Below are 107,334 nucleotides of genomic sequence, written 5' to 3' on the forward strand. Positions count from 1 at the left end.
CTCAGGGCTGTCACCTCTCCAATCAAACAGCACGGCTTTGGTATGAAGCAAATGCTCAAGTATTGTCAAATTTTACATCTGTTCCATTTCCTTTGTTTTAAGCTATAAAATAAAACCTCTCAAACCCCAGGAAATGTCTCAAAAGGGAACAAGGCAGGGTTTAACATCTTTTCCATACTCTCACACAGGACAACTAGGGGCACCCAATTCCCCACTGGGGAGCCTTTGCCACTGTGTTCTGTCAGGCATCAAGAAACCTTACTGAGAAAAGTCACTCATCCCGTATTTCAACGTTTTGCTTTGCTTCCATCAATCACCAGATTCCATCAGCTTGAAGAGTTTAAATGTACCATACTGTTCTCCAGCACAGAATGTTTTCTGGAAGGATGTCACCAAGGACAGTAGGAAAGCAACCACAATAAGCAACACAAGTCAATCTTTATTGAAAACTGAAGTATTAATACATAACAATTCTTGTTACAATAAACGTGCTTTTAAGAATTTAAACTTGAGCTCATCTACTCATTGAATTGCATAAAAAATAAAAAAGTATGAATTTTCACAATTGAACTGGCTCAGAATGGAATCTCCACTCTTTGTGTTGATGCGATAGTTCAATGCAGGAGTGAGTGATGCCTTAAAACTTATTCTGGAAGACAACATTGACCTAAACTTAAAAAAAAGTACCAATACAACTGTTCCTAAGACAGTTTTAAAAAAAGTCATAAAAAGGAAACCTGTGTCTATTTCATAACAAACATGGAGAACTATTACTGGGGCCTCTTGTACTTCCTTTGCATGCACTCACTTTTTTAGATCTTAAGACAGGAGGGCAGCCAATAATAGCATTACAATTAAAAAAACCCACTAACAAATCCCTTCTACTTAAAACAAGTCTGTACAGCAGCCAGCTAAAAAAGCTTTCCCAGTTTGCCTGCTAAGTGCCCAAAAGTCACAACCAGTTTAGAAAAGTCATGTTCATTTTCTTGATGTTGAAATTTCAGGGCCCATAAATTAGTCTAGATTTAAAAATCACAAATGGACCCTTACTAGGTGTGAAATTCAGATGTTTCAGTGTTACATGCAACCTGCACAAGAAAAGGTTTCTTGTCCCCACTGTTCCTCTTGCCTCTCTGGTGCCTACAGGACACCTGGCCTGCTCTCAACACCCTGGGCAGAGGCTCCACACTGCCCAGAGCCCTGCCAGCAGATGGGAACCAGCTCAACTTTGGGCCAGCCCTGCACAAACTGCCCAACCCTGCTGCAGGAGCTGCTGCCCTGTGGCACTTCACCTCCTCACGTGAGGGGCTCTGCAGGAAGCCCAGAGCTGACACAACACAGGATTAGAAACTGACACTTCTTAATGAGAACAAGGTGAGTGAGCTGAAATTCCCATGTATTTTACAGCCTTCCCAAAGCCTGGCTCACAGGGCTGAGGAACCTGTCCGGACTGACACGAGCTGGGGCAGGCTGGGGCTGTTTCCTAAGGAGCACTGCACAAACACAGCCTGGGCAGCCACAGAGCAGGCACAGCCACAGCTCTGCCCTGCACCTTGAGCACCAGCTGAAGCATCATCACTATTGCTCACGTTCCTAAGATGGGAGGTGTCACACACACACACGGGAATTACCACTCCTGGTATGAGTTTGACCCTAGAGTTAGGTGGTGGTGTCAGACTGATGTGCTTACCTATTTGAGCAAAACCCAAATGAACAGTGTGGAACACTGCTGAAGCACTGGGGAGTGATTCCAAGTCGATGCTCTTTAGCCAAGGAGCAGGGAAGTCAGAACACTCCATGGAGAGCAGCCAGTGCTACGTACCCAGGTGTACAGCTCTGCACCATCAGCTCTCCTGACAACACCAGGACACGGTGGTACTGATGGCTGGTGGTTTGCTTCTGTTGCTTGGTTAGCTTTTTCAGTGGATGGAGCAATACAAGGAAGAACTTCAACTAAAATAAAGGATTTTTTCACCTACCGCTGCATCTAAGCATTAAACTTGCATAGTACACTCAGAACGAAGCTTTCTTGAGCAGCATTCCTGCGTGTCCCCTGGAAACTCCAAACAGGAGAGGGTTACAACAAGCATAAGCAACATCTACTATAGGTTGTTTCTTTTCCTTCCTAGTGTTTAGTTCACCACCACCACACTGACTAGGGCTGTGTTTTTGGTGCCAATTATTAGCCATTTTTCTTTCGCTGCTGCTACATTTAAAAGACATTTTCATCAGCTGTTACTGACATAGGGAATACCTCGGTTTTTAAAAAATACTTTATCTAGACGCAACACCTGATATTTGAATTTAAAAAAAAAAAAATTCTTGGACTTCTCTTTGTTATTGCTGCAACAGTTATTTTCAGTTCCAGGTTTATAGTAGTACGTTTTTGTTTTTTGTTTTTTAATCATATAAAGCTGCCATAAAAGTTTTTTTTTAAAGAGAAGCTTGATCTGAAATGTCTCTACTGCACTAGCTCTTTCCATTTGCTGAGGAGCTTTAGTGCAAACACATACTGTGTTTTCATTTATAAAGGAATTCTAAATAGGGAATGTTATATAAAAAGCAGGAGAGAATGTTTCATAAGACCCTCACTGTGTAAACGCCTATTTAATGATGTACAGTTTCCCCCACTGCAGTTTTATATCCATGCTTTCTACTATTTGCAACAAAATACCATTAAGATAGTTATATATACACATATTCCCCCCGTCCCCCTGCACTGTGCTTTTGGTTACTTTTCAGAACAACTCCTGGAGACGAGCTCCAGCCTCCCAGTAGGATCAGAATCGCTCAGGACTGGAAGGTGCAGTACCTTTGAAAAAGGTACAGGTTCTCCCTCCTGGATGAATCCCATAATGCAACTTAGAAAAAAAAGTGCTCAAGTAAGTGAGACTGCCTAAGTGTTATGGAATACTACACAGAGACCAATTCCAAGATGACATTTAGAAATCCTGAAGTTAGAGCAAATATATAGGAAGCTATATTCATTCCTTAACTATTTCTCTATTGCAGCATTCATGGAAGTTCTCTCCTATGACTTTAGTTTGTGGTGATGAGACAGGAGACAGCAAAAACTTCCAGCTTGGCCCTCACAGCTCCCCCCAGCACAGCGCTGCTCCAGCCCTCAGCTCCTGGTTAGAACCACAAGAGCCCTGTGTTGGTGCTCACTGTGCTCTGCCACACCTGACTGATCACAGCTGCAAATCTAACACACAAATGGCAATTGTTCCACACACTGAACAAAGCAGTACAGATTCAACTAAGCTTGTCTTGGATGATTTTCTGCTCCATATAAAAACATATGGAAATCCCTAAGCTGCATTAAGTGCTCATGAGTAAGGTTGAAAGTACTTATTCCAACAACATAGTTATGTTCAAGGCATTAGAAATAAGGGGGCCATCCACTGACAGTGATTCATGCAAAATAAACCTAAACTTTATTTAAAAAAAAAAAAAGGGTACAAAATACAGAGAGTGCTTACTGTAAAAAATAAAGTTACTGAAGGCTCTAACCACCAATGGGGTATGAAGGTACACAAGCCTCTCACCAGGGTAGAATACTGGGATGGCAGCACTAAATCAGCACTGATGCTACCCCAAATCAGCTGCCAAACCTGTACAGGAGCAGAACACCCCAAAACAAAGCATAACTAAGATACACAACTTCAAAAAATTTAATTCTGAATGGAAGTTAACCTACGAGAACAAGACAGCCTGATATACCTCTGTGTAAATGCTTAAAAGGGAACAACATTTTATATCCATTTACTGCATAATTTATTGCAGGCAGAATGTATAAAAAAAATTGCATCTTTCTGGAATTGCAAATCAAACAGGTTTAAGAAGAACCTCGGTTTTAATGTGCAATATTCAAATTTAAAAATTTAAAATCTCCCCCATAACAATTTTGGTATACAAATGGGTTCCAAGGCTAGCCCTTTATCCCCACAGCATTTGCTTTGAGGTACTTTAAAAATTGAAATTGCAAGAAAGAATATCACAAATGACTCATTGCAATGAAATGCTAATCTGCAGTCGAGTCGTATTTTACGTGCTTCCAAGTGCAATTTAGGAAGTAAAAAAAAAGAAAATACTAAGAAAACACATCAAAAGGCTGTAACCAACAAATGGCTCCTACTTCAATTACAAGTATTTTCATGAAAAAAACCAAAACAAAACTGCTATTTAAACCCTCTATATTCTGGCAGCCCTACTACAGAGTATCCATAGTCTATACTGCAAGTAGATAATAAGGAAATTGTGTTAAAATGATTTGTTCCCCTTTAACATACTCATCAGGCACACAAGCTTTCCTCAGAATAACATGCAGCTGAACTCTGTTGCAGAAAGCCCTTGCACTTTTTTAGTTTCTGGAAAGCAAGCTGGATCAACTGCACATACGTTTTCAACTGACTACAGCATTCTTTAGGAAAAACAGCACGAATTTGCTCAACTGAGAACTAAAAAAAAAAGGAAGTGTTTTTCTATCAGTCTGTGTGGCAGTCTCACTTTGACACATCTTGCATTATCTGAAAGATAGTACAGGATAGAAATCTCCCCAGGACATGCTATTCATTCTGCAGGTGATACCACCTCCTACTATTCCTAAGAGCCAGTTTTGCCTCAAGGAAATTTGCCTTATTTACTGGCACACACAGCATTACCTTTGTCATTTCATTCTGATCCTTAAGAACATCTGTATAACACTGATTCCATACAATGAAAATGAAAAGGTATGAAGTAAACTAATGGTGTGCGGGATGTCTACAGCTTGTCTGACTCGTTTTCCAGTCGCTCCAATTTATTAGCTGAATTTGAAAAGAACACCTCACTTAAACAAAAATATGCCCCTTTGAAACTGGCAACTCCATCAACCTGAAACAGGCTGAAGCACTCATCTGATGTACGTTATGGTATTCTAGAAAGTCACTTTCATGATTCTACCTTGTCAGACCCTGCATACATTACAACAGTGCATTAGTGATACAAGTTGTAAAATACTTTTCGGTTCCTTTGGATTTGCATATGATGGTTTTTGCATCAGTCACTGCAGGTAGATTGAGCAAGCTTTGTTTTTGTGTTTTAACATGCATTCAACTAGATATGGATCAGAATAAATTTATACTCCCTTTTTATCATTATAATTAGCTAAAAAATTGCAAGACAGTCCACAAAACAGGATTTGCTTTAAGACTAACTGCTGGAGTTCCAAGATGTAAGATATGCAGCACTGGAAAATCTTCAGTGATCAGGAATTAGTAGTGTTTAGCCAAGTGTTGAAAGCATTCAGAAGGAAAGTCCTGGTTGGAGGCATGAGGGCTTCAGCACCAACTTTTAAACCTCAATTTCTTGATTGCATATCTCCCATCTTTAAACCTACATTAAGAGGGGGAAAAGAGTGGGAAATACTCTCAGTTAGGTGAAATATTGAGTGTGGCAGATCACACTAACATTCCATGCACCACATACACCAACAAATGCTAAGTGTTAAATAGTATTACGCTGGCACTTATCCTGCCACATTCTAGGGCAGGAACACACTACATGGATCTGTTCTTGTCATGGTCCAGTCCAGCTTTCTGTCAGCACCACTGTTGTTTTTAATGTAGAAGATGCAATATTAAGAAGATATTTTGTGCTGAATTTAATTACCAGCAGTTGTGAGTTTATTCCCAGCATAATTTTCACTTCTTATATTCATGTAATGTGAGACTCCTGGCTGAAATACTTCATGAGAAGCATTTCAGATCTGCAGACAGCTGTGTAGCATCACAGCAAAATGAGAAATGGCTGCTACATTACTAACTCAAAGGGAATGGTCACCTGCAATCTCAGAACTCTGTACTTCTAACTGCTGAAACAGAAATCCAGAGAAAATTAAAGCAAAGTTAACTTTTGTCATAAACTGAATGGACTAAAAGTGAAAATTTCAAGTTCAGTTGGTCTGACAAGTCATTACTTCAAATGAAGCTGTTTTCAACTTATGCTAAAAATAACCAAACAAACCAGAAATGAAGTGGGTATCACAAAAACATTAGTCCTTTGTGTCAGTTTGACACAAATTACACCCCCAAAATCCATCCCACTTTATAGCGGATTTCAAAATTAAACTTCTTTTCTTGAAACCCACAATCTAAATTTTGGTTCACATTAAAAATGCTTTTTTCATGCTGACTGCATGAAGTATGAACTGATACTTACCTGAAGCAATATAAATGTATGGAATTATCTCATGGTTATGTTTCAGCAGCTTGTGAGGAATATTCACCATCTGAGCAAGGCAAAACACCTTGCCTACGTATTTAACCAATCACAGATAATTTGACTACAAAGTTAAATTCATTCATTCAGTAATCACAGTACTGCTGAATTCAACAATTACCAATGATTGCAAAATACTGAATACATTTAATTCCAGATGTATTTTAATAAGGCCAACTCAAGGCTCATTCTTTCATATTTGACAATCTCACATCATGAAGGTGATTCAGGGCTTGTGAAGACACAGACCATTGAAGAAACCCCAGTAGGATTTGAATATTCCTGCTCAATTAGAACACTGCAGAAACAATCCCACCCCACCCATTGCTTACAATCTGCAAAATGTCCCCAAAAGAACCTGAAATGCTTTTGTTGTTAGAGATGAACTGTTTCCAATGCAACTTACACTGACTGCCAGGATGATCACCACTGTGGGGGCACATAACTATAGGTTGGTGTTCCTGGAGCCCGATACGTGGGCATAGTAACTGGATGAGGGGCTACTGGAGTTGGGGAATGAGTTGTCAACAAAGTACCTGGAATGAAGAGAACAGTTTTTCAGTAAGTAAAAATTCTAGTAGAGAGGAGAAGAAGAAGGGAAAAAAAAAAAAAAAAAGGGGAAGGGAGAGAAAAACCAAAATAATTTTAAAGACAATTACAACTTGCTCATCCACAAAATTACCAGTATAGTTCTGCACTCCAGTCCCAATCTTCAAACCTTTATGCCAGTGGGGATTTTAGCCCAGTGGATTTTTAGGCCAATGCATACAAAGATATTCATTACTCAAAAATAGCACTAGCAGAAACCCTGCAACATAAGCAACTCTCCCCACAGCAGGCTTAACATGCCATTAAGAATATTTGATGGTGGAGATAACTTGATTGATAAATCAGAATAAATTAGTTCATGTTTGCATTATTACAGATAGGCTTTTTCCCCACAAATGAAGCTCTAATGTCAGCTCAGTTTGTGACACCTAACTCCTCTAATTTTGAGGTTTCTCAAACTAAATTATAACTTCGACAAGATAGAAATCAGAATCTTGAAACAAACTTTTGGCTCTTGTTTTTTTGATTTCTAAATTAGCATCCCTTGAGTGAACATGGACTTTTGTTTGTGAGTTAACACCCAGTGAGTAACAAAGCATGACACCTCCTCAGTGATTTATTGGTTAAACACCATTTTCTCCAAAACACTACCACCAAAAGACTGTGGCAACAGGAAGGAGACATCTCCAACCACCTCCCATGACAGAGGACTTGCAGGTAGTACAAACACATGAACTGTTGAATCTCAAGACAAGGAAGGTCTGTGATACAAGGGGTGAGCCCAGAACACTGCATTTTCCTCAGCTCTAAGAGGCTGCTGCTTTCAAATGGCATAGTGAAATGCATTGGGAAGAGGAATTAACACTCTTGACACTGGTATGAGGAGAAACAAAGGGTGCAAGAGTGATACTCTATACAGATATGAAGAAAAACTGCTGTCCCATAATACTAACCCCAAAAAGATGTGGTACCTCCATCCTAGGAGGTGTTCAAAGCACTGCTGAACAAGAACAAGCCCTGACTTAGCTCACTCAGAAGACACACTACCTGCACAAGTCCTTCTGAACTGAATTTCTGATTCTGTCACATGCACCTGCAGCATCACATTTTGTAACGCAGCTGTTCTCCCCTGGGCTCAAAGCAGAGCTCCAGTGAGAAGCAGCCCTGGCTGTGAGTGCACCCACCTGCTGACATTGCCATAGTTGTCCCAGCCACCATGCCCATGGTGACCCCGTTCCCTCGGGGCGGCGGGATCGGAGCAGGGTACATGGTTGCTGGCATTCCATTGGGCTGCACGACTGTGGTGTGGTGGATTACGTGGGGTGGTGCTGCATACAAAGGCTGTGTGTAGTAAGTGCCTTGCTGTAGGAGAAAAAACAGTATGTTAAGTAATTACAGTGTATCTGTTGGGGAAGATAAGAGATAGCTTCTTTTATAAATGTATCATAAAATAAAAGTATTACTCTAAATGCAATGAATTTACAAAGCACAAGCTGAAACATTTATTGTTACTATTACAATTGTGTTTCACTCACAATTTAACATTTTATCCCTTTACCCAGTTAGGATAACACGTGAAGTAGGGACCTTTGTAGACGCTGACTGTACCTTCCACAATCAGGGCTCATTTGTCATTCACTCCCTTCCTTTTGATCCTTTTCAAACACTAATCCATGACAGAACTTCTCATTCTTTCACGAATTTTTATTCAGTTGCTTTTAGTAAAAGAAGCCAATGCTTTTGGCAAATCCAAGTACACTAAGCAGACTGAATAAAACTTACTACATGCTTATTAATTCTCTCCAGCTACTGCTTATGTGCCAGGTGAGTTCCCACTACACAAAAAAGGCCAACTTTTCCCTAAAATACCATATTTATTGAAGTGTCTTAATTCTACCCTTTGTAATAGTTTTCAACAGCTTCCCTAGCATGAGACTTGGCAAATCCCTGAAATAGCAACAGAAAGTTCGTAACAAATATTACGAAATTTTTTGACCAAACAAAAATCAGGATATTGGTAGTTACAGGATCCAACAAGTTTTGATAACTGCTGAATTCAGTGTCTCTTCAAAGAGTGAACACATTACCACTAAGTGTTGAGTAACTGTCATGCAAGAGAGGATGTAAAATTGCACACACACTAAATCACTGTATTAAGAATTCTTACTGCAGGCAGCTAAAAATTCTCTCCATGCACAAAGAAGCGAACGTGATGAAAAGTTAAAGAGTTCACAGAGATATTACAGGGAGCACACAGATGCCCACAGAGGAATTCTGTGGCTCTGCCCACGTACCTGTGCATATGGGTTCTGCTGGGGGTAGGCACTTCGGACTGGGTACACAGCAGTCTGGTAGGGGTTTGGTGACGATGAGTACGGCGGCACTGCCCCACTGCTGGGTGAACAGGACACTTTGTATGGGGTGCCTGGCGTGTAACCTGAAACAAAGGCAAATCTGCATTGAAACACTCAGCAGCATGCTGATTCCCCAAATCAGGCACCTAGAATTTCCATATTTCCCAGCCCCATAAGCTTCATGTGAGTACTTGGTGAGTTTGTCCCAATATCCAAGCACAAGTTCTGTCATTTACCTAATACTGGCAACAGTCTGGAAATAGTATTTGACTGTGTCAACTAAGCATGAAAATGTAATTGTGTACCTGCACAATTTATTTCCCAAGCCTATGGATATGGGGCAAAAAGTGCATTTTCATAATAACACATTAAATACCAGGATTTGGAATATTAGGCAGCACCCCTACACAGGAGGACTCAGCACATGTGTCAGTCAATTCTCCACAAACCCCCAAATCATACTGGCAAAACACAGTGGCAGTCAACTAACCTGCTGTAGGACATGATACAGCACAAGAGTAAGAATTTCAAAAGCCAGAATCATCTAAAGACCTCATGATGGATTTCAGAGAAAAGAGACAAAATCTGCAACCTCTCCTTCAACTTACCTTTATTTCTATTTGTTTTTTGGCATTTTCTGAACTGGCTAAAATAAACATGAAACGCTGTACCTTTAAAACACAAACACTACAAAGTTCAGTGCAATGCAAATTCCACTTGGGAGGCACTTTAAGATCCTTAGTTTTTTGGGTTTTTTTGAGTAGATATGTAGACACATCCTTAAACATCACTTAAGAATTGTTTTTATACTACAGTAAGACTTCAGATGCCATCAGAAAGTGGTTGGCATTCCTATTACAAGGCCCCCCAAATCAGCCTGCCCTTGTAAATGTTTGGAACTGTTGAATTTTTACAGAGATAAATGGCAACTTCTGGTTCAGACCCTGCCCAAAGACAGCTTTTTCATAATTTCTCCAGCCCTCATCACACAAGGTCTCAGGTGAGAACAAGGGCTTGAAGGGGCATGGAGGAGATTGTGAGATATGTATATGTATATATACACACATAAACATATTTATAATGTTTCTGCATGCTACACTCCCAAGATTATTCTATGGGCAGAGTGGGAATAAGAACAACTCAGCAGCAGCATCCATCAGTAACATTCAGGGCAGCAAACAACAGGCATGACCTAGTCTGGAGAAAGCATCAAGGCTTTCTTTTCAGCACAGCCTGTGCTGCTGTGAAAAGATCTTGGATCTCATGCAGGTCTACCACACAACATCCACAGGTACGATTTGTAGTTAGCTAGAATTGAATAAATTAGTACCAGGGCAGTGCAAGAAAGAACAGATACTTGGTAATTACAGAAAAAAAAAATGAGACTATCAGAGTAAAGATAGGTTGATTTTAAAAACTGTGTGGAATGGGCTGACTTCAATACAGAGAAAGAACAGATCTGAAGTTGTATAGCAGAGAGAACACTGGCATTTGTGCTGTCAAAAATCAGTCTGTGCAAACAGCATGATGACACATGACCTTCATTCTTCTTGAAAAAGTCTGGGCTTCTTTGCAATTTTGTGACACCCTTCAAACTAAAAGTCATTTAGCTAACAAAGAAATGGGTTCACTTTTTCTTTTTAACAGAATTTTTACCTTTAAAAAAGCTGCACCACAGCACTTACTCTGAACTCTTGTTTTTAGAGATCCTAAGTATTTCACAGGTCCAGCATGCTGAGGAAGTAACTTCTAATAGTATGGGGAGCTATTTGTGGTGAAAACCCCAGCTACAAAATGCTGAACATGAAGAATCACTACAACCATGTCCTCAGTGAAGCCCACTTTCATTCTAAAAACCCACTGAAGCCTGTGCAGCTGCATTCTTTCATTCTTGCAAAGTGGTAAATCTGCACAAGAGGTATTCTGCCATCCAATTTTTTTTCCCCTCCCTAATATGGAGCAAAGATCTTAACAGTAAATGACAGGATAAGTCAAAACCACAGTAATTTAATACAGTTACCTATAAAAAAGTACCATTTTGTAACAGCAGTAGCACAGCACAGTCAAATACTGCTGTGTAATATGAATTTACAAAAGCTTTGATTCTACAAACAAGCTGTTACATCAGAAAGGTTAAAAAAGATATAAAAAGATCCCAGCTGTTAGGACAAAGTACTCCAAGTTGTTATCTTCCTGAATTAGAGGTCTGTACATTTTGAACTTTTGTTCACAGCCTGAAGAGCAGCTAAAAATTTGAGCTATTCTTAGTTCTGAAATAAAAGCTTACTTCCCATTCAACAGCAATAAAGACTAACAGCACTTTTAAACAGTAATTTTAAAACAAGTTTTAAACAGTACTTTTAACAGTAATTTTAAAAAAATAATGACATTCAATGACAGTATATGACTTTTATGCATTATGCATCTTTATTGCTTTCTCTTAGAAGTGAAAAGTTTCTTTCTTTGACTTTGATTTATAGCTTGAGATATATTCCAAAATTAATCAATGCAAACTAATATTACAACATGATTAAATCTAACAGGTCAAGAATCTTTGCCAGAATTCCCATGATTTGTTAAAATGATTCCACTCAGCTTGAGCCTCAGCTTCCTGCAGCAGGATTAGCAAACTGCATTCTGTACTGACTGGAGCTACCTTCCATTTACCTGATCCTAGGATCAAAGCCTGCAGCTCCTCCTCAGCACAGCTGCAGGATATATCCAGGGTAGCACAGAAGGCAGTGAAACTGAAGGGTCTGACAGCAATAAAGCCAATAATAAAAGCCCACATGGGGTTCTGCCTCTCGAGCTAAGAGTTCTACCCTGATGGGAACTGCTCTCCCCTGAACATGGCTCTTGGGGTAAATTCTGCAGCAATCCCATGCAGATGCAAGCTGGCATCCCCAGATATGATACTGGCACACTGGCAAAACCCAGCCATGGGACTGAAGGATGTTTTAATTTCTGGAACTTCTAACATTAATCTGTTTCCTTACTTTAAATTCAAGGCCAAAGACAAGATAAAGTGTGAGTCTGCACTCACTCTGCCTCTAAGCAGCACACTGAACAGTGACAGAGGTTGTACCACCTGGAATCCCACACAGCTCCAAGGAAAGCTACACATTTTTAACAGGTTCTGCAGGCAAACATTTTAGATGAGTCTTTTGCCTCAGTAATTGCTGCCACACCTGAACAGTCTCCTGGTAGTTAATGAAGTCCATCCCTTACAAGCATTTCACTTCAGTACCAAGCAAGCTTCCACAGCATAAGCTTCCCAATTTCAAGCAGTATCCTTTCCTATTGCCATAAATTACACCAAGGCATTTAGGGAATATCTTGGTTAAGTGCCACATGTATCTCTGGAAAACTGGCAAAATAGATACATGGAAGGGAAAGAGTTCTGAGGATGCCCAGCTCTACATTAACAAAGCAATGTAAGGAACTCTTCCCTATACAAAATAACCATAGGGAGAATACTTTTGTATCAGGTGCTTTTGTATCATACTTTTGTACTTTGTTTCAAGGATTAGAACATTAAAATTGTGTTCTACTAGTGAAAGCAGAACTACACAAAAAGAACTTTGGTGAGTGCCTTGTTTTTCATGACTGTTTTTCCACCTCCCTTTTCCTAGGCTCATCCCATTCCCTTCCTTAAATGACACACATGTAAGTGCAGTAACCAAAGTCCTTGCCCTGCATTCACAATGGTCAATCAGTTTTATCCAGCAACTAGGCTTTCCAGACCATCAGCTTGTGCAAGACAATCTTAAGGGCAGAGAGAAGCTACCAAGCTGACCTTGGAAAGATATGATTTAAGAAAGGGATGAAGAAGAATAATTTTGAGGATAACAGAAAGAAGAAAAAACAGGAATCCGGAAATGACCAGAAGGATGCAAAGCAAGCAGAACCATGAAGGAAGCAGTGAAGGGAAATGCAATGCAAACCTCAAGGATCATCTGGAAATATAGAAAAAACAGCTAAAACCTCAGCTGTTCCCTTCTTGGAAGGTGCATGCAGCATGACTTAAGATTATAATATTTTTAATTTATCAGATGATTCCTTATGAGTCATGTTCAAGGTAATGTAAAACTTATCCCACAGTACAAGTGCTATTGTGAGCCCTAGAGCTTTTCCTCATTCTTGCTTCTAACCACTTGCAAACGTCAGGTCCCTGCTCTGACATCCCAATTCCACATACCTGTTTGAAAGGTGGGATTTGCTCCAGGATACATGTTGGGGGAATAGGCAGGAGCAGCCGCTGCATAGCCCATTGGGAAGCCAGCTAGAAGAAAGAACACGCCACAGTTATTTTCTAGACTGACTTTAGAAGTTTTAATTGCACATGCTTTAACTGAGGCAAGCAAGCAGCCTTCAATCACACCTCCTCAAATAAAACACTGCAATCCTCTTCTCCCAAGACCCCTGAAGGTGAATGCTAAGTGAAGAGAACACCTATGGTTTCACAAATCCATTCTCTCTTCCACCCCTCTTCCAGCCATCTCCATTGGCCAAGTAACTCTTAAATTAGCTGGAAAACAAAGCTTTGTGTAACTGTTCTGCACTCCTTCCCCCAGTGTGATGTACCAATGATGCCTTAGGATTTAGCTTTTATATTTTTCATGTATCTGTAATCCTGCAGTTCTTTAGTGTGTAACTCCAAACTCCACACACAGTGGGAGCTGCTGCTTTCCCATTTGGCTCAGACACAGCAATTCCTCTCCAGGCCTGGCAGTCAAGGACACCTCACTGCCTCAGGCCTGAGAGATGGAAACAAAAGTGAGTTGGGGCAGCAAACTTGGGGTAAATTAGTTCATTACCTGAGGCTGGAATTGGAAGATGAACCCCAAATGTGCAAATGGACCAAACTGATAAAAGTGTGAAAACCTGTGACCCATTGTCCAATTCTGGATGTAGCCCCTGGAGGGGCTTTATGTGCCTGAAATGTACCTGAAGGCCCTTCAATAAATAGAACTGCTTTTAACTTCCTTGATTTTGTCTGGCCTCTGTTTTTAGGTAGCCCCAAAAAGGCATCACATACAATGCTTATCTGAATGGAGTTTTTCACAGAAATAAACCCCTAGAAGTTAGAGCGACTCTGACTCTCCAGATCAGAGATATCACAGGTAGAAAGTACAAAGCAGTCCAAACTGCTTGCTGAATCTGACACATATTTGCTACTACACTCAGTACCAAACAAGCTCGCCAGTTTCAGACACACACTGTGACAGAGGTACTGGCAAAATGGCAGTGAAACACTTCTGCACCAGAGAACACTGTGATATACTCCAGTGTAAGGCACAACACAGCATTAGCAAGAGCTTGTTACCTGAAAGACACAAAGCTTGCTCAGATAAAGTGACATTTCTGAATTAATCACAGCTATTAGTTTTCCCAAGAACCTATTTACATTATTCAAATCTGTAAAACCAAGTAATGTCTGTATTGAGAAAGATGGCGTTACTACCACATTCTGCTCACTACATCTAAAGACTTCAGCTCCTTCAGATAAAAGGCAATTAATATTTGCATACCCACTGTCAGACTTAAAGCTTACATTTAAACTGCTGCTCAGATTTGAAGGGTTTTTATTTCACTCTGAATCCCAGAGTCCTCAGCAATTACTCCCAACAGTAAGAATTACTTAGCTCAGGGCCATATATGCTAACCCAGTTTTGTAAAGCACTCTGTAAACATATCAAGTGACATACACTTGGCTCTACTATTAGGTGGTCAGCATGGAGAAGACTAAGAAAAGACTTAGGCTTAAAAACCAAAGTTAAAAATAACATATCCAAGTGGTAACAACTTTTCAGAGTGTAAATAGCTCTTCAGTTTTCAAACTCACAAGCTGCTGGTGAAAAGCTTTAGTACAGCTTTGTTCAAACACACTACACATCTGCAACAGAGTGTGGGGGAAACATTTTCAGTCCTTTCTTTCTTTCTTCACAGCTTTAGCTGCAGTGTGGAGCACTCTGAGCTACTCAAGAAACAGGTCATTTGTGGAAAATGTAACTACAACAAGCAGCAGGTTTTAGCTTCTGCAAGGAACTTCCATCCATATGAGAACATTTGAATATTGATTTCTTGCTGCTGTAAAACTATCCAACAGCCTAAAATAGGTGTAGTATAATATAAACAGTTATTAAATATGCAACAGCTTTAGAAACACGTTGCCTTTCAGTAATGCATTCCACCTACTGCTGTGTTCCTCACTTTCTATTACCATGCAACCCATGTAAATGCAATGATTTTGAGTGGAGAATCTGCAGCTTTTAAATTAGGAGAAGCAAAGAAGGGGGACTTAGTCATGAAACATTTTTTTAAAAAATCCTAAAATGCAAGTCTGCTTTTCATTTTAGAGAATGTGCTTTGTGTTTATCCCACAGTCTTAAAAGCCTGGACCAGGCAACTCAGCAAACTACCTAATGGTGTAACACATTATTGACTGAGCTGAATTTAAGAGTCACAGTTGTGTGAACTGACCAACTGACTGCTGGAAGGGAGAATTCTAAGTAATCACATTGTAGCATGACATTTAAGGCACTTCTGTAACAATTCTATTTCAATTCCATATATTTTAGTTATGCAGACTGGCACATATAAAGCACTAACAATTTAATTTATAATCTAGTATTTATAATGGAAGATCAGAGACTGTAATGTTGTTTAAACTGCTATTTATGAATCTACAACAGTATTTTTTCCTAAATAAATTAAGGTACTACTTAGTTTAGTAGATGCTTGTAAGTACAAATCAAAACCTGGCTAATATAAATCTGAGTTTATAAAATGAACAGGGCTAAAGATATGAAGTTATATTCAAATAATCCATAACAATCTTTATCTAAAGCAAAAGAAAGGCTGGAAAAAGCAATCTATTTTAAGTACAGAAATAACTGCCCCATACATTATACATTATATTAATTACTAAGCCTCTGCTGTTTGATTATAATAAGATCACTACAGCCTTTGTAACTCAGACAGTTACAAAGAATAAAAGCATCCTGCAGGTTACATAGTATCAGCTTTACAATTTATTACTGCACCATTCCAGTCACTCAACAGACTTAAAAACATTTCAACACATTTTGTGTTTCCCTTATAAATACCATGGAAATCATGGAAGGTACATTGGTTGAGGAACATGAAAAGCAAAAAATAAAATTAAAATGCTTTTGAGACAATCAAGCCAACAAAGAGAATTCATTGATGCCTCACTATTTAGAAAGAGTAACAGAGAAAAGTAGAACAGGAAAATAGAAATTCTAGTGCATTACCCAAGGTGAAAAACAGATTTAAGAATGGTAAATACCAGTAGGAAAATACAGTACAGCTACCAAGAATATAAACAATTTCAGCACAGAATAATTTCTGCCTCCCAACACAGACATCAACTAAATCACAAAACAGCCTCCCTGTAAAAGCTAAAGAAGTTTAACTTCTTATGAAATACAAAGCTGAGCAGAAAAGACCCTGGAGCCTCTCCCAGGATGGAAACTCCCTTCTGTCAGAGATAAGAGAAAAAAAAGACAGCAACAAGACATGCTGCTTGAAATGTCTCCCAGAGGCACACAGGCTTCTCTTCAGTCTTCCTGAAAAGTTCTGTCCAAATCTAATTTTGTCTCATCCAACTTTTAGACTATAGAGACATCAGAAATGAAGCCTCCTTGCACATACATTAGGAGATGAGGGGGGAAAAAAAACCTCATAAGAAACTTTAAGTCAATGAGAAGCAGATAAAACAAGAAATTAAATGTATTTCTGTTTCAAAAACATTTTTGGCCATTTTCTTCGTCCCACCTTTGATGCCAGGCTTTGGGCAGTCAGAGAACAGACAGTATGAACAAGAATTGGAGGATAGAAAGGTTAACAGTGCCAGTCAACTGGCAGCAGAAATAGACTGCCTCCTCTTCTTGCAGGGCGTAATTATTAGAACTCCTAAAATAAGCTGCATTGCAAGAGATACTGAAGTTAGAAATGTAACAGAAAAAATAACATCACCCTTGAAATGCCACTTTTTAAATTTAAAAGCAACCTCATCCCAATCCCAAAAGAGAATTACATGAAGGCATTCATAAGTGATTATTTCTTTATGACCCTAAGCAAAGAGCAGCGTAACAAACTCATCAGAAAACAGAGTTGCTTACCTGGATAACCAATTCCTTTGGCATTTGCATAGGGAACCCCAGAAGATCCAGGGCTATACACAGGATTCATGATTTCAGTAACTGAATCAGGAAATAAAGAAAGAGAAAATCAGTATTTACTTAAGTATAGGGAAAGCTTGAAATCTCAATAACTATGGTGGAACTGGAAACTGAGGAAACATATGGGAAGAAAATGTAACAAACGCAGCAATTCCACTACTTCTCAATATTAAAGCTGTAGCTACAGGCAGGAAAGAATCACTGTAGGAAGAAGTTTCAAAGCATCCCAACCCTCAATCAGCTCGAGAATGTCTCAGGAATGAAACATTCCTGTTGCAGAGCATGCTCTCAAAATATTTCCAGAGCTCCCCCGTGGTGCACAGATCCAAACCCACTGCAGGGGTTTGTCCTTGTTGGACTTCTCTCCTCGTGCCACTGTCAATCACTCAGCATCTCTGCCATTTATCAATCACTCAGCCTCTCTCTGCCATCTATCAACCTTGCTTTCTTCCCATTTTTCTTGAAGCCTCTAGTCAAGGGATGCAAATACTTGGTCTATTCTTACTGGCACTTCAAGCCCAGCATTCCAGTCCTTTACCAGCACTAAATTATCAAACACCCAACTACTACAGAAGAAAGTGGCAAAAGACTCTGTGTATTCAGACAGCCAGTCCATATCTCTTTCTTTCTTCACTTCCTGCCAACTTCTTCAGAGCTATGACAAGCTGACAGTCATGTCCAGTCATTGCTGAATGATGTATTCACACAAAAACCAGATTCCTACAGCCAGCATCACCCACAGGAATAAAACCAAACCCTGTTTTAAAAAGAGTCTTGTATGCAAACACCGAGGAAAATAAAATTGCATTGAAGATGTTTCTCAAGTGCCTCATACAGGAATATTGTTCACAACTACTGTTACAGTATTTTAGGAAAAAATCTTCATATTTAAAGCTCAGTATCTTCAATCATCTGACTTTCTGCATAGATAGATAGATAGATAGATAGATAGATAGATAGATAGATAGATAGATTTACCACTTCACAGGGGAGGTTTATGTTGGATATTTGAAAAAGATTCTTCCTCCAGAGGGAGGCTCCCCAGGGCAGTGCTCAAAGCACTGATACAGCTCAAGGAATGTTTGGACAATGCTCTCAGGACATGGTGGAATTCTTGGGGTGCTGTGCAGGGTCAGGAGCAGGACTGATTACCTCGTGTGTCCCTTCCAGCTCAGGACACTGATTCTTCTTGCAAGCACCCAAGACAGAAAGGCAACCCTACAAAACCAGACTTTCTTATTAACTGCTAATAGCTCACACTTGAGAACCTCCTCTTCTACAGCTCAAGATGCTGCCTTACTTAAACCAACTGGGTGTTAAGCAGTTAAACAGAGTTTAACGAAATTTTGTAAATAAAGTTGATGAAACAAGGAAGTTTAATGACACATGCACTACCATAGTTACAGAATATGTTAGGCAGGAATCCAAGTGGAGTTTATCAGCATAGCTGCACTGATAAACCTATGGTAAGTGAGTCTATACAGCATAAATAGTTTGCTTTTTAAAGGAACACCGAAACCAGCTCTGTGCCAAGAGAATTAGCAGCACCTAGTACACGACAGATATAAAATAGCCATTTGTGTAAAATTAATAATCAGTAAATGTCAGAAAGTTTATAATCAGGTTTCACAAAACACTCCAAGTCAATATACAAGAATTACAAGATTCACCAGTTTCTTGGGCTTCCTCTCCTCACTTTCCAATAAATACTAACTTACATAGAATTGCCTTTTTCATTCAGATTCCTATGTGATTACACATCAAGAAAACAGAATCCACTGAGTTACAAACCAAACAAGCTGCCATTTACATCACTTAGTATGAATAAAGTTCCCCAGAGCAGCATGTTTTAATCACTTGACCCACATCAAGCGCCATTTGAAACAAATCTCATTGAAAATGTTCTACAGCAAGCTGTACTTAGAGTATAAAGTGCTATATTCCACTGAAGCCCTGTGGAGTTCTAGCAGCATTAACTCTGTGCCATAATCAACAGGTGTATTTTGCTGGAGCTGTGTTTTCTTTTAACAAGGCTGCTCTTTTTCTCCCATACTTTCTTCAATGTATCCTTCTCTCTAAAGTACAACTCTAACTTACCTGAAAACTTTCAGTCTGTTCCCTTTACACCTCCCTGCACTTTCTTCTCATGTGCATTTCTGATACTCATTCAGTGTTGCTTTTGCCTCACTTTGTCTCTAAATTTACAAAATGCTTAGGGGCTCAAGCTTCACTTTGGTTTCAGCATTCCCAAGTTATGGGGTTATAGCCTTAAGGAGATGGATAAAGCTTTCCACTCAAATAACACAATGCTCTCCCACACCCTCATATCCTACAAATGTGCTGCTCCTCCTTGCAGTCCCTATGGCAATTCGGAGAAAAGACTCTGGAACTGTCTCACCATTCTGAATGGCAGTGAACAAATAGAGAACTGTGAGGTGGAAAATCAGCAAGGGCCTTATGTGAATATTTAGGCAAAAATCCCAACTATTAGAAATATTAGTAGACAATGACTGCAGAACAACACATGGACATACACTATAGGAAATGACTTAAAGAGAAGCCACACAAAAATGAAGAGGGAGAGAAAAGGGATAAAAAATGTCAGACAACACAGACTTGATCTCAAAGGAAGTACAGACAGAGAGGAACTTCACATTAGTAAGGGGAAAAAAACCCTCTGACACTGGTAGCCTCAAGCTGTTCATTTGGATCCATGCCTCCAATTTCACAAGTGTACACACATACAAATTAATTCAGCTTTGGTGGGACAGGGATGTACTTTTATCACTCCTGTGTTCACCACTGACAGACAAGGCAGAGCCACCAGCCTACACAAAGTGCTCGCGGTCTGTAACGCACACAAAACGCCAGACCACTTCTAATTAAAAATAATTATTTTCAGGACTTCTCTGGAGGACCCAACATGTGTAAGTATAATTATGTAGTATTACCCAGTGGTTGCAATCATCCCACTCTTACCATAATTTTACTTGGAAGGGCCTCTGTAATACTGAGATGTGGAACCTTGCAGTCCACTTTCCTGGAATGCTTCAAGTCCACATCAAAGACTAGGGAGGAATGGTATAAAAGGAACCCAAAGAATCCCTGTCTTTCAACTGCTTTGTTGGCATTCCCTCCAAAGCATTCTCATGTTAATGGATATGCAAATAAGTGTCTACAGTGCATCATCTGTATATAAATTGCACAGAGCTAACTGTATATGAATTACTCTTTCAGCTGAAATGAAGGCAATCATACTTATTAAAGATGTTCTGATTAAAGACTGCACAAGGATGCTGGGAAGTGCAAACCTTCACCTTTCACTCTTGCCAAAGCCAGGCAATCAAACTCAGTTTTCATCAGGGCTGTTAGATCTCATCCTGATACAGATACCAGGACAACCATCCTCCTCTTAAATCCATGTTTTTGGAAGCTGAGCACAAAGGCCAGCCACTGCTAATGCTGAAGCTCTAGCACTCCCAATTGGATCTGCTCTGCACACAACTTTTTCTGCTACACTCAGAACAAGCATGTTTCTAGGAAACTGCTTTTAAAAATCATTTCACAGAGATGAATTTAAAAACCCACAGATCAATGCAAACACTGTGAGACAAACTGCATATTCCTTTGCAACACATGTATCTTAATCCTGATTTTCAAAGTTGTGAAGGAACACCACCAGAATAAGATCTACCAAATGTGACTCAGTGCTCTTCTTGTAACAATTCCATTGCAAGAGTTGGGGAAGAATCTCCAAATACCTTTGCTAAGGCACACTACTGTGGTCCAGTAACGTTTTCCTTCTTGGCTCTTAAGCAGACTCACACACACTAAGTCATCTTAACATTGATCCATTTTAGAGCACTATCAGAATGCCATTTGCCATGAAATTGTACAGATGACCCAGTTTCCACTTACTGAGTTACTTACAATCTTAATAATGCTCTACAATTTACCCCTTTGACTTCCAGTCAAAGCATAATACAAGTAAAATACATAAGTGCCAGGTAGTAAAAGAAGTAATTTCCACTACCAAGTAACAAAGAAAACAGTTCATGATGCTTCAGCTCTTCAAATAACTGACAAAGTCTCAGTCACACTATATTCTGTTAAAACTTCAGCCACCAAACAGCCCATTTGATGCAAATCCAAGACCAAATAACAGGCACTTTTCTCACAATTAGTTTAAAAAAAAGGGGGCTCATAATATAAAGACCAAGGCAAAGCATCCCATGCTGTACTGGTGCTGGCATGTAGTACTTAAATTTCTTCCATTTGTCTAAAGACCTCAGAGAAGGTCACTGGATTTTCCCAGGAAGGAGGAAAAGCCTGTTGAGGCGAGGGCAGGGGTTTATGGTAGCCCAGGAGTGCAGGCAGCTGGAATCAGTGCTCACACAGAACAGCCACGCAGCTGGCAAGCAATCCCTGCACTGGGACTCCTCACTAGGCTAGAGCAGATAAGCTGGCTGCCAGGATTCTGGGCTCTGCTGGAGGATTTTTTGGATGAAGGACTGCTAGTTTTGCATCTATCAGCCTGAGAGAACTGAGACACGTCCCCAAATGGCCAAGACCAATTCCAGTGCAAGGAAGCAAGCAGGACTGGACAGTGACAGGACAGACTGGGGCTGCAGAACCACAGCCTGGAAAAGGACAATTAACAACTCTGCTCAAAGTTCACACATCAAGTAAAATACAAAGCTGGAGCTCTCATTCCCATGCAAGTATTTCTGTCCTGCATGAGCTACATGACATTGTCATAGAGAAAGAATAAAACACCTCCAAGCACTCTATGTTTTGTTTGCATGCCTTGTTTTTTCCTGAGGCTAAAAAAAAGAATGGAACAGTTCAGGTTTTTAATCTTTTCCAGTGAATACAACTCTCCCCTGTAAGCCTGGTCTACGAAGGGTTAGGGGTTTTTTTTTTTCCTATATAAAATACACATACATTAACACCAACACCAGTTGTACTCAGTGTCAGTAAGGACAGAGACAACAGGATTATATGTGAAAGACTCAGTTTCATATGTCATTCACAAAAAGAAAACCAACACAAAAAACATAATAGTAAGCTCCTGCTTGTGATCCAACTTTATTTGTACCCCAGAATATCACCAAAACCATATTTTCTTCAAAAAATCCCTTCCAATTTATGGAAATATTAAACAAACTGCACAATATTTTGCAAAGTCTGCAATTTCTGTTGTTGCTATGGCACAAGGGGATAGAAGTTGCCAGCTCAAATCCCCACATCTCCTGTATAACTTTGAATTTGTGGGTATTCTCATCTCAAACAACCAAGTCCTCAAATCACCAGGTCCTCACTGGAAGAATCATAGAAGTCTATCTATTGCCAAATTCAGGGGAATTTAATCAACTACGAGAAACAGAGAAAAAAACCAAATTGTAGGAATATAATTCCACTACATGAAGGAATTGTATTTAGAACATTTTAGTTAAGCCCCAGAGCTCTGCTTCTTCCTAAAATCCTATAAAGCATTTTTTCATTAAATCAGTTTTCAATTTATTCCCTATTGCCTTCTGAGATAACACGAAACTGTCGCAAACCACAAAGAACAGAGAATTTCCAAAAGCCTCCTAAGTCCTTTTTCAGCCTCAGAGTTAGAGTGTGTAATTACCACCCCAAACGCGCAGAGAAAGGGTGCGTTCTACGAGCCTGGAAGTTTTATGGCACTGACAATTATACATCTTGCAGCAAAATCCCATCAGAGCAGACAGAGAGTCTGCTCACAGGAGGGAACACGCACACTGCGATTCAACATTCAAGAACAAATCAAGTCCAGCTCTTCTGCCGCTGAGAGCCGGGTGTCTGCCCTCCTCCAATCCTTGACTTTTCACCTTTCTCAGAGCACCGACCACACCGTTCGGCTGGTGTTTATCCGGCTCCAAACGATGTAGAAAAGCACGGCAAGGCCCGTTTGTACCTTTTTCATTTGTGCCCCAGCAGAGGCCAGGGAGGAGCGGGCTGGGCTCGCTGCCCGCAGCTCACAAAGGTACGGGGCAGCCCGCAGCCAGGCCGCGGGCACCGCAGCCGGCCGGAGCCCTCAGGACGACACGCTGGATTTGCACCGAGCTGGCAGCCGGACGATGCTGCGCTGCTGCGGCCCAAGCGCGTCCCGCTGTGCGCGGGGGCCGAGGCGCGGGAGGCCGCGGGCCCTGCGCAGGTACCTGTTCCGGCCGGAGCCCCGCGGCGCCGCAAGTTCCCCTCGGCCGGCCGGGCCCCGCGGCCCGCACCTGTCCCGGGATGGCGGCGGGCCCGGCGTCCCTCCCCGCGTCCCCCGGCGGGCCCGGCCCGCACTCACCGTGAGCGGCGGCGCTGCGTGCGGGCGGCGCGGCGGGCGCTGGCTGCGGCCGTGCGTGCGGGTGCCCGCGGCTGCGTGGGTGTGTGCGTGCGCGGCCCCGCGGGCACGGCACGGCTCGGCACGGCTCGGCACGGGAGGGGGCGGCCGCTCCGCGCCGGCCGCACCGCACAACTGCGCACCGACCGCCCTGACGTCACTTCCGCCCGCACGGGGCGGGGCGGCGGTCACGTGCGCGGAAAGCCCGGGGCACGTGACCCGGCGGCCATGGCGGGCGGGGTCAGCCCGGCCCGGCCCCTCAGCGGCGGCAGCGGCTCCGCGTGTGGGGCTGCGACTGCTGCTGAGGGGAATCTCCGCAGGCATTGTGCTCGCTCTGAGAAACAAAAATACTGCTGGCTCTGCGGGGTGGTTTAACTGCACCTTTCAGTGTCCTAGGGAGGCTCAATGGACTCTGGCCCGCTGCATAATTCCCTTAAACCGCCTGCCAGCACAGCTCGATGTCACTTTCCTCAGCTTTTTATAATACAAAGCAATTGCCATGTGGCACAACAGCTCACGGTGCAGAAAATTGGGCTGTCTGATACAATTCTGGAAGTCCCATCTAGTTTTCATGTCTATTTTTTAAAAGAAAAATCCTGCTCCCGTGAAAACCGCTCCAAGTCCTATGGAAAACATGGCTCGGGAAGTGTGAAGAAGATTTTGACCCGCTCCTTTCAGGGGTGTGCAGTGCCCCTCCTGCAAGGATCAGAATGTGGAATTGACATTGCTGCTCCTCAAAAACGCACACCTGGAGCTGCACACACCTGTGGGACAGCCCCAAGCCAAGCCAACACTCACAGTGCCCAACAACTGTGAAGGAAACAGAACTTGCTAACATCTGGAGGCAGCCTGAGCAGAGAGGATTTGTCCTGAAAAGTCAATGCACCACTGGTTCTGTGGTGCTCCTGACAAGAGCCACGACTGACACCACCAAAGAGGGTTCTGCTGGCAGGACAGCAAATATATTCTTGTTGGTCCTGGGCTGCACAGGATTACACAAACCAGAGAGAGTCACACTGGCATGAAACACAGCTGGTGACAGGTAAGAGCTGAGTGGCCCTGTGCCCTGTCCTTGGTGAGACCTGGTGATGTCCTGCTGCAGGATCCTGGGCTGCTGTAGCAAACAGCCAGCCCAGGGAGACAAATGTGGATAAATCAACATCTGAAGTCCCAAGGGGGGACAGTGAAAGATACCAGTCCCTGGCACAACCAGTGGAGCTCTGGCCAGCACACAGCCCACACAGATGAGCCTGGCATCCAGAGGGATATGACATCCCTGAGGTTACAAGGGGTCTCAGAAATCAGGTGAGCTCAGGTTTCAGTGATGTTTCCCTCACTTAGGGGTGTGCAATACCATTAACACCCCCATGAGTTATCCCACTTTGCATTACTGTTGAAACCACAGGGGTGCTGCTCTTTATGCCAGACAGAATTCTGCAAACTATTGTTAAGTTCAACTGTAAATTCTAACTTTTCTCCTGGTGTAATTCCATCCATCATGACAGAAAGTATTCCAGCCCAAACAAAAAATCTGATACCAAAGAGATGGCAAAGCAACACTGTGAACTCTTACACCCTGGTAGCACATTCAGAAGGCAATCTCTGGTTTGTGCAATCATTAGTCTCATATATTAACTACAGATCAGTTGTAGGGTGCACAGCCCCTGTCAACCAGGCAAATACACACATATACATGTGGTTGAGAGAAATTACAGTAAAATGGATATTATTGTTCAAAATTAGTAAAACTGAAGACATTCTTATACTTCCCATGTGCAATGTCATATTTTCACTAGTAAAATGTAGAAGTGATAATGTTCTCTGTAGGAAAAATGCAAATTGATTCTCAGCTTGCTGACATTTATGACAGGTAGGGCAGCTTGTACTTTTCTAATTATCCTGAAATGTCTCCCTCTTATTGTAATAAACTTCCCTGAAATGTGAGCTGACATTCATCCCTCATGCTGGTCACTTGCAGAGGAATCCTGCAATAAATGGCAGCAGCAGGACAAGAAGAATGGTACCACTGAAACCTCAGCAGGAATGAGCATGAAGGTGACTCAGAAATAGTGTCCAGCACTGCCATGCAACCCTTCTGAGTTTGGTTTGTTTGGGGAAGAGGAGAGAGACCTGTCTGGGGGATGAGAGGTCATCACTGCTGTAATGGCACCAAAATTCTGCTTTCAAAGGTGTGGTTGTGGGCACTGCAGCCTGTCTGTTGGGAGGGGGGGGGGACTCAATTTGCAATAATAAGGATGAGGAAACAAAGGCACTGCAGAGAATTATGCCATCTGCAGTGAAGTGATACTTGCTCAAAAATGATTTCCTGTGTTTTGTGGGATATCCCAGAATATTTGAAGCACCCAACATCCCACTGTTCTGCACTGCTAAGAGTCTGCCTCACTTGGAATTGCTTGGGCTGCTCTGTGCATCTCCAGTCCCCTCAAGGCTGCCTGAAGAGGCAGATCCCTGCCTTGGATCTCCCCAGCCAGTGCCAATAAAACCTACTGCAACACTCTGACATTTTTACCCAGCTAACAGTCTTGTATGAAACAAATAGATAGTTACTTACTGTCTTCTTAGTACTTTGTGTGGTGTTTTTTGGTGGTTTTGAATTTTACTGTCTGTATATTTTAAACCCATGATAACAAACTCTAAAGGAAGCAAAACTTGCAATTAAGAACATGGAATGGAGATGTGCAGAGGGTCGTGTTAATTCAGGGTACATTTTCATTTCCTGTGTATATTGTTCAGCACTCTCAAGTGGCCCCCTATTTTAAAAAATATCCTTAAGAACTGGCAAAAAGGTAATTGAAAAGTAGATTTTAGGCAGTTGTGACTGTCCTCAATAAGACTGGTGAATGCTATAGAAGTATTCACAAGCATTTCTCATTTTTAGCTTCTTCTATTCCTACCCTTTTCTTTGCCATCCAGGAGTTCTCATGCTTTTCCTTATTTTTTTCCACAAGCTCAAAATGGCATCTCTTTGGGCCTTATCACTCTCCTTCATTAAAATTCTTCATAAATGAATGTTTTGATCAAACACTTTGGGTGGCAAACACATTTCAAAGGGTGGCATACAGAAAAAGAAATGTGCAAACACGTTCTGATTTTTTGAGAGCCTCACTGACCCATCAACCATACGAAAATACCTCAGAGTGTTATTATCCCTCAAACTTGCCCTTTCTCAGGAGTGGACACATTCCCTTTCTTTAAGAGTTTAATTTCTGTATGGGACACATGCTTTTCTCTAATGTGAAGTCCCTCACAGGTATCTTTGTCAGGTACACAAAAGCATCTGAAAATAGCAGTCCATGTGGACACCAGCTGTGGCACAATTCTAGCTCACATCAGACATGATTTATTACTCAGCAGAACCATTTCTTTTGATTCTGTTTTATAGCCACCAGAAATATTTTCACTCAGCATACCTCCTTTGTGCACAGCTAACACAATAATACACAGGGGCTGTTAACAGGCACCCAGCTTGGCTCTAAATTCCAAAACACAACATGATAAAAGTCATACATAGAGTTAATTAACCAGACAAAATACTAATTCCATCATAGTGAGGATTGAAAATATGTGACAGAAAACATGGTAAGAACTTCAAAATGATCCCTAACATCCAAAAGCCAGGAATTACAAATTTAAAGACAGAAAATTAAACAGATTTTGGAATGTATGTAAATATCACTGTGTCATAAATAGCTCAACTCTACTCTGTTACTACACAAATAAAAAAAATCTATGAGGTAAAATCCTTGATTTCATGGTTAGATTTCTCTTGCCCTAATTGGAGACAGATTTTAAGCCATTGTGTCCTACTGGTGAACAAATGGAGAGCTTTTGTAGACAAACTATATAGTTGCTTAAAGGTTGAGGAAATAATAAGGAAACAGATATTTCCTGTGTTTCTAGTGTGAGAGCTTACAATGAGGACCAGTGCCTTGTGGCATTTAGTGAGGCTTTACAAATGTTTATTACTGTTGTGACTTATTTTAATGATGCAAATCTTCAGCTACATCTTTGCTGAATGTTGCTGACAGCCCTGTGATAATCTCCTTTCGTTTCAAAAGCAGAGAGACCCTTCCCAGAGCTGCAGGCCATCAGCAGTTGTTCTGGCAGAGTGAACACCTGCTTTGTTTTTATAGAACTCTGAGCCACCATGAGCCTCTACAAACAAAACTGGAAAATTCTTTTGCTAGAATTTAGCAATAAAAATCCAACATAAAACTAGTCAGCTCTACCCCCAAATTCAAGATAAGTAAACTGCAACAGATAAATGTTTAACATCATTCTGTCTGGTATCAGTAGAATATTTGACAATTTCCAGAGAGTGTTATGGAATGCTACATTCAATTTTCCCCTGTATTTGTCAGAATCAGGAGTAAGAAACATAGCACTTAAAAAAGGAAGCTAATTTGTGTTCCCTGTCACTGACCTATTGCTGTTTATTTGATGCCAACACTTTGCAAAAGACAAGAGAAGTAAGGTTAATTCAGTGATGTGAAGAAAGAAAAATAACGTTATAATTTTCATATATTAAACAAAAAAAAATCTACAATTTATGCTTCCTTTTTCATTTGTTCAGTACTAAAGGGAATGTGTATATTTGATCTTACTATTAAAGTAACCAAGCCTCTTTCCTCCAGACACCTCAACAAAAAATTTACTTCAAGCAGTGGGAAGTTATGAGCATCACAGAATCTGCTGCAGACAGATCCCAGCTTGCACTGCCTGTGTTCCAGCCCCCTGGAAACCAGGTAACAGGATTCCTGCAGGAATCACCCAAAATTATTTGCTTCACTTCAGGTGTCTATCTGCAAAAATCAGGAATTTCCTAGAATGTGGAAGGGAAAAAAGAAAATATGAATATTTTGCTAGTTTTTCTAAGTTTAAGCATGTTTCAAATAACTGATATTTCTCGTTAATAGTACATTCATTTTTGCACAATGGAACTGTTTAACTTTGGTTAAACAAATCTGCAAGGACTTTCCTGTTGCTATTTTTTCTTTAAAATTCTGTCCTGTTGTGAGTGAGAGCTATATTCCAGAATTCTTGGGTATAACCAATGTAAATGTAGGAAAGACAGGTTTCTCTGTGGAATAGGTTTAGGATCATGGCCAGAATGAACTTCTCTGGCCAAGTGCAAACTGAGAGGGACTAGATGTTGAGTAAAGCAACTGTCTTTGTTTTGTTCCTCCTGTGCCCAAGGAAATAGACCTTTGCGTGTTCTTTGGAAAAGAAAAGGGCTACATCAAAGTAATTCCCCACTTCATTCTCCGTTTCTCCTAATGGGAAACAACTGTCAGGATTCCAATAACAGACCATTTACTCAGAGCAAACCCAAAAGCTATATTCTTGATGTTTAATTCCACAGGAAGATGTGTTCTGGGGATGTAAGGTGGATGGGGTAGAGATGGGAAAGAGGCTTAAGTTTGCAAAGAATGAGATTTGAGAGATTCAGGGAAATGGCTTTGTTAAAAATGTTCTGTGTCCTTACTCTGGAAAGCCTTTAAATACCTGTTTAATGTTAACCAGATGTGCAGGTCTCACAGGAGAGTCCTTCTGCTGTTCTCTTGCCCTCTGTTTCTGTCCCCAGTCTGCCCTGGACCCAAGCAGAGGCAGGAAGGCACCAAGTGTCATTCCATGCTGGAGCAGCACAAAGGAGTTCTCATGGACCAAACTGTGCTTAGTGCAGATAAAAACTCCAGCAAATTCCAGCTATGAGTTTTAGGAAATCTAGATTGTGTATAGAAGAGATAGAAGTTCTCAGAAGATGAAAAGTTGGCCAAATTTGGGATAATTCTTAGTAGGATAACAAAAAGCTGTGTCTGTCACAGCAAGGTTATCATCCATGCCCTGTTCCCAGACTTGCTGAAAAACTTGTAAGGATCCTGTCCATGAAGGCAAACTGTTCTTCTCTTCCATAGCCACATTTTTGGCCACAACTGAAAGAATTTACTTGAAACTACTAAAGAAATCTCTGGAATGTGAATTGGGCTGAATGGCATTGAACCTGAGTGGCCTCAACTTGGCAACATGTAAGAAGTTGAAAAATAAAGATTTATAATGGGATGTGCCACTGCCAGAGAACATTCATTATGTGTCTGTGCATATACAGACCCCCACACATCTGTATTATATACAAATGTACTACAGTGCTACTGCATCACTGAAGAGTTCTTAACCAGAAATATCCCCAAATAATTATGTATACTGACAGTAAGACTGTAAGAAGACAAGAGTTGGACATTTCAAGGATGTTAAAATTGTAGCAAAAAATGTTCAGAGTGGCTGTGAAGATAAATGGGTAGTTGCTATTTACAAATATGATGATTACATACTGTTCCCATGGAAACTTGAGATGGAAAATAAAAAGTGACTTTAGCTTCATCTTGAAACTGCCCTGACTGGGAGGAGAACAATAGCTGACATTCCTCCAGCAGGAGACTAATCGCCCCTCCTGAAGAATGTACAGTATGCTTTTCTGTATTTTTAGCTGTGCAAAAATACAGAAACAGGTTTTAAACCTGCAACCAACTGAAGATAAGGCTCGGATAAGAACACATCTGTTGTTAGAATCACAGCACAGTAGGATTTATTCTTTTTCCTACGTTATTTACTCAAACACTCACTGTTCAACATTTTCTCTTCTGAACCTACTTCCAGTGATTTTGGGTCCCATCTAAATCCATGGCCTGGTAATTCTCCCCAAGTACATTTTTTTCATTATCTGTGTTTCTGCTTTGGACAAGATAATGAGTGAAGGATGTGACTAATTTCCATCAAAATGAGCTTCCTGAGAATGGTAAAAGATGCAGGGTGATGACAACTGGCCCTGGACATTTTTAGGACAATTCTAAATGTGAATCAACTGCTGGTTAATAAAATAATATAGATAATAATAATTGAACAGGTTATTCCTAAATACAGTTTGTACCCAGTGAGATTGCAGCAAGCACTAAGGCTGGGAGTCAGAAGACTGCAGAGATGGTACCATCTGTCTGTCTCTTGGGAATCATTCTGGTGCTGAAAAAGCCCTTCTGAGCCAGATGCTCAGAGCCAGGGAAGTGTTTGCTGACAGCCACTCCTGCTCCACCTGGCAGTGCTGTGCTGGATCTGAGTACAGCCAAGTACCTGCACACCAGTGGAGCTGGGATATTCAATGTGCCACACACAGAAATCAGTGAGTGCAAGGTCCCGTTACCAAAGGATGGAAGTTCCATTAAAGATGAGATTCAAAGAAGGGCAGCAGAACAAGAGCTGCGGGCATGTGGATGGACACTGAAACTTCAGGAAGTCTTTCAATTTCTTTGATATTACCTTTTCTTCTTTCTACACTTTGTTCCTTTTGTTAGCTACACCAGCCAGTAGTTCATTTTATATGGACACACAGAATCTAATTTACATCAGTTGCAATTCTTGCCTATTTAACTGTAAGTGTTCTTGCTACATGGAAACAACATTTGCAGAGCTGCTAAACTTGTATTTTATTTCTTTTGGGGGAGGAACTCCTTTCCAAAAGCTGTGCTATTTGACAACTGAACTCCTCTGGCTTTTTCACTTTTCACAGTGTTTTTAAAATTCTTCCAAATTATTAAAATTAACAACAGTGAGACATTGCAGTAAGACACTTTCAGATGGTAATGATTCTACACTTCTGAACTGATGGATACCTGTCTCACTCCAGTACACATTTGAAGCACTTTAACACATAAATATCCACTAAGATTAATAAACTCAGCTTGTGAGTTTCTACTCCAAGTGCTTATAATGGAAGAGACGAAAGACTTGAGTAGTTACTGTAGAAAAGCAAATGATAATTATCTGCCAGACATTTCCATGATATTTTAAAGAGAAAGTGAACATTCAGTGTTCTTTGCACCTCCTCTGTGCAGTGATTTCCATTTGCTGATCAGTATATTCCACTTGGAAAGTTCAGGCAATCCACCTAAGTGCTGACACTTACATGACAGTAATAAGGCACTACAGAGAACTGTTTTCTTCCAAAAACACTGCCAGAACTTTATTAGAATTGGGAAACATGATAGTCAGTAAAGTGACTAAACAGCTCTTCCTTGTGTTCCATCTCTGTCAACCTTGTACCTAGGACTGTTTTTGGTCCCCAGTGGTGGCAGGCCTGGTAGCATGCAGGGGAAATCTCTGTTCTTGTAACATTCTTGTAACCATTCCCAACAGCAGGGATCAGGTAATGGCTGGGCATTGGCCCCAGGGCAGGGATGTCAGCAAGCACAGGGAAACTGAATTTACCTTAGTCTGGTTTATACTCAATATTGAATATATTTCCCTTTTCAGTTCAAAGTCCCAAAGGCCACCAAATTAGTGGCTTCCCTCTCATTTTTAATTACCAATCTCATGTTGCCCAATCTAAATGCCCCCTTTATCAGGTGAGCATATTTCCACACCACATTCTGCAATGCTTTTCTCTTACTACTGAGCAATCTCCAGGGAAGTACTAGATACTGAAACTCCATTCAGTAGGGATATTTTTCATTATTTGTTCAGGCCCAGAAAACATTTTTATGATGAAGTTAGGCTACCCTTAATGAAATAGCTCATGTTTCACAGTGCTCTACCACAGAAAAATACAGTTCTCAGCTGATGTCTTTGTTTACCATGTGTTATTTTGCATAGTGGCTGTTTAGTGAATAAGCAAAGAGAGACACTTCACTGAGACTGATCCATAAGACATTAATTATACAAAAATACTGTGTTGCATATCTTGATATAAGCAACGTTTAAAACTGCATTCTCTGATACTTGATGTTGAACTACCACATAGAACTAAGACTATTTCCAGTCTTCATGGTGCCTTGGATTTTACACTTCAACTTCTGAATTTGCTAACAGATATGTTAAACACCTCAAGCAAAAACTCCCCCTACAGCTATGGACCTAAGTAATGTCTAGAGTACAATTCATTGTACCAAGTAAAATATGTCACATTTCAAGATAACAACAGAACATTCCTGCCTTTCCAGAGGCTTCACGTGAATAACTAATGTGTAAAATCTGCAATTGCAACAAGAAACCTTTGGTATCAACCAAGGTTTTTTATGCCTTTTCAAACCTCTGGAGTACATAATGCTGTTACCAACCTTTTTATTTTCTCTTTTTCTCTTTTCCTTTCTCTTTTTCTTTCTCCTTTTCTCCTTTCCTTTCCTTTCCTTTCCTTTCCTTTCCTTTCCTTTCCTTTCCTTTCCTTTCCTTTCCTTTCCTTTCCTTTCCTTTCCTTTCCTTTCCTTTCCTTTCCTTTCCTTTCCTTTCCTTTCCTTTCCTTTCCTTTCCTTTCCTTTCCTTTCCTTTCCTTTCCTTTCTCCTTTCTCCTTTCTCCTTTCTCCTTTCTCCTTTCTCCTTTCTCCTTTCTCCTTTCTCCTTTCTCCTTTCTCCTTTCTCCTTTCTCCTTTCTCCTTTCTCCTTTCTCCTTTCTCCTTTCTCCTTTCTCCTTTCTCCTTTCTCCTTTCTCCTTTCTCCTTTCTCCTTTCTCCTTTCTCCTTTTCCCTTTCCTTTTTTCAGCACATTTTTGCAGGAAGGTGTAATCATGTTGGGTGTTCTCATCAAGTTTAACACACATTGTGTCTGTTAGTAAGTGCTGCTTTCTGTGCGGGCCTTGACCTTGAATTCTTCATGACTTTTTGATGCTCGTGTTTTTTCTGGGATATCTAGACTTTGTAAACTGGTCTTGGCATGAAAGTAGTACCTCATAAATTGAATTCTGGACTAGGTGACTCCTTGGTTGCTGTATCAGAATTGCTTTGCTAATGGGCTAATGGCACATGTTCAACCCTGCCTGTCTGTAATAAAATTTTACTTTTCAGCATAGGTAGTTTACAGGATTTAACAGCTGTTCTCTTTCTGCAAAGTCAGCTTCCTAAAATTACAAGGTTGGATGCTGAACTTCAGATGAACCTTTTTCACTTGCTTTTCCTACCATCAGTCTAAGAAAGTATCTAGCCACAAAAAAAGAAAAAAAATACAAATATTAACTTCATCATATGACAATAAGACTTACATTTCTTTTGATAGACAGAAAAATAATCAAATAAAGACAATTCTATAGCAGCACATATTGATGGAATGTGGCTTACAAATACAATTAGACTTCTGTAAATAGTTTAGTAAGAAATTGAAGGCAGTCAATCTAATGAAAATAGATACAATAAGCTATTCACAGCTCTGCCTTGCCTTGTCCTTCAGAGTCTTGCATTTGGGCACAGGGACAATGCTTGGTGTGGAATCTGTGTTACTTGGTGTTTCTTAATGACTATATAAAGCTCTTCTAAACTGGATTATGTCTGGCATTCTTTCTAACATCCTTCTTCCCTCATGTAACCTATACCTGAGAGGGGACATAGGACAAAGCTCTGAAACATCTCTGAGTAACTTCAGTTTTGTTTGAAAAGGAAAAAAAATAAAATAAACAGAACAAATTAATAATTCCAAGTATCGTGAGCTCCCTGCATTTCTGCAAGTATCCATAAAATACCAGATACACCCTTTCTAAACAAGCTCTGGGTTTGTGACCTTGTGGTACAAGTCTGATCGGTTCCATGGAATTTCCCCTGCACTTTCCTCCCAGTTCAGCTGGCTGACCTCAGCGTCACAGTATTTTTTTTCTCTGCCAGTGCAGAAGCTTTCCACAGCAAAGATTAAGAGCAAAACAAACCCTTTAAAAGTGAAATCCTCATGACAGACACAGTGGCTGCAGCCCTTTGGTTCGTGCTTCAATCCAGCCCCTGTTGTGCAGCCAGCAGCTGCACTCCTGTGCCCACATCTGCAGCCTGAGGCAGCTCCAGGCCATGGCAGGGCACAGAGTGATGCAGCTGTCGAGGGGTGCAGGGTGAAGAGAGAATACAAATACCCTGATGTGACAGGCACTTTGCAGGACTTTCATGAACCAGGGCCTGAAGCAGGTACAGGTTTTAAAGTGAACCAAAATACAAGACTAAATAGTCAATTATCCCCCTAAACAATAACTTTGAAAGAAGTCCAAAGCAAATATGGACAAGCTGCTGATAAGCACATATCATTTTTAATGTGTAATTGGTAAGCTGCATGTCCTCTGGGGGTTGTATTTCCATGAGTTTTCTCTTTATATAGGCAGTCAGGCACTTTTGAAGCCTTGCTGACTTGTAACAGCCACGTCTCACCAAACTAACAGCTCCAGCAGTGAGAACTTTTCTCTGCACAAGCGAGTCGTGATGGGCTTTGTTACACTGGGTCTGTTCTTCCTGGGAAACTGAGTTTTTAAAGGAACCAGTAATGTCTTCTCAGCTGCAGCAAGTATCTTCCATACCCATGCTGTTTTCATAGCACTGCATGTGACGAGTGCTGGAGGATGTAAATCAAAAGAGAATTCTCCTCAGCTGTCCCCATCCCCTTCAAAGCTCTGTTTATGCCCTGGTAAACTGAGTGCACTCAGTGTATCGTGGACATGAGAATAATTAGGCTACTGTCTCCATCCCTGCAGCGTGTGCCTCGCTCCGTGCCAGTCCTGTCAGCTGAGGCTGGCAGAGATGATTCCAGCAGTGATGTTGTTTCCTTCAGCTTCGTGGTATAAAGAGTGACACCAGGAACCAGATACTCACTTCTTCCCTATCTGGCAGTCTTTTGATCCAAGTACAAATGGGAGTCCTATTACAACTTGGCATCGTTTTTGCCTCCATTTTGTGTGAAACCAGAGAGCTCCCAAGAGGTCAATGAAGGTTTCTGATGAGAGCAAGTGCATGGAGGTAAACAGAAAAAATCCACTTGCAATTAATGGGGATGTCTGTGCTGTATTTCTGTTACATTAGTTGTGGAGGGGATGTGTTTTATTCCCACACGTGCTTCATGAATGAAATATAAAAGAAAACCAACAAGTTCCTGAGTAAACTGTTGGGAATGCTTTATATTTTCTCATAAGGAAAGGGATTTGCTGTAGCTCTTCTAAGCAGCTCCTTCTGTCATCACTGTCTCTTGAATTCAGAGCAGAAGGGCTGGGGGTGAGAGCACTGCTGCCATGGAGGTGAGAGCATTAATGCCATGGAGAGATTTGACTGATACAAACAGAAGGAAGATGCCAAGCCCTTGGCACTCAGTTGGGTACTGGCAGCAGCCAGCCCTCAGATGGAAATCTCCAGGAATGATTATTACAGTGCACAAGTGCTGGGGAGTCAACTGAACAAAAGGAAAGCACGTGAGACTCAAATATGGTTACCTACATTTAAAGGGTGATACAAGTATTAAAGCCTTCCAGCATTTTTTAACGTACCTATGCTTTTACTAGGACAAGCATTATTTATGTTATTGGGCAGAGCTCTGTGTTACTGCAGAGCAATACAATATCCATGAGTATTACACACAGTTCTAAACTCTTCCCTCTCCCCCAAGGAAAGAGCAAGCAGATCTTTACCCAAGCTTTGGAGAAATGACACAGTAATGAGGGCTGGAGGCGCTGTTCAGGTTGAAGCCAAAGCTATCTTTGAGTCAGAGTGACTGCATGAACCCCCATGCTCAGCAATCATCTTGAACCACATTTTTCAAACATTCCAAGATACTGTGGCAAACCCTAGACCCAGGTTGTTTCTACTCAGCAGTAAGCTCCTCACATACCTACATTAGGAGAAGGATCACTTTAGGGTTTCTGTTTATTCAATGGCACCCCTAAAAAGTGAAGCTGAAAAGAAGAACATTCCTAAAGAGCCGAAGCTGAGATGGTAGAAGCACTCTCTGCAGAGGCCTTTCTGTCATCTAGAGAGAATCTAAAACAAGTACTCTGTCCCAGTGCCTAAATGAAGTGTCTGAAGTTTTATGGGATGAATTGGTACCATATAAGCATTTGAAAAGTGCCTGAGAAAGTTAAAAAGCAGGATGATGCACCTCCTTGGATTATATATAACACTCATTCCTAACTGGTTCTTTAGGCACCTAATAAATTGGCGAGTCTACACTTCCAGCTACACAAATAGGGACAGCCAGGAAATCCTATTACACATAATAACTTGGCTGGCTTCATTTAGGCTCTGTCAGCAGTGGAATTACCACATTATAGGGGCTCAGTGGCTGGCAAAGAAAAGGGCACCATGAAGAGACTCAGAAATGAAATGTTTCCAGATTAGTGATTTTCATGGATTAATTGAATTGGAAGCCAAAATGCATTCAGTGCATCTGAACTTCACATGCTGAATCCATTACATGTTCACAGAGGTATGCAGCATGTTTCCCTTCACCTTTAGAGCATACCTTCCAGAAAGCTGGCCCACTTTGAATTTAAAACTTTAAAGAATGACCAGGGAGCAGAAGTAGTTTATTTCAGGAATTACTTACTATGCTACTGCATCAAAACCACCAATTAAAATATTCTACAATGCAAGAATCTCAACACTGATGTAAGGGCTTTCAGGTTGCACCATGCAGAAATTTTATTTAAATTTTATTTAGAGGTAGAATATTGTCATTTCAAGGCCCCATTAATTTAGATACAAACACCTCACAGCTTCAGAGAAGTTAGGGCAGATGTATACAGTATACACTGATGTATTGTATGATTGTTGTAAATGCCTGCTGTAAAATAAATGGATAACTGGACTTTCTTGTTGGCTCCAGGTCTCTGAGGAGTTGTCTCATGCCAGTTGTCACAGGAGCCAATCTTTGCTGGACATGAGGGCTGGGGATGTTTTTTTCCTGCACTGGTCTAGTGCTTTGATTCAGCACTGATACCTATCAATTCGAACATTCCCAGCAAAGTCCCTGAAGTAAACACCTCTCATATGCTGAATTAGGACTGCTGGGTCTCAAATTATGCTAATTCTGAGGGAACATGAACTCTCTTAATATGCCTAAAACTTTTAAAGTGCTTGTTCTCCAGTAATTTTTTCTCTTATTACAGTAACCTCAGTGTGTAGGGGACCACACAAAACACAGCAGCAAAAATTCATGTCCCACAGATCTTACATTTTTCTGAAGGTTTGTAACTTTTCTAGAGTCAAGTGACACTTGAACAAAGAATGTTTGAAATATGCCCTTCATTCTTATGTCTTTGGCTGAAATAATTTCTTTGAAGACATGGGTGTTGCTTGAATGTTATGGTGGTTGGAAACCAGACAGTGCACAATTGAAATACAGCTGACAATAAAACCACAGTGAAACCACAATCCCTGAAATCACTCTATCTGCTTTTCTTGCTTGAATGGTTTTGCAAAACAGCTTTCTGCTTTGGAGCCAACTTATTAACCTGCTCAGAGTAAATAAACAGCACGTTATCTGGTGAGCTGCTCTCAGAGATGGATTGCATTAACCCTTTTTGTACAGCTCTGTTAAATAAGTTACTGGAGGAAGGGCTGCCTCTGTCTGTATACACACACAGACACACCCAAGCCTCTGTCCTTACTGCAACACAAACAACAGCAGAACTTTCTATTTCTGGTCCTTGTTAGATCATGGGTCAAATCATGTAAAGAGCTTTCAGTGTGTGCTCCAAAGCCTTTCTATACAGATGAGGTTTTCAGCAATTGATCCAACACTGTTAAAATCAGTTGCATATTGGCTCCATGCCTGGAGCTTAATTGTTCCCATCACTGTTTTCTGGTGAATGCTTTCTGCAAAGTACATGGGATTTGTCAAGTAATTGTCTCCAAAGCTTTTCTATATGCAAAGAACATATGACATGGAGACCATTACCCTTCTAGATTTACAAACCTGCCTGCAGAAACAGGAATTCTGTAGTATTTTTCACTACATTCTAATGCTGGTCTGACACTTTTACCATAGTGGAAATACCTTCATGTGCTTCAAATGGAAATCTTCACAATTTTCATTTTGCTTGCATTTTGCAACTAGCTGCAAACACTTCCAGACCTGACACAGTAAGGGAGCAAGAGGGAACATTTCTGCTCTCATTCAAATCCAATCTTAGCAAGGTTTAGACTGCCAGACACTGTGCTGTCATGCTACTGGCGAGGTGAAGAAGGGATGTTCCTTAGCTCAGCCTAGGCATTTCCTTCCATCCTTTGTGCCTTTCTAGAAAAGGCAAACCTAGGTGCAGGCTGGAAGGGAACTACCATGCAGTCAGATTTCTGTATGGAACATTACAGCTAGATATGCAATCTGTAGTTGTGCTCAGATGAGTAAATTCTCCTGGTTGCTTCCTCAGGTGCCCACCTCCTTCTAACTCTACAAGTTGAATGCTGGTGCTTAGTGTTGAATTCTGTCCTAACTCTTGCAGCCCACAGGTCTAGAAGGTTTTTGCTTCAATATCTGTGTATGTGCAAATTAACTGGTCGTAGAAGTGACAGAGTGGGGGTTCAAAAAGAACAAGAATAAATGAGAATGAACATCCAGAAGACCTAAATACAAAGGGGTAGATGAAGAGAGACACTTGTGAGACACTTCCATGCTGGCCTTTCCTTGTCTGGAAGGAGATAATTTGCTCCTGGCTTGTCTTAGCAACAACAACTGGCACTATGCTGGGTAGTGCACTGCAGTCCTGCACTGCAGTGTGGTCAGAGGACCTCAGTGGGAATACATAGCTTGGCAGAAATTATTCTTAGCAAAGTATTCTGAGTACCTGGGTTTGGGCATGTGGTATGCACTGGCCCTCTTACAGGGCCCTGGTTCTGAAAAATAACTGTTGGATTTCCTATGATCACTTGGAAAAAAACAGAATATCTCAACAGATCTCAGCTGTAAAATAAAATAGCATCAGTCAAATAGCTCTACTCCTAGCCAGAGCTCCTGCTGCTTAATCAAAAGGCATGCAGAGGCTTCTGGGAGAGGCAGAATTGGAGTCTGTCCCTAGAAAACCAGAAATCAAACACAAGCATGTCCCACACATATCAGTGTAGCACACAGAACACTAATCCCCAAGAGGCAATGGATATCCATCTTCCACTTTGTGTCAGTGTTTTAATGTCTGACTACTGGAAGAGAAGGGAAAAAATATGGGGCCTAATGCAAAAGCCTCTGAAGACACGGTGATTTCTATTGATTCCAGTGTTTGGCAGGTTGGGTTTAAGAGGGCAGATTCAATGCATTTGAAGACAAATAGAAACAGGTGTTCAGAATAAGATGAGGGAATTGACTTTTAACTTACCAGTTCCAGCAAGCTTCAAGAATGAAATTAGGCAAAACAGGTGCCCCCTCACCAAATGTTGTTCCAAAGTCCAAATCACAAGCAGCGTGTAACTGAAGATAAGGTTAAACAATAGTCCTAGACCAAAATATAGATGGGGAGCTTCTCTGGTGGTGGCTTGTGGACTCTGGCAGTCTGATGAGGGAACACAAATATTTGATGGTTTGGCAAGGGGAGGTGTAAATCTGTTTCACCACAGTGGCACAGATTTTTCTAAGTGACTGCATTTAATTCTTACTGTCCCTGTGCTTTAGTCCCTCTGTGAAAACGAAATGTAATTATTCTTTTGATCACTTCTTTCCTTGACACATCTTTCTTTTGACTATGAATGTAAATCTTCTCCTTTGTGCATGTAGCTTTAGATGCTAATGGAATAGTACAGCCAATGTAAAGTAAAGGTGAGAGTCAAAGCTTAGATAATTCAGAGGAAACGCTCCCACTGCTGCTGGCTGGCTGTCAGGCCTAAACACAGTTATTATTGCAAGCAGAAATATTTTGTACTAGGTTTCTCTTCCCTTCCTCTTCAGAATGGCTGCAAAGAGACAGGAACTTTTCTGCAAGTTGCAGAGGATCTAACCCATCCCTGATAATCCCACGCTTTTCAAAACTGCTACAAATAAAAGTGGGATCCAAACCTCTGTTCCTGCCTAACAGGCCACATCAGTGACAGTGAAATGGCTTTCTAGTGGCGTGACCTGCAGGCGTGTCTGATAAGCATGTGGTCTTTCTCCTGCCAGTGTGTTTTTAATCAGATCTGAACAATGGAAGCTGACAATGAAATCCCAGAGTCTCACCCAGAAAGTTCCTCAGCTTTTGGCTGGTCTTTTTGTTTGTCTGTCGTTCTCAGTGTACTCTGTAATCTGCTTCCAGAGAGCTACACTGGCCACCAGGAAGCTGCAGCTGCCTCTTGTTTGAACATACCTCTCTGTGCTGTTTCCTCTGTAGTAAGTGTCTGAAGAAATTCCTTCACTGCAGAAATGAGGTGTCTGGAGTGCTCCACAAACCACAGGCCAGGAGGAGGCAAAGGAGAGCAAGCATGGTTTCAGTTAGAGGTCAAGGAGGAGCATCCTCTACCTTTGTCACAGACTTCTCATGCACCCAGGCAAGTCTCTCACCCTTGCTGTCAGTATCAGAGCTAATCCTTCACAAACCTTAGCTAACAGATTTTTCTCAGAAAATACAATTTTCCTAGGGCATTTGAGTTATGGAATTGCTCTGAAACTGTTCCTCAGTTCTGTGAACACACCTGTTGTCACATCACCTTCAGCAAAATCCAGTTCTTAGGGTTAACGGCAGTTGGGAAGGCAAGAGGCACAGCTCTTCCTGTGTGCCTGCAGCCACTGTGTGCCTCGTGATCCCTGCTCAAGCAGGGTCATCCCAGAGCATGTGGCACGGGATTGTGTCCAGAGGGGTCTGGATTATCCCCAGGGAGGGAGACTCTGCACCAGCTCTGGGCAATCTGTTCCAGTGAGCCAGCACTGCACAGGAAGAAAGCTCTTCCTCACGTTCAGGTGGAACTTCCTGTGCATCATTTTCTGCCCATTGCCTCTTGTCCTGTTACTTGGCACTACTGAGAAGAGCCTGGTTCCATCTTCTTGGCACCCCCCTTCAAATGTTTACACACAATAACGAGATCCCCTCTCAGGGGTCTCTTCTAGAGGCTGAACAGACCCAACTTCCTCAGCCTTTCCATGTAACAGAGATGCTCCAGCTGATGCCTTGTTGGGGCTACCTAAAAACAGAGGCCAGACAAAATCAAGGGAATAAAAAGCAGTTCTGTTTATTGGAGGGCCTTCAGATACATTTAGGGCTGACAAAGCTCCCCCAGGCACCCAAAAATGGATGATGGGTCACAGGTTTTCACACTTTTATCAGTTTGGTCCATTTGCACATTGGGGGTTCATCTTCCAATTCCAGCTTCAGCTAATGAACTCATTTACCCCAAGTTTGCTGCCCCAACTCACTTTTGTTTCCATCTCTCAGGCCTGAGGCAGTGAGGTGTCCTTGATTGCCAGGCCTGGAGAGGAATTGCTGTGTCTGAGCCAAATGGGAAAGCAGCAGCTCCCACTGTGTGTGGAGTTTGGAGTTACACACTAAAGAACTGCAGGATTACAGATACATGAAAAACATAAAAGCTAAATCCTAAGGCATCACAGTGCCCAGATTATTAGCATGTGCTGCAGTCTGTGGTGCTGGGGTCTGAGCACTGGCCAGGTTCAGCTGGGACAGAGCACTTGTGCAGCCTGCAAGCACACTGCCCATCCCACATGCATTATACACGTGCCGTGCTTGCCAGTTCTGTGTTATGTTTTCCTACATGGGTACATTATATTTTGCAGATCTGAACAGAACAAAACTTAAAGCAATTTAAAATTCTGTGCTCTTCACTTCAGCTCCTCCCATGTAAGACCACAGCCCTGCTAGGAGACCTGTCTGTAGTTCTCAGGAGGGAAAGCTGCGCTCTGCATCCTGGCCAGGACCTCCACAAGACATCACAGGAACCCCTTCAGCTGGGGACACTCCTCTCATGTGACAGCACAACACAAACTGATCCCAAAGGGTAATTTTTACCTGCATCAGCAGGTAAAATCTGCTGAGGAATTTTAATCATTGGTGCAGGTGAATTACCCATAGAAATGGCAGGAACTGAAAGCCAAGAATCTTTTCCACTGGAGACATGGAAGTGTGTTAAGGCAGCCTGCAGAAAGATTTTTTCCAAGTCTGTGATTTACCTTTCTGCTCAGGACTGTTATACACATGGCTAAGACAATACAACCTTCTGGAAAAACAGAAATATGTTCTTTTCCATCTCCCTTTCATCAGGAAAACTTTATAGGCTATGTACAAACTACTGCAACCTGGCTTAGTTTCCCAAACAGTTAATCAAGCTTGCTTTATTTCTGGACCCATCTTCTGCTCTGCTGTTTTCACCTAATGCCTAACTACTTTCAAGTTGCCCATAACCTTCATATTTAAGCTTTGAAACACTAATAAATAATAACCATATTACCCATTTGGAGTCCTAGTTCTTTGAAGTCCTTATTCAGGTGTTCTCCAGCAGCACTCCTGATCTTTCCATTGCAAGCAGGGCTCTTTGGTCAAATAATAATTTTCTTGATTTTACTACTTTTCATTTTATTAATTTGTAAGCAATGCTGATTCTGAATTTTTTTTTTTTGCTTGATTATGTATTAGTTGTAGTAATATTAATAGCATTAATTACAATACTTAATAATGCTAGCATGTATTTTGTTTGAAATTATTTTTCTTCATGCAAATGTATATTGTGCTTGGTTTAGAGTCTAATTATATTTTATGAATCAAAGTATGAAATTTGAAATTTAAATTTCAGCTGAAGACCCTCAAATGACTGTGAGAATTCAAATGCTTACGTTGGTGGCAATCAAAATTTAGCATGTATTGAAGAGATGATTTATGTCAGCTGCATTATGACAAAGAATTAGAAGTCACATATGGCTCGGTTTTTACAAATACATTTTTCCAAATAGCAATTTCTTATGTGTTTAGAAACATAATTTGCCAATTCAGTTTTAACTGATATGTTGTAACTATGACAGGGAAATTGAACTTCAGCCTTGGTTGCTTTGATTCAGGACAAGAATGGGTGTGAAAAAAACAGGGTTTGGTAAGTCTTTAACATTCCAAATGTTTTTTCAAAATTATTAGTGAGTGATGAATCTTACATCATGCTCTGGAAGTTACCAGACTGACAGTGCAATTATGAACAGCCTGAACATTTGAACAAAAGCCTTCACTTTCACACTTCACTGGAAAATGACTTGAAAAGAAATCCCCAGTTGTAATAGTATCCACCTAAATATTCTAGTTCTTTTGCTCAGGGTATTAATACTCAGGCCTTCAGCTCTGCAGCACAGATAATTAGAAACTCAGTGATCAAAGTTTCCTCAGCAAATGAGGAGCCCAAAATGTTTAATTCAAAAGATCTCAGAATGATAAGCCTAAGAGATGCTTGCACGGATTTCCAGCATATGCTTGAGTTTCTGGCAGACTGAAGATCTGATCTTTGCAGGATCTGTGTCTCTCTCCTGCACCCTCAGATGGGATTTGTGTGGCACTTCCTGTGGCTGCGTTCACAGCTCTGACCAACTTTCCAGGCTGGGTACAGTACAGGACATGGTCCCAGACAGCTACAAAACAAAAGCTTGATGGAGATAATTCATTCAGGAAACACCTGACAGTTGTCTGATGAAGTTTAAAATGGTTTTAAACCTAATATGAAAACTAAAGTTTTATATGAACCCAAACAGCCAATGCTTTTAACACGTGCCAAAAAGGCAGCTAGTGACTGTTCACCTTTCATCTGCTGGATTCCCAAATTCTCAAGAGGAGTATTTTTCATTCCAGAAGAAAACTGCTCCCTCCCCCGGTGTAAAGGTTGTCTTGCCTTCTACCACCAACCTAATAGCTCCAATTCTGAAAATACTTTTTCAGCAATGAAAGTGACAGTTTTAGCCTACTACATAAATAGAATTTGCCCTACACAAATCTCATTTACTGGTGGTTTCTGAAACCTGTTCCGTTCACAGATAGATGATTGCTTTTTATCCCTTCTGTTCTGCCTGCACCACTTTTCTGGTCCTTCAGAGATACATGAAAGCAAAGGCGACACTACAGCCTTGAAGTACACGGTCACAGGCTTTCTATGTAATTTCTACTTAGAACTGATGTGCTCAAGAGGAGATAATAGATGGGTAGGAGGAACTTGTGGAGCTTGTTGACAGACTAAGTCATATTGTAACTATGATGAATATAATTTCTGTATTATCTCATCTTAAAAAAATTGATTGAAGCAAACAAATTAATGATTTTTTTTTTCCTTTTTACTTACGGTTGTTACAATGGTCGTATTCCCTCCTCCTATGCTGCCAGAAGGAGCTTGGGAAAAGTTCTAATAGGAAATTCCATCAATCAGGGGAAATATTACATCTCCCTAAGAGGTTATTCTTATTTGCACAGTAACTATGTCATACATTTTTTGCTAGCGATGGAAACACGTGGCGGAGCTGGCTGGTGAGTGCCGGCAGGGCGGGCAGCCCCGGCCCCCCGAGAGCTCGGAGCTGTGAGGCGAGCACGGCCCAGCTGCGGCTCCTGGTGCCTTATCTTATGTAAGAGGTCACCGACCAACCTGCCCTTCCCGGCCTCCAGCACTTGTATCTGCCTGAACAAAGCGCCTGCTACTCCCTGCTGTGGTTCCAGGGCGTGAGATCAGGAACTGCCGAGGAGAAGAAGCCTGATCTGCTAAGTGCCGTGAGGCCGACACTGTGCCAGCCGCCGGCCCGGGCAGGAGGCGATGTGTTTAACGCGCCGAGAAAGCGCGTGTTGTGCCGGGGGCAGGCATTAAGGGGCACGGGGTCACTGTTCCGCCCCAGCCGCTCCTTGCCGGGAGCGGGTCCGAGCCGGGCCGGGCCGGGCGCTCCCCCCCCGGGCTCCCGGCGGCGGCTCCGGGCGGGCTCCGGGCCGGGCGGCGCGGGTGACGTCAGGACGGGGCTGGCGCTGCCCGCGGGCGGAGCGGGGCCGGCGGCGGCCGCGGGGAGAGGAAGGTAGGGCCGGTGGTGGGGCCGAGGGGAAGGGGGCCAAGGGGGCCGGGCTCCGGGCTCCGGTGGGCGGCCCGGCCGCCGCCAGCCCCGCCGAGGCGGGTGCGGACCCGGCCGGGAGCGGCGCCCCGGAGTGGTCCCGGGGCCCGGCTGTCGGCGGCGGGGAGGGCGAGACGCGGCTCCCGGGGCAGCCCAGGCCAGGCCAGGCCAGGCCGCTGCTCGGCGGCAGCTGGCGGGGATGGAGCGCAGCCGCTGCCGTGCCCAGGCCGGGCAGAGCCGCGGTGAGCCCGGGGGCTGCCGTGGGGCTGTTCCGGGGGAAGCGAGCACCGCCCCGCTGCCGCACGGGCTGGGCTGGGCTGGGCTGGAGCCGCAGCCTCGCTAGAGCCGGGCGATGGCTCGGAGAGCACGGACTGCCCACGGGGAAAGGGCCTGCGCAGCTGGGCCAGAGCCAGGGAGATCCAGAAATAGCAAACTTGCGCTGTTGAAAGCGGGAGGGGGCGGGTAGGGTTACGTTTGATCGCTGAGCTTCCTGTACTCTACCCAATGTACTGAGAGTAAAGAACCCTGAGTGTCCGGGCACTGCTGCTCACCGCGGTCCATAGCTGGGTCTGCTGTCTCAGCCCTCCCCAGATACACGGATTGCGGGGTCGGGCCCACCGCTAGCTCAACTGCAGTAATCACAATTGCTCGAGTGATTACAAGCTGCAGGGAAAAATACTTGATTTGTTCTAAAGTGTGTTTTTTCAAGAAAGGGAATGAAACATACTGTTGGATATTCCTCATTATATTCCGTGCAGAAAACTGCTGTTCCAGGGAGCAGAAAGGAATAGTTTCACCCCTTTGCTACATCTACTCTTAACTCGAGTTCAGTTTAGAGAGTGCTACTCTCTAAGTAGTAAGTGAGTTTAGAGAGTGCTACTACTCTTAGATTTCAGTCACCAAAGCACTTTTATTTCATATTCATTATAAATTAATTTATCTTTGGTTAAATCCTATTTTTCATGTTGGTGGCATTGGGCTAGTTTAACAAGCAAATACTATTCAGATTCAGCTGATCTTGCTAGGCTATCTTCTGGCTCTGCAAATATGCTTTTAAACATCGTGTGGGTGGACTGTGAATACTGTATAGGACTTCAAAGGAACCCTTGTGCTTAAAAAGGACAGGGAAGAATATCTAATTGTTTTTGCACCTCCTACTTTAAGTGCTGACAGATTGTTCTGTGTGATTCCTTGCTCTCTCTCCAGAGCTGAAGTTTTGGGCACTTAAACTCTGAATTGGGAAGGGGTAGTTGTTGCTTCTCAGGTTGCATGCAAGGTGCTGTACAGCTGCTGAAGCCCTGTTCCCTCTTGTATCTTTAGACAGCTTTGAGGCCTTCTGAATGTGAGACTTTGTGAGCTGTTCTGTAATCACAGGCAAAGCTCAGTTTGTCAAGGCAGAAATTTTCTTCTTTGGTTCTTCCCATTTTTGTATTTAAGTTAAATCTAATTATGGTATTGTGTAACAGAGTAGGTTTAAAGGTAGCAACAACATTCCATGGCCTAGTCTAACACTTGCAGCAGAACTGAAGTTCATGCAAATTCTTTTTTGGCTTGTAGACTATGAAACAGCCTCCAGAAATAGTGATTTCACCTTATTGGGCAAAGTGGAAGACCTGGAAACACAATTAAAGACACCTGTTCCTGTGAAAATGAGGAGCAAGTAGACATTTTCCTTATAAAGGAGAAGCAAGGGGAGAGAAGCCTGTACTGGGGTGGTGGCACAATGAGGCTCAGGTCCTTTGTACTACTTTGGTACTTTGGAAGAATTAATTTGCCTCTATTTCTGGAGCTCGCTCTCTGCAGAGGGGTGACAAGAGCATGCTCAGACCCCAGAGCAGGTCCAGGTGACCATGATTAAAGCAGGACAGGAGTCTGACATTCCCTTTCTGTGGGCTCTCAGCAGAATCTTTTCCCAGCAAGCTGGTGCAAAAGTCAAGAGTAAGAGGTTTATCCTGGAGTTCAAACTGTACCTGCAGCTGGTTCTCACCATCATATCCAAGCCTGTGTAGGATTCCTTAAATATGAAATCCTGATGGTAATAATCTTGTGCTACAGTATTTGCCCGTTACTCTGAAGAGGACACAGCTACAATATCCATCAGGAAATGGATGGATGCTTACTAACTTTATATTTTACTGGATTACAAAACACTTCTTTTTCTCTCTTCTCCTCAGCTTTAAACACATTCTGCTGGGAGGAGTTGTTCTGTCAAATCTGCTGTGCCACCTTTCACACCCTCATGGCTCCCCCTTTATGCAGCTACCAGTGGAATGTTATTTGTTAGGTTTCAGTGTCTGTCTCTCATACTGGCTTACAGGCCCCACAAATAATTTCTAAAAAGCCTTCTTCTCTCGGGGAGCCTTAAAATGCTTCTGTTCTTGCTTTTCTACTTCAATTGCACCCAGATAGTTGAGTTTTTATAATCTCATTTAAAACAATAATCAGAACACCATTAAGCTGTAAAATAAAACCTCATTTTCCAATATATCCCATGCTTGATCTCTTTTTTAAGGATGCTCATAAACCAGAATGCAGTGGCCGAGTACTTAATGTCATGTGTGATAACTTGAATTTAACACAGAGTCCTTGCCATGCTATTTCAAGCTTCATTTAAAAGCTGAGGAGAACTAAGAATTTTTATGGGCTTATCTTTTACTTACTTTAATTCTTCTTGGAGTGAGTTAGTGATGATTTGAAAGAAATACAAACATCATAACATAAAAACAGCTTTCTCCTTCCTGTTTAAACTGTTTCAGCTTTTGTTTTGACTGGACTTTGAGCCAGTGAATGAAAAACACAGAAGAGGAAATACAGAAAAAAAAAAGAGGCAGGTAGAAGTGAGGGTGCTTGGTAACTTGAGCCTGCAGAATACAGGAAGTACACGTATGCAGAGAGAAGAACTTTGAAAGGAACTGGTGGTGAGTCAGGAAGCAGTCATTCCAGTCTGTCTCTTCCCCATTTTCTAAGAGCAGTATCTCTAGGCTTTTGTTTGTCAGTTAACCATCAAGGTGCTCTCTGACAGTCACACTGGATCACAGCACTTGCATGTTTGTTACATCCTACAACACTGGTTGTGCTTACTGAGTATCTTCAGCTGAGATCTACTGCGTCTGCAACGTGAGCTGGGTACATGCAGCTGTAAGATGGTACTGAGATGCCTCTTTCTAATGTGTTATTGTGAAATACTGAAAATTGCTTTTCTCCCCCCTCCCCCTTCCTCTTCTGCCCACTAGATTAAGCAACAATGGCATTTGTGAAGAGCGGATGGCTGCTCCGGCAAAGTAAGTCATGGGTCCTTCTCTTCCTTCTCTCTCTGTTCACTTCAGGGATTTCTTCAGAAAGCATCAGAGCAGTTTAGTAATTCCCAGATTTTCTTAAAATGAGCCTCTAGTTCTGTGGGTTGTTTTTGTTGGGTTTTTTCCTTTTTACTGTTAGGACACATCACATAATGACGTGTCATGACAGCATTCCCGTGTGACCTTTGGGTGCTCCAGTGGGAAAGAGGATATAAACATATCTGAGGTGTCAGACTGGCATTCAGCTTCAGATGCTGCTCCATAATTAGTGCTCTATAAGTGGGGACTTAAAAATTTTACCTGACACCTCAGCTTAGTGTCTTTCAATTAATCATGCCCCATGCTTGTTCCTGCAGTAAGTTAGAACTAAAGCATCATGCACTTAAAATAAAACCAGTTTTGCTTGAATCTTAGATAAAATATGGCACCCGATTCTCTAATGTTCCCAAGTGGGGATGATGTCATACAGGATTTTGCTTGGCACTTTGGAATGTTGTCTGGGGCAACTGTGAAGGATTTCTTGGTTTATTTTTATTAACTTTAGGACAGAAATATTTCCCAATATGTGCCCTCTAAAGTGACTGTCTGATTTTTAAGGTACTATTTTACGACGTTGGAAGAAGAACTGGTTTGATCTGTGGTCTGATGGCCGCTTAATATTCTATGATGATCAAAATCGCCATGATCTAGAAGATAAAATCCACATGAGAATCCACTGCATCAACCTCAGAGTGGGGAATGAATGTCGAGGTAAATAATGAAATCTTCAGGATTTGTGTATCCAGAGATTCTTTACAGCTTCAGTGCCTGCCCAGCATACCACATACAGCACTACTGCAGATGTAAACACATCCAAAATGTGTGCAGCTTCACTGTGCCTGAATGCCCCCACCTTCCAAAAAAACTCAACCCCACCAACTGCTAAATTGCTTTAGAGATACCCATGGTGTGGTGTCAGGGTGGCTGGGTTAGGGTTTGATACTTCCTGTTAAAACTCAGTGAGGAGAGTGTCCCGTGCATGCAGGAGGATGGGATGTTCCCAGCAGGACTGTGTCTGATACAGAGCGTTCCTGGTGGAACCACAGTGCTGGCTGGACAGAGAGGCAGGGCTAGAAATGGGAAACCTCAGCAAATGCTTTTCCTAATTTCATTTCTAGCATTTGTTAATTCTCCACTTGGTGCTGACAAAAGGGAAGGACACAAGTGCTGGAGAACATCTATTGCTAAATATGGATTATGATATGGATATGGAAAAGTTTTGCTGTGAGGCACTTGCATTTCGTAGCAAAGGTGTTGAGAGCTGCTTTCAGGACACTCTAAAGAGTAAGAACAGGTTATTTCCTTCTGGGACTTGTTCTGATGCCATGGAAGGCAGCTACAACTGGCCCTAGTTTATTTTGTCCAGACTTGCATAAACTGACTCCCTTCTTGTACATGTGATGCTGTTTATGCTTCATAACTCATCTCTGTTTTTCCCACTCAGATTTCCAGCCTCCAGAGGGGAAGCAGAGAGACTGTTTGCTGCAGATTGTTTGCCGTGATGGGAAGACAGTCAACCTCTGTGCAGAGAGTGCAGATGACTGCCTGTAAGACAGCCAGAGAATAATGGTTTTGCTGCTTCTCCCTCTTTTATCCCTCTTCATCTCTCTCTCTAGTTATTTTCCTCCCTTCTGACTTTCAGAGATATGTTTTAAGAAAGTTTTCAAGCAAATAAAAACAGGTTTTCGGTGACAAAAAACCCAGTAGCTCTCCTAGAATTTGTCGAGCTCATGCAAAGTATGTGCAAGTTAAGTCACTGAAAACACTGAAGGATGAGGAGGAGTAGAAGAATCTGATTAATATGATTAATGCAAGACTTGTTAAATAGATTTTTTTCAACTTTTGCCATTCTTCAAGAGCACATGATGTGGCATTAGCCCAAGGACATCCCAGTAGCGATAGGGGGAATATTCCATTAGTGTGAACTCTCAGCTGAGCTGGGCTGTGTAGAGTTAGATGACTTGTGTGATCATTCTTTGCCAAGAGGTGTGGTCCATGGAGCATGCTCCCAGCCCCGTGGCAGGGGAGGAGCTGGGTGAGGTGTATCTACCTCCTGGGAGCTGCAATAGCAGCAAATCTGTGCTCTCATCAGCACAGATTAACTGTTCTGCTGAGGTGCATCTCTTCCTATTACCTCATCCTAAGCATGATTTCATATTTCCTACCTCGTGTCCTTGCAGTAAGGGCCTCCAAATGCATCCATTCCTCCTCTTGTTCCTCCTCATTCTTTCACAGAAAAGTGGTTTCTACAAAGAAAGTAGTTACTTCTCAGTCTTGGTGTAACACTTCTGTGCATTTGAGTGTCTCTTTAGCCATTGACTCATGCAGTATCTTAAACTTTGCTCCTGCAGTACCTCAAGTTGCTAACCTTGTTTGTTTCATTGACCTGAAAGAAAAAGGTGACCTTAATTTTTATCAGTGTTCCACTAACCAAGGTTTTTTTTTCTTTGCAGGGCATGGAAAATTGCTCTCCAGGATGCCAGGACAAACACAGTGAGTGTCCTACCTAGACTTTATTCTGATAGAGAAGCAGCACTTCAGTGTTATGTGTGGTCCAGCAGTTTAGTTCTGAAATCATGTTCCATCTTCTCTGCTAGAGAAAAGCAGGGCCATGAGCATGATAGTAAAGCTTGTGGGTGGGGAGAAGAATGATTCTCTGGATCACAAACACATCCTTGCAGCCAAGTCCAGGCAAATACATGCTGTGTGGAAAATAATGATTTTAAGGAATTATTTCACTGGGCAGAACTGAATGTTTGGAAAGCTGGTCTGTGGGCACTGAGGCTGTGGGCAACAAGCAAATCTTCTGCAACCAGCAAAAATGAACTTTTCACTCCTAGTGTTTGTTGCCTCCCAGGTGGGCAGTGCTAAAGGAAGCTTACTACACAGCAGCTGCTTGTTAATGTACATCCATCCTACTGTGGGATGCTTCTTGGCAGAGACATGGGCAAGAGTGAGATGCTTGGAGGGGGGTGCAGGCATGCTGAGGAGGAGTGTATTATCTCTGCATTGCCATGCTAACTGTGGAGAGAATCAGGACTCATAGAAGCCTCTTTGTGAGTCTCCTGGAGAGCTGTGTCTTTGGGCAGCCACATCTGTTCACTTGTGGGTATTGCTAATTTGTTTTTCCTTTAGACTGCCTTCCAGAGTACTCTGCAGCACTAGCTTTCCTTGGATGACTAGGCTGAGCCAACCCGAGGTGTTTCTGTTTCAGGGGAAATGCTGTGTTTTGTAGAAGTTTATCTCAATTTCTGATGGGTCACATTAACATTGCCACTGTACTGGGGCATCTGTCAGATGATATAACAGATTTTTAGATACCCAAAGCAAAAACATGGCAAAACTACCCCAGACACGATTGCCTCTGACTGCAGCCATGCTACACTGCCTGTGGCCTTAAATGAGAAGTGAAGGATTTGGCCTCATGCAGAGGACACAGCACTCATGGTCTGTCAGCTCTAGTTTTAGGGGCTTTATATCGCCTGTGTGTGAAATGGTGACTCCTGGTTTCAGGAAATGGGAACTGCTGTTTTCATGCCTCTGTCACTGCTGCCAGCCTTGATAGATGGCTCAGAATGTGGCACTGCTGACCTTGGACAGCCAAGGAGGACCCCTGCTACTCAAAGTAGAGCAGGTAGCCCTTGACACAAGTAGATACATAAATTAACATTTTCCAAAGCTATTAAAGGTGTCCAGCAAGGACGTGGACTAACTGGGTAAGTGGGTTTGGGTCTGTAGGTGCGTGACAGAGTTTTCAAAAATACCAAGCATCCAGCAGTGCCTCCTTATTTGACTGGAATAGCTGGGTGAGCACCTTAGCTTTGAGAACTTTATCATTTACAGGTGTTTGCAGGCTTGTGCATTGCTTGTACAAAGATCCCTGTGGCAGGGCAGAAGACATTTACTGCTGTGAGCAGATTTCTCAGGTGATGGAAATACCACTTCATAAAGTATTTTAACAGTATTTCAAGCAATCCTTAGAATCTTCACCATGAGTTTGACTTGGGATTTAACCATATTATGTCCTCAAATGCCATGATGTCATCAGTCCGAGAGATAATACAACATCTGCTGTAGATTTATTAAAATATTCTCTTATGAATTAAAAACTAGGAGCTGGATTTTGCCTTGGAAAAGGGAGCAAGAGCATCACTGTAGATTTTGGATATTAGGGGAAGAATACAAGGTTAGTGTAAGAAATCTTAATTGTCTTTGAGAAATGACTCTAAATGGACTCAAGTGTTACCACCTTTGCCTCAGGTACCACTTTTGGCTACTGTATTTGTTTCCTTTACCTGCTTCTGCAGAACTTGCTGATAGTACTCTAGGGTGCCAGGAAGCAGCCAGCTTAGTTGTGAAGATTTCTTTATCTGAAGATAGGAAATGAACAGGAGGGTAATTTCTAAATCTGAGGCTCTGGAATGGTGAAAGGAGTCAGTGTGCTTGCATGTACATGTATGCATGTCTGTGGCATACATACAGGGAAAAATTTTATGGCTCCTTTCTGTGGTTGGTCAGGAATTTGTATTCTCCCAGGTACTTTATTTTTGCAGCCTTTACAAGGTACTCACTGCTTTCTTAACAGGAAGTGTGGCTAAAGGTTACTTTTTCTTTGGGGTCATAATGTTTTAATCCTTAGACTGCTGTAACCATCTGTCTGTAGGAACAGGTGCTAACTGCTCTCTATCCATGGTGTTTAGGGCTACGTGGGATCTGATGTGATGTATGATGAGACAGCCATTTCCTCAGCCCCTCCTCCCTACACAGCTTATGCCACACCATCACCTGAGGTAAGGGTTGCAGTCAGGAAGCATTATCATGAGCGAGGCAGCAGGAGCAGCCTCCTGCAAGCATTCACAAAGTGCTGCATTGTACTCTTACACCCAGCTTTAAAGCTTTTACAACAACAGAGAGTAAGGAACTGTCAGTCTATTGTTGCTCTTATTTGAGATGGATTGTCTTTGAAAGGGATGAGGTACATTTGGTTGGGAGGTGTATAAAGGGGTGGCTGCTCAGTGAACTTGGAAAATAAAGCTTCTGGGAGACAGGGCAGAATTTATTTGGCTGATCTTCAAATACATTGGTTGTGCAGCTTCTAACATAAGGAGGTGTAACTACACTTTCATGCTGTGCAAGCACTGGAAAGGTGTAAGATCAGGAGTTTTAGAAATAGGGTGTAATGGCTGGAGCTGCCACTTTAAACACATAAGGATTTTGTTGTAGCAAGATGTCACAGCAGCCCAATAACTCTAGTTCCTGTACACAGTTCTTTAGCAGTGAAGGAGCAGCTTTGGGACCAAACCAGGATTTGTTGGGGATTTCTCTGTGTGCTTAGTGATGTGTAGTAATATGTGAGGGGATAGTTTGGAGCACTGTTGCTTGTTGCACTATCTGCTCCAGCCTCTCACTCTTGTTAAGAATGAGTTGTGGTGCTGGAAGCTTTTTCTGTGCAGCCTTCTCTTTTGGGAAAAAAGATTACTTCTAAAACATACAGTTCTAGAGCATTTGTCTTTAATCTGACATTTGCTTGCAGTGTACCCTCTTGGAGGGTTGGTTGGAGGTTTGGAGGGATTCCTTCCTGGTACTTCTGGGCTCCCCAGAGAGCTGTTGTTGGCAGGAGGGCAGAGAGGAGAAGCTGGCAGGGCTGCTGTGCCTCTGCCTGATTCAGGCTCTGCTTCTGCTGTTGCCTGTCCAGGAAAGGAAGAGAGTGAATTCTGCTTAGGAGTGCTTATTTTTTCAAGCAGCTGCTCTGAATCCATTCCAGGGAGTAGATTTGCTATAAGAGAGCATGCCTGGATATTTGAATGGAGCTTCAATTACATTAGAAATGAAGGCAAGTTGAACAGTGTACTTAATTGGTTCCATAGTAAAGCATTCTTGTGTGACAGACATTTTTCATTTCACCAGGTTTATGGCTATGGCTACGATCACTACAATGGTGCGTATCCCCCAGTGGGCCCTCAGATCTTCTATGCCTCCAATGGACAAGCTTATGCTGTTCCTTATCAGTATCCCTACCAAGGTAATCAGCCACATCCTCCACCTTCTCACTGAAGCTATTTGAGTCAATCTTTCTAGCTTTAGCTCTATTCATCACCATCCTTTACCAGCTACCACTCCTGCACATAAGGAAAGAAACCTGACCTGTAACTGGAACCAAGTCCACCCTTTCACAACAAAGGGAGTGCAGTGAAATTGGTATTAAGGGATTTAACCTTGCCCATGTGATCTCAGCATAGTTACATTGCTTTATACACTCCTTCTGAAGCATACAGGGCTCTAATTACAGCATGTTTTCTAAGGAAAGGTACAAGAGCCAGAAGAAGATGTGATTTTGTGATTCAGTACTCCATATTAGGCATTGATGGAGCTTTTCATTCATTTGCTGCTCTTATACCTAGTTTAATTATTTAAATGTAAGTTTCAAAAGTAAATCCACTCCCAGAACAAGGTTGTAGCTGGTTCCTTCCCTGTCTGCTGGAATTGCTGTAAAGAAGCATTTCAGCCACATGAAATCTTCTGTTGCTCTGTTCAGGTTTGTTAGCTTTCAATCTCAAAAACAGGAAGCAAAGAGTAAAACTGTAGGGTGTGCTTTTAATCAGTCACCTTAATTTAAGGGTTAGTTTTGCATAGAGCCCCAGTCCTACAGAACTGGGTCTTTAGAATTGTATGGGTAATACAAAAGAGAAAACTAATTGTTTATCATCTGACTCTGCAAACAAGAATCTTTATTGAGAATTTTTTATTTCAGTTGAGAGAGATTTGGTTTTGGTTTTTTTTTTAGGTTATTTCACTTGCCTTTTCCATTTTTTGTTATAAGGGAGATGCATCATCCTTTAAAGCTTTTAAAGTTTTCTTCATCTAAGTTATTGCAACCCTAAGATACAGATGATATATATTCAAACACAGAGGAACATTTGTTCTGTTGCTTCTGAAAAGCAGTAGCTTTTTAAAAACCCAAGAACTGTTTTTAAAAACTTCCAGCAGGCCTTGGAAATCAAGGCAAACACATGTGATAGCAATGCAGCATCAAACAGTATCTCCCCTGACTGGTTTGCAAGCCCAGTGTGTTAAATGCTGGTTACTGGTTGGGCATAGTTACCAAGGCTCCATGGTTTCCTTCACCAGGGTCACTGCAACAAAATCATAGAGTTCAGATTCCCCACAGCATCTCACTTAACCCCTGTGCTTTCTGTAGCATTGCTCCTTCTCTGCACTGACATAATCCTTCTCAGGGGGGAGAGTCATGCATTGTTAAGAGTCAATGAAAGCCTTCTCTAATTATATTTAGTTGGATTACTTAAGAATCTGTTACAAAACACCACTGTGGGATTTTCAAGAATATTAAATCTCCCTGAAATGTCTGGAAGGAAAACCAATACCGTTATGTTTGCTTTGCAGCTAGGAGCTAAATCAGAAAACATGGCAGGTGAAGCTTGTACAAGTCTGTTACAGAGCAAGGGTCAGTCGATGGCTTCTTGAGTCCAAGGTTAATTTCTTACTACTGGCCAATTTCCATCTGAACAGAAATGTAGCAGCTGTCACCACCCTGCAGATCAGTCCAGGATGTGAAGGCTGCTGAATTGCAGCAGGCAGTAAATGTAAATAATTGAGGCACAGTTTCAGACAAATTACTGCCTTGAGACCTGCCAAAGGTTTTTTCAGAGGTAAGGGGAAGAACTAAACTATTTACCTTAACTTCAAGGCTGAATCAATTTTTAGACTCATTTTTTTTACATTAAATCCACAAAGTGAATACAAGTAATTAATAGGTTCTTTGCAGAACAATGTTCACTTTTACATTTGTGATAACTTTTCCTCACAGATATTAAGCTGTTACAAGGCTAGAAGTGTTACTAGGCCCTTGGATTTAATTAATGTGGAGGCTGAATCCGAAGCAGAAATGTATTCCACCTGTGCAGCTGACAAAATATTAGTGTTCACTTGAAGGAAGGAGGTAAAAGAATGGCCTGTTTAGAAATTAAAGTGAATGGTATTAAGATACACATTTCTTCTGCTCTCCTCCCATTTCTTATTTCCTAGGACCTTATGGCCAGCCCCCTGCAAACCACGTCATCATTCGAGAGCGTTACCGTGACAGCGATGGAGATCTTGCACTGGGCATGCTGGCTGGAGCAGCAACTGGAATGGCTCTGGGATCATTATTTTGGGTCTTCTAGATTACCCTTTCCTTATCTCTGTAGTTCCAAAACCCTTTATTGTGTGCAATAATATATTGGCAATGTTGTTTACTGTTAAACTTTGAAAAATGCAGTAGTTATTTTTCAGTAGTGACATCTTAATAACTGATTCTTAACTGTCTTAATGAGAGTTTAAAGGCACCATTTAGTTAAGTGGTTGGAAATGGCATGTGCTGCTCTTGAATTCTGGTCTGATGTTCAGAGTTATAAGGATCAATATAACACCAGTGGTAGCAGTCACCTGCTTTATTGGGGGGAGGGGTCTAAGATCTAGTTCAAATAAGAGATTAACAGGACTCCTGCATTAGTAGACACATACTACTGGCTTTTAAACATTCCCTGGAAACACATAGAGCTCAGCAGAGATTCCTTGGCATTAGACAGTCTGCCATGCTTGAGGTTTTTTTTTGTTTTCAGACTTGCATGCAGATGGTAATGTGTTTTCTTAGGTGGAGCCCTGTACCTGCCTCTCACACCATCCAGGTGAAGTTGTCTCTGAGAATGTATGAGCAAACCACTAAGAACTGGCAGCACTCCTCAATTCTTTTATTCTCCCAGAAATGTGAATGACCGGTGGCAAGGAAGAGCAGTGTTTGTTGTTCTAGCTCCCTCTTTATCCTGATGACTCTTCTCTGGTCAGATGGAAGTACAGGGTCTTTAGCTTTGCAGGTGTTTGCAGAACAGCAGCCTCAGACACTGCACCAGCTGCACTGTTAGGAACCAGTGTCCAGTGTCTGTGCTCATTACTGCCATGGCTCTGCAGAGGCTGCAGGAGAACTTGAAACAGGAGCTTGAACTGCCCTTGCTGTGCTGGGCCTGCCAGCCCCTCTGCAGGCAGGAACAGTCAGGAGGGGAGAGACAAGCAGCACAAGCAGACCTTGCACACAGGCACTTTGGTATCAGCTGCCTTGCCAGGGCTAGGATAGGAGGCCTGCCTCTTAGCCACCAAGCTTTCCTGAACCAGGTTTCTTATTTGCAACTAAATTTGAGCACAGCTGAGCCTGGGAGTGTTCCCCTCACATTCAGCAGGTTTCATCTTCCTTCCATAACTTGGTAAGAAAAACACTCCAAGGCCTTTGCTTGTATGTGTGGTTTCTCTACTCAGTGTGCTGTGGCCTGGCCCCGGGAGTGCAGCTGTTTTGTGTGTTACATGGCTTCTTCTAATCCATGCTGAGCTGTGCTTGGCAGGGAAAGAAAGCTCTCAAGAAATGCATGGGCTTTCTTGTTCAGGTAAATAAGGCAGGGTGCCTAAGTTGAGTTCTTATAGTAAGAGGACTTATTTTTATACTTCCACTTTTAGCTTCCTGTATTTGCATACTGTTTTAATGTTAGGTCTTACTTATGCTTCCATTTAGAAGAAGGTTAGTTTCCCTATGGTTCACAAGGTTTCATGTCAGGAAAGATGAAAATAGATGAGAACTTGCACCCATATAAATTTAGCTGAAGTCCCAATCTTCTCCATTTTATCCTAAAACGCTCTTAGCTTTGTCCTACTTACTTAGGCAGTAGAGGTCCTGGACAAGAGTTTGTGTAGCAGCCAGGGGAAGCAGTAGGCTTTCATGAGCCATAGGATTAACTCAACCAAATGGAATCACTGGAAGTAAACAGATGTGGCTGCTTTACTAAGAGTGGCCTAATCCAGGGAAGGTAAACTGCTTTCAGGAGGCTGGCTCTGAGCTGTACACCAATGTGCATGCTTGTCCTTTCACAGTTTAACACAAGCTGCACGTGTTCTGCCGCTCAGATGTACCCAAAGGACATTCTGGAAGTGCAAAAGAGGACTAAAGTGAAAGTTTCCTATTGCTAGTCCAAACCAAAGGAGGTTGCAGTACACCACTGAAACTCTCTTTGAGACCTGGTAGCCTTGAGATCAGAAAGGGATGGAATGTAAGTGAACAAACATGTTTACCCTTTTAAAAAGCCCTTTAAGAGGTGAATTTGATTGCAGGTCTATGCTGCTGTTTGGTTTGTGCTTTGCAATAGCAAGTTCTGCAGAACACCTCCATCTCCTTCTTCCTCTGTGATTCTTAACTTGTAAGGAGTAGGGGAGAATAAAACAATTGGGCATTATATGATTTTTTTTAATTTCATAATGATTGGGAAAGGATAACACAAAGTGAATCAGCTGGGTTTTTGTTTTGGTTTGGGCTTTTTTTTTCAGAACTGTTAGTCACAGCAGGGGAACATGTATTTTGTGTTTTCAGGAGATAATTCTGTCTAGGTTCCCGGTTTCTTCAAGTGAAGTATATAAAATAAAGATTGTTGATTGCAAAACATTCCTGGGTTGAAATTCAAAAGAAATTATCTTTTTAAAAGTTCAAGTTGAAGTAATTCTCCATTAAGAAAATAACCTTACACTTCTCAATGGAAAAACACATTACAAATTGAAGCCAATGATTCTAGTTTTAGCTTGGAAACAATGGGATGCTTTTATACAAAAATCATAAACTGTTTTTCTATCTCAAAAGCCCAGGCATTTAGAAGCCCGAAATCAAGTGTACAAACCTGTGCTAGAGGATGAAATCAAGAGCACAGTTATCTCCCTGCAGGTGCCTGTAGCCTTTCTGATCTCACTGCAGAGAGGGAAGTAGCAACATCCTGGTGCACAAAGCAGCAGCCTGGGGATTGCCACCTGAAGTCCCTGGTGGCTGAAGCTCAGACTTGCTTCCTGAAGATATTCCTGTGTCTGCTGTTGCTCAGGAGCAGGGCAGGGTAATGTGTGGCTGGATACACAGTCGTGACTCAGTAGCCTTCCTCTGCCCAGCTCTGCACTTCATGTGTCTGCAGTTGGTGTGGATGCTGCTGTGAGCTGAGGGAGATGGGATTTGGGGCTTGGAGGGACTGTCAGCCAGGTTCTGCAGACCAGTGATACCATCGTGATGGGAAGAGGCAGCAGGTGTGGCAAGATAATTTTCAAAGCAGATTGAAATGATAGTTTGTTTCTGAATGCTGCTATTCGTTACTACAATTCCAGTTATATTTGCATTGTGCTCAAGCACACATTCCTGCTGTGGGCCCAGTACTTAAACCCCCTAAAGCTATGGGAGGTTCCCAGGTACCACAGTGCCACTGTTTTTGTGCAGTGTACACTGTCAAACAAGGATAAATCTGTTGTACAGCAGAGCCAGTCTGTTCAGTGTCGGTGCTGATGGAGGTTGAGAGTCTACATGTTCTTCTGGGATTTGTTACTTTTGGGCTTGCAGTTATGGACAGCTGGACAGAGCCAGGCTGCCTGAGAGCAGGGTGGGAATGCTCAGCCTCCTGCTAAGTCTGACCACATGGAAGAGGTGAACCAGGACCCCCTCCCACATTCTTAGTTACATGTGAAAACATAGCTGTTGGCTTCTTTTGTGTGAATTTTAGGAAGAGCCAGTCTCTTCTAGTGAGTGGGTAAAGCTAATGGACTAGGGAGGAGGGGGTGGGCAGTGTTTCTGTACAGAACAGCTGCACTGACTTCCAGCAAAAACATCTCCCCCAGTGCCCAAGCACATTCTGAGCAGTGTCTAGATGGAGCCACCCTGAGTGTCATCTGGCTTCCTTTGGTTTGTTCTTCAGTGAAGATTCAGTAGGTGATGGAACCAGCTATGCAAGTGGAGTAGAGGAGAAAATTCACACCCACGTTCCTCAGAAGTTTGTGCTTTTCCTCCTCAGCGTAAGACTGTGTAAGTCATGGAGGGTAGCATGCAACAAATTACCCCTTCAGAACTTTTATGTTCTTGTGCACTCCCTGTCTTTACTGCAGCTTTTACTGTATGTCCTCATTATCATTATTAATTTATAGCAAAATAACCATAGCAATAAAATTCATATTTAGTGAAATTATTTTGTCTTGATGTGTTTAATAGCCTTTATTCAACACTTCTCATTTAGTTGGAGTGCAGACAGCTCAGGCTGACATACCTTGGACAACTCAGTTACCATTTAATAAACGGGATGTAAGGTCTGTGAAATCAGCAAAGTAACTCCACACTAGCACCACTATACAAAGATTAGAATTAAGACCTATTTCTTTCTAAGGGAGTTGAAGGCTTTGACTCAGAAGTGCTTAATCTTGGATATATGCAACACTGATCCAGATTTACCATTTGACGTGTTATCAACAGATTTGTACTGTTAGACTAAGCTGCTAGGAGCACAGATGTTGCTCTGGGCAAAATGCTACTGGTTGCATTTTGGTATTTCCTGTTTATGAATTGCTTCAGAGCAGTTGGGTACAATCAATAAGTTTGCTTTGGCAAAGGCACTAAATGACCACAGCTAGCTCTGCCTCCTGAAGGCAGACAGTCTTGCATGTTTGCAGGAAATTAAACTCCTAGTCTGACCACAGTATGTTCTGTAAAACAGTATCCCTGCTTTGTGCACATTTTATTTTTATTGCTGAGGGGTGGTGGGTTTTTAGCCTCTAAACTGGAGAAGGAATGAGAACAAAACTGCCAATCCAACCCATCAGCTAATGTCAGAATATGCACCACTTTTCTCCACAGCACGCAATGTTGACTGCTTGTTTTGTCAGTCAGCAGTTCCATGTGATAGATTTACTAGGCTGAGCAGCACATCACGTATACTTAGCCCTACCCACCCAAGTCCACTTGTACTGAAATTCTCTGCACCAGAACAAGTTAGGGAACTAGATTTGCTGTGCAAGACTTTGCAGCTCCATATCTTCCTGAGCTTCCAACAGCTTAGAGAATGGGTTTTGCCTCTGCTCCTGCATTCCCTCTTTATGGTTGCAAAATGCAACTGCCATAATTTACTTGGGTTGTTTTCCTAAAAGTACCTGTATTTTGTCCCTCTCTCCTGTTGCAGTTCTACTGCACTGCATTGCAGTGAACTCAATGTTCCCTGAATTTCAGCAGAGCTGAGAATGTCCCCCTAACCCTGTGTGCTGTGAGCAGTCACTAACCACAAACCAGAGCTGGTCCCATCTGGCTGGCCTAGACCCAGCTGGTTTGGAGCCTCCCAGGTGCCACAGAGCATCTCACTGCAATTTAGAGTTTTTGAGGCATCTCTAAAAGGCTCCAGGACTCACACAGCACATAAAAACTCCAGTGTATCTGCATTAATAATGTCAAGTTTAAGAGCAATGTGATGATTTTTAAGGTGCAGGTTGGAAAAGGTTCAGACCAACAGTGCTGAGCTTAACCTGACTGACTATGGTGGATGCAATACTGATTCTACCCAATCCTCCATGTACTTTATGTACCAAAATTAACCATGCATTTTGCAAAGTATGACAGATTAAGTCAAAAAGAGCGCCCCCTGATAAGCTCCCTGAGCTTTCTGCAGCCAGGTACATGGGGGCTGAGGTGAGCTTACCCCAAGCAGCAGCTGCATCTCCTGCCATCTATCATCTGTTTTCCTGGGTGCTCCCAGCCAGGCAGGCCACAGCCACCTCCCAGGCTTGGAGGCCAGCAGAAAGTCCTGTAACTAACTGAGTCATCCCTTCATGAATTTGTGGATGACACCAAGCTGGTCGGGTCTGCTGATCTGCTGGAGGGCTGGAAGGCTCTGCAAAGGGGTCTGGACAGGCTGGATCCATGAACCAAGGCCAACTGTATGAGATTCAACAAGGTGAAGTGCCAAGTTCTGTTCTTACCCCCTTGAGGCACTACAGGCTGGGGACAGAGTGGCTGGAAAGTGGCCCCGAGGAAAAGGCGCTGGGGATGCTGCTTGACAGCAGCTGAACATGATCCCAGGTGTGCCCAGGTGTGCCCAGGTGGCCAAGAAGGCCAGTGGCACCTGGCCTGTGTCAGCCATGGTGTGGCCAGCAGGAGCAGGGCACAATTGTCCCCCTGTGCTCAGCAGTGATGGGGGCACACCTTGGGCTCTGTGCACAGTTCTGGGCCCCTCAGTTCAGGGAGGATGCTGAAGTGCTGGAACCAGCCTAGAGAGGGGACTGGGGAAGGGGCAGCAGCACAGGTTCTGTGAGGAGCAGCTGAGGGAGCTGCGGTGTTAAACCTGGAGAAAAGGAGGCTCAGGGGGACCTTACGGCTCTGCACAACTCCGTGACAGGAGGCTGTAGCCAGGTAGGGGCCAGCCCTGCTCTCAGGGAATAAGGGACAAGATGAGAGGACATCGCCTCAAGCTGTGCTGGAGGTTCAGATTGGACATTAGGAGGAATTTATTTCCAGAAGAGGTGATTAGAACGGGTTTCCCAGGGAGGCGGCCGTGCCCCGCAGCCTCACCGGGGAGTCTGGCAGCCGCGCTCCCCTCACGCCGCGCTCCCCTCACGCCGCGCTCCCCTCACGCCGCCGCCCGTAGATGGCGCCGCGGCCCCGGCGATGGCGGCGCTGGGCCCGCCCTGCCCGGCGAGGCTCCGCAGCGGGGACGGCCCCGGGCAGCACAACCCGCAGCCTTCCCAAGCCGCCTGCTGAGCAAAGGCGGTATTTCATGGGAGTGCTCAGGGACACGAGTGTAATGAAAGGCATTTCCATGCCAGATTTCCGCGCTCAAATCCCTAGCTGCTTCAGCTGAAGAGCGGTTTCTGATGACGTGACGGGGTTTTTCTCTTGCTGGAGGTGAAGGGGCATTTTGGTTGTCCTGCGTGTTCTGCCAGGCCAGCAGATGACGGAGCCTCGGGCAGCCCCACGCTCGGAGCAGCCCGCGAACGGGAGCGGCCCCCGAACGGAGCAGTCCCCGAACGGGAGCGGGTCCCGAACGGGAGCGGCCCCGAACGGGAGCGGCCCGGAACGGGAGCGGGCCCCGAACGGGAGCGGCCCCGAACGGGAGCGGCCCCGAACGGGAGCGGCCCCGGAACGGGAGCGGGTCCCGAACGGGAGCGGCCCCGGAACGGGAGCAGGACCGGAACGGGAGCAGGACCGGAACGGGAGCGGGTCCCGAACGGGAGCGGCCCCGGAACGGGAGCGGGTCCCGAACGGGAGCGGCCCCGGAACGGGAGCAGGACCGGAACGGGAGCAGGACCGGAACGGGAGCAGGTCCCGAACGGGAGCGGCCCCGGAACGGGAGCGGCCCCGCGGCGCTGGGGAGATGCAGGCGGGCCCTGTGCGGGCTGGCAGGGGCCGCTGGCAGAGCGCAGCAGCTGGATGAAAGCTGCTGATGATCGGGGATCTGGCTTTTCCCAGCCCACCCTTCAACACCCGGAGATGAGCTGCCAGTCCTGGCCTGGGATTAGGATGCTCTGCGTCAGGTTTCCCAGCTCTGTCACAGGCAGTTTGCGTGATGCTGGGGAAGAGCCACTTCATGTTGTCACGTCTCACTTCTCACTTCCCTAAAAGAGAGACAGCAATGCAAAAGGAACAGACAAGTTCACGAAAAGCTGTAAGCTGTTCCACTCTGCATGTACCGAGGACACAGCGATATCAGCTTGGGCTGACATTTTCAGAGGCCTTCGATATGATCATAAAGAACAACAACAATTAACAGTGTTTAAATAAGAAACACCTTAGAATACGGAGGGCAAGGGCTGGCAATTCAAGAACAGCACATTTTTTTACACACAGATTATATGACATGAGGGCTGGAAGAGATTTTAACTCTTCCTGATCTAAAGCAGACTCAGCTCCATCACTTTGCAGCACATGGAGTGAACCCAGAAACGCAAACCTTAGGATGGTCCATGGTGCACAACTTCCACCTGATGCAGGCAGACAGGATCAGCAAGACTGAGCATCATTCTAAAGTGGGGAAGGAAAAGGAAAGAAACAGAATTGTCCTTAGATATTTTTAAAAGGGAATGTTAAATTTCAATCCATGTTTGAAGTTCACTTTAGCTATCTAGACAGCAAGGATCAATTTAGAAACTGCCTCCTTTAAATTCACAGCAGCATAAGCAACATCAGCATTTCAGTTATGTTGCCATCTTTCGAAGCACTGCCGAGCGCAGCAGATGGAGATGCAACTGCACATTGTGCACATCAGACCATGCATGACTCTGAGTGCATTAATTGATTGCCTGGAACTTGAGTGTTAACTTTATGTGCTTTTGCAATGACTGGCTGACAAAGAAGGGGGAAAGGGAGACACCATTGTTCTTTAAATACCCTGAAAAATACTGAGGTTGCCATTTCACTACCTGAAATTTCTCCTGATGGTGCAAGTTCAGAATAATGCAATGGGATGGCATGTGGCTTGTACTGAACCTGCACGTGCAGGCTGATAATCAGAGGCCTGAAGAAAACACATCCAGGAAAAAAAATCCCTCCCACCAGCATAGGACTGTATGCCTAGATCTAGAACAAATCCTAGTCCTGATTTCTCAATCAGCTACTCAGCATTACAAACCACTTGCAATTTCTGTGGGCCTCAGTTTGCAAATGTGACTTAGCCATCTCCCAGTCCCAAAAAAGTTCATATTCCCAGGAACATGGCGTGCATATGGTCTTTCCTGACTGGTTCTGGCCTTTTTTACATCTTTCTCATTAAATCTAGGCAATGCTTTCAATCTCAGATTTAGGTGTCTGAGAAATAATCAGGAAAAGAACCCTGGCTTCCTATACTCCTCCATAACTTTTCTGAAAGGTGTTCAATCACCCCGGCATAATTTTTTTTACTTTTCAAAACTTTTCTTAAAGATTATTCCCAAAGTTCACCCCATAGATTCCTGCTGAGTTAAAGCAAAATTGTACATGTACAGACCAGAAGAATCCCCTTGAGTCAATCAATAGCTATATTTCTGACTGTTTTAAAACCAATTGTTTCAGATGTCACTATTCCATACCAGGTTTTGTCCTGATCAATATCTCTGACAGCTGTTCAGATAGCCTACCAGTGGAACTAATTGCTGATAAAGCTATGCACCTATGCTCAGTCAGGCTAGGATGTGTTTTCCTTATGTAATTGAAATAGATAGCCTCACATGAATTCAACCCATGCATACAAAGCACAGATACTTTCTGGGATGGGCATATTTCAGTTCAGCAGAAAAAAATGGGTTTTTGGTGCTTTCTTTGTCCTCACAACAAAAACAAAATCCAGAAATATTTCCATTACTTCAGCTTTGTCACTGTGCTAAATTGTAGGCATGGAAATAACTGCATTGACTTGAGTGGCATGTACTGTGCAAATTGAAGTTTTTGTGTTGTTGGACAGGACAACAGTTTTCTAAAAACACAAAGCTCCCATGAATACATTAGTAATTTGTGGGGGAAGTAGGGGGAACCCTCCAAAATGCTGGGTTTGTCAATATGTGGTGCAAAGAGCCAAAATCTGCACCAGTATAAATAAGCAGAACACTAATGAACCCACATGCCAGCCTGCTCCCTGGATTTACAGCTAAAGAAGACTCCCAAAGAGCCATTTTAAGTTAAGGAAATGCCTGTGCCATTAACAAACCAGTCTGCTTCTCTCTTCATCAGAATTATTACCAAATGCTTCAGAAGTGACCCAATCTCGTGTTTTGCAGAGGCATCAATATACTCCTGCATGGACAGAGTCACCCACAGATGTTGCAGCACACTGCACCATATTTTAGTGGCACAGGGGAAAAGGAAGAAGTTCAGAGTAGATTGTCTCTGTTACAGACACTGTGGGCAGGAAGGAGAGATCTTGGTTTTGATCATATTCTTGATGCCTTAGGATTTTAGCTTTTATAGTTTTCAAATCCTGTACTGCTTTAGTGTACAAGTGTAAAACTCCAATATAGAGTGACAGCTGCTGTCTTCACATATTGGTCAGACAAAAAAATCCTGCTAGGCCTGAATCTCAAGGACACCCCACAGCCTCAGGCCCTGAAAGTATAAACAAAAGTGAGCTGGGGGGAGGTAAACTGGGGTTAAATGACTTCATTATTGGAGTATTAACACCTGAGATGTAAATAGACCAAACATACATCTGTCTGTAAAACTTGTGACCATCTTCCAGCTTGGGTGCAGCCTCTGGGAGGTTTCTGACTGCCCAAGGTGTGCCTATTGAAGGCCTTTAATAAATACCCACTTTTATTCTCTTAATTTTGTCTAGCCTCTGTTCTAGGGAGCCACCCCAAGGCATCATCCCAGTACACCTGAGTAAATGAGGCATTGTGAAGCAATTCCAGGGGAGGGAAGTATCCTGTCCCAGCACTGAACCAACTGTGAGTTCCAAATATTGCTGGTATAAGCACTTGCAAGAGCATTTTAGTTGAGATCTCACTGCAGATGAAAGCCTACTTTGTTTACTAAAACTGACCATGTTAATATTGACCAGAGCGGATCAGCTTTTCTGTGGTTCTCAAAGGACAGCTCTCATGAGGACCTCACCTGCATTTCCAAGCAGGAGCTTTCACTCTTCTGCTGAGTATTTACCATGAATACAGCAATTTCTTTCATCTCTCCACACTCCAGAACTGGAAACACCACTCTTCAGTACAAAGTAGACGGAGATTTGAATGCAGCTTTGTGAAACAGCACAGCACTGCAAGCTGCCAGGGACTACAGCCAGCATGTCAGAAGAGGGAGCAATTTTAATCTTGCAGGGTCAGTATTAATGAGATTACTAATTGCATAAAATAGCTCATTTCCCACCCTGAATAAAACAGAGGCAGGAGCAGCCCCAAAGCTTGGTGGAGCACATGTCTGAGTCAGGTATGACACAGATGAGCATATTCAGGGAAACCAGATACTGTCCACAAGATCTGCAACTGGAGTTCAGGTGCTGGCTCAAGCACCTGACACATGCACCTTGCAGTCATGATTTTACAAAATGTATTAATTAGTTTGAAACCTTTCTGCATCCCCCTCTCTGCAGAGGTTCTCTTTATAGTGGAATTTTATACCTATCCTATATGAAAATTTAGGTAGTTGGGTTGATACTGTAGCAATTGCTGTATCTGAAATAAAATCTGTAGTTCATGTAGAAATGATAATGATAATAATAATAATAGCAATAATAATGATATTGTATTAAACTAGCTGTCTACATCCAAAATCTGGTCCTATTTCTGTGACATCTGAGTCTTACACTGTATCTGGGTTTAGGGCAAATTCATGAGAAAACCTCTGAACTTGTGAGAAACCCTCTAGAAAAGCAAATTCAAGCAGACCCTCCCCAAACTGCTTTGGGAAAAGATTTCCTTGGAGAAAAGTGGAAAAAACTGTTTATTTAACAAGTAATGTATTCACAAGCATAAAAATAATAATATTATGAATATGAAAATTATTATTTAAATAATTAAACCTCTGCAGTTCTGAAGAGGTGGGAAATTCAGAAAGTCGTTGTTGTGGGGTGTAACTCAGCACACTCAGTCTCTTATCAGTCATCTGCTGCTGGAATGCAGCATCCCAGGCCCTGGTGGGCCACAGGCATGAGCTCCCAGTGTTCTTCTGTGTTTTCAGTCCAGAGTAGGTTTGAACAATTCCAAGAAAAAGCAAAACCACAGTCTGGGGAACTTCTTTGCCTCAGCTAGCTAAAAAAACAACTAAAAAGCAAAGGAGAGCTCTGTCCCGCTGTCTGCAGACAGCACAGTCAAGGAGCAGAATGTGAAGGAGTTCTGAAAACTGCGCACTTCTTCCTTCCCCCTTCACTCTTGGAACCACTTAGAGGTGCAAAACTTAATATCCAGCATAAACAGAGCAGACCACTGGGAATACAAGCATCATAAAGTCACCCCAGGACATATCATGAGCAGCACACCAAGTGCTTTACTTTGCACAGAAGTGACTGCATTAGTATGCTACCACGATCTGCAAAACTGCAATTACATCAGCCTTTAAATCGAGAACAACGCTTTACATTAAGTGATACCAATTACAGAGTAAGTACCTGATGCTAAGAAAAGTGACTGTTATATTTATGTGCTTATATAACTAACAGATTGAGTGAGCTCTTGCCCTTTGCTTATCTGGTGGGCTCTTATCATTTCAGGAAATGAGAATCTACCTCCACGGGTGATCTCATAAGCCAGGAAATGCAGATTTTAAAGTTAGATTGCTGATAGGCCTTTTGGAATAGGAGCAGAATGGAGTTCTGTTGTTGTGTTAAAGACAGTGCTCCAACTGCTGTGCCTGCTCTGGACCCCTTTTCAGGGAATCACTGAAGGGCTGAGGTTGGAAGGCACCTCTGGAGATCATCTGGTCCAATGCCCTGCTCAAAGCAGGGTCAATTGAAGCAGTTTCCTCAGGACTGTGGCCAGTCAGGTTTTGAATATTTGAAGCTGGAGACTCTACAACCTCTCCAGGCAATTCTGCTTCAGTATTTAATCATCCTCACAGTAAGAGAGCTCTGTCTGTGTTTAAAGAGCTCCTAAAATCGGCAACATGAGCACCTGTGCTGTGCCACCACCCTGGAGAAGCTACCTGAGCTACGGTGTTATGTGACAGTGGCACTTGTAGGTGATGATGGCCTTTACCAGTGCAGCAGAATTACAGTCCCAGCACACACCCAGCTGTTTGTAACCCTGGGCCTGTTTTACTTTGTGCAGTGAATGAAAACAAATGGCTTCCAGAGACAAGTAATGCATTCTGGCAATATTTTAGACCAGTGGTAGTTCAGCAGAGCTATAAAGGCCTCCAGACTATACAGAGTTCTCAGATTTTAAGTACTGGTGGCCCACTATCAAACCACCAGAGCTTCAACCCATCCCTGTTTTCAGATACTGCAGGGGCTGGATTAGTCTCTTGCAGAAGGGATTGAAGCAGTACAGAAACAACTAATGTTGAAAAGCTCCTTAGGTATAGCTACGGGGTAGGGACCTTAAAATGCTACTCTGATTAACCTATAGCAGCTCAGGGCCACTTTCCCAGGCCCTGCTCCATCACAGGAGTATGACAAGCAGCAGCATCCACTCCCTCTCCTCAGCTCTGCTACGAGACAAATCTTGTTTTTCTGCAGTTCTTTATGACCGCTGGGTATCTGACTTTGATATTGAGGTTTTAAATCCCTTTTTTCCTGAAGATTATTTGAAGCAGAAAGATGGTTCAAAGAAAGAGAAAACAGAAGCTTATGTACTGTGTTGGTTGCATGCCAAGAGTTGGGATATTTCTCTGCAGAGGCCAGCCAGTGTTTGTGTTATTGTCAGCAAACTTTCTGCAAATTGCCATGCAGCTAGTCAAAGTCACGAGGCAGGAGAAACACCAGGACCAGCTCGGTGGTCAGGTCTGTGGCCATGGTTATGTCAGTTCTTTGGAGATGATGGAGCAGGCTTTCAAAACAGAGCAGGAGTCCTGCTCTGCAAGTCTCTGCCTCAGTGTGCTAGGTTACAATGTAAGATGTAACCAAAAGTCTGCATTCTACCCCCATCTTCCTAAGGTGTTAAAATAAGGTGGGCTTTATCTCTTCCATGGCTCATCCCTGAGTCAATTCCCTCCTGGGATGTCTTCTGCTAATGGTCCATCAGCTGTCACTGCATGACTGATAAAATTCCATCATCCCATTGGGAGGAACCAAGCATTCCTACCTGGATATGAGCTGAGGGTTGGAACACCACAGCCAGCCCTTACCTACTGGATTCCCAGGGGACAAGAGCTACATAACCACCACTGGACCTTCAGAGGAAGATCAGACCCTTGTACAGGATCACTGCTTCGACAGAACCACATCCATCACTTCAACAGGACTGCAGGCAGCATTTAATCACACTGCTACCACCACCCTGACCAACAGGGTGTCAGGCTGTATCCTGAGTCTGCCAGTTAAAGCCAGTGTTCGTGCCTTTATTTTAATTTTCCTATCAAATTTTACTGACTTGGAATCTACCACTGGTTTGTTTTCAAACTAGTACACAGCTACTGCATGGGCTGAGAGGACCCAAATACCACCAGGAAAGTTCTGACCATGAGTGTGACAGCACAGATCACCCCCAGCAGCAGGACATTCCACAGGACTGAGCTGCCCCTGTTGTGGGAGGGCTGTGCTGGATGCAGGAGGCATGATGCTGCCAGGAGATGAGCTCCAAAAGCTGCAGGTTTTGCACTGACACAGGAGGGGCCTCTGGAGCTGCAGAGGCAGGCAAGGCACATGCAGGCAGTTTGTGCTGTCCTGGGGGGCCTCCTAAGGAAGGGATGCTGTTCTCACTGTTGCTTTGACTTTGCTGGGCACAGCTTTTCCTCACAAACATGAGTTGTGTCGGGTTGTACAGTGATTTGTGTTGGGATTTCTGTTTCCTGGACTATGACATGCATCAAAGCCACAGCCAGGCATCCTGGGGCCATCAGTCAGAGCTCTGAACCACATGTAGTTTAAGATGAGACAAAAGGAGATGGGAAATATCCCTGATGGCCAGTAAAGCCAAAATCAAAACAGAATAATAAAGAGACCAGAACACAGCAGAGCAAGAACAAAAGGAGACTAGAAAACAGAAATTATCAGTGCTCTCAGAAACAAAAGCACCAGGGAAATAGGCAACCACCCTGTGTTGGTGTGTCCAGACAGTGGTCAAGGAAATGAGTCAGCCTCACAACTCTGCATTTCACATGGCTGGGAAAAACTTTCTTGGGCCCTCATAATCTCACTCAGCTTCTTCATGCAGGAAACAATCTAATCATTTTAGTTTTTGGGCTTTTTTTTGGTTGTTTTTTTGTTATTGGGTTTTTTTTTGTTTGTTTTTTTGCTTTCCACACACGTAACTCATTAAAAATAAGAAAATACGAGGTTTGACTGCGGTGGGTGAAGGGAACAGCTGGAGTGCATGTGAAATAGCAGGTCTCTTCTGATCCAGAATGCTGCACCACAGGAGAGCAGCATAATGGAAGCTACTAATACAGCACTTTAATGATGAGAACCCCCATGCAACATCTGACTGTGTGGATATCCATACTTTATATGCTTTGGCAATTCTTGCTTATAATCCCACCTACAGCTGCCACTCTGCTGATACTTTAGTTATAGACTGGAAAAACACAAACCTCATTCGAAATGAAAGGAAGAAAATAATTACCTTGCATAACAAAGTCATTCTACACTGAAGGGGAAATCTGCTTCACTACTGGGTCCCAAATGACAGAAAAATCACTAGAGCAGATAGCACTGTGGTAGGTGCTTAGAGTTCCTGCTGTCCTACAGTCACCTGATACCCAAACTGCTGAGGATCTCAAAGAAGTCAGAATGCTCTGTCCCTAGAAGTCTTGTCATTAATGCCAGTTTTAGCAAAAGAATACAATCAAGAGATTCTCAGAAGAGTAAATTATTTATCCTGTCAAGTAGAGGAACATGACTGTATCACAGGATAACTAATATACATAATATATACTATACTTTTAAATTTAGTCTATAAGTCTAGAAGTCCATTTGCAACTACTAATTCAACACTCCATTATAAACAAGCTCAGTGTGTTCAGGGCAACAGCAATGAGGCAGCAGTGTCCAAAGTTCAGGCAGGCAGACCAAAACCAACTTCAATGCCAGTTCAAACACTAAAGACAGAGCAGTGGGAAGTGCCCTTTTCCCCCAGTGCTATCCCATTCCTCATCCTAGCAGGATATCAGGAACAACAGTGCTTGTCCACTAGTAACCCCATCCAACGTGACGTGTTTTACAACACCAAAATTAAAATACAGCTTACAATAGAAGGCACTGTCTGGTTATTTCCATGTGCAAGAAACTCACATTTCTATTCCTGAGGCTGGCTGCTGGAACTGGGAGTTGTTACCCTGAAGACTTCCATGCTGATGCTCAGGAGTGCAGATCCTGCATGGGTTAACTGCAAACAAGTTTCTACCAGGGCTACTGTGGAAAATGCAAACCAGCTTTGCACTGTGGGGATCTTGCAGCGTGGGGAAGACTGGATCCCCCTCAGTCTGTGCAGTGGGAAAATCCTGACTGAGTGCTTGACTAAACCACTGCCTTTGATGAGCAGCAGACACTGCCATATGTTTTCCTGAAATACTGGCCCAGAAAGCTGTGCTTCCTGGTGCCTCATTCAAAACACAGATTGGTGGATGCTGACATCCCTGCTGGGACCCAGTGGCTGCCTCTGTAGGAGTGATGATAGAGCAAAGATATTTGGCTTATTTTCCTTGGAAGGGATTTTGTTGAACCTATTACCAGCAGGAATTTCAGTAATGACCCCTGTAAAGTGTATACACACATACATGCACATGACTCATTTTAGCACCAGCTATAAGATGAACCAGATTATCTTATTTTTATGGTTTGGTTGAGAAGCAAGATGAAGATTTACATCCTCCATTACATTTGCCACATGAAGTTTAAATCATCATGCAGGACTGCATGCAGGCAAACAATCAGTGAAAATTCATGCGTGTCCAAAAAACAGCCCAAATTCTGACACTGCTCCCTTATGAAATAAGTAGAAGATCATTCACAGGAGCAGTTCTGCAAAACTGCACAGCAAACATTCTCTGCTTGCAGCAGCTCTCACTGTGAGGCCAGGGCCAGCCTCCTTCCCTGGGAGGAGGGGAGTTTGAGTGGGTCCAGTCTGTCTGCACACAGACCTGTGCTGCTGAGCAGCTTTCCCACACTTCATACTGTGCTATTCACAGCGTTACAGCATCCCACAGTCACTCCCAGGGAAGGCAAGTTAATAAAAGAAAACTTTCTTTATGATCACAGTTTTACTTTTAAAGGTTTGCAGGAAAGCTCTCAATGTCCATTATTCACATGGTTTAGAGGCTGTACTGCTGTTGTGCAGCTGTCAGCAACAGAATGTACTCCAAAACTGGTTTTACTAATTCCAGTGTCAGTAGCAGCCCAAGGAAGAGTCAGTTCCTGGTTCCTGGCCATTATTTGCAATACACTGGCTTTTATCAGTGAGCCTTTGGTGGTCTTACAGCCCCACCTGTGCCCCCACCTCTACAGAACACTCTGAACTGCCTCCATACCATCTGGTAGAAATTTGCTTTCTCCTTTCTGCCAGGAATTGTGGGGAGAGGAGAAGTCATGTCACAAGAGAAGTTTTTTCATATATATATATATATACAGAGAGAGAGAGAGAGTCAATCAGTGTAAGCAATTTCTTCCTTGATAATTCAATTCCTGAAAGCTCTTTATTAATCGTGTTTCCAGAAGATGTGATGTTGCAATAAAGGTTTTTGCTTTGAACACTTTCCAAGTGAAAGGAAAAACAAACAAAAAAAGACAATTGTAAAATAAAACAAGTAATACTGCAAAACACCTTATCCAGGTGTGTTAGGCCTGAGCACATTCAGACACTGATTCCTCCTCCTGCCCTGCTTTCTCCTTTGAGCTGTGGGGTAAGGACTTAGAAAAGGCATTACAAGCAGGGAAGAAGTATCATTTAGGGGGAAAAAAAAGAGGGAAAAAAAATCTGAAAGACTTTTTTTAAAAAGGAAACCTCAAAAACCCAAAAAGAACTGCAAAGAGGAGTCAATTTATCCAAAGGAACTGTAGCCCTAAGAGCTAAACCAGTACCTTGGAAATGATCTTTAGTTAACATTTGTCTTTTCTCCTTTGGTTTTTCTGTATTTTAGAAAAGATTATAAGAAAATTACTATGTTAACATTAGGAGACTGTTACTCTGGTATTTTCAGCAGAAATGGATCAAAAATCCCCACAAAAGATGCCAGATTTGACAGAGCAGCACTGAGCTAAGGACTGTAGCACATGGGCCTGTTGATATTGCTGGTTAAGACCAATCCAGCAGAGCAGCCTGTTTAGCCAGGGGAAAGCATTTCTTTATTTATATTTCTGAGTATTCTATGATAGTTCTAGCAATTGATGCTTGAATACAATGCAATCCCCACATTGTGCTGCAGCACCTTTAGAGTGACTGCTAAGTGCAATCTCCCCATCTGCACCTGCAAGCTTTGGGACAGACAAACTCTGCCCATTGCACAGGCAGCAGCAAAAAATGTCATTTCAGTTCTGTGCTGCAGTGCTCTGGGAGATGGGCACAGAATAGTGATTCATTTGGATGTAATCCCAGAGAATAATTCAGACCTGAGGCTCTTCCCAGCACCTTGCTTTACACACCTGCCTGCACCACAGAATGTGTTTTCACTTGGTTTGAGTACAAAGGAAGTTGGCCAGTAGGAAGGCTGTCTCTACTTTGAGACCCAGTAAAGTATCTACAGCAATACATTCTCTTAAATTTAAGGAAGGGTAAATAAGTGTTAAGAGCAAGGTTAGGAAAATACCACCCAAATCAATACATTGTGTTCAGTGAAGTTTATAGCTCATTAGCAATCCAATACCTAGCACTAAGCCATTTCTCTGCTTCAAAGTCTCAGCTGAGTTTTCCCAACTTTCATTTAAAAAATAAAATTTTATTTTACGTGGAAAAATCCCATGATTTGCAACTCTCCTTCTCCCTCATCTTTCTTGAGAGATTTCCAATCAGTCACAGGACCTATTCCAGACACCCTTTCCTGTGTCAGACCAGCTGTACCATCCTCAAGGGCAAATATTTCTCTCTGAGCATTTCAAAGTTCAGCTGGATGGTGTAGCCACACTGAAAGCACAGTCTAGCTCACCAAATGCTTTCTCCCTATTTGAGCTTTATTACTTTTCCTGTAATTCTGCAGAGACTAATTATTTGCACAGGTTTACAGGGTGTGAATGGGTTAAAGTTCAGATGTGGTCAGTGCTACTTTAGTACTGCTTCAAATGACTCTGTCAAGAGACAGTTTTCCATCTGGCTTTGCATGAAAGAAATTATGGAGAGGCAGTTTTGACACTTTGTTAACATCTACTATCAGAAAATAATAATAATAAAATCTCCTTTTTACCTTGGCTCCTTGATGTGAAGGCCAGATTTCTAAACAAACATTTGTAACCTTCCTTTTAAATACAAAGCAACACTGCTACTTGATGTCACACAGAGCCAGAAGTTCATCCTACTACAGAGCAGTCCCAGGGAGCACTGACCACACAGGGCACTTCCTTCACCTCCACTCAGAGCAAATATTCTGCAAGTTTTCACAGCAGGAAAGCATTTCTCATATGAAAGAAGTTCTAGTCTCTGTGTTAAAACACTTGGAAACCCAAAAAGAAAAAGTATTTTAAGAACCCATCCAGCAACCAAGGAACACAGTTTGAAAGTCATTCTTAAAACACATTATTTTCCTTGCTGATGTTTCTAATTGAATCATGCAAAAAGTGCCAAGAAGCACAAGAGAATGAACACAAACAAAACAGTAGACTTCAGGAGACATAGATGAATGGATTTTAGCTTGGAGAAACTATTTATTATTATTTTTCTGTTTTATCAGAACAAATTGTAGAATAGGGCCTGTGACCTTTCCTACTTTGAGTTGTGTGAGACAGCTTGGCCCTGCTTCTTCCTCTGTCCTTGGGAGGAATTTCCTGGTGTTCATATGCAAACCCCACCAGTGCAGCATTAAATGGGAGGGGGAAGCCAGGGCAGGCACCTAAAACCAATCCAGGAGCAGGGCCTGACAGCTTTGAGCCCTGCTGGTTTGTTCCAGTCTGAGTGGCTGCTCCAGGCTGATGTCCACACAATCCCATCTTTCTCTAGGAATAATCTCTGCCTCAAAGATCTGAGTGCAATTACCAAAATCAGCACTTTCCACAGCTTCCTTCTGGAACAAGACAACAGCACCGGGAGATAATATTGTAACACGATGTCAAGAATTCCTCTGAACAAAAACATTCCATCCAACAATGGAGAAGGCACAGAGTAACCAATACTACAATAAATACAGTCTTCAGCATGACTTCCTATATTCTGCAAGGATTTCCCAGCACCCTGTCCAGACAGTGGGATCAAACATGCAGCAGCCAAAGCAAGCTGACAGCCCTTAGCCTTTCCAGACTAGAAATGTAGCTCTCCTAGCACTTGGTGCCTTTGGATTTTAGCTTTTATATTTTTCATATATTTGTAATCCTGCAGTTCTTTAGTGTGTAACTCCAAACTCCACACACAGTGGGAGCTGCTGCTTTCCCATTTGGCTCAGACACAGCAATTCCTCTCCAGGCCTGGCAATCAAGGACACCTCACTGCCTCAGGCCTGAGAGATGGAAACAAAAGTGAGTTGGGGCAGCAAACTTGGGGTAAATGAGTTCATTACCTGAGGCTGGAATTGGAAAATTAACCCCCAATGTGCAAATGGACCAAACTGGTAAAAGTGTGAAAACCTGTGACCCATGGTTCATTTTTGGGTGCAGCCCCTGGGGGGCTTTGTCTGCCCTAAATGTACCTGAAGGCCCTTCAGTAAACAGAACTGCTTTTTATTCCCTTGATTTTGTCTGTTTTTAGATAGCCCATAAAGGCATCACACTGACACTCCAGTGAAGGCAGTCAGGAAACCAAAGTCTAATTAATCCTCTTTAGCTCATTATCCACCTTCACCTCGTGTGTGGAGCCTGCAGCACACAGGGCATGGATCTGGACCTGTCCCCAGTGCTGAGGCACCCGTGACCCAACTCAATTCCAGAGGCCAGAATTCATCTTCATGCTGTTCTCAGCTGCTTGCTACATCCTGAGCAGCCTCCCCTAAAGACCCCTCCTGGCTCTGCTCCTTCCCTGCAGGTGACAAAGGGACTCCAGGCTGCTTGGGGGGACAGCTGGACGCTGCCTGCAGTGGTGTAAAGCTGGATGGGACACTGTGCCAGTTCCTGCCCTCCCTCTGGGGAGTTAAGGGTCATGCTTAGCCCAGGTAAAGGACTCAGGCTGCTGAGCAGAGCCAGCCATCCAGGAAACACCTCCTTGCAGAGGCAGCCAGAGGCTGTGGCTGTGGCAGGAGGCACATCTGAGGCTTGGGGACAGTGTGGCATAAGCTGCCATGGCCAAGGAGTGCCATCTCCAAAAAGAAAAGCCTGGCTGGGTGTGCTGTAGCCATCACAAGTACAGCTGAGCTGCCCCCAGGCCACAGCAACCCTGAGCTGCCCAAAACATCGGCCACTGCTGGGCACTGAAAGGGGCACTTTAATTTGGCTTTACAGGCTGTGGGGCTGCCTGTCTGCTGTTCTGCACCATGGCAGTGCCCAAGGGGGTGATGTTCTGCCCTGCTGTGCCCCTGGGAGACAACTGCTGGCTAAAGTGTGGGGCAGGATGGGCACAGAAAGCCCCAGTTTAAAGACTGGAGTCATAAATATCCAACCCTCAGGTCAGGATTGAAGAGAAGCAGAGAAATGCATCTCTGATTAGGTCTGATTGGTTTGAAAGTTTTTCTCTGCACATGCTCTTCAAAATAAAGCACTTCTGAATAGGCCTTATGTATTCTGGGGGTGAGGGAGGGAAGAGAGGAGGGAAACCAGGTGGAAGAGAAAAATGCTTCAGCTGACAATGACTGAGAGGGAGAGAATTGCACAGTAACGTGCAATCCATCCACTGGGCAAGATTCATTATTCACAGCTCAGTCATCTGGTTCTAAATTTTAAATGTCATCTAAAGTGCTTTTTGAATTCATCAGTTTAAAAGATATTTACTAAGAAGAAAAACATTGTGTTATTACTCAAGGCACCGGGGGCTGTGGGACGACAGGCAGCGTGTCGGGCGCTGGAGCGAGGATCCTGCTCAGCTGGAAACCTCTCATCCTCCATTGCCAGGTGGCCCTGCAGGTACAGCACTGGCTGACCCCTGACTCCATCCCAACAGGGTGCTCTTCCTTTCTGAAGGGTATCTCACAGCTTTCAGACACTGAAAAAGGACCGTGCACCTCGTTTGCTGCCTCTGCACCATCACTGCCAGAGCCACCAGTGCCCCCAGGACACCCCACACAAACACCCTGACACACAGCGCTGGAAATTGATGAGCAGATTTCTTTATGAACCCACAGCACTCTCTTAAGCAATAATAAAATCTCAGCCACAGAATGTGATTAGCAATTAGCAATCAGGCATGAAAGAAGACACAATACTGAGGCCTCCCCCTCACACAAGCCCGGCACAGTGCCCTTAGCATGATCACTCCCACACTAATGTCTTCTGCTCACACAATCCCTCCTTCACTAGCAAACCCATGCATATCCTCAAGGTATTTAAGCTATGTGCTGTGTGGTAATAGCTTTGTAATGTGTTCCTCTATCACCAATTTTAAATATCCTTGCTCTGCCCACTGACCCATCTCCGATGTCTCCACTGCTTTACAAACTCTGCTGAGAAGTGTCAGAGAGGCACATTTGGGACGAAAAAGGAGTGCAGGGAGAGAACCAAAATGAAAACTTCCCAGCCAGACCTTCACAGCCCGTGGCTCATGCTCAAGGCCACATGGCTCAGGTGAAATTTGAGCTGACTCAGAGCTGAGATGCAAGGCCTAGCTCAAGGAGTAGCATCAGTACTTTTGTGGGAATTACATTATTCCCTTCTCATGTCCACGGAGATTGTCAAATTAGCAAAAAAAAATAGCAAAAAGCTTTAAAGTAATCTGGGCATAGTGAGCACTGTGTTGGAGAATTGGAATGAGCATTCCAGCAATTCCTTCTCCATTTTGTCTGGCTCTCCTGTCTCTACTGAACCCATTTAAAGCACACTGATCCCCACAGACTTTGAATGACCCAAAACCACCAAAGTATTCTGTGGCTGAGTTTAATTTCTTCTACCCCCTACAGATACAAAATTTTGGTTCTGCTGTGGCTCTGGGTCAGCATAAAAGATCCTTTCAATTTTATTTGAATCACTTCACTCATGGAATAATAGAATTATAAAGATTAAAAAGCAATAATCCTCAGCACTCCATGGGATCAAAGCAATATTTAAATATTAAGCAACACTCAGAGAAGACAGGTCAGGTATTATTATCCTCATTTTGCAGAGGAAAGATAGGAAGACATGACTTTAAAGCACAGGACATCTTCCTGGGAGGATTTATGTTGGGAATCATGTGCTCCAGGCCAGCTTGAGGAGTCTGTCCATCCTGAGTGCTGTGATGAGAGCCTCAGCCCTGAGCCTGCTCCCTCCTCACCTCCCCAGCGCTGCTCCTTGGAGCTCTTCCCTGCCAGCTGCAGCATTCACCAGTGCTCCTGCCCTTTTCAATAACAAATGAAAGAATAAATATCAGCATCCCAAAGTCTGCAGTCCCTCCCCCAGCAGCAGGCTCCCCCAGCCCTGCCGAGCCCAGCTGAGCTCCGTGGTCAGGAGCAGATGTGAGCACATCTGTCTGCAGCTGCCAACAGGCAGAGAATGGCCCTCCCCTCCTCCCCCAGGTGACACAGTGACCACAAACATGCTCCAGGGGGGATCTCAGCTGGCCCACTGTCCCCAGGCCCCAGGTTTTCCCTGCCAGAGCAAACCCTTTGTGGCTGTTTTAAGGAGAGCCTGAGGCACGGCCAGGCCTGCAGAGAAGCCACATGCTGCTGCTCAGGGCCCGCAGGTGATGCTGCTGAAGTAAACAAGTGATGATCACAAGGAGGAGAGAGAAAATAGAAGCTGGCCATGGTGCAGCACTGTGTTTACTTAAATACCACACTTGAATAAACAACTTCCAGAAAGCAGGGACTATCCAATTTTCCGCACTGGAGTGCACAAGATCATATGCATTAAGGAAGATAAAGAAATATAGCTGAAAGCCAAATACAGGTTACAGTGCCTGGAGATCATCTTCAGGAGATGAAATATTCCTTAAATGATGAAGACAATAATTCACAAGAATGAGACTCTTCAGTGAATTATGGGAGTCCTCTTCCAGTAAGTTAGAAGAAATACGATTCAAAGATTTAAACACACTCATCCATCACTGATTGTGCTTAAATAGATTTATGGATACATACATATTTTACCATTTTTTAAATATTTTTATATGTGTGACATTTTAGTTCACCAGTAGGTGATACTGGGACATGAAATGCACCTAAAACTTCCCTCCACCCCTCATGTATTATAGGCATGGAGAACATTTTTAAGCTCAAGGACCAATAGAGCTGACAAAAACATAAAACAAGCTACAAAGGAAGTTTGAAGTTATTGTGTCACTTTGGGGATGGGAGAAAAGAAAGATTAACCTTGGAGCCCTATAAAAACTTTCTGTGACCAAATCCAAGCAACAGTCATTTGGAGAAGTTGATATAAGGGACTCCAATTGAGGCACCTAAAATCAACTACCTAACTTTAAAAGCAGTATCATTCACTTCAGTGGTGAAAATTCATGTGCACAAAGTTACAAGGTCTTACTAAAGCACATTATAGACTCATGTACTTCTTCTTAACTTGGATAAATCCCTGGCCTTTTAACAGTTTGATCAGATATAAATACACAGCAGATGTCCAAATATGCAGTCTTTTGTCCTAAATTGAGGGCACCTTTTCTGGTTTTTTCCGAATATTTTTTTCTGATTTGCTTTTTTATCTTATCAAGTGATTATATGTAATATCTAGCTTGCAAGGAAAAGGAAGGAAGGAAGCAAAGCAAGCCTGGATTGGCAGCCTGGCTCCCAGTGCACAGCCAGCTGTTGGTACGTGCACCTGCACAGGGAATAACCCCCTGTGCACCAGTGGCCAGAGATGGTATTTCACAGATGAGTAAACTTCTCAGTGCAGTGATGTTTCTGTAATTTGAGGCTAGGGAATTGGCTGGGCTAGAGAGTCCGTGTTAATGTACAAAAGGCTGCCAAGTGACTTTGTGCTCCATTTGACACCAGAGCTGTATTCCCTGTTAAGGCCACGGATCTGGATTTCACTGCAGCCAGTCTGGCTGGGGGCTCTGGCTGAGAAAAGTGGGGCTGTTCTCCCTTCTCTCCTGCTTTGGCCACCTCCCTCACCCCAGTGAACTGTGTGGTGCATGATCCATCTCACTGAGCTCCTAGAAAATAACTCCCCAAAGTACAGCTGGCATTCTCTCGTGGATCAGCAAGCTGACCTGTGTGTGTGGTCACTGCACTGCTGGACAGGGCACAGGCAGAGCGTGGACTGGGAGGCTCAGACCACTCTTCCTCCTCACCTGCTGCAGCCTCCTTCACATCTGATCCAACCTAACAAGGGCCAAATGGCCCAAAGCAGCGAAACCTTGGTGCAGAAGTCACACTTCTGGCACACAAACATCAAACTTATTGGCCAGTTACAGAGCACTGAGCATGCTTTTTAATATCTGAGTGCTTAAGTTCATAACTTTTGTAAAATTCTTGGGATTTTCTTTCCAGTGCAGGTGGTTTACATCTGGACTCAAATATGTGCTCAGCCAACTGTGGGACTGTGGCCATAGGCTCATGGGCAATTTTACCCCCACACACCCCCCTTAGGAAAAGCTGGCACCTCTTCCAGTACCCCCCTGCCACCTCCATGCACTTTTCTCACCAAAGAATTATCCCTAACCCATGCAAACACACATGCAACTGCCCAAACTGTACCACCAGACAAATCAGAACCCTGCATCCATCACTGCTTTCCACTGATAACCTTTATTGCTAGATGTATTCTCACCTAGAGCTCACAATCACAAGGAGATTTGTTTGGCTGTATCTGTATTGATATTTATGGAGTGTGAGGCACATTCTAAACCAATGTATTACCAAATGTATTATTTTATTCTTTATTGAATAGTTACTGGTAATGCAAGTTGTCAGGAGAATACATTGCTGAAAAAAAAAGGATCTCTTAATGTTAAATCAATGATTCATTTACTCTCTTCATGATTAATTGCAAAGTATTTGGAACTCTAATGACTTTTCTGGATGCAATATCATTTAATCTAAAGGAAAAAAGATCAAATCTGCATGGCAATACCGATTTTTCTCCTATGTCAGTAAAACAAGGAACTATTTACTTCCACTGCTCCAGGTGCTAGGGAAAGCTGTCAGAATCAATGTGGAAGCCTGGATACCTCAGTATGGGAAATTCAAAGTTGTTTTTCTTTTGGAAAGGTGGATCTGTGCCTTTAGTGCTGTACAGGTTAACACACGAGCAAAACAATGAACACCAATTTTTAACACCAATGTGCTGGACAGAGTGGCCTCCACCTGAAGCATTCCTGATTCAAAGGGAATCGCAGATATTTAGCCAGTTAAAAACCAGATCACAATCCAGCATGTGCCCCCAGTAGTTTACAGACTGACATTGAGTTTAGGCACCTTTTAAGTTTAGCTTAAGCCTAAATTAGAGCTGCTATTGTTCTCCTGTGGATCCTCATTTCCAAGGGCTGGATCAGCCCCAAGCAAAGCACCAGCATGGCCAGATGTGAATTTCTGGTGCCAGGGCACCCTTCCAGATGTGGAGAGACTTCAGAAGAAAATACCAGGCCATGCTTTAGCCGTCCCCAGGAGCACACTGACCCCCAGCACTGCTCAGCATCTCTCTCTCTGTACAGGTTTGCTTTGTTTTGGTGTGTGATCCCTGTGAGGTCACCAGGCTGCTGTCAGGACCCCGTGGGGTGGCACAGCATCCCCACCCTGCCAAGAGCCACACTCAGGGTCATGGAGGAACACACCTGGCTCCCAGCTGGCATGGGAATGGCCACGTGGGAAGGTTTGCTGAACAGCCCACTGCTCCTGCTGACCTGGTGAGAATGCCAAGGTGAGTGAGGCAGTGAGGCTGTGCCCACTGCTCCTGCTGACCTGCTGAGAATGCCAAGGTGAGTGAGGCAGCGAGGCTGTGCCCACTGCTCCTGCTGACCTGGTGAGAATGCCAAGGTGAGTGAGGCAGTGAGGCTGTGCCCAGCACAATGCCCTGGGCAGTGGGGCAGTGCCAGGCCCTGGCAGCCACATGCTCTGTCCCTCCTGCTCGCAGGAAAAGCCCTGGCCGTGCTTCAAGGGGAAGGGGGGAAAGCAGGAAGTTTAAGGGATGCTTAAAGGGCATTTAAACTGGCCTGTCTTGCCAATTTAACCCTTAACATGTAAATGAGAAGCTAATCCATTGCAGAATCACAGAATCACTGGGTTGGAAGAGACCTCCAAGAACATTGAGTCCAACCCAGCCCTAACATCAAAACTAGACCATGGCAGTGAGTGCCACATCCAGTGTTCTTCTAAACACATCCAGGGATGGTGACTCCACCACCTCCCCAGGCAGACCTTTCCAGTATTTTATCACCCTTTCTGTAAAAAGCTTTTTCCTAATATCCAATCTATATTTCCCTTGGAACAGCTTGAGGCTGTGTCCTCTGCTTCTGTCAGCTGCTGCCTGGAGAAAGAGACCAACCTCACCTGACCACAGCCACCCTTCAGGGAGCTGTGGAGAGTGATAAGGTCACTTCTGAGTCTCCTTTTCTCCAGGATAAACAACCCCAGCTCCCTCAGTGGTTCCTCACAGGGTTTGTGTTCCCAGCCCCTCACCAGCCTGGTTGCCTCCTCTGGATGTGCTCATTGATGTGCTCTGCCCTTCTGCAGTCTGATCACAGCACCATGAATGCAGAGGGGGCTTGCTGGTGGGGGCTTTAGAATGGAGGGCACACACAGAGGGCACCCAGGAGATGCTGCTCCTTGTTAACAATGGTTTTACCTCCTGGCAGATCCTTGGCTGGTCCCCAGGGGCCATGGTGCTCACCAGCAGTGCACGTGGTCAGCAACATTTCTGCAGGGAGTGCAGAGCTGGAGAGGTGCTTGGAGATTGGCTCCCCTGCCCTACTCTGGCAGCTGAAAAGTTTCTGCCCATCCACCATTTCTGTGGCAACACGTGTTCAAGAGGAGACCTTTGCTAAGGTGATGTAACATGGAAAAAAATGCTGCTAAAAAAATGTAGTAGAGGACAAGGAAAGCTGCTTTCAGCAGCAAGCCTCAGTGCAGTGCCAGAGAGAGCAGAGAGAGGACACAAAAAACATCTGGCAAACTGGCAAAGCTTGAGGCTGGGACAAGAGCCTTGGAGCTCACCTCACATTAAGTATTTGGCTTTCTTCCTTCTGGGATGTCCCTCCAAAACGTGAAACCCTGTTGTAAGGTGTTTGTAGAATGTGAAACCCTCTTGTAAGGTGTTTGTAGAACATGCAGCCCTGTTGTAAGGTGCTTGTAGAACGTGCAGCCCTGTTGTAAGGTGCTTGTAGAACGTGCAGCCCTGTTGTAAGGTGTTTGTAGAATGTGAAACCCTGTTGTAAGGTGTTTGTAGAATATGCAGCCCTGTTGTAAGGTGTTTGTAGAACGTGTAGCCCTGTGTTAAGGTGCTTGTAGAACGTGCAGCCCTGCTGTAAGGTGTTTGTAGAATGTGAAGCCCTGCTGTAAGGTGTTTGTAGAACGTGAAGCCCTGCTGTAAGGTGTTTGTAGAACGTGTAGCCCTGTGTTAAGGTGTTTGTAGAACGTGCAGCCCTGCTGTAAGGTGTTTGTAGATCTGAAGCCCTGCTGTAAGGTGTTTGTAGAACGTGCAGCCCTGTTGTAAGGTGTTTGTAGAACGTGCAGCCCTGTTGTAAGGTGTTTGTAAAACATGCAGCCCTGTTGTAAGGTGTTTGTAGAATGTGAAGCCCTGTTGTAAGGTGTTTGTAGAACATGCAGCCCTGTTGTAAGGTGCTTGTAGAACGTGCAGCCCTGTTGTAAGGTGTTTGTAGAATGTGAAACCCTGCTGTAAGGTGTTTGTAGAATATGCAGCCCTGTTGTAAGGTGTTTGTAGAACGTGTAGCCCTGTTGTAAGGTGTTTGTAGAACGTGTAGCCCTGTGTTAAGGTGCTTGTAGAACGTGCAGCCCTGCTGTAAGGTGTTTGTAGAATGTGAAGCCCTGCTGTAAGGTGTTTGTAGATCTGAAGCCCTGTTGTAAGGTGTTTGTAGAATGTGCAGCCCTGTTGTAAGGTGTTTGTAGAACGTGCAGCCCTGTTGTAAGGTGTTTGTAGAACATGCAGCCCTGCTGTAAGGTGTTTGTAGAATGTGGAACCCTGTTGTAAGGTGTTTGTAGAACATGCAGCCCTGCTGTAAGGTGTTTGTAGAACGTGCAGCCCTGTTGTAAGGTGTTTGTAAAACATGCAGCCCTGTTGTAAGGTGTTTGTAGAATGTGAAGCCCTGTTGTAAGGTGTTTGTAGAACATGCAGCCCTGTTGTAAGGTGCTTGTAGAACATGCAGCCCTGCTGTAAGGTGTTTGTAGAACGTGCAGCCCTGTTGTAAGGTGTTTGTAGAATGTGAAGCCCTGTTGTAAGGTGTTTGTAGAATGTGAAGCCCTGTTGTAAGGTGTTTGTAGAACGTGCAGCCCTGTTGTAAGGTGTTTGTAGAACGTGCAGCCCTGCTGTAAGGTGTTTGTAGAATGTGCAGCCCTGTTGTAAGGTGTTTGTAAAACATGCAGCCCTGTTGTAAGGTGTTTGTAGAATGTGAAGCCCTGTTGTAAGGTGTTTGTAGAACATGCAGCCCTGTTGTAAGGTGTTTGTAGAATGTGCAGCCCTGTGTTAAGGTGCTTGTAGAACGTGCAGCCCTGCTGTAAGGTGTTTGTAGAATGTGAAGCCCTGCTGTAAGGTGTTTGTAAAACGTGCAGCCCTGTTGTAAGGTGCTTGTAGAACGTGCAGCCCTGTTGTAAGGTGCTTGTAGAACGTGCAGCCCTGTTGTAAGGTGTTTGTAGGACGTGCAGCCCTGTTGTAAGGTGTTTGTAGAACGTGCAGCCCTGTTGTAAGGTGTTTGTAGGACGTGCAGCCCTGCTGTGGTGCTTCCAGGGAGCCAAGCAGGGAGGAGCAGCAGGCCCAGAGTGCAGGAGGAAGCTGAGGGCTGCAGGGGGGACAGGGAGAGGCTGAGTGCTCTCAGCTCTCAGGGTGGGTACAGCCCACAGCTCTCCTCAGAGCTCCAGACCAGTTATCCCCAGGTGAGAGGCAGAGAGCAGATCCAGCTGTTGAGTGCAGAACATCCTGCACACCCGTGGCTGCACACACTCCACACCACTTCACTGCAGGCAGGGCTTGCTGGGACCTTCCACTGCCTGCCCAGCTCCAGGATGGAGATCACAGCATCCTGTCCTGTGTGCTGCAGCAATCACACCTCAGGGAGGCTGGGGAAGGCTGCCAGAGCCTCCACTGAGCTGTCAGACATCCTGCCCAGGGTACAGAGCAGATTCCTCCTGCAGCTCTGGGGCTCTCTGGGACACAGCTCAGAGCTGCTGCCTGCTGTGTTTACACAGAGCAGTCCCAACACACATTGCAGCTCGCTTCAAAGAAGGCATGAAATGAGCAATGTTCTGTTTATAAATAGCTCTGTCCCATGTTTGCCCACTGCCAGCCCGTGCTGGCAGGTGAGAGGAGCAGTGAGTGAGGACTTCATCTGCTGCTGGAGCCCTGAGCTTGGCACTGCACCCTCTGGCAATGTGGTGCCACTTGCAAAAAGGAACTGAAAAAATGCCAGACATCTGTGCCCTCACTGTGTGAACTAAAATGGAAAAGAACCAAATACTTTTCTTCACACTGTGATTTCTAAAAAGCCCCTGTGTGATCTAAACTGACACACAAAATGACTGTCTCCTATTGATTATTTTTAACCTAATTTAGCTGACACTAATTGTACTGGACCTCTATAATTGTGCACAGCACTTGGATAGAATTATCATCAGCTTCATGGGGCTAATGTTATGCCAATATCATATTGGACCCATGTTTCCAAGACACTCAGACATTTACTGAGTATCAGAACATAGGCATTTACTTTTCTTGGGAGCTTATTTTTTCCTTTCCTTTCACATTTCCTTCCACTTTAGATATACCACTCACAACTGAAAGTATTACAGGTTCTCCCTGCCCACCTGGCAGCTCTTCCCCAGGGTAGTGATCCCATCAGCTCTGCTCAGCTGTCCCCCACACTCAGGTTCTGCTCCTCCCAGCCTTCACCAAGCTCACCCCACCCCTTCTCTAGACATGTAATAAGGGAAGAGAGTTTTTCTTATGCCAGGAGGGTCAAAACACCGAAGTTTTGGTTTGAGAGGGGGCAGACTCTCTTACTCCCTGTAGCAGATTGACCACAAAGGTCTCAGTAAATTCTGGAAGGTGGCACTGAAGTCTCATGTGCCTCATGATGGTGCCACAAGGCAGGATAGTCAAACATAGCCCAAACATTTAGGGCTTAATGAAACAGAGTTAAACTCCATCTGGCAAGCAACAGCAGGAGAGCAGAGACCAGTGAGCCCAAGTGGAAAAGCAGCACTTAATAAATGGGTGGATACACTGTGCTTGAACTGAGGGTTACAGATGGAGGTCCTAGGCTGGGCTGCTCCATAGGAGCCATGCATTAAAAGCATCAAATGCACAGAAACAGTGCTGCCCCTCAACATTTGGGTGCATTTTTAATTAGCATAAGATGAAAGGATTATCTTAGCTTGTACCTGCTGTTTCCACAGATATTTTAGAGCCTAACACGTCTCTGCACTATGAAGGGGAGCAATAAGCACTAAGTGCTTGCTCTTGCCAATAGAAATGTGTAACCTCCATCACCTCTTGCAGCAGATTCCCCCATTTACCCATCACCCTCCTCTCCAGCTCCACTTCAAAGAGATCAATATTCTCCTTCCCCCCATCAGCCCAGATTTTTCAATTACAGCTGTGCTCAACAAGCTGCACTGTGAGGTAGCTAAAGGCCCTTCACTCAATTTCTGAAACTGTGAAGATAGCAAAATGGGGAGAGAGTGAGGAAACAGAGGAGGGGGAAAAGTCTCTATTTCAGTAATTCTTTCAGCCCTGGGTACTTTTTCATTCCAGTGTTTTAAATACATCTAAACTGACTTATGATGTTGCAGTCACCTTTGATTTGCTATTTACAGGCAATGTAGTGAGGGGAGTGCTATTGCTGCTGCTCTGAGCATGGGGAAGCTTTATTTGGGCAGTTTGACCCCTCCTCACTGCATGGCCTGCTGTAGGAGAGCTCTTTTATTTAATGAGTATTATTTAATTATTTTATTTAATGAGTTTTATTTAATGACCCCTCTGCAGTCTCGGATCAGAGAGGAAGAAAGAAAAGCCCTAACAACGAGAGCCTGTCCAGCTCTCTTTAGTGGAAATAAAAATTGCACTTATTTTAAAATCATATTTTCTTTTAATTTGATATTAAAGGATGGATTATGATATAATTTCCATCCTCTGCAAAGTTATGAAGAGCCATTTCACTGGCTATGGAAACCAGACTATTATTGAATGTAACTCTGCACCACCAGCATATTTATCTAGGATTCTTGCAAATAGGATCAATTATAGTTTTAGAAAAAGAAGAAAAAGAAAGAAAGAAAAAAGAAAACAAAAAAGCTGTCTGATTGAATCAAAAATGTGAGGAAGTGAATCTTGTGCTGTGCCAGGAACTCGGTGTGGGGGTCTTGAGAAAGGGGTTGCTGCCTGTGAGCATCACTACACGAGGCAGGCCTGATTTAGGGTCTCCAGAAGTGCTGGAATTCAAAATCATCACCAGCTCACACAGCAGCAGTGACAGAATATCCAGAAGGGCAGAGCCAGGAAGAGAGGAAGATGCCCTTTCCCCCATATGCTATTAATTATTAACTTTCGTTAGAGAGTACTTTTTAGGATGGCATGTTATGCCTCACAAAACCCCCTGAACCTGGTTTTTAATCCAAGTCTTTGCCATCAGAGTAGGAGATTACTCTGCAAAGCCTGCAGGGTGAGGCCTTTGGTGAGCTCAGGAGGGGACATTCATACCCTGGGCTTCCACAAATAGCTTGTTAATGCACAGTTAATTGCACAATAAATACATTTATTGAACCTAACATTCTGGATTAGAGGAATTTACGCAAAAAGTGTTATTAGCCTTCAGAAATCTGAAGTTAACAACACATCCATCCACGTACTCATCCATCTGACCCCTTCTGGACTACCTTAGCAGGCTGGTAGAAGTTGTGTGGCTCCTCTTCATCAGATCATGGCCATAAAGGATCCTTACAGAAAAAATGTGAATCACAGCACATCATAAAATGCATCTTCTCAAAAATGCTGCATGCAACCTTGCCAGCCCCTCTGCAGTCTTGGATCAGAGGGGAAGAAAGAAAAGCCCTAACAATGAGAGCCTGTCCAGCTCTCTTTAGTGGAAATAAAAATTGCACTTATTTTAAAATCATATTTTCTTTTAATTTGATATTAAAGGATGGATTATGGTATAATTTCCATCCTCTGCAAAGTTATGAAGAGCCATTTCACTAGCTATGGAAACCAGACTATGAATATAGGAGTATTTAATGAAAATGTGACAATCCTTTTGTAAGGACAACCTCAGCTGATGCACCTGCATTCTGGTTGGTGGGAGCAATACTGGCATTTGACTGCAAGAGTGATATAAAGGAATTTTAAAGAGAGAAAATAAATTAAGTGATATTTATGTTAGTATTTACTTAAGTCCTGAAGATGACTTACTCAGAATGTATTCACATAAATTTTTTGAGAAGGTAGCAAAGATTAATTGAAATATTAAATCAATTTTATGACTATAGGGGAGAATGCAGTTCATTCCCATTTGTCACTGTATTCAATAAAGCACTACAGCTTGAGACTTTGATTTACAAATAGTGGAGCAAAGAAGCTGAACACTAGAATACTGCTGGGTGTCTCTAAATTAAAGGATCTGTGTAAAAAAAAGAAGTAATTCTTATCTACTGCTCTTAGACTGCCACTATATGATATATGTAGAAGATGTTAATAATAAAAAGGACACACATAATGAGATTTTCAGGAGATTTTCAGGAACTTTCAGCCACGGCCTGACTCTGTTCCCATCATACTTCCAACACAAGAGGAGCTAAGTCATGCTCACCACATTTCTAAAACTCACGTTTTATTTTCCTGCAGCTCTTGTTTTTTATCACCTGCTGCCCTCTGAAATAGCCTGCAGGGCTGAGCACTGACTGCAGGTGTGTGAGCTCTGTGCAGCTCTGCAGTGAGGTGAGGAATAATCTCCAGGATATGAAGACAAGGCTTGGGCTGAGCTGACTCTCCACACCAGTGACAGAGAGGTTTAAAGAACAAGCAGTGTTTAAACACACCTGGGTTTTATTGCACTGTGCTCTGTGTGTGCTGATGGTGCCTGGTGTCTCACTGCCATCCTACACACAGCACTGCCTGGACATTCCTGCACAAGGCTGTGTAAAACCATTTCAAAAACTTAACCTTCAGCGACTTTGGGGCCGACCTGTGCTGCAGTTAAGTTGCTCTTCCCCTGGGCCTTTCCCTCATCTTTCCCCATTTTGCTAAATGTGCATTTAGCTGCAATCCCTGCAGTTTTCCTGGCACATAACAAGACTGGGATTGCTGTGGATCCTGCCACAGAAATAATGCATCCAACACCAGTGGCAAAGGCACATAAATCAAGGTCAGAGATAAAAGCTATCTGGTATTACAAATAGCTGTTAACTTTTATTAATTTGGATGCTCTTTAATAAAACACAGTTGTCCAGTGTGTCACTGACTGATCTTGCATTCAGTAGAGCTGTTTAAGATATTCTGAAACATAGTCAGAGAAAACAAGGATGAAATTTGTGATAAAACAATAAAATTTCCCCAGACCGACATAGCACAAATGCCTGGGCAGAGAACATTGAGCTTGAATTTTGATATTTTCCAGGTTTTCAGACAAAATAGAAACACCCTGACACAGAAATTGATCTTACTTATCAAACACATATTTCCCTGCTCGTGCCACATTTTCCTAATAAATGTTTCTGATGCTGGCCCTGGTGGGTAATGTTTCTTTTGAAGGATCAGGCAGAGAAATGGAGGCAGTTTTTCAAACACCTCTGCTTAGCTTAAAGCACCTTGGCTTACCCTGAGCCTTACACAGTGGGGCAGGCTGCAGCTGGATCCATGCAGCTCCATGGGCTCCAGACAGAGCCACACGAGTTTGTTACAGGAATGGACCTGTCCTTGATTATATCCATAACCTAAGCTGGAAGTGCCTGGGTGAATTTTCCTGACAGCACTGATAAAGTCAGGGGAAAAGCCTTTGGTGACAGAGGAGTGCTTAACGTCAGTGGAAACCACTAAACCTAGAAATGCAGTTGAAACAAGTAATTCTCTGTGTTTTGTCTCCCATGTGGTGTTATCTAATGCAGGTATGAATTGAGCTGGTAGAGCTGTGTGCTCTCAGAAAATGCTGCTTTTAGAGACTGAGCAACTTCTGTGAGAGCGGGCTCAGAGTTTAAACTTGTATTTGTTAGCCAGGCTCTGCAGGCAAGGATTGTAGATCAGAAACCCTCTGCAGTGTCTAGATGGCCAAACAGCAGTGATGTTTGCTGAAATGTGGGCTGGAGGGAGGGCTGTCCTCCTGAGCAGGCAGCATGTGGGTTTGTTCTTCCTTGGCAAGCCAGAAACAGAAGCTTTGGCCACGCTGGGGATGAGCTCAGTGTGCAAGCCCCTGCCACAAAGGAGAGGTTTCCGAGGTTCTTGGTGATTTCAACACCTGCATGTTGAAGAGCTGGCAGTATAGGAGAGTGTCTTTATTTTAGATCTAATCTTCAGCCAGGCATCCTGCCACAAACATCTCTCCTTCAGTCACACACAGCTCAGGTTTGGATGGGGAGCAGGCTGACAATTCCACGCACTTGGAAAATACTCCCATTTAATTTCTAATGACCTGACTGCAAAGGGCCTCTGACTCTCATTATTTTGCCATCAGAACTTAATGAGCAAACAGGTTTTTGGCCAGCTGTTTTCTCATATCCCAGTATATGAGCAGCTTATGAGGAGAGAACACAGAGGTCCCAATGCTTGTTTACTTGTCTTAGCTGGATAAACAGATTATTCAAATCCTGTTTCTACCTGAATATGCAGAACTGCAACATTTCAAAGTCAATATTCTTCAGCAGACCACAAGGACAGCCTTTGAATGATTACAAATTTTATATAAAAACGGTGTCAACAAAACCATTGTAAAGTCTTGCTTATTGAAACAGCTCATCTGCAATGTATGGGTGGTGATCATGCAGCTGTAACGTGCACATTGCTTTCAGAAGCTGCTCTACAAACAAAAGGCAATGTGCTTCAGTTTCTGAATGAGCTCTCTGTGTATCCCACTGCCTTAAGTCCTCATCACAGCTCATGGCCTGTACTTATTTCAGTCTGATTGTCTCTTGCATGAGCTGCTAATTACATGGTAGGGAATTATTTCTGGTCAAGCTGCTGCTGCATTACCTTGAGGCTCTCAAGGAAAGACAGAAATAGCTTTTATTGCCTGGGATTATTCTGAAAATCTGAACTCATCAATGGGCTTGGTGTTGAAAGTTTAAAGCCTTGATGTGGCTGGATGGTTAACTCATGGAATAAAATATTTTCTAGGTTTTTTTATTAAGAACCACAACAAAAAAAAGTTGACTGGGGTGAAAAGGCTCAGGGGACCCTAAAACTCTCCTGCCTGCATTTAGGAACAGAACCCCAATAGTTACTAACAATAATAAAAATAATAGAAATAATAAAATATAATAACAACAATATAATAATAAAATACAATAATGACAATATAATAATAATAATAATAATAATAATAATAATAATAATAATAATAATAGTATTATGGGAGGCAGTTTTCCCCTCTCTGGACACCTCAGAGGCACAAGGAGGAGGCACCCCTCTGTCAGCAGGCTAGAGGCAGCAGCCACAGCAGGGACAGCCTCTGAGAGCTTGTCCACAGGAGGGAAAACACAACCTCAAATCTCTTCAATAAATACGAGCAGCTGGCATTCTTCCTGCTGCTGCTCTGTGAGAAAGCTCCAGGTCTCACTCAGGGGAGGGGGGAGCACCAGAGCTCCTCAGACACAAACACAGCAAGAGGGCTGAGCTGCCCTGGTGAGCCCCAAAGCACCCCAGAGCACCCCAGAACTGCCCCAGAGCACCCCAGAACTGCCTCAGAGCACCCCAGAACTGCCCCAGAGCACCCCCAGAACAGCCCCAGCACCCAGAACTGCCCCAGAGCACCCCAGAACTGCCCCAAAGCACCCCAGAACTGCCCCAGAGCACCCCAGAGCACCCCCAGAACAGCCCCAGAGCACCCCCAGAACAGCCCCAGCACCCCCAGAACAGCTCCCAGCACCCAGAACTGCTCCAAAGCACCCCCAGAACAGCCCCAGAGCACCCCAGGACAGCCCCAGCACCCCCAGAACAGCTCCCAGCACCCAGAACAGCCCCAGAGCACACCCAGAACTGCCCCAGCACCCCCAGAACAGCCCCAGCACCCCCAGAACAGGCCCAGCACCCCCAGAACAGCCCCAGAGCACCCCCAGAACAGCCCCAGCACTCCCAGAACAGGCCCAGCACCCCCAGAACAGGCCCAGCACCCCCAGAACAGCCCCAAAGCACCCCCAGAACAGCCCCAGCACCCCCAGAACAGCCCCAGCACCCCCAGAACAGCTCTCAGCCCCCAGAACAGCTCCAGAGCACCCCCAGAACTGCTCCAGCACCCCCAGAACTGCTCCAGCACCCCCAGAACAGCCCCAGCACCCCCAGAACAGCTCTCAGCCCCCAGAACAGCTCCCAGCACCCAGAACAGCCCCAGCACCCCCAGAACAGCCCCAGAGCACCCATAGAACAGCCCCAGCACCCCCAGAATTGCCCTAGAGCACCCATAGAACAGCCCCAGCACCCCCAGAACAGCCCCAGCACCCCCAGAACAGCCCCAGAGCACCCCCAGAACAGCCCCAGAGCACCCCCAGAACAGCCCCAGCACCCCTAGAACTGCCCCAGCACCCCCAGAACAGCCCCAGAGCACTCCCAGAACAGCTCCAGCACCCCCAGAACAGCCCCAGAGCACCCCCAGAACAGCCCCAGCCCAGTGGCTGTCACAGCCCTGCACTGCCAGGCAGCCTCATGGGGTGGGCAGGGGAAAGGAGGGGTCCTCTGGGGCTGGGCAGCTCAGGGACTTTCCTGGATAGCAACAGTGATGCTGAACTATCAGAGAAATCCTGCTTTAAGTCACTTCTTTGCCCCTGTTCTCTGGACTGGGAGTATGAAATCCCTGTGAGGATCTAAACCAGATCCAAGACACTTCATATCCTCGCTGATTTTCCTCCTTTTAGATAAGCAAGGCTGAAGTAGACTTGGAAGTGACCATGAATGCTCAGGTTTTAGTGGCACCCAGCCAGTGTGGTGTTCCTGCAGAGCACATGAATTCCCATTTGTGAATTCAGTTCAGGACAGCAGAAATGTTTCTGACACCAGCACAGCCCTGTGGGGACACAGCCCACGTGTAAACATACAGAAGCTTTTTGGTCTTCGTGCATCTACTGGAAATGCTGTTCTATGTTAACAATGTTTCAACTAAAAATGGAATAGAAATTTTGGTGGAGCAGCTCCAGCAGAGTTTGAAAGAAAAATGAAAATCTCTGCACTGTCTTCAGCTTAAAGCAGCTCCAACTACATTTTAAAATAATAGCTTGAGATGTAATTCATGGAGAGTGTGAGAAATGCTCCATGGTGAGGTGATCTATCAGAGGGAAACCTTGAATGAAAAGGAGGGAAAACAATAAATCCCCAGAATAAATATTGAAAGGGAAGAAAGAAGGAAAGAGATTTCATTTTATTACATCATTTGATGTCATGAGCATGAACTGGGGAAAAGATTTATTTATTTTTTATATATTATAGATTTTCCCTGAGGGTCTGGTTCTGTAAACAGATGGAAGAAGGGCTGGAAAATCCAAATTCCAAACAGAAAAGGTCAAGGCACAACTGAGCTATATTTTCAGATCCAGTGATACAGTGGCCACACTGGGCTTGATTCTTTATTAGATTTGCAGTGGTTTATGGATGGGTTATGCAGATTGCCAGTCTGCTGGAAATGTGCATGCAAAGTCTCAGGTTTGCTGCAAAGTGCTCCCCTGGCACAGCTGCACAGCTGCAGTTACTCTGCACATCTGGAACCCCACCTTCAGTCACCTACAGGGATCTCAGGGAGAGAGCAGCTCCCCTTGCTTGCTCTCACACCACAATCTGGACCTTCAGATTTAAAGAAAATTAGATCTGCTAATCTAACTGTTGTGTAATATTACACATGTGTGTCCAAAACTGGGGTGCCAGGATGGATCCATCCATGTTCTCTTAACTGTCCTGTATTAGCTTTTCAATTCAGAGATGCACTTCAGCAAAATGTGATTTTGGAATTCACACTTAGGTTTCCGTGGGTATCCCCCCTGAAAAGATGCCCAGGGTCTGTTCAGTTAAAACCCCAGGCTCCTGCTCAGGGCATGGAGCTTTTACAGCTCCTGTATTCCTTGCAGCAGCACCTGGAGATGAGATCAGACACCACACACCCAGTGGAATGTTTGGTGCAGTGGAATTGTCTCTTCAGCACAAGTGAGACTGCTTTCCCATTTCCCCAGCTTTGCTTTGTTTTTCCCCTATTTTTAAGCCTGGTTACCTGTATCTCCTCTGTTTAAATGCTAAATTCCTTTCAGGAATCTCCCAGCTGAGTGAAATGCTGAGCACAGCAGCGCTGTGGTCTCAGCCAGCATTAGCCATGGTCCTAAATGGTGAAGAGTGAGCGTTCACACTGCTGTTGTAGCACTGCTGGGTTAATCCATGGACACTGGATCACCCCACCAGCTTCAAGGATGTTGCATGATCAGAATATAAGTGCATGGCACATTAATTCAGTTTGTTCTGCTGTGGGTGTATCTTGAGTTCCACAATCCAAATCAAAGAGAACCAAACCATAGTGAAAATGTTTATGAGCAGCTGTTTTCTCTGATCCTCTGTAATGCTACTGTAAAATGCTTCTATTAATATATTAATGAAATGGATAATAAAGAACATATTATATAGGAATATATCATGCAAACAGATAGCACTTCCATTAGTATTCTGTTAGATTTTTAGTCATTGTGGTGTATCATATCACAGAATATATTTGGTCTCTTGGTGAGTTATTACTGAAGCTCATCTTGCAGAATGTGCTGGAGTTTAAACAACCTCTGCCTGTTGGACTTTTGTTATTATTCTTGTGCAGGATGCTATGTTAGGGTCCCTCATTTTAATTACACAGCTAATAAAGCAAGCAGTTTGCCTTGGGTTAGTGGCAAAGCAATGCTCTGGAAAGGACTCCAGGGCAATCCATCCCTTGTGCTGTGCTGCCCAGAGAGGAGCTGAGCGGGCTCTGAAGGGCTTGGGGAGAGCAGCACAGGGCAGCTGCTCCTCTGTGCAGAGGGAGGAGAGCAGATCCTGGGACTGCAGCTCTCAGCTGGCTCCCAGCTCCCTTCTGCTCTCACATTTACAGGTGTTTTTTCAGTCCAAGGCTTAACTGCTGGGGCTTCAGGGGTTTCAAAGACCTTCAGACTCTGAGAGCTGTTGCCAGCCTCGTTAGGCCTAATTTATTTCCAAGGGCTGGATCTGAAGCTTTCTGTGTTCAGTTGAGGGCTCTCAGTGATGCTTTCAGCAACTGTGGGCTCTCTATACTAAAAATTGAATAGTAATAAAAAGAGGAAATGGCTTTTGCTATTACTACACCAGTCACATAGACAGAGATAATCTTTCACAGTGCTGTCAGGTAAAGTCAAACTACTTCTCTGGGAGATTAGGGATTGATTAAAGTCCTTGCACTCAGGGATATATATCTGTATTAATCTTGGAATTATTTGTCAAACACCCAAGATCTCTGCTCTGATTTGTGGAATATATTCTGAAAGTCAACACTTCAAATGAGTCAAGATTTTTTAAATTATTTGTATGTTTTTAAAGCAAATGCAGGAGCTGCTTCCTTGCTCCGAAAGCAAGCACTGCTATTTTTAACATGGTGCTCTTTTTGCTTTGAAATGTGTCTCTGATAGCAGAGAATGCAGCTGGGGAACTGGAAAGCAGGAGTTAATACACTTTCAGACAAGTCCATAAAGCACAAGCCACTGCCTCAAACCACAAGGTCTGAGGTTTAACAGGATAGCACTGACAGCTTCTGCTGTCCAGTCAAGAAAGTCAGGGTTTGGTGGTGAAGCCAGCACTAAATCCACTTCTCCAACTTCTTCAGCTTCTCCCACTGCAGTGAAACAGTTGATCCTGTTTGGAGAGGCTTTTAAAATGCAACTTTGGGTTGTATTAGAAGCACTAAAATTGGGCTTGCCTGGAGTCTGGTATTCCAGAATGCTGCACACATCATTGCCCCGGGATCCTGTGTGTCCTGGGCTCCAGAGCAGGGACTGCTTGTGCCTTTTGCCTTGCTCAGGGCAGTGAGGGACATGCAGGGGATACAGCTGAGCATCCCTGTGCCAGTGGCAGCAGCAGGCAGTGCCACAGCCCCTCAGGAGGAGCCAGGACTGGAGAGGTGTGGAGCCACAGTACGGTACTGCCTGCTCCAAACCCTCCCAACAACAGGTCAGGTTTAATTTGGCCTCAGCCTCTAGCTGAGATAAAGAAACTCACTACAATTATTTTTCCCAACTTGCCAGGCCTGAAGGCAGTCATTCTCTCTCACATATAGCAGAAAAATGTTCTGGATAAACTGGCTGCAGTTCAGTAAATAAGTCGTGATACAAGATTTCATTTGAGGGATCAAAATTTTCTGGTTTAGCAACCCCTGGCAGGATAATCAATAACTTCCACTCTGAGAGTGATGGGAAGATAACAGACTGTAGCAGTTCATCAGGACCTGCAGGGGGTCTGCTAAACTTGCTGGGATAAGGATGTTCTGGCCTTTTGCCATTGGAAAATTAGGGCTCATTGGCAAGGCGGGAAACATTTGGGGGGAGTTTGCTGAGACAGAGAAAATCACCGGTGCACAGCTCAGCACGGCTTTCAGTCTGCTCAGAAAAAAACTCAGATCTGGAGTGCCAAGTAGTGATTAGGGTTCAGCCTGACTCCAATCCAATCCTGTGCAGGAGTGAAGACAGTGTGAGCCCTTCAGAAATGATAAATTGCATCCCAGATGAGAACCACAGACTGGAAAGCCCCAGCACAGGGGGAGCTGGCTGGAAAAAAATAAAAGGAAAATTCACACAACCTTCTCATCAGGCACAACTGCCCAATTTCCCCCAAGGGTTTCCACCTTGCTGGATGAATTATACAGTTGTGTTTAACAAGCAGGGGAAGAGGGCTGCCATAACACCATCCTCAGCTCCTGCCTGTCAGATGTTCATGAGTCTGTGGGACTGAGGCTGGGAGGATCCAGGCTCTGCTTGGGGTTGGGGTAATTCTGGAGGCTGCCAGTGAAAAAGCCAGGGGAAAGTCAGGGTGGTTTGTTTTTGCCTCCTAAACCATAATTCAGAGTAAGTTTGAAAGCAATTATTACTTTTAATATCTTGTCTACATTTCCACACTGACTAATAGCCCATATAACCTCCCAGCCAAACTCTGCTGAGACCCTACAACTCAAGCAGAAGTGATTTGGGGCCATAGACCCAGAAGAATTGGTATTTATGATCTTGCCTTAAGGTTCACATCAGGGCTGAACCTGACCTACAGACTAGGATTGTCCAACTGTAATGAAATGAAATATAAATGAAATGTAAATGAAAGCCTGAGGACCAAAAATAAAAAAGCCAATTAGTTGATAGATTAGGTAATGGATTCCATAGAAATAACTGTTGGGAACAACTTCCTTTAAAAGAAAAAAAAAAAAAAACAGATAAATTTGGGGCAAACCAGAAAGGAGAGCACCCCTACTTTGACCAGTTCCTAAGTGAAAATAAGAGATGTGCAGAGTTTGCTGTGTAAGGCTGTGATCAGCAGCCCCAGTGTGAGCAGGGAAGGGTGAGGATGTGCAGTGAGCAGGCAGTGGAGCCTTCCTCTGCCTCTGGTCCATCTGTGCCTGCCACAGGAGCTCAGAGCCTGAAGACATTTCTATCTTGCTGGAACAGATGAAGTCATCAGGGCGCTTGGCTCTGGTGCGTGAGCCACGTGTAACCAGGCTGATTTCCCTGAAGTTACAGAATCCTGCCAGAATACACTCAATTCTTCTTATTTACTCAGATTAGCTGTGTTATGCATCTTGTGCTTTCTAGAAGGGCTGATGGCTGCTACAGAAAACAAGGAATTTTCACAAGATGTTGATAAATTAATTAAACACCAGCAAACTCCACTCGCTCTCAGGTTTAGAAGGCTTGAAAAATGTTTCCTTCTTGATCAGTTTAAACTGCAGCAATTGTTTTTAATGAAGTGATACAACCAGAGGGCCAGAATTTTACTGAGCAGAAGGGAAATCATTCCAGCTCCTCTACACCAGGTGAAAAGCTGCTCTGTCAAGGCTTAAGGCTCCTTGTCAGACAAACTCAGTGCTGTGAAAAACCAGCGGTGTCCTGAAAATGGGCTGGATTCCTCTGGCCAGCAGAAGGCATCCAAGACAAGCTGGACTGCAGAGGAGCTTTCTGCAGCACATGAGTCTGCCTTCAGTCACTCAGGCTAATGAGCTTAACTAATAATGCAGTAACTAGATTGCTGGCAAAACAGAAATAGTCCTACAATACAATAGTACCTAGTAAAAATAATGTCTAAAAGCAGTCTGAAAAGTTATACTCCTTAACAATATCCAGGAATTTTTACAAGCAATTAAAGGAAAGGTATTGTAATTTTTTAGTCATAAATTTTTACAATGAAGGAATCATCCATAATTTGTGGCTTGAATTCCCCCAGAACATATAGGCACTAAGGCAAGTCTATAGGATTCTTATTATCTATTATCTATTAATATTATCTATTATCTTATTATCTATTGGTGATAAATAACTTGTTCTTTTTTCTATTAAACTGACTTTGACTTTGGATATTTCCTTGGCTTTCCAGTCTGCTCTGTGGCAGCAGCATCAGGTCAGAGAACTGGTGCTGTGGACTTACACTGGGTTTCCATCACTCATAGCAGGAGAGAGCAGCAGACAAAGCTCAACCTTCCATATTCTCTTACCCAGCATTTTTACACACACACATCTTAATTTTTACAAATTGAAGGAGTTGCAGGGAGTTTACAACAGTTTTAACATGCAATGGCAACTAAAACCTTGGATAAACACGAGAAGCCATTGCCAAAAAAAGCCACAAACTATCCTGGCTGAATTTATACTGTCACATGGTTAGTGTTGAGATTTAAGAAATGGGAGTTTACTGTGGTGGGTGCTGTGTATGGACATGTGGAATTTGAAGGCATTATGTTGTGATTTGGTCACATGAAAAGTTATTAAAATCTCTGATATCCATCATGTAGCTGCATTTCTGTCCAAAATGGATACAGTGAGGTGTCCCTCTCCCATGTGTTAACTATCTCTATGCCACAGGGTGACTGTTCTAGAAACTATGAAAGACACATGAATTATCACAGAGGCAGAAGCCTTCTACACACACCCTGACAGGTGTCCAGGACTTCTCCCTGGAGTTTGGACACAGATTCTGCAGTGACTTTCCTGGGAACTGAGGGAAAGGATCTTGATGTGTACCCCAACAACAACTGGATGGTAACATACATTGAATCCTAAATTATATTATTTCTTTCCTAGCTGTAAAATTCATGGTACTTTTAACCCCATGCTGTATATACCTACCAGCAGTCTCTTTTTGTCTTTATTCCTGTGTAGTATTAGTTTAAGTCTTATGTCTGTTACCTTTGTGTCTGTTAAATAAATAATTCACTCTATAATTGACCAAATCATTATTAAAGAACTTGTGAAGAAGAGTGGGCTTTGGGGTGCTGGCCACCTCAATAAAGCCACTGCCTGCTGCCAGGGGCCTGGGCAAGGGGCAGGGACTTGCCTAAAGCCCCAGATCCATTTGGAACAGTGAATCCCAGGCAGCAGCAGCTGACACACAGCTCTGCCCCAGCTGGCACCTGCGAGGGCAGCAGAACACACAGCCAGCACTGCCTCCCCACCTGCCCAGAAGGTTTTTCTCTCACCACTGGCTTTATTTGGGGGTTGCTCTTTTGAATCAGCTTCATCATCACTCCCTCCCTGAGCAAACACTGGCTTCCAAACAGAGATTTCTGTACAGAGGGAATGAGTGCAGGTGTTAATGCTGGCTCTGGGTGTGCTGCAGGAGCCTGGCAAGGACAGCAGGACAGGGACTGCTCCTCTCTCCAGCCTTGCTCCCTCCCTGCCCACCTCCTACCCAGAAAAAAGTGGCTGTGAAGTCTGGGTCACCTGTTTTCAGCTGCCAGGGCTGCTCCAAATGCACAGGAGTCGGTGTCAGCAGTGAGGAAGAAGACACTATCTAGACAAGACACAGGAAACCAAATTCCATGCAGCCTCCTTGCAACTGTCTTACTTATAATGGATATTTTATTGTTTACTTTGCAGGCTTGCGTTTATCAATGACACTTTGCTGCTTGAAACAGCTGGAAGGCTTCTACCTCCTTTTCCAAATCCTGGGGTGAACTGTGGTGATAAATGAGCCCTGAAACAGGATGATTTATAGCTCTGTTGCCTCAAGGTGCACTGCAGATCCTTTTGTACAAATTAAATCCTGCTTAAGACTCCTTAAATTTTCAGGGTGACCTCTCTGTTTCTCTGTCACGATTGTTGTTACGAATCACCGAAACTCCACCTTCCTTTTTAAAATGTTATTTTAGCTAAGGGTGGCATATTTCCATTTACTTTCCTTTCAGGTTGCATTGGGTTTCAACCACTGTCAACTCAAGGTGGACAGTCAGTGTCCAGTCAAGGAAAATGCTGCTTGCAAAGAGGAGAAGGCTGATGCCCTCGTGGCCAGAGCACCCCAGAGACACTGGTCCATGTGGTGATGGGTTGCTCTCACTGCTCCCTTGTTTGCAGAAGCTGCCAGTGAAAATCACAGCTGGACACATCCTAAATCTGACTTTCTGACTTGCCAGAATGCAGTACCTTTGGTACCTCTGATGCCTTTTTGGGGTTACCTAAAAACAGAGGCCAGACAAAATCAAGGGAATAAAAAGCAGTTCTGTTTATTGAAGGGCCTTCAGGTACATTTAGGGCAGACAAAGCCCCCCAGGGGCTGCACCCAAAAATGGACCACGGGTCACAGGTTTTCACACTTTTATCAGTTTGGTCCATTTGCACATTGGGGGTTCATCTTCCAATTCCAGCCTCAGGTAATGAACTCATTTACCCCAAGTTTGCTGCCCCAACTCACTTTTGTTTCCATCTCTCAGGCCTGAGGCAGTGAGGTGTCCTTGATTGCCAGGCCTGGAGAGGAATTGCTGTGTCTGAGCCAAATGGGAAAGCAGCAGCTCCCACTGTGTGTGGAGTTTGGAGTTACACACTAAAGAACTGCAGGATTACAGATACATGAAAAATATAAAAGCTGAAATCCCAAGGCAGCAGCTCTGGTAAGGGAAGGTAACAATGGCACTGCAGAGAGCACCTGCCCAGCTGTGCTTTAACTGCTGTTAGCAGGCAGTTCACAGCTGGAGCTCTAAATCTGCTCTAAGGCTGCTTCAGTGCTGCCATTCATTTCCCAGGCACTTTGGGATGATGACTGAGTGACAAAAGCCTCAGGTTTCCCATCTGAGTGGTGGCCCTCTTGCCTGGGTTAACCACTATTTCTGAGCTGCCTTGGGATTTCCATGTGGGAGGTGCCACATGGTGCAAAGTATTCATATTGGTGCACTAGAATAAAGATTTATTAGCAAATCCAAGAGATCTTTGCAGCACACTGAGGCTGGGAAGTCCTTCAGACTCTCACAAGTGGGAGCTATCCTGGTGATGGGAACAGCAGTGTTCAGTGAGGAACTGAGTCTGGGGCTCTTCACTAACCCCAGCCATAGCACAGATGTCCAGTAAATGCCCTGAGTTATGTTAGTTTTTAGAGGGATTCATTGCATAAAAACACTGTGAACAATCCCAGCATTATTGAAAGACCCCCGAGCTGTTCACCAGTCTTCACAGAAGTAATTGTGAATGCCATTTATTTTTATCTTTAGCACACCTTTTATAGGGTTCTACAGGGTCTGCAGGCAGAACAAGCTACTATTGGCTAACACACACAGTTTACATTTTTTCTCTTACACACAGGGATATTGTTTTACTTTACTCTCTCTTCTGCATGAAGGTTTCAAGGACTTTAGCCTTTAATATCACGACTTATTTCAAAGGCTGGTTTGTGCATACAGGCCTTTACTAATATATAAAATATAGCAACACAGCATAGTAATTCTTTTGTCATAAACAGCTGTCACCATAAACAACAGCTCCACAGACTGTCCCATGCCCTGGTGGTACTTTGGTAGCTACAATGTGCAGGTGGTACAAAGGATGGCACAACATGTCCTGATAACCTATCCTATTCCCCTGGACCAAAATGTGCACTCTGCCCACATCCAGCTCTTTCTATTGCCACCCTTCTTAGGAGGTGTGAAAAATGAGGTTCACTTCTTAGGTATAATTTCAAAAGTTTAATAAAAACAATTAGGAGACAAAATGAACAAATAAGGCTGGGTGCCTCAGCATTCAGCCAAGAGCACACCTTACTAACAAAGGCTCGGCTCGTTCCTTAACAGCACCAGCCTGCTGCATATTCCTAGACCCCAATGCATGATTCAAACATTCCTCTGAAGTTTAGAGGTCCCTTTGCTCAGTTTCAGCTCCCCCCCTGCCCCAGCAGATCAATCCTCTTTTGGCTCTGTTCAGTCTCACACTCCCTGATAACAGAGGTTCAATAAATCCCTCCCCTGGAGCTCTGGTCATTGCCATCTTCATCTGGATAATCCAAGAATGCAGGTGGTTTTCTGATCATCTTTTCATTCTCTGAGTTATATGAACAAAATCAGTCTTTATTTTAATACCATGCTACAGCCTAAGAAATATATATATATGTGTATCACATCACTGTTTCTAAGTTTCATTGATAGGAGAAATAAAAGAAACTATATTAATACAGCAGAGTTTCCCAACATTATACACATAGCATTCATTTTAATATTTGTGAAAAGCCAATAATAGAATATGTACTTAAAACAGGGGGTCTCTTCCCTAGGTGAAAACTGAGCAGCTTCAGTCTAAATGCTCTTGTGGTCTGGGATTGCCCATCATGACTCTGCAGAAACCTTGAGACTGTCAGGAAGTGTTAAATTTCTCTGAAGTGGAAAATATGGAGCTACACAAGACAGACCCTGCTGAATCCCTGTAAGATGTTTCAGAACAAAAGGTGGAAAGAGAGATGAAAGAGAAACAAGGTTTTTGAGGCTGCCAGTTCCCCAGTTTCTGTGTGAGGCTGAAGATGACAAAGAGAAGTTTGGCTGATACCATTTGTACAATTTCTGTGCATTTAATGCAAAGCTGGCTCTGCAGCTCAGGACCTCTGGCCATGGCATGTGGGAAAAAGAAGATTATGAGTGAAACAGCAGAGTGAAATCAGGAGCCACCTTGCCAGCAGGACTTGCACACACAGCAAGAATGAAGCTGATGGATGCTGTCATGTTTGTTTTAAAGGAAGACCCATAAGACTTGGCTGCTGTAAACCTAAAGGATGCTCAGTAATGTCAGGAGTTGGCCCATGGGGGAAAAAGTGATGCTTTTAGATCTATCAAAATGCAGAGAATCTCAGATAATGAGAACCAGACATTCCACAGTGAGATACAAAACTGGGAGACTCTTAACCAGATGATGGGAGCTACAGACTGTAGGAGGAACTCACCAGAGTTCTCATACATTTGAGATACACCTGTAATGCTCTGAAAACACATTTTGAGGTAGAGGGAAAATTGTTGAAGAGCCATGGAGCTTGATGTCCTTATAAAATGGCAATTTTATAAGGACTTACGTTTTGTTTTTCTCACATAAGAAGTATTTGGTTTCTTTCCCACTAGCATAGGTTCTTACTGATGAGTAGCTGAAGTAAAGAACCTGTTCCAAATTTAAATCAAAGCAATCCCATTAGCAGGTGTTTAGCAGGCCACTGGTGAATTATGGGCAGCAGCAGTGCATAACAAAGCTGTGAAGGTTGTGGCACTCCTGAAGATAAGGTGTTGAACTGCAATATACCACTGGTATTAGAATAATAACGTTATCAGGAAAGATAGATGGGAAGCACTTGGATGCTGTGGCCAAAGTCTCATCTAATTCCCACTGGGCACCCATGATTCAATTCATGATAAATGCTGCAGGCCTGCATTTCCCCAGGGGAGATTCTGGCCCAGCTCTGCAGACAGCTCAGAAGAGAGAATCCTCCAAGAGGAGGGAAGGGCATCCTTCTTTACATGGTGCTGTTCCCATGTCCTTCTCAGACTAGAAAGTAAAGGGACAAATAAATGATGAACCCTTTCAGTGGATAATAGGTGAAATAAATCATACAGTGTTCTAGGCCATAAATATACAATCAGGGAATTTTGAATATTTAGCATTTTTGCCAGCAGTCCACAACACATTCTTATGACAGCATAAAATCTTCAACAGAAAGAGAGGGATGGGATATTTATATAAGGATGAGAACAACATCCAATTGAATTTACTTATTTGGTTGGTTAGTTGCCTAATTATTTGTTTCAGAAATAATACCATTTTGATGACTTGGAGTCTTTGATGACTTGGAATTAGGGTGACTTTTCTTCTGGCACATATGGTGGCTGGGTATGCAATGAGATGCAGCTTTAGCCACTTTAGGAGCTTGGAAGAATGTGCCATATCTAACGAGTTCCTGTTCTTTGGAGAGGGCTGAACTCCAGTGTCAGCTTGGCCCTTCCCGTTACTGATTCTTATTTTATGCTTTGTGTTCAAGTCCAAGCCAGTTTACATCCTGATACAAATTTCCAGAACTCCACAGCAGGTTCCACAGTCCTTTGGCTATTTAATTCTTCTGTTAAACTCCACAGCAGGTTCCACAGTCCTTTGGCTATTTAATTCTTCTGTTAAACTCCACAGCAGGTTCCACAGTCCTTTGGCTATTATTTAATTCTGATGTTTAGAGAATAGTGTGTGTCTGTGCCAAGCCTAGAGCTGTTCTCAAAGGCCAGCCCTTCCAATATTCCAACATTCCAACATTCCAATCCTCTGTCTCCCTCCACCTGTCACAGAAATTTGTGCCATGGCAGCCTCAGAGTGCCAGCAGGGTTGAAATCTGGTGCCCTGTGGTAAAAATCTGGCAAACAGTGGTGAGTGCAGGGTAAATCCTGCCTGCCTCACCCACTGTGAGCTGCTCTCTGCCCTCCTGGAATAATGCACTGCCACGAAGGTTCAGAATACAAAGCAGGGACAGCTCCAAGGTCTCCTTTTGTCTTAGGGAATTTTTGCAAAAAAAACCCAAACCAAAACAAAAAAACCACAAACAAAAAGAGAACTGTCAGAATGAATTTTTTGGGTAGTTCCATGCACATCACATGGACATTCACTGAAGCCCAGTGCAATTTGGCATTAGTTAAATGTACCATTAAAGTAAAGCCTTAGCTAAAAAGCTCCTCAGTAACTCTCCACCCTTGAAAAGCATTTACCAAACCCATATTATGTTCTTGATTGCCTTCACTGTATTTTCTGTAATGTTTTTTTTTTTTTTTCTTTCAGCTGATTGGAATTCTGAGATATAACAAAAACCTTCTTTGGAGTGTGACCTTGAGAGCAGAGCTGTTGTGTGCTATAAATAATGGAGAATTAGCTATATAGGTTAAAACAGTGAAGAAAGTATTTTATATGATTTTCAAGGGCTGTAAGCCCAAGAAGAGCTGATGTCTATCAGAGTGTTATATAAATAGTCTTGTAATGAGGAAGAGCATATAAGATCCAAGATAGATTTCTGCTTTTTAATGAGATGGGAGAATATATTACTTCAGAATTTAAAGGCTATTTTTCTTTTTGAAATTCAGATCTGGCTTTATGAATATTTTATTTTAAAAATCCCGATGATGGTAATAAGTTT

General features: G+C 43.5%; 2 protein-coding genes across 3 annotated transcripts; one reads left to right on the forward strand and one right to left on the reverse strand.

The window, feature by feature from the left end:
- Positions 1-419: 419 nt before the first annotated feature.
- FAM168B (family with sequence similarity 168 member B) lies at positions 420-23,847 on the reverse strand. Of its 2 annotated transcripts, none has more exons than XM_058843687.1 (7): positions 23,691-23,847; positions 17,312-17,392; positions 13,363-13,446; positions 9,105-9,247; positions 7,995-8,172; positions 6,668-6,797; positions 420-5,376 (listed from the first exon to the last, which is right to left on the reverse strand). In XM_058843687.1, exons 2-6 carry the CDS (start codon positions 17,379-17,381, stop codon positions 6,685-6,687), a joined length of 588 nt encoding a protein of 195 aa, XP_058699670.1. In that variant the 5' UTR covers positions 17,382-17,392; positions 23,691-23,847; the 3' UTR covers positions 420-5,376; positions 6,668-6,684. The 2 variants fall into 2 exon arrangements, with proteins under 2 accessions (XP_058699670.1, XP_058699671.1); XM_058843688.1 differs by lacking the exon at positions 23,691-23,847 and adding an exon at positions 23,250-23,378.
- A 21,491-nt stretch (positions 23,848-45,338) lies between these two features.
- PLEKHB2 (pleckstrin homology domain containing B2) lies at positions 45,339-59,291 on the forward strand. The gene is made up of 8 exons (XM_058843747.1): positions 45,339-45,446; positions 48,713-48,760; positions 49,373-49,525; positions 50,259-50,361; positions 51,268-51,307; positions 53,515-53,604; positions 54,722-54,836; positions 56,858-59,291. The coding sequence occupies exons 2-8, from the start codon at positions 48,724-48,726 to the stop codon at positions 56,992-56,994; spliced, it is 675 nt and encodes a 224-aa protein (XP_058699730.1). The 5' UTR covers positions 45,339-45,446; positions 48,713-48,723; the 3' UTR covers positions 56,995-59,291.
- The last annotated feature ends 48,043 nt before the right edge of the window (positions 59,292-107,334 follow it).

The sequence above is a fragment of the Poecile atricapillus genome, chromosome 8 (genome assembly GCF_030490865.1).
Source record: "Poecile atricapillus isolate bPoeAtr1 chromosome 8, bPoeAtr1.hap1, whole genome shotgun sequence".
In the NCBI taxonomy this organism is placed as follows: domain Eukaryota; kingdom Metazoa; phylum Chordata; class Aves; order Passeriformes; family Paridae; genus Poecile; species Poecile atricapillus.

What these genes read in the sequence shown, in the direction of transcription:
- PLEKHB2 (XM_058843747.1), top strand. Translation starts at nt 48,724, where the DNA reads ATGGCATTTGTGAAGAGCGGATGGCTGCTCCGGCAAA. An exon ending in AGTGGGGAATGAATGTCGAG is followed by an intron (nt 49,526 to 50,258) that starts GTAAATAATGAA and finishes TTTCCCACTCAG; the next exon opens with ATTTCCAGCCTCCAGAGGGG. An exon ending in GAGAGTGCAGATGACTGCCT is followed by an intron (nt 50,362 to 51,267) that starts GTAAGACAGCCA and finishes TTTTCTTTGCAG; the next exon opens with GGCATGGAAAATTGCTCTCC.
- FAM168B (XM_058843687.1), bottom strand. Translation starts at nt 17,381, where the DNA reads ATGAATCCTGTGTATAGCCCTGGATCTTCTGGGGTTCCCTATGCAAAT. An exon ending in AAATCCCACCTTTCAAACAG is followed by an intron (nt 9,248 to 13,362) that starts GTATGTGGAATT and finishes CCTTTGTTTCAG; the next exon opens with GTTACACGCCAGGCACCCCA. An exon ending in AGCAGAACCCATATGCACAG is followed by an intron (nt 8,173 to 9,104) that starts GTACGTGGGCAG and finishes TTTCTCCTACAG; the next exon opens with CAAGGCACTTACTACACACA.